The 144,179-nt window shown below is 40.5% G+C and overlaps 6 protein-coding genes and 1 long non-coding RNA gene across 7 annotated transcripts; 2 read left to right on the top strand and 5 right to left on the bottom strand.

The window, feature by feature from the left end:
• Positions 1-1,675: 1,675 nt before the first annotated feature.
• Positions 1,676-6,365, bottom strand: LOC139299251 (kelch-like protein 10). Its single transcript, XM_070922155.1, has 5 exons — positions 6,116-6,365; positions 4,807-5,290; positions 3,692-4,309; positions 3,092-3,241; positions 1,676-2,041 (listed from the first exon to the last, which is right to left on the bottom strand). Exons 1-5 carry the CDS (start codon positions 6,265-6,267, stop codon positions 1,676-1,678), a joined length of 1,770 nt encoding a protein of 589 aa, XP_070778256.1. The 5' UTR covers positions 6,268-6,365.
• Positions 6,366-48,580: 42,215 nt separating this feature from the next.
• On the bottom strand, positions 48,581-58,593 carry LOC139299072 (TBC1 domain family member 20). The gene is made up of 10 exons (XM_070921954.1): positions 58,453-58,593; positions 57,161-57,215; positions 56,170-56,300; positions 55,998-56,078; positions 55,176-55,362; positions 54,968-55,069; positions 52,747-52,888; positions 51,687-51,871; positions 50,326-50,414; positions 48,581-48,747 (listed from the first exon to the last, which is right to left on the bottom strand). The coding sequence occupies exons 1-10, from the start codon at positions 58,520-58,522 to the stop codon at positions 48,581-48,583; spliced, it is 1,209 nt and encodes a 402-aa protein (XP_070778055.1). The 5' UTR covers positions 58,523-58,593.
• A 1,641-nt stretch (positions 58,594-60,234) lies between these two features.
• On the top strand, positions 60,235-73,766 carry dgat1a (diacylglycerol O-acyltransferase 1a). Its single transcript, XM_070921785.1, has 17 exons — positions 60,235-60,524; positions 62,656-62,743; positions 67,658-67,698; positions 68,279-68,364; positions 68,870-68,922; positions 69,479-69,584; positions 69,928-70,056; positions 70,568-70,642; positions 70,767-70,870; positions 71,000-71,038; positions 71,221-71,262; positions 71,513-71,557; positions 72,249-72,361; positions 72,659-72,724; positions 72,974-73,061; positions 73,441-73,503; positions 73,620-73,766. Exons 1-17 carry the CDS (start codon positions 60,235-60,237, stop codon positions 73,764-73,766), a joined length of 1,575 nt encoding a protein of 524 aa, XP_070777886.1.
• A 2,727-nt stretch (positions 73,767-76,493) lies between these two features.
• Positions 76,494-79,141, bottom strand: cfap20 (cilia and flagella associated protein 20). The gene is made up of 6 exons (XM_070922092.1): positions 78,839-79,141; positions 77,608-77,687; positions 77,389-77,500; positions 77,074-77,262; positions 76,859-76,972; positions 76,494-76,672 (listed from the first exon to the last, which is right to left on the bottom strand). Exons 1-6 carry the CDS (start codon positions 78,920-78,922, stop codon positions 76,667-76,669), a joined length of 585 nt encoding a protein of 194 aa, XP_070778193.1. The 5' UTR covers positions 78,923-79,141; the 3' UTR covers positions 76,494-76,666.
• Positions 79,142-84,490: 5,349 nt separating this feature from the next.
• LOC139299412 (G-protein coupled receptor 20) lies at positions 84,491-87,352 on the top strand. Its single transcript, XM_070922311.1, has 4 exons — positions 84,491-84,676; positions 85,147-85,403; positions 85,523-85,655; positions 86,765-87,352. The coding sequence occupies exons 1-4, from the start codon at positions 84,491-84,493 to the stop codon at positions 87,350-87,352; spliced, it is 1,164 nt and encodes a 387-aa protein (XP_070778412.1).
• An 8,186-nt stretch (positions 87,353-95,538) lies between these two features.
• LOC139298803 (solute carrier family 45 member 4) lies at positions 95,539-121,722 on the bottom strand. Its single transcript, XM_070921572.1, has 14 exons — positions 121,357-121,722; positions 103,752-103,940; positions 100,382-100,561; positions 99,995-100,185; positions 99,704-99,890; positions 98,839-99,294; positions 98,069-98,340; positions 97,821-97,982; positions 97,346-97,445; positions 97,179-97,259; positions 96,956-97,086; positions 96,505-96,573; positions 96,269-96,420; positions 95,539-95,994 (listed from the first exon to the last, which is right to left on the bottom strand). The coding sequence occupies exons 1-14, from the start codon at positions 121,664-121,666 to the stop codon at positions 95,814-95,816; spliced, it is 2,661 nt and encodes an 886-aa protein (XP_070777673.1). The 5' UTR covers positions 121,667-121,722; the 3' UTR covers positions 95,539-95,813.
• Positions 121,723-121,732: 10 nt separating this feature from the next.
• LOC139298804 (uncharacterized) lies at positions 121,733-139,284 on the bottom strand. The gene is made up of 3 exons (XR_011598760.1): positions 139,174-139,284; positions 137,701-137,782; positions 121,733-122,538 (listed from the first exon to the last, which is right to left on the bottom strand). It is a non-coding gene; the product is annotated as an uncharacterized lncRNA (long non-coding RNA).
• Between the last annotated feature and the right edge of the window lie 4,895 nt (positions 139,285-144,179).

Below are 144,179 nucleotides of genomic sequence, written 5' to 3'. Positions count from 1 at the left end.
CTTGGACACAAATGCCTTCATGAATGACAACAAAAAAATTGCTTTTCCATAACCGAGTGTGAAAGAGTAAAAGCCAAAAAGCCATTACATTAACAGAGAGATAAACCGAGAAATGTTACAGTTTCTATGTCTGAAGGTGCAGCAGGGAGGCACACCACCACAAACACCAGCACACACACACAAAGATATTAAACTGGAGATATTAAGGACATGTTGCCGAGAAAGACATTCAAGCATTAAACCTGATAAACAAGTCTGTGTCTCTGCCGTCCCTCTGCTTTGCCTGTGAGGCTCGTCAGGGTGGACACTGCCGAGTCATGACGACACTGCGAGGGCAACGCCTGCACTGCTCTCCCTTGCTTTGCCTTCATGTGTTGAGATGGTTTTAGCGATAAATACAGTACTGACCACAAATGCCTCGCTCATGAATAAACCCACAAAGCCTGAAAATCACAGTCAGTCAAGACAATAAACAATATTTTCAACAAAACAGCAGTCCAGTCCAATCATGCTTTAAGTGAATGAAGATGTAAATTGTTTATCCCCCTCCCCTGATATAAAAACAAATAGACATGTCCAGTATGTACACATTGAAACTATATATTCCTATGAGGATATAACCAGCACAGATAAAAACAGCACTTTTTGCCTCAAGGTGACTCTGCCCAAAATCGAGAAACCAATGCTTTGTCTGTGAGATGAAGAGAAAGACAAAAAGAGAGAGTAGAGAGGAGGGAAAGAGTGGAAGAGAGAGATTAAGAGAGAGAGGGGGGGGGGGGGGGGGGGGGTGTTGCATGCGGCAAAACAGAGAAGGACAGACTGAAGTCATTCAAGCTTTTCTTCCCCCTGAATAATCCCAGTTTTGTCCAAATTTAGTTGGAGGAGATTGTGGAACATCCAGTCCTTGACATCAGCCAGAAAGTCATGTAACAGCACCAACTTGTACTTTGACTGAATCTCGCTGTCATTTTTCTGTCCGTGTTTCTCTCTGCAGGTCTCTCCCTTCCTCTTTCTTACTCTATCACTCTTTTCTCTTTTTTTCCTTCCCCATTTCTTTTACTCTGTCCACTCTGATTTTTGTCTCTCTGTGTCAGCCATTGATGCAATATTATGTATATCTTAATGTTTGAGCCAGGATTGTCTGGGAAGGCTTCAAACTAGGCCTATTAGTACTTTTCTTGTGGTCATTGCTCCATCCAAGGAGGACGGTGAAAACTAGGTAGAGAATTTACTTTATTAACCGTCAGACTCATCCCTCTGGTTATCTTTAAAAACAGAAAAACACATAGTCCTTGCTAACTTCTTAAATATCAAAATGACACATATCGTAGTGGAATCTTCAGCAGGGCGTACAGACAGACACAAGCATACACATTTACCAGATAACAGCCAACAGTTTCATTTTGTGATATGGGTACCTCACAAAATAAATACATCTAAAAACAGCACTGATCCTGCCCTTTATGGGGGACAATTGGGTGAAGTGAGTGTATGGGACATTTTATCTTATCATGGGGTTATAGTTAAAATGACGTACTCTGGATCAAAAGTTCTCACACAAACTGAAACGGAAATCTCTGGCATAACAGCAGTTTGATGCAGAAAGACATTTATTTCATTACTTGAAGTCTTGCCTGGGTGGATGGTGGCGTAAGGCTGGACACTGTTCAGATGGTTAGACGTTGGAGTCTCCTGACTCCACAGACTCGTCCTCCAAATTTAAAAGCGGCAGGGAGTCACGAGGGACAGCGTACTTGGCCATGTTGGGAATCCCGGACACCACACAGCAGCTCAGGGCGCTGCGGAAAATCTCCATGTCACAGGCCTCAGACCACTCATCAGTTGTTGCGTCGTAGTACTCGACGTTATAGGAGGTGGTGAAGCCGTTGAAGCCCCCAACAACAAAGAGCTGATCGTCGATCACTTCGATGCCGAAGTTGCTGCGGGGGGTCAACATGGAGGACACTGCGTGCCAGGTGTTGGTCCGGGGGTTGTAGGCCTCAACGCTGCACAGACGGGTGTTGCCATCAAAGCCACCAACCTATGAGAGGAAAAGTAAGATAAAGGGCCACATGTTTAAATGGAGACCACTTTCTTTGCCACACATCCTTGCAAGAAAGAACACCTGCCCTCAATGTGTCTCTGAGTTATTCACTTCATATTAAGTAGAAGAGTTGGATTAATGAATGGTGGATTAGAGGGTCAGAGTGTGGCCTTGCAGAACAACTATAAACACTATTTCTGTCATAGTCGGACAATGTGTCATTCAAACTAGTTCTGTCCCGACCCTTAGACCAAGTTATATTTTAATTATGCTTACAGCCTGGCTCTGTGGATGGCAATGTTGCTCTGCCAATCAGTTGGTCCACCGCTTTGGCCCAGAATAAAATATCTCATCAACTATTGGATGGATTGCCATGACATTTGGCACAGACATTCATGGTCCTGAGAGGATGAATCCTCCAGGTTAATCCCTGACCTTCCATCTACTGCCAGAGTTTTCACTTATCCAGTGACATATCTCAACATCTACTGGACGGATTGGAACAACATTTGGTACAGACGTTCACAGTTCCCAGAGGCTGAATCCTAATGACTTTGCTGATCCCCTTACTTTTCCTCTAGCGCCACCATGAAGTTGGCGTTTGTGGTTTTGAGTAAAATGTCTCATTATGTTTTGAAGCTTTGGTTCAGACGTTTAATTCCCAGAATTAATTGTAATTACTTTAGCGATTGTTTACATGCTAACACGCTAAAGATGGTGTACATGGTACACATCATACCTGCTAAACATCAGCATGTTAGCATTGTCACTGTGAGCATGTTAGCATGCTGTCATTAGAATTTATCTCAAAGCGCTGCTGTGCACAGCCTCACTGAGCTGCTAGCATGGCTGTAGATTTGGAGGGACATTTGTGCCATTAAATGAAAAATAACAGTAACATCACTAATCAATTAAATTAATAGATAAAATGTGTAAGATTTTTTTTGTTCTGTGGCTGTGGTCAGAATATAAATCTGATAATTAAGACCAGTTCCCAAACATCACACTGTGAGTTATGTGAGTGTCAGCAGTACTTCATGTACTTACAGCATAGACATGGTCTGCATATGCAATGACGCCAATTCCACTGCGCCGGCTTTCCATGGGGGTGATCATTGTCCACTGGTTGGTCACTGGGCTGTAATATTCACACGTTTGCAGGCACTCGTTCCCATTGAAACCACCACAAATGTAAACCTGGGGACACCAAGAGTGGCATCAAGTAATTCAGTACTTTTCTTGGCTTCAACTGATGACTATGTTTCCTGTATTAATGCAAATAATACAGAAATATCTCTACACCATTGTAAGATAACTCGTGAATTACATCTGAGACCCAACATCTAGTGAAGAATCTAATAGTCCAACTGAAATAAATCGGACGGCTTATATTATTTGCCAACGTTACCTTATCACCAACAAGTTGTGTCGGCTGATAAATAATAAGAAACTGCTGTACAGAAACTCAAAATATATGTTTGGGGTAATTTATAAACAGTGTCACCATTAGATCGTTTATTAGAAAGCACTAGAAGCAAGTTTATTTTATAACTGTAAAACGTCCCACTCAATACTCACACAAGACTCTGTATCGTTTCAAAAATTAGCAATTACTCTGAAATATTCCCAGCTGTTCACTTCACCCACCTTGTTGTGGAGTGTTGTGCAGCTGGCGTCACTCCTCTGCTCATGCATGGGTGCAACAAGACTCCACTGGTTGGTCTCGGGCCTGTAGCGCTCTGCAGTGTTGAGTCGTGTATGCCCATTATAACCTCCCATGGCATAGATGCATCCGTTCAGCACAGTAACACTCACATAGCAGCGGCGGCAGTACATGGGTGCCACCTCCTGCCAAGTGTGTGTGCTCAGGTCAAGTCTGTGCACGCTGTTGAAATGCTCCACCCTGTCAAAGCCACCAACACAGTAGACATACCCATTGAGGAAGGCAGTGCCGTGATAGGCACGAGGACGCTCCAGATTGTTTGTCACGTTGATCCAGCAGTCAGCACGGATATCGTACGCCTCAATGCCGTTAGTTGGATCGCCACCGCTCCAGCCTCCAATGGCCAACAGGATGGCATTAGGCAGGCGAGGACGGGCGAGAGGGTTACAGAGAGCAGACACAGAGGCCGTGTTTGTCATCATGTAACGTAAGGCTCGAATGGCGTCTTCGAATATGGGCAGGCACTCAGCATTGTTCTCCACCAGCTCATTGGACATCACATGGATCCTGATGTACTCTGCACTTGTCAAGGCCAGCCGGACCTCCAGAGAGAAAGCAGGACAGAATCCTTGAATGGAACTTAATGGACTGACGTACTTGATGCTTGACTGTTGACATTTTGTAATTATTTTAACTGAGACTGATACTGAGACTGCATGTATCCTGCCTACCAAACTCATATGCATCCACAATTCAAATGTCATCATTAAAGGATAAGACTGGTGATATTCTACATTTTAGTTATTGGACGATGTATGTGGGATTGATTCAAAGTACTAAATTGCCAGTACTTACAGTCAGTCTGAACACAAACTAAAAAGCAACAATGTACAATTGGTTTTTCCTTGGTCCAGACCAAATTAATAGAACTACAGGTGTGAAAGCAGCCTTAAACCTGCTGGACTTGGTCTTGGAAATGACTTAAATTAGACTATGGTGGCCTCACAGTATTGATTATTGTTGCAGTCCAGATAACACCATCAGCTAAATGCTGAAGATGTAAATATAAATTAACTGTAGTGACACAAAGTCATCGTACCTTAGTCAAGAGTACAGTGATGTGTCCTTTTCGTCCTTCAGGTACGTGGGCAATCCAGTGAAGGATGGCCTCATACACAGTACTCTCCTTTCTCACATTGAGGTCGTCTCTATCAAGGATGTCAGAGAGTTCCTGCACAGAGAGCTGAAGAAACTCTTCACAGGACACAACTTCCTCAAAGTGATCAATGATGTAGCAGTAGGCCTTGCGCTGCAGTTTGGAGGAGAAGCAGATGTTGGTGAACTGCCAAATGCCAATGCAGTTCTTGGGGCAGAGCTGCTCCCCCAGGAAGTCGTAGCAGGTTTGTACAATGTCCGTTACGTTGAGCTGATCAGCTGCCAGCAGCAGCTCCTGTGCGTTGTCCTCCGTCACAGAAACAGAGCCGGTGTATGCAAACTCAATGATGAGCTGCATCATGCCAGGAGACAGGCCGGGTATGTCAAAGACCTTTTTGTCTGGGCTTGACCAGCGTTTGAAGAGAGCTCTGTGCATTGGGATGAAGACACAGCAGAGGACATTTTCTTCTCATCTTAATGACAATAATAATACAAGCTTCTTGCAGCACTTTACCACAGCACTAATGAAAACAATGCATTTTAATATTATGATTTTAATTTTTGTTTTCTTTTATAATTTTTCTGGAACTGTTGCACCACCATCCACAATTTACAATGAACAGCTTCTCCATTTCCTTTGAGTGCTAAATTGTTGGACAATAGTGTACATCAAAAATCAACTGTTTCAAGTGTGCAGAATTAGTTGAGCATATTTAATTTGGCCACCTTTCTGAACACACTTCATACTCAAAATCTGCTTAAAAGTACAGTAATGTGGATCTGAGAGACCAGAGTCAAAATTAAACTTCATGTGAATATTTTTATTAAAAATAATTATAACACACTTAAAAAAAAATCTCAAAATGATTTTTAAAAACCAATCTGCAATCAGTGTGAGTTACAACAACCCCAAATTTCACATCATGTTCATGTGGTGGATTTTTAGTTCTACACAACTGAAAGGCAGCAAAAACCCTCATTTGAACTGATATTTGAAACTATAGTGACTGTGAGCAGACAGACAGGGAACCTGTACCATTGGTTAATGTTTGAATTATCTCTTTAAAATATGTTCTGTATATCTGGTCTTCTTCCCCTCTATACCTAACCTGCTTTACCACAAATGCTCCATGAATCAATGTAACTCATTACTTATTGTGATTGGTTAACTGACCATTAATTTGCTATTGTTTTGCTCATCTGAAGGCTATAAATTCATCAGCTTCCCTCCTAATATCAGATAATCAACTCACCGGAAGTACGGACTGCATTTACAGAGGATGACCTTGTGGATTTGAAATTCCACATCCTCGACTTTGATGACCGCATCGCAAAAGACTCCCTCCAGACGGAGATCGTTATACACTGAGCCTGACGTGTGTGAAGGTTTGCCTGGGGCACTCATCTTGATTTTTTGTTTCTTAACACGAGAACTTGTTCCCAGTTTGTTGGTTGTGTGTTCGTCTCACGTGACTCAACAGGTTTGTTCGGTGAGGAGAGAATGTGAACGCATCGTGATGGGATTCTAGAGTGGAATCTTATTACATCATAATAAGAAGTGAACTGACAACAAGAACCCAATTCAACCTGTAGACTTTATATTTACACAAAATTATTAACGTATGCATCACTCTCTTGTTATAATTGAGTTTTTATATAATTTACAGTACATTCTATGAGTAGGTAAATGGTGTTTTACCAAACTGGCCCATTTTGTGGGTTGAAGGAAGTTCATAAAAAACATTATAAATTGGGTTATGTTTTGTACATGTGCTAACCCACACTGTAAACAGTTATACACTCTTGCTCATAAACATGTACAAAAAGGTATAAGAACCCTGACTACAACGTGTATGATAAATATTATAAGTTTGGCAGAAGCTATTTCAAAGAATGATGCACATTATGGTTTTCTCCACTTCACTTTATTAGGTGCTGATCTGCCACAAATTCCACATTTATGAAGATGATATTCAGCTTTTTCAGTTAAAACTTTCACAGAGGTGTTAATTCAACTGGACTGCATTATATTCAAATGTGTGTGTGATGTTCGTCCCCCTTCATGTTTTTAAAAGATGTGGGCAAAACACCAGAAACACCTCTCAATTTAGTCCAGTTCAAAACCACTGCAAACTATAATCACAAACATATAGTTAAAACAATAACTGAACATTATTACCTTTGTAGAGAAGTAGAATTTATGGCTGAGCTCTTGTATTGGACTGCATTCGATTTTACAGGTGTACCTAATAAAGTGGCCGCTGAGTGTATTTAACGACATCCTGCTTACAGCTCAGCTCTGTACCAATCATATGCATCCAGTGGTGGAAATAATATGGTCTACAGAATTATCTTACTGATATTTACAAAAGTGAAAATTCAAGTTTATTCACCCAAGATTAATAATGAGCTAATTGTAATGAGCTAAAAAAAAGTTTCACTTCTTTCAACCAAAGAAATCACTGTTGGGTACACATTTCCCCCCAACAAAGGTGATACGATTTAATGACATAAGTCCAGTATTCTTTAAAAAGCCTTAGTTTTATTAGCTAATCATTGGACATTATAAAAAGAACTTGCAGAACACAAGGAGCAGAAGGCCATGACTGGTCAGATATTTTACTGTCACATTTGTGTCAAAAGCTGACATTGTATGTAGAGATGTACAGACATTCCTAAACAGAAACACATGAAAATGAAAAAGCCTTCAATCCATTTGTTTTAAATTAACAACACTTACTCACACACAAATACACAGAAACTTACAAACCCAATTACATGCACATTCTCCTAAACACATGCACATGCAAAGAGACAAAATGTGCACACACATGTACATGCATCTATACATGCATCCATGCAGGAAGGCATTCAAACACAAAGTCATACACGCATTCATTGCCCAAAAGTCTGCGCTCACTCTCTGGTATTAAAGCACTGCCTTCCTCAAGGGCAAACGCAGCAGGTAGCCTGAGATCTAATTAGCTAGTTAGCCTTTGGTTGAGTGAGTAAAGACCCCATCCAAGAGAAATCTGAGCTCAGTTCACGACATTTTGCTGTGATAAGAAATAGGAAATGTGTGTGGCAGTGAACAGTGGGAGAGAGCATTGCGTTGATGAATGGCTGCTAAATACAGCGGCTTCTGATTAAACAGTATCTGAAGAGGTGCTCATAAAAACAAAGAGGCAGTGGAGAAGAATTGACTGTAATCAAACAGATTTCATCAAACTACTTGAACTTATTTACCGGGGTCATTGTGCCTTGTTTTCAAATCACTGGCCCGCTAATCTGTCTTGAAGCCAAAACAACTCAGGAGTGAGATGTCAAAACATTCAGACACACTGCGTGAGCTGAATATTTAGAGGGGAAATACATTTTCACAGCCCCAAAAGCAAAAAAATGGAACTATAAATAACTGAATGGGGCTGATAGAGTTGTTCATCAATACCAATGACTCAATGAGGTTTCCAATGCCTATTTGCATCTTACCTGTTGGATCTCTGAGGTAAATATGATTGCAATGTTTTGACTTGATTATTGTATTCTCTGTGGATAGTTAAAAAAATGTGGATTGTCAGTGGACTATGGCAATAAAGATGAAAGGTGTCTTTCTAGAAGCTTATCCTCCACCTCCAGTAGCTTATAAACAACTTAAACATTATTTTCTTCGAGGTGAAAGGACTTTTTGTCATCTTAGCAGATCATTTGAAAGATCATATTTACAGATATCATCTTTCCTTTTGTGTCTGAGCTATCTGCCTTCAAACTCTGCATCAGTCAGGAAAAATTGTTGCCATAAATTTTACTCATTGCAATAAAATGGAAATGGAGTCATATTTCTCATTCGTGTCGCTCTCTTTCTCCCTCACGAGAACGTTTCCTGCGTGAGGTTAAGCAAGCATATCCATGATTAACTGGAAATTTGACTAAACAATCCTCTGAGCGTCTCTCAGTCATTATGCCTAAATATGACAGAGTGTTAATACTCCGAGATTTTAACATTCATGAGGGAGGGAGAAACAAAGAAGCCGGAGCCACAAAGTGTGAGAAGAACAGAGATATGGCTGGACACTAATGAAGATGTATGTTACCAATACACATCACTCTGTGTGTGTGTGTGTGTGTGTGTGTGTGTGTGTGTCTACTTTGGAAGAATGGATTTCATTGGGATCTAAATTGCCTCTAAAATAGCTTGATAAATGCAAGTAGAAAAAAAATAAATTACACTTGTCAGTTACAATTTATTCAAACAGTAAAACCTCTATTGCTCTATCATCCATGTCATGTCAGTGAATCTGTCTGCCATTACCACATCCTACGGATCCATGAATTATCTACCGATTACTTTTTTCTTCATCACCTTGCTGTGCTTCTGTGGTTTTAAAGTGTGTTTGAGTGAAATATATCAAATATTACAAACAAAATGTGAGTCCACCCACATTTGTATGTGTCAAACTCTCAAATATTCTCACCTTGGCCCAATCCCTGCCGCCTGTCACAAACATTTGAACACAGATTAACAAGCTCTCATGACCTCTGACCTTTGTTCAAGAAACAGCCTGCAGCAGGACTTGACTCTTAGGCTGTCTGTCCGCAGCAAGCAAAGTCAGATTTAAATAGAAACACGGTCAAACATGTTGTCGCATATTTGTGTTGTTGTTTTGTGCCTTATGTAAATGGAGGATTTAACTGTTACCAAGCAAATATCAGAAACCACAGAAAGAGAAAGAAACAAGAGTCAAGTTTCCATCAAAGACATGCGCTGAAGCTCTCAATTGGCCATCTATGGACTCACAGTGCAGTCTAGGACTGTTTTTGATTGACGACCAAAGACTTCACCACTGTTCTGCCATAATTGTCAACTTGTCAATTTGTCAACATCACAATCACACAGTGTAAAAGGGTCTAGTGAAAACGGAGAAAAGCAAAATGTTCACACAACAAGTTTGAAAAAGAAAAAAATCTGGAGGTGTGGAATTAGAAAGAAGTGAGTTTAGCCACTATACTAGCATAACACACCTAAATCTCCGTCGGAACTGTCAATGGTTGAATTGCATTGTGGGTGATGTAGTTTTGACAAGGAAGAAAAATGTGTGTCATAAAAAAGACAATTTCTCTGGTTCTCCTGCATCGATTTTAATACTTTTTGTGTTGAACTGTCCATCCTGAGTCTGTTAGAGGAGTCCAATACGAAATCAGTGTTTTTTTAAAGAAGTTCAGTCGGATGAGCTTTAATTATTTTAATCATGAGATTGAGGCGTGATAACTTTCTTTTAACCGGTCACGCAGTTAGGGCTGCTGTGTGAACAGACAAGAGCTAAGGCTGCAAAAATGTCCAAAAACTTTATCTGTAAAAACCTGGGGAAAGTATGTATATTTATATCAATTAGTACATACATTTACTTATATGGGTCTCTTGGGTGCATTTCTGCTTTAAGGTGTCACCATTTTGTAATTGTATTTAGTTGACAGTGACCTGAAAGTGCACCGAAAAGATGAACAAACAGTGACACAAACGTTTACTTTCTATGAGTTTCTCTCTGCTTAGAGCAGTTTTACATGTGTTTAAAGGACTGCAATATGCAGGGGTATGAGGAAGAGAGGAAAAGTAGGTCTGTGGTGCTGCAATGCTTCTTAAAAAAAAAAAAAAAAAAGCTGACGGGGCAGAAAAGGCAGCACTCTGATCCATATTCATATTTCCATTCATTTTACGGAGAACTCTCTACAACTGTTGATTTACTTTGAAGAATCACTCGTTCGTTTTCAGGAGCGTGTGCAGTCGGTTTTCTTTGCATAATTATACAGTTACTTTACAGGGTTTTCCTGTGGCTGTGTGAGTGTGTGGTTAGTGTAGAAACACACACACACACACACAGGTGAGGTGTGTCTTTACTGTACTACACACAAACAGGCTCTATAGCCTCCTGTAGCAATTACACATTCAGTTTAAGGGCTCATTTTTCATTAACCTTTATTTGTCTGGGTTAAGCTGGCTGAGCAAACGGGCTGTTTTTCATTACTTTCTGTTCACACACATTCACACCGGTGAGCCTCGCTAAAAGAAAAACTTCAGACATATTTATTTCAAGAAACAGTTCATTTATTTTCAACTTAAGTCTTTTAGGAAGTCTAAAACACACAAGACTTTGGAAACTCTAGTAGATTAATTGCAGCTCTAGTTTTTATTCAAAAACAAACTGAAAGCATCTACACTCAGAGCAGAAGGAAATCTTTAACAACCAAGCGATGTGAGGAGTTCCTGCCCTCCAGGGAGTTGGCTGGTGATTTTTCCTGCTTTCTCCTGAATTTAATTAGTTCATATGTTTATTCCTTTAAAAACAACTTTGAACAGACAGTCCTGACGTGTTGAAACATTATATAAAAAACGTTTTTCTCATCTGTGTCACTGTTCTTCATAATCAAAGAAGTTACTGTTGCTACGCCTGTGAAGCTTTCTTTACACAGCGCATATGAAGTTTACAACTTTTAACAGTTGTACCAACAAAATGCCTTAGTGATTTTTGAAACAACAGCTCCTTGATTTCAGACAGAGGTAGAAAAAAAGCAGATTCTCATTTCTAGACAGTGATGGGTCAATTTTGGTGGCTGACATGACGACTAGTTAGCTACTTTTTAAAGTTTCCACTTATAAACATGCACTTAATGGCTATGATATTGTGTTAAATGTCCAAAGCAAAAAGTCGTCATCCTCAGTAGTTAATGACTGTTGTTGAAGACATGTAAGGCTAAATAAAGAAACATTCCTTTTGTACTGTTTTGTAAAGCTAATTAGTCCCATATGTATTAAGGAAATTGTCATTTTGTTCTAACATAACCCTGTTTGGCTGCTTAGCTTTGTATTTTAAAACAGTATGTTTCATTTTTAGCGAGAGAAAAGGTTTTTAGGATGAGGACTAACTGATGTGTTTAGCAAATGTGACGTTAATGCTATCTTTGTTATTTCTGAGGTGTAAACCCCAAATCTAATAAAGATCAGGAAAGAGCTGCTAACGTTAGCCTAAAATCTGAAATACTATACAGTGGATGTACTAGTCCACGCCTAGTCTTCCTACAAACTACTGTGTAACTTATTAATGATCTGTTCCTTGACCTTTGAAGTAACTCTAGGTCACAGCTGTAGGTAGTAAGCTAGTTAGCCAGACATGCTAATGATAGCATCTTATGTTAGACCAGACAAACACGGTGTTTAGTCTGTTTCTTACACTCTTGCTCTGGTGTTTTTGGTTTTGTTAAGGCTACAAAAATAGACTCAGGCAGAGTATATCACTCTCCTTCAGCCACATACCACTTCAACATGCGGAGAAAACTCTCACTGTCTGGCGTGCAGGGAAATATGTAACTTTAGCATTTTAAATAGTGTGAAAAATATGTGATGCACATACATATATTTTGCTCAATTTTATAGAAATGCAGCTTAAACATGCAAAACATACCGCCAGTTATTCTTTTCTGAAGCTCGTAGCCAAATACATTCCTGCTGACTTGTCATAAATCAAAATACTGCTGCCTCCAAAAGGAAACAGTGGCAGCCGTAATGTCAGAGCTTTTCATTGTAATGAATTGTACTCACAATTGTACACAGAGGTATTTTTCATTACTTGTGCTCCGTGTTGCTTTTTGAAGCGTAACAGTGTCTACCAGAGAGCTAATTTAGCGACTCTGATGGGAAGAAAAAAAAACAACAAAGAGACATTTTCAACGGTGATCTCCTCTGATTTGAGTCTGCGTTTGTGCAAGGTTAAAAGGAACGAGTCGGAGAGGCAGAGGTATGTGCATAAGAGAGAGAGAGAGAGTGTGTGTGTCACGTGCAGAATCAGCAAAGTGTGTATGTACAGGTGTGTTCTCACAGGTGTGTGTGTGTGTGTGTGTGTGTGTCTGTGCTCGAGGGGATGTAGCAGCAGTTTCCTTCTTCTCCTCGTCGCTTCCTAAAAAAATCAATTCCAGCTGCTGCAGAGCTCCGCTCCCTCCTCCTCCTGTCCTTTCTCTTTCGCCCTCTTACAGTATCTCCCGCTCTTCCTTTCTCTTCCCTCTTCCTTTCATTCACATTGCTCTTCATCCTCTCTCTCCTTCATTTGAAAGAAAGAGCCATAACAGTCTAACATTACATAACATTTTCTCCTATAAACCAAAAGAGCACCAGTTAGTGTTTTCGTCATTGATCTCAGAAGTACAACTGGAAGCCTGAAACAGTGATCATGTGTACTGAACAGTGCCATGATCATATCCTCGCCTCAGGAAAACTATATTTAGACCTGGAGGTTTTCATCCTATAACTAGAAAGACACTGGAAGACTCTAAAAATACTTCAGGCTTTCAGGCAGGCTTTTCACATTTCTTGCAAACTGGGAAAAGACACATTTATAGACATCTTCATTCAGATTTTTTTTGTATTAACCAACTCAGACAGTTCAGATTTGTCCAGATTTCCGTTGTAAAACCTAAATCCTTAAGCTAGAAACACACAAGAGGACTTTAAAAAGACTTGGCAGGCTGGGAAGAGACATTTAACAACCAGTGTTGGAACGTTACAGTCATCTCTGTTCAGATTTCTATCATTAGTCACATTCAGTTTTTTCCAGATTCCAGACAATAAAACTAAAAAATGTTTAATATACCACGTCAACTGTCCATGGTGATCTGTGCAGTTTCTACATGATGTTAGAAATCAGTCATAGCGGCCAAACAGAGGTGACAATTAGTGTTTATTGTGACTTCCTGTTGTTCCAAGGTCAGGGCTGAAGACTGAAGGCTTTTGCTCGTGTTGCTTCTAAACAGTCTCCCACAAAGTCTCAGAGAAACCAAATCGGTGCACATCTTTAAGAAAAAACATCTTAAACTTGTTTTATTTGGCTTTGACTTCATTTTTATGTTGTGGGTTGTGCACTTAATTCTCCTTGTTTTTATACATTCTCTTCTCTGTCTCCTTTATCTGTCTTCTTTTTATGAGGCACTTTGGGAAACTTTGGTTTTGTAAATTGCTGTATTAATAAAGTTAGCTTGCTTGTTTTATAGTGTGTATGGTGTTCTTGCTTTTACAGACAGCACCAAAAAAACAAAAAGAAAAACTTGTTTGTTTCAGTACTGTGTGGACAAATTGAGACTTCAAATACATTTTACAGTATTTACTTCAAGCATTTAGTAGATTATGCTGTGAATTAAGTGAATTATAGTAACTACATTAGTTAAGGATTTGTAAATCCAGTAACCACTAGCACACAAGAAGAAGAAACATAAGCAGGAGATTACAGACAAATACATCTCTGCAGAAGTACAATAAAACAAAGGCCAGACTGGAAGTAGCCTTAAATAATAAAAAAGAAGATAAAGGAATCAGCAGAATAATCTAGTGTAGTATAAACAAATTACTAATACAGTAGAAAACAGTAAAAGCAGGAAGTAAAAACTGACAAAATCCAACCCAAACCTGAACTCTCACTTTAACCAATTTCCTGTGTAATGATTTTTCAGCACGTCCTCGTCCCTAAGCTAGCTAACAAACTGTTCCCAAGCCAACTAAGAAACTGTAACTCTGGCTTAACAGGCACAAAACAGCTGACACAACGACACACACGCACACACACCGATACACACACAGCAGTATATTACCGGTCCACCAGGGAACTAAACTGCTTACAGGACACACTGGTAGGAGTCCTTAATGACCCGAGGTGTGTGTGTGTGTGTGAGAGAGAGAGATTTTTTGTATCTGCATTTCCACGTGTCGCACACAGCGTGGATGTGTGTCTTTCTGTTCTCCTGAGCATAACTTTGTTGCATGCAGGTGTTGTGACTCTGAGTGCAAGATGCAAGCACATGTGTGTGTGTGTGTGTGTGTGTGTGTGTGTGCGTGCGTGCGTGTGTGCGTGTGTGTGTGTCTGTGTGTGGATCAATAAAGCTATAGCTGTAATAAGCTAGCTAGGCTGTTGTGACAGTATTGCAGCTGCCTCTGGAGAACAGGTATGAGAAACCACTGTGTAATTTACCTCAACAGCACAATTCAGAAGTGCTCAATTTCCAAACATCTCATACATACACACACACACACACACACACACACACACACACACACACACACACAAACAGTGTACATTGTTATCTTAGGATAATGGGATAAATAAGTACCACAAAGTTGTAATTTAATATCTTGACATAAGGATATGATCAGTTGTGTTTACCAAAAAAAAACAGTTTAAAATGTTGAGGAAATGACACACTTAAAGTTATAACAGACCTACATAAACACACTCATATTCTCCATAATAAATCCAGTTTTGGGCTCCTTGTTCAGGCTCCATGTCTTTTAACGTTTTAAATGCAGACCGGTTCCAATATGTACCTCAAGTTTTTCTTAAGGACGCATCACTTCAAATCCTTGACAGAGCGAATATTTAGCTGTCCCTCCAACTTTGCATCTGCTAGACCGACAGTGCTGAATTATGGTGAGCCAACCAGGACAAGCTAGCTAAGAAAACAAGGAAATGTCCTCAAAAAAACTGTAAGAAAAGAGAGATCCCATCTCCTCGGTTGGCTAGTTGAGCATTAGACACTGTAGGAACAGAAGATGTATCCCAAATGTACCAGATTTAGGGCAACATATAAAAGTTCCCTTAGTCAGAATTAAACTATTCAGATGTGATTTTTATTTCTGCTCTCATGTTGTCATTAATAAAACAGACCCTGAGTCCCTGACACACATTTTTACTTTATTCTCACTCTAATGAGATTTATAATTATAAGTAAAATAGAAGATCATACGGTATTACAATTTAAAGAGAGACTGAGCAGATGACTCATTTGTGATTAGATCATCAAGGGGCCCTAAGCAGGTAATCAGTTATGTCTTGTGATAGCCGAGCAACATAACAGTGAGTGAATGAGTCAGACTCAGGCACGTCACATCTGCTGCTGACCATGATGTTAGAAGGAGAAACCACAATTTATCCACAGATCAGCTCACTTTAATCAATGTCTGACACAGGCAGAGACGACTTGGTCTTTCCATTAGGCCTAATGATAATAATAAGGATTCAGCAGTCAGTTAAGAGAACAGCCAGAATTTGTTGGCATATCACAACAAAAATCCTTACATTTTTATTTAATCTACTTTTCTGAATTTGAAAAAAACATGCAAGGTCAAGCATCAGCTGCCATATGTGTGTATGAGAGTGTGTTGTTGTGGTCTTATTGCGGCCTGTGTACTGTATATTTGTGTACTTGTTTTGTACTTGATTTAGGTTCAGGAGCATCTTGTAAAGTCAAATTCGGGGAGAAACTCAGAAACATGAGACCTGGAGACAGAGCGAGAACACACACGGGCTTACTAAATATTGAATCTATCAAACTGTTTTCTATTGAAACGAATGTTTTTGGACAGCTGTTTGGCCTCCAGCCTCTAATCAAATGGTTCTTTTCCTTTTGTCATGCACAGTTATCTCTCGTCTTCATTGATAATTAATAAACCAGTAAACCATTGAAAACCATTAGCCTGTAGACAACATCACAGCACTTATAGCCAATTATAGTGCCTGTCAGAGCAGGAATGGACAAATAAACAGAAAACAAAAACAGGTTACTGTAAATAAACATGAACATTTTTTCAGTGATTAGCTGACAGCCTTTATAATTATTATTATCATGTTTGGTTGACTTTAATGCTGTAATCATCCAATGCAAGCAGCTGTCTATGTATTTATCTATTTAGACCTTCTCATCAGTTATGACAAGAACATAGACCCTGAGTTTAGAGCTACTTCCTGTTTCAACTTACAGTAAACCCACTGCATTCTCCATGAATTCCTCTGTTAGATTAACACACACACACACACACACACACACACACACGCAGGTGAAACTATGCACCTGTTCATGAGTGCAACACCTGCAACAGTTACTGTATAACAGAAATAACAGTGATGTGTTGAGGGATGATGGGGGAGAAAGAGACCAAGTATGAAATAATGATGGGCTGTTAGAAAAGAGAATAAGGGAGGAGAGAGAGAGAGTGAGATGAGTGTACGAGAAACAGGTGTGCACAAACTGACTCCTGTGAGAAAAATATATAAAAGAGCTTACACACACATGCATGTACATGAAAGAGTACATGTGAGTACACAGACAGCTCCCCGGACAGGAGAGATGAATGATGTAAGGATGTGAAATTACAGCTCACGGTATCTGATGGTCCATCCACACTCTCCTCCTCCTCCTCCTCTCCTTTCCTCCTTCCTCTCCTCTCCTCCTCCTCCTCTCCTCCTCCTCCTTCCTCTCCTCTCCTCCTCCTCTTCTCCTCCTTCGTCTCCTCTCCTCCTCCTCCTCTGTTTATTGTTGTGTTTATCCTCATCTTAGTCATGGCTGTCTTTTTGCGTGTGAAGGCGAATCATCCGAGAGTGGTACAGTGGTTTGTTAAAGGAAAACCATCAGCCATCTGTTTGACTCCATGCTCCTTCTCTCCCTCACGTGCACACGCACACACTCACACATACACACACACACACACACACACACACACACACACACACACACATACACACACACACTCAAAGGCACTCCAATTGGCCTATTGTTGCTCCCCTCTGCTTTTATCTCTCATAGAATATACATGATGCTACCATTACTGGAGTGTAAGAGAAGAGAAGAAGAAGAGAGCAGAAGAGAAGAAGAAGAAGAGAGCTGAAGAGAAGAAGAAGAGAGCTGAAGAGAAGAAGAAGAGAGCAGAAGAGGAGGAGAAGAGACGAGGAGAGGAGAGTAATCCTCATTCGATGACTCAATGTGTGATTAGCTCATTTCCTAGAGCATGTGTGTGTGTGTGTGTGTGTGTGTGTGAGAGAGAGAGAGAGCTAGAGGGTTTGAGAACTGTATACATGTCTGTGTATGTAAGTGTATTTAGTTAAATAATGCATATATATGCATGCGTGTCTGCAAATATGCATGTATTCATATATACGTGTAGGGGAATATACAGTATGTGTGCATTCATGTTTTCTTTCTATACATTCATGTACTGTGGTTGTAGATGTTGAGTTTCGCTGTTCATCAATATCTTCCACCAGGAAAAGTTGTGACTTACCATGTGTATTATCATTCCTTGTTATTTTTCCAGGTATAAAAATGGGCTCCCATAGTGTTAAAGTGAATGGTAGTTCATATATGTATTTTTATGTTCACTCATCGTGCCAATAAATCACCTTTTGAATTGAGAAAACTGAGGTAAGGGAAAGAACGCCGGAGAGAGTGAGAACAACAGAGTGAGGGGAGCATGCAGAGAGTGTGATCACATTTCCTACAAGATGGCACTGTAAGTGTTAAAGCGTTTATTTTCACACTGTAGCAGCGACTTTAAATATTAAAGTCATTCAGTTTTAAATTTCTGCTGCATTGTGCTGCGTCATGCCTCTCTGCCTGCCTCTAAAACAAGACAAAAACCAGCCTGAATGGTGCCATAACATGTTGATCTGCAACACAATAGACATATTACTTAAGTACCAACACAGCACACAGTTTAATGTGCAGCATCTTCTCATATATATATTCATAAGCAGCATGTAAGTACTTCATAAATGGTTTATAATTCACTTTAATGTAGTTGTAACTTTAAAGTGTTTATCATGTATTGCTTTTAGTCAACAATTACAACTTCTCCTAAGAAGCATCTGATCCTAATCTAATGATAAATAATTACATACTCAAACCAGTCCTAATAGTGTGTTATAAAGCATTTATTAACTGTTTATACACACATATAAAGATGCACAGGCATGTTTATAAATATGTTTAACACTCATGAAGACATATCATTACACTGTACATATATATATATATATATATATATATATATATATATATATATATACCTTTTATGGATTCTTCACAGGAAGAGTTGATTGTTTACATTCTGCTTGCAAATGCTATATGAGGGAAGCTAAAAATAAAGTGTTTCTTAAATGAGGATCTGTAAAGGTCACACTGACCTGTTGAGTGAAATGGCTGAATTCGAAAGGCACATTTTAACTTAACTGCACTTTCTTAATACACCTTTGTTTGTGGAAACTGTAAGACCTGCCTCTGTAACCCCACATGGGGTTTTATATAAGGGGAACCTTAGTTTAAAGTGTCAAGAAATGGTTGCAGGAGGAAACATCTCAATAAGTTTGTACTTGTGTAATTTATTTATAATTGGTCTCAATTTTTGGAGCCTAGTTGTTAAAGTGCACAATTGTGCCGTATAAATTTTTATTGCATCTTTAGTTGGTATTTATTGCCGTATGTCAAGCAGCAAGGGAAATATAAGTAATTAAAAATTCAAAGGTTTTATATAAATATTTGCAGTAAAACGCAGGGTAGCATGCTCTTGAGGTTGTGCTAAAAATCTAAGGTGCAATAAATGATTATATATAAATAAAAGTGAAATAAAAAGGTAAAGATAAAAAAACATAAATATATTTTATGTTTGTATGAAAAGGTGTTCATTTCCTCTGTGTGTAGGTGTGTGTAGGTGTGTGTAGGTTTGTCAGTATATAAAAACGTAAAATGTACATATGTCACAGTTGTAAGACAAACTAACATTTTGTACATGCTCGAGTGCAAATATGTGAAGGTGCAGGGCAATGCAAATACAGTAATCATTCTTTTATTAACAAATAATCAAACGTAAACATCATAAACAAACCCAAACACTCACAACATCAGCTGAATCAGGAAATGGTCCATATTGTGTCAAATCAAAGGGAATAAATAAACAAATTAATGTATATTTTAGGTCTTTTTGAGAGATTGTCTGTTGGCAGCGCTGTGTAGCACTGTGGTGTTGGTAGTCTTGATCATTCTGGCTGTACACACACACACACACACACACACACACACACACACACACACACACACACACACACACACACACACACACACACACTCACTCTCTATGATGGTGTGTGTTGCTGTGTGTTCGGTGCACAGGAGACTGTTGCTGTTAAAAAATGCACATCCTGCTCTGTTGCACAAGCTGCTGCTGCTGCTGCTGCATGGCAGACAAAGTGGGTCAGTACTCACACACACACACACACACACACACACACACACACAGAGGGATCTAGGGACATTCGCAGACTTGCATTCATATGTTCTCTTTTAATGTCTCGCTCTCTTTCTTTCCTTCGCCAACACACACACACATGTACATGGACACACTCAGCAGCGTTTCTCTTGTGTCAGAGTCTGTGGTGATGAAGACTATGTGAGAGAAGAGCAGACCTAAGATAGCAAGGAAACAATAGCAGAGATAATGAGGAGAGGAGAGGAAACTAAAGGAAAAGAAAGGAGAGGAAAGGAAGATAGAGGAAGGGAAAAGAAAGGAAAAGAAAAGGAATGAAGAAAAGAGAGGAGCGGAGAGGAGAGGAAAGGAGAAGAAAGGAGAAGAAAGGAGAAGAGAGGAAACTTAAGGAAAGGAAAGAAGAGGAAAAGGGGAGAGAGGAAATTAAAGTAGGAAAAAAGATGGAGGTAAGGAAAGCAAAGTAGAGGACAGGAGAAGAGGGGGAGGGCAGGAAAGGAAAAGAGAAACTAGGAAAGAAACGGAAAAGAAAGGGAAAGAAGAGGACAGAATAGAATAGGAGAGAATAAAGGGAAAGGAAATAGGAGAGGAGAGGAGAGGAAAGCAACTGAATCAAAAGGAAAGGGGAGAGGAGAAAATGAAAGACAGGAGAATAAGAGAATAACAACAGAGGAAAAAACGAGAGAAGAACAAAATAGATTCTATTTCTGCAATCCTCCCTGTGTTCAAAGTGTGTTCAAAGACAAACACTGATTATTTGCCAAATGAGCCTCTTGATTAACTTACCGTTGTGTAACGAAAAGGGCTGATGGCAGTTTCAGCGCTGTGTGTCCAGTATTTAATTAGATCACAAAGATGCCTGCTAAAGCTTTAGCACCCTAAGAGTGTTTATTAGACCATAAAAACTAGTGTTGCATCATCTCAGAAGAACTAAACACACACACACACACACACACACACACACACTCAGTGTTGTATAGTGAACAAGTGTGTGTGTACCAGGAAAAGTCCTCGTATGTCTCTGAGGTCCAGGAGAAGAAAGCATAACAACTAATACAGCAGCCTCCACTCCTGAAAGACAGAACTGGGCGATGTAGAGGCAGGTGTGATGACACCACACACACACACACACACACACACACAGACACACGCTGTACACATGGTGTCTCTCACACACACACGTGTAAATAAACACAAGAGACAGGAGATCTGCCAGACATGAACACACTTCATCCTGACACGTTCAGTTGCACATTACACCATCACTCTCATATCACTCCCTTGCTTTCTCACACAATCACACTCACACACACACACACACACAAACACACACACACACACACACACACAGTTGCACAGGAGCAGCATGAAAGCCAAAAGTCCCTTGTCCTCCCAGAGCCACCTGTCAGCAAACACCAAAACAATCTGGTTTCATATCAATCACAAAATGGATGCACACTGGTGTTTGCACACCTAGCAGGGTACCTGACCCCCCCCCACCACACACACACACACACACACATACACTAGCATTTCTCCAATAAGCATTTCTTGGCAGCATCATTTAGGGCTGCATAGTAAAACCCCACTAAAACCTATAATAATGAAACGCTGTGATTCCCTATTTAGACGGAGAGAAAGTTTCCATTGAGAACAGCACTGATGAAACTCTTTGAAACTCTTTGATGTTTTATAACGCGGGTATTTAGTCTGTGTTATAAAACATCTATCCACACAATCCAACGCTAATGAAACTCCTCAGGTTGGGGGGGCACTGTTCAGCAGCTGCACACAGTAAGTCACAGACACAACTGTAGAGTACATTTATTTATTATGGACTCAGTGTCAGAATTTTCAAAATGCAGGTCATGCATGTTCACTTAAATAATGGAGGGAGGGCTTTTACGCAGGAAAGGCTCTATCAAATACAGAAATGCTTTTTCCGTGTGGTTTCTTTGTGTCCCTGAATGTAAACAAAAAAAACATTCGATTTTTATTTTTTACTTAAATATGTTCAGCACTGAGGTGATTTATTAAAAATAATACTTCCAATAATACTTCTGATCATAGAGTTTCAGATGTCAAATCAAGTCACCTTGTTTCATGCAAAACGTCAGAGACACTCAAGGAACTGACCATTTATAGCAAACAGAAAGTTCTGCTCTGCAGATTCTGCTGGGAGAACTAAACTAAACATATCGTCCTGCACCTTCGCTTGTTGAATGAGTGACCAAACAAACATTCTTTGGGGGGAAAAGTGCACCGCTAACGTCCGTTTGCAGGCTAGAGAGCTAATTAGCTGCTCAGCTGCAGCACATTAAACAGCAGGTGAACGTACCTGCAAATGTCACCTCTGTCTGTTTAGACGCCGGCGTGGTCCTCACTCTTCATTACCGCTAACAACGCGCTGTCTGGTCGTGGCTCGTAAGAAACGGCGCAAGTTTGTTTGCTTTGTCTCTCGACCCCAAAACACAGCTCAGATTGCAGGCTGCTGTCAATCCAGGACAGACACAAAGACTGAGAAGAAAAGGAGTATTTCTGATGTTTTCTCAAAGAACTTTTTATCTTCTTACATCTGAAAAATACTTTTTGACTTGTTTTTTACTGCAAAAAGGCATGGTCTTTAAGAGGAAACACAATCATACCAGCTCTGTGAATGGACATACAACAATCAACATGTGTCAACTTCTTAAAACTTGTCATGTTTTGTTACCGTTTAGTACCAGTTTTCTTGGACATGTTTTGAGATTGACTCTGTGGCGATAAGGAAGTGGCACTGGTAAAGATTTCTCTTTAGTTTAATCCAAACTGGGGTTTTTTTTATCAAATCTGATGACAATCTTTTTGTATCTTCCATCTTCCCTCTTTCTTTTAAAATGTGTCTAAATCATTGTCCAGTAGGAGCCGCAGCAGTTAAAGAGCTCCAAGATACAAGCAGCTTGTTTGAGTCTGAGAGGGAAGGTTGACTTGATCAGTCTGCTGTTTAAAGTGACATTTCCACCTCTCCTTCTTCCCCTCTTTCTCTTTCCCTTCGTGTCTGCCGAAAAGATACAGTTGGTGACGTCCTGTCGTGAGTCTGAGTAGAGACAGACTGACATTCCCAATTAAATTCCAGTTCCAGTCTCTATTTCTTTGTCCTTTATTTTATTTTATCGCCTCCTCAATCTTAGTGTCTTTCTTGAGTCTATCTTTTCTTCACATATCCTCCTTCTTCCTTCCTTCATCACACACTTTCTCAGATTTCTTAGTCTCTATGCGTCCCTCCTACTCTCTCTTTACATGTTCCCGTGTTACACCCTGCCTGCCTGTCTCTTTCACCCCCATCACCACCACCTCTGTCATCTGATCAGTAGAATTAATGGCTTTATTTCCATCGTATCACCATGGTGATGAATCATGTCGTTAATCATCATATCGCCGGGGTGACAGATCATGTCATTAATCAGGATTTTTTTTTTCTGGGCTACAGCAGCATGTTAAAGAAAGCAAACCACACGTTGGTGATTAGCAATTAACACAATCTCACACACACGCACACACACACACACACACACACACACACACACACCGGAGGCACCCCACTGAGCTGGAGCATAGCCAGGCAGCAGACTGACTTCATTGCTGGCTTAATCAAACTGTCACTGGTAAGATCAGAGGATACACACATGCATGGACGTCCATGCTACACACACACATACACACACACACACACACACACACACACACACACACACACACACATTCATGCCGCAGAGAGAGAGAGCGTGAGAGAGAGAGAGAGAGAGAGAGAGAGCGTGAGAGAGAGAGAGAGAGAGAGAGAGAGAGAGAGAGTATCACCACAAAGTCTTTTTCTACTGAAGTAAGGTAAGGTTTTGAATGCAGTTGAATACAGGACTTTTACATGTAGTGGAGTATTTTCACAGTGTGGTATTTCTACTGAATACCTCATATCCTTCCGAATACCACCAGGCTCCCAACCTGGTGGTTTAGCTCCACAAGGAGTTGAGAGTTTATTCTTGATCTTGGAAACAGTAACCGACAAAACAACCTCACCACAAGGTCCTTGAGGAGCTGTTCAGGAGCCTCTTAAAAGTATTCAAATCAAACAGAAACATAGTATTCAGAGCAGTCTGCTTTTACATACGTTCACCTCATTACCTCAAGGTCTGCTTAAAACAGAAAACACTGTTAGGTCTGCATCAGGCTGCAAAGGTAAATCTCACAAGACTCATTTGACTCAGGACAAGTGCCCACTAGACAATGGGATGGCTTATTTGGTCGACCCAGACCAGTTGTATGAATTTAGATGTCAGCAGAGTCATTATGGAGCGCTGTTGCCCTCCTGCTGTGAGAAGGTCGACACACGCCTCCTTAATTGCCCCCGACTTTATGTGGGATGACCCAATCGTTATAAGACATGTTTGATATTTTCATCTGAAGTGTCACTCTGATCGACTTCAACGAGGACATTCGGCTGGACAACGAGAGACAAGTGATGTCCCACAGGTGCTTTTGGTGGATTTACGAGGTTTTCTCAGGTGAACTCGCAAAAGAGAACCGGTGAAGAGATATAAAGCAGGTGACCGTCTCCTTCAATCTGTCTTTCTTTTCTTCTTCATCCTGCTGTCATCCTCTGCTTCATGTGTCTCACTTCCTCTGAGCCAGTCTGACTGTCTGTCTCTCGTGCACGGGGAAAAGTGCTATCAGATTTAAACGCTGACTAAAATCAAAACAACAATCTGTCCCACACACACACACACACACACACACACACACATGTTGATGAATTTCATCTGAGATCATTGCTTCATTAGTGAAGCTCTAGTTGTTCAGATTGATTTAATTATCAAATCATCTATGCAGTTTGTGCGTGTGTCACTGTGTGTGTGTATGTGTGTGAGAGATTATGCAGTGATCTTGGCTGACATTGATCAGCCTAGTCTAATTGGGAGCATCTAGCCGTGTAATTGATTCTGCTACACTTCACAACTAGATGAGTTTAGCAACATCAACAACACTGATTCACGCTGATGAACAGAACTACACTGAACCAAACTGAACCGAACCAAACCGAGCTGAACCGGGCTGAACCGAGCTATGGCCCGAGAACCCCGCTGACGCTGATCCTGCCCCATGGACACGCAAAGTCTCCACGTCTGACTCAATGCGTTACATTAACGCGCATTTTTGTAAATCTTGAGTTACTATTTTTGCACATTACACATATTCTTCATGCTGTGAACTGAGCACTGTACGGCTCTTTTTGTTTTTAATCAGATATATTTTACATATTTTTTATTGTAAATGTCTATTTTATATTTCTGACTTTTGCAATACTGACTTTTCTTTTCTCTTACTATGATTATTGTGAATGCACCAAAATACAAAGGTCAGTTTGTTGTGTGTGAAACCATTTAATAATCCAATTAATAAACCAATTTATTCTTATTCTGACCGACAGAAATAAACCAAACTACTATAACAATCAGATAATGATGCCTTTTGTTGTTGTTTACCTCTGCGACCATCCCATGGTGGTAGTTTATGTTCATAAAACACATTGACTCATGTAATGAGTAATAAGTGTAATGAGAATTACATAAGTGCGTAAAGCCGGTTTATCAGCAGCCACGTGTCCAAATGTCACAGTCATAACTTTGGATTACGCCTGGAGCTCTGGCCCTGTCGTGTCAGTGTGAACATTTCTGTATGCCATCACTGCACGAGAGTACACGCAATACCAATGTTAATATCCATATTATACCATCGTCTTAGAGCAATGGTTCCCCATCATTTTGGTCCACTACGGCCCTGTCGATTGAACTCTTGTACCCTTCATCCATTCCCACTTATCATGTTCCTTTTTATTGTATAAAAGTGGATATTGTTACAATAATTTTTTAATACAATTGAAGTGACATTATTTAGGTTGGTTCGGTCAGCAATCATACTATCTACCACTTAGAATGAAGCTGAATGCTCCAACCATTTATTACTTTTAGCTTCCTGTTTAGACTTCTGTGCTCGCTTGCTAACTAGTTTTCATGCACTCTTTCATGAATGCAACATGTAGTGTTCAGATGTTACAGCTGTCTTAATATGTGCATATATTATTTTAATCAAATCATAATTTCTGTTTTTTTAAATTGGTTTAGCAACTTTGCAATCGTTCCACGTACCCCCTGGCAAATGCAGAAGTACCCCCTGGGGTACAAGTATCCCTGGTTGGAAATCACTGCTTTAGAGAATGCAGACTCCGATTAGCCAGGATGTGCATTATTTTTAGATTACTGCATAGCTTCTCCAACCTGCTGCAGCAAAGTAGAGGAGAGTGTAAATATGAAAATGTGGTTTCAAATCTCAAGGATTTCTCTATGACATTAGATATTCAACATTCATTGAATAAGCAACAATCAAAGTTAAAGTTCCCATAAAAACATGCTTGTTTTTACTTATTAAGTTACTGTGTGGTTTGATGAGATTTGATTGGCAGAGCCCTGGTAACTTAACCTCCTAAGACCCAAGCTCTATCTTAATTTCTCTTTGCTATTTGGGCTTATTGGGACCTGATAAGTATAAAAACTAAGCATCATCTGTTGACATGATGTGGTTCCGCATACGGGGACAATTTTGACTTTCCATATAAGCAGAATTAAGTATTATGGTATAACCCAAAATGTGATGTCCACGCATGTGGATGCCAGGTCTTAGGAGGTTAAGCAAACAACCCTCCCACTGCCATGAGATTTTGGTTCAAATGTTGCAAACTGGTGCATGGATGTACATGACATCACCTTTTCCCAGTTAACAAAGAAGTTATCATTTAAAAACAGTCCCCAAAATGTGAAAAAAATGATATTAATTGCCAATGTTAAAGGAAAAATAAGTCTTTGCAGAAGCTGAAGGTGAATACATCCACGCCATACGTTATTTTTCATATCTATGGATTATTTAGGGATGTAGGAGTTTAAGTGTGAGGCCTTGTTCTGTAGGTTGACAGGTAGGTTTTGTGTGTATATCTCGCATGGCTTCACTGACTGCACCCACGATGCAGTACAGCTGAGATGATCAAGGTTTTACACCCTACAGCCCAGACATTATTCCTGATACAATATCTATCACAGTTTATACGTGCAACAGATCTCAAGTCGGCTAACTGAGAGAGAAAGAATCAGTCAACAACAATAAAACACAGTGACAGGCTGGTTATTCTGTGATCTTTAGGACTTAATAAAAGCTGAAAACTGGAATACATCAAAAGAGGCAGTGCTTACATCTGCTTTGCACGTTTTGGAAGAAAATGCTGGAATTGCATCATGTGGATGGACTGAAACTGCCTTTTCAAGAGGCTGCCATCTTTATGCACCTGGTCAATTTGAATGAAAAATTACCTGGGCAGGAGCTAAGTACACTGGCAGGTCAGCACAACGCTGGGAAAATGGTGTTTATGCGAGTGCCAACTTCAGTGTGTGTTTGTGTGATAATCTGTGTGTGTGTGTGTGTGTGTGTATATGTGTGTCCTGAGGATTAGTCATACTCTTCTGCCTCTGCAGCACTGCCTCCTTCCTGCCTCACACACATAGACACACACACACACACACACCTGCATCCATCTGGCCAGTCCCCTCTGATAGCGGAGGTGTGAAACAGAGAAAATCAGTCGACTGAGGGAAACAGAGAGGGAAAGAAAGAGGAGCAGAGGGATGGAGGGGGAGAAGGAAGTGGGAAGAAAGAGGGGATATTAAGGGGAGATGGAGAGGAGGATAAATGGACGGGGAGGAGGAAGTAAGGGTGAGGATGACAGCAAAGGTGGGAGAGAGAAAGAGTGGGAGAGTGATATTAAACACCAGGGAGCTAACAGAGCAAATTCACCTGCCCACTCCTTCTTTTTCGGAGTCTATCTCTCTCCCTTTTCCCCATTTTACCCTCCTTCTTTCCTCCTCTCTTTCTCCCTCTCTCATCTGCTTCTTCTCTCGCCTCCTACTCCCCTAATTAGCTCCAAATCCTCTTACATCTCTCGCTCCGCTCATCTTCCTCCTCTTCCTCACCATCTCTCCCCACTCGCACAAAAAAAAAAAAAAAAAAAAAAAATCAGGTTGACCTTAATGAACAGATGAAGAGAGGAGGGGAGCGATTGCATCGAGGGAGCCCAGGAAAGGCTGGATCAGCGCTTTCTGGATCAGCGTTTGTTTACTCAGGACTCCCCATGTGAAGCTGTCAGAGTGTCTTTTTGCCATTTTTATTTTCCTTCAGAGGCAAAACTATTAGGCATTCGGATCATTTGGATGTTTTTAATCTTTCTCTGCTTTATTTAGAGGAAGAGTGGGAGGGGAGCTGTTATTGTTTGTGGTATTTCCTCAGTGTTTGACAGCGTACAGTGACAGAAGAGATGAGAGAGGGTGGGTGGGGGGGGGATGACACACAGTCACTAAATTAGAGTTAAATAGAACTAAGTGCCACTGAGACACCTAAATATAAAACATATTACTGCAGCAGAACTCCTGCAAACTTGGCATGTTGGAATTAAATAATAAATATTCACACACCTGTGTCCTAAATTGGTAGAGAAGATGTGCAAATCAGTGCAATAGAAAAATGTCAATTGCATATATTGTTTAAACTAGTATCTATTTATCTATTTTCTGAAGTACAAATCAAGTTCAACTTCTTGAATCTGCTCTTTCAAGCTTTAACTGATTTTATTTTGTCCATTTGGGGGCAGCGGAAACAAGCTGCAAACAACTCTGACATATTATCAGTTATAGAGAACTTATTTACACATACAGCAGTGACGGAGCAACATTATCATTGTTTTTGGTCTCCACCAACTCCTGAGACAAATATTGTCTTTTCTTTAGTTGCTAAATGCTCCACTATGTTCACCTGTGTCTGTCTGCTGTTTGGTATTGGACAGGTGGTGTACAGTTGGATTAACAGAGCTTTTTTTGCTGAAAACAGCTGCTTTTTGATGAGAGTGAACCAAAACAGTAAAGTTCTGGGATGTAAAACCAAAACAATGACCTAAAAGACGGTAAAATATTGAGGGGAACTGCAGAGTTGGATGATAATTATCTGTGGGTTCATCATTACCAGGAACACCTTTCACATACACATAGTCATTTGATCCAGTTGTAATTATTGTCAGTATTGATTGGAGCAGCTTTAAGGAAATGGCAAATCTGTTGCCCTCACTTTTCTCTGGATGGCGTCACAACGCTTCAGGGAGTCATTTGTGACCAATAAGTCATTAAAAACAGCTTTTCCATTCCATCCATTTTTGTAATGACCTAAAATATTGTTCCTCAGTCTTGTACAAATGTTCTCCCCAGCATGTCTCCCAGTGTGTTATGTATGTTTAATGACCTTTAAGTACTTTAAGTAATTTGGCATTCAAATTACTCTTTAATGGTATGAGACTGGACACTTTAACACAAACAAGAAACAGCTTCTAGTAAGCGAGGACATGTTGCATTTGTTAGTCTATTTTGTTTCCAAGAGCTGTTGTTTTTCTGCTTTCTGTGGACAGCAGCCTAAAAGTGATGATTTTACATAACATGGAGGCATCTCCAGCATAGTTACAATGATTTTAATGGTCAAAACATTTTCTACTGAATCATCAGTAAACATGAGGTTTGTGTCAGAACAAAGACTTCTTTCTGGATTCAAGGTTTTCACCAACGTTCACCAATTACAGGGAAAAATCTGCAGCAGATAATAAGACTTTCACACTGTCTCCACCAGAATTTTGCCTAAATAGACAAGAATACAGTTCAAGCAAAAGCTTGCAATGTTTGTGCATCTGTCATCTCTGTAAAATGTGAGAAACAATACTATGTGATGACATTTTTGTACGGTAATTTGGGCAACCGGGGACAGCACATCAGCATCGCTATCTCATCACTCTTACTTGTTCATTATTCCCTCCACTAACACGTACGCAGAACTCTGTGTTTTGTTCAAAGTCCTCGGGGGAAACACAGGAAATCCCTGAGTGGAGTAGAAGTGGACGAGGCAGGTTGGCAGAGAGAGAGAGTGGGCACACCAAAATTACTCCTTCAATTGAGAATTTCTGCCTTTCTTTCACGCAGACTTCTTTGGCTCAACCAGAAGAGAAGGTATTCAATTAAATTAGTTTTTAATGGAGGGAAAACTCAGTGTCATTCATGAGTTTTGGGAGACTTTTGGGCGAAGCAGCGTTCAGGGGGTTGACACAAGGGGCTTAAATTTGAAGTTAATACGTCACCATTACAAACACCTCCACAAGAGTGTATTATTTTAGGCTAAACTGTATCCAGTATGTCTGTCATATGACGACTGTTTCTCTTGGCACACAGTATGTTGTAAATGTAATTGCTGCCTGGTTTGTGTTCAGGAACAAAGTGCTACATTCTTTTACTGCATGAAAGTTGTAGTTGGTCGGGTTGGATGATGGGTGTACAAAGCACAGGATTTTAACACTAGAGACAGATGTTCGCATCCTGAATCCTCAGTGTGGTTAGGTTTAGGCAGCAAAAAGCACTTTGGTTAGTGTCCTGTCTCGCGCTTCAAGTTGCTGTGGACTTTTAATCAAGAACAGCTAACCTTCACCAAGTGCTGTGAGTTCAAAAACATAACATTTAGTCATGCTTTAGTTACGAGGAGCGGATATCGTAGGAAAACAAATGAAATACGTTGTCAGTAAACATTTAGCAGATACAGTTTGCAATTTGGCGAAAATGTTCATTAAAAACATCTCATTATGTGGATAGAAAACATAACTTGGGCAGGTATAGTGTTGCAAATTAGCAGTATATAAAGGTAATTTCTGCAGATTCTTGAGGCTGTTCTGCATGAAATATTTTTGCAGTTTTTCCGTATCATGCATCAGGAACTTGAGCAACTGGTTGTCTCATGTTGATTTGAAAACCACAAAATAGCATTCAACCTAATATGTCCAACCTTTGTAGCAGAGTTTGTACTCGTCTAACCCCCAGTAGAGCAGCATCTGGATTTTTGTAATTTTTTAAACTCACTCTCTCGTCTGAGTCATTCTGTGGAGTGACTCTTCCTCCTTCCTCTGTACGTCCTCCTGCCTCAGTCAGTCTGCAGAGTGACCTCGCTGAAGCCTGGCCAGTGAGATAAGCTCACACCTTTCTCTCCTGTCCAGCTCTCCTCCTCTTTCCTTCAGCGCACAAGATTTCTTGCTCTGTCTCTCTTTCTCCTCAGCATTTTGTGTTTCATTTTTCACTCTCTCTTCCCAGCTCTGTCTTGCCTCTCTTTTCTCAGATATTTTACCTTTTCCCTTATCCTCTATTTGTCTTTTTTTGAAGACCTCTCTAACAAAGTTAACATATAGCGGATCACCAAAGTGAAAAACAGAGCGGTTTGTCTTGCCAGGTGTGTGTGTGTGCATGCATGTGTGTGTGTATGTTTGTGTGTCTGTCAGAGGGGGGATTTGTGCTGACTGGTAAAAGTAAAAGATTCATGAACCAACAAAGCTTGTCAGGGCCACACACACACAAACACACACACACACACTCAATTTTAGACCAGGTGAGTCTGCAGATTTTGCTCTTGGAGAGAGACAAATGGAGAGAGAGCTTTAAAGAAAATGTAAGAAGGAGAAAATGTAAGAGACTCGTGAGAAAAAGAGGGAGACAGAACAAGAGAGACCCTGGTAAAGAAAAAGGGTAAAGAGAAGATCCACAGAGGAAAAGAAGACATGAAGCAGAAAGGTCTTTGAACCGTTTAATACATGAGAGATTTCTTGGCTGTGATGACACATCAGAGAAAAAAAGGGACGGACGCAGCGCAGCAGAAAAAAGACTGACCTTTCAAATCAGGACTCTGTCAACTGGCCAAATATCCAGAAATCCCAGGTTAATTTGCCAGCAAGTGGTGGTAGACTGATACATGCGATCAACAGAGTCAGTCAAGGTCAGGGCTGACATGTACCAAAGGACTTTCAGACAGCAGCAGGGCACGCACTCTGAAATTCATCTGATCTGATGTTCTAGTTTGACTTTTAACACACATTAAATGACTGACAGTGACTGCTAACAACACTAGAGCTGGCTTGGGTGCGATGTTTGTCCATTTCTTCTTCTTTGATTTTTCTTTAAGGTCTGTTTTACTTTATTTATTCACACTAGACAAGGGCATATATAGACAAAACGCATAAAAAATACAATATATTACTTTTCAAAATAAGAGACATAACTAAACGAGCATCAGTAGCTCTGACATAGCACAGCATTCGTTATCGTTTCCCACTTCAGATGTGTGTGTAGCATTTGTGCTTTTGTTGTTGTTTTGAGTAAATGACTAAATATGATTTTTCTAACTCAAGCGTCCTGTGTTTTCAACAGCCGCTGTGGTGACATGTAACAATGGCCCTGGGTATATTGTGGTTACATACACCACCCTGCTCTTATTCTTTATTTTCTGGTGGAGTGGAGGCATGTAACAGTGAGCGGCAGCATGACATTAAGGCTTTGTCTACAGTAGAAGAAACAAGGTGTATTCTAAAAAATCTATTTCCATCAGCCTTTATTTTGTCTTCTCATTTTCAATTTGCAAACTTTTGTACTTCAGTCACACAGAAGCTTCTCTTGCAATATTTTGCCTTTTTATATAAATTTCAGGCGTTTGCACTCAGACTTTTTGGAGAACATGTTGATGTGTACCTTATGTTAAGTGTCAGTTTTAACAGAAAGGTGCAGGCCAATCAGAAACAGGTTTTTTGTGTGACTATACCTGTACACACCAGCGCACCAGTTGCATGTTGTGCTGTGTGTGCATCTCTGTGTTTAAAGGGAGTTGTATGTCCCTTGTATACTTACATGCATGCATGTACATGTAACGTGTGTGTGTGTGCACTTGAGATGCACATCCAGCCCTCTGCCGTTTCACCCGACAGCAGCAGAGAAGCTCAGCGTAGCGTGAGAGAGCAAAGCATTATTTTATCTAAATACATTCAACTCCTTCTCTGTCTCTCTGTTCCTACAGAATCAATAGTCATTACACTCAGACTGAATTGATCTCTCAGTGCTGTTTGCTGATTCCTCAGACTAAACTAACACCAAACGAATCCCAGGCCCTCTGTAGGGGTCGATGGGTATCAGGTGAATGAATGTCGAACGTGAGGCTGCCAGCAGGGGATGTCGGAAGTTGCAGAGGAGCGGAGGTCACATGTAATAGAATCTGCTCCCTTTCAGGACGCTGCATCAGTTTACGATGATCTTAATGTGTTAACCTGATAAACAGCCATGCAACCAACAGGCAGGACTAAACGGCTGCTGATTCACTCAGCGTTAATGTGGTGGTGATAGAGGGATGAGTGGTGGGTCAGAGAGGAAAAGCTGAGATACAGATGAAAGGGAATGACGGAGAGGAGGTGTGAGTGAGTGGGAGAATGAAGATGTATAATTGAGAAAAGACATCAAAAGAAATCCTGCCATGGCGTCTGAAAATCATCATAATATTTTCTAAAGTTTAAATATAAATTAGATTCTTGCTAATGCACAGAAACCTTGCTTGAATGTGAGTTTTTAAAGTAGTTCTGTTTCCTTGGTTTATTCTGAATCAATAAACCTGTAAACCATTATTATTAGAAAATCAACTTTTATAGGAAATGTCTGCCTTTTTTATGTTCAATTTTGGTGATAACACTATAGTTGATGCCCTCTTTTCTCTACCAAGTATACAGTCAAATAGAGCAAATACTGTCTTAAAGGAATAGTTCAGTATTTTGGGAAATTGGTTTTGTTTCATAGAGTTTGATGATTTCTCAGCTGGAGTCAGGGTGTGGTTCGTTTAGCTTAGCATAAAGACTGGAAGCAGGGGGAAACAGCTAGCCTCGCTCTGTATAAAGTGAAAAAACAGTACTTTTACATCTCCATAATCAAAAAACTGTATTTCATTTGTTTAATCCTTACACAAACAGAACAAAGATAGGATATTGGTGAGCTTTAAAAGGAGTTTTTTTTCTTTACTTTGGAGTTTGAAGCTTCCCCTGCTTCCAGTCTTGATAGTAAGCCCATCTTGCCTAGCCTGCACACCTAATGTCACATTGCTGAGACCACAATTACAAGTGTATTTGCCAAGATGTTGAACTGTTCCTTTAATAAATCTTTGTAGGGATTAATGAGAAACTTTTTTGTGCATCAGCCTATTTTGACAGTGTAAGGGAGACCAACCAATCAAGACAGAACGAGACAGAACCACGAAACTCTGTGGGGATCCCTCTCTGCCTGCCAAAGGACGTTTGAAATTGTTTTTATACTTTTATGATTAAATGATTAATTATACTGTTTTGATTAAACTAGAATTAGTTGTTCAATGTTACGTGTGTTGCTACAATCGTCCCTGCAGGTGGGGGCTGATGTGACGTTTGACTTCTAGTGTTTCAATCAATATCGTGACTCTAACATTTGTTGTAAAAACATTTGGTGACTGTTAACAAGCAGAACACAGATACAAGTAATCTACATAAAAATGGTATCCAAACAGTTCAAGAGGTTTTTGAGGAATGACATCAAAAGAAAACATTGTGCCCCCGGTGTCCGCTACAGATGAAAAAGAGAAGATGATCTAGGAGAAGAAGAGAAATCTATATAAACAGTCGGATACTGTAGATCCATCCATCTCTGTAGTGGGAGGATGGGGAATTTCTCTGTATATGTGTGTGTGTGTGTGTGTGTGTGTGTGTGTGTGTGTGTGTGTGTGTGTTCTTGAGTTTCTGCCCTCCGACAGGATATTTTGTCAGTGTTCATTTGTAAAACCACCGTAAACGGAAACATTAAGATATATGGAGGAAGGCGACTTAAGCTGAAAGTCATTTCCAGCTCCGAGTGGATCTGCGTTGGACTGCGGAGATTGAAATGAAATTCAAGTAATGTCCCGTCTAAAGTTGTGACAGCGTAATCAAACATCGACTTGCACACGCTCAGACACACTTATTTATAACATAATCTGTGGTCATGGATGTGGGCTTATGGCTTTGGATCACACACACACACACACACACACACACACACACACACACACAATCCTGTTAGTAGAATGATAACAGTGACTTCTTTGCTTGGGCAGAAGGAATGATTTGCATATTGCCTCTTGGTGTCCAGCCTGCTGCTGGTAAAAACACCAATTTTGATAGATCTTATCCAGACCTCCCCCTGTCTCCAGGTGGTTTTATGTCCTTTTATCCTCTGCCATCTCTTGTCGGTTTTGTTGACAGAGCTGACACCAATATCTGGAGCTTTAAATCGGTCCTTGCAGGAGTGTCTCTGTTCTGCCCAGGACAAGAAAAAAAAAGGACAAGGCTCAAAGCATCCTGGTGTCATGCAGCTACATGGCCAGTGTAGCAGAACTACTGAACCAAGAGATTAGATTTGGAGCCGGGCATCTCTACTCTCTCACAAAACACATTATTTGTTTTGCAGTGTAGCTGAATGTGGTTTATAAAAGGAGTGAAAGTCTTGAAACTGGAAGCACTGAAGCACTCGAGGGCTTCTCTGGGCCATGCATAAAGGACTACAACCCTTTTGCTTGTTCACCAGGAGCAGTGAATAACTTTGAGCTCGTAGCCTTGACACGTCTCCTCTCTATGCCTCTTTTGATAGATTCATTTTCAGCGATTATGAGTCCCATGTCCTAAAGTGCTCCCCTGTGGTCAGCCATTTGATGTCTAATGGAGTGTGGACCTCATTTAATAAGTTTAGGAAGTAGATCACAGCTGTCGTCTTCACGCTGGCTGTAAAGGTGCAATTTGTTCACCTTTTCTGGGTCTATTTCCATGCTAACTAAGCAGTCCTTAAAAAGAGGCTAAGTCACTCAGAGAGTCGCTGAAAGCCGAGGGTGCTTCAGTCGACAGTCACCACTGCAGAGCCGGCAACATTTCATGCTGCAGCACCGGTGTCACTCTACGCCTGCTGCTTTTGTCTTTCCTTCATGGTTTTATCTCCAAAATTATGATAATGAAGAAAACAGCACAAACTCTCTGGGCTCAGCAAACAGCAGCAACGTAGGTTTTAACACACCAAGTTTTTGGCCCATTGGTGACTATATTTATAAGGTCAGTTCACCCAAATCACCTCTCCTGGTATCTACCCATGCAGGTAGTTTGAGAGTCTGAGATGAGTGACATTTTAAAAATCAAGCAGCATCCAGAGACAATGTTCTGTTTAATCCACAAAACAAACTGTCAACAGATTTATAGGCACTATTTCCTCTGTAGAGTTGTTCCACTGGAAATTTCTCACAGTGAGGTCTGTGGATTAACCAGAGTAAATGGGACATTGTTTTTGGAAAGACACATTGTTGCTGAAGTTTGTCAATGTAGTTTTTTTAAACACTGTGAGCACAAAAACAAAATTAAATTCACCTCAGTTTTATTAGGTGGGGGCCAAAATCTCAGAGACAGATACTATCTGCATGGATAGACACCAGAGGAGGTCAGTGATAAAGTGTGAAGAGGATTTGAACCAAAGTCAATTCTGTGAGCAGCGTCGTCCAAAAAACATAGATAAGATTTTAGTTTGTGTGTTCTGCTGTTCATTGTACAGCCTGTTGATTTATGAACACAAGTTCATAAAATAAAATCTCTATTCATCGTTAGTGCAGCAAAAACCTTTGCATTGGAGCCAATTCAACTTTTGTCTCTTGCACCAGTTACCTAATCAAGTCTGGGATGTCACTGACTAATTGTTTAACCTTTCTAACTTTAAGACAATGCTCATTACCTGCAATGTCTTATCATCTTTGTGAATGTGGTGGCCCCTCTGCCTTGTGTGTGTGTGTGTGTGTGTGTGTGTTTATGTGTCTTGGGTGGAGCTGAGGTGCCATTTCGGTAACCGGGAGCACCTGATCAGTTATTTAAGTTGCTGATACTGAATTTCACGCCTCATTGCATTTATTGTTATAACCTACTTTAATACATTTAAGTTTGTTTTTGCTAAGTTTGGTGTGCGTCTCCCTGGGGTCTCGTCCGTTTTGAAGATAATGCCGGGGATTTTTGGAAGTTAGATTTTGAGTGTTTTTTTTTCTGTTGAGTAAATCGGGTTTAATTGAGTGCTCTGTTTACCCGCCCGAGAGCACAAATCATTCCTGTTTAATTGCCTTTAATAGGGATTCCCTCTTTTCACTGTTATGTCTTATATGGTAAGCTTGGGAAAAAAACCATGTTGGTTCGGTCCGCACCGATGTAGAGCATAAAGGGTGTATTTTCTCTAATAATGCAGTTATTCCCAAGATCACCTTGTCTCTAGATGTTGCAGGAGAGGTGCAGAATGCTCCCCATGTGGACTCACATTGCAAGTTATGAAAACAAAAAGGTGCCATAACAGAGATCACTTCAAGTAACTGTAAGAAGGAGTTACTTGGGTGGGACGGACTCCTAACAGCTGAGCAAGAAGAAGTTAGTGTGAAGAGCTGAAACAAGAAAGTGGCAAAGAAACATGCAACAAGCTAGTCCATTCTGGATGTAATTAAACTGCAACTACACTACTGCACTGCTTCACTCTATAGACACACACACACACTCCTCCACCATGACAGCTGCATTAGAATGAATGAGAATCTCCAAACCAATCACTTCATAGCTTTATGGATCATCTGTCAGCTCAGCCATTAGACTGCCAACTTCTTGACATTTACCAACAAATTCATATTTCTCACACACACCCACACTTGTATGCACACACGCAAACACACACACACAGAAAAAGACACACACTCTGTCACCCTGTTGGTCCTCACTGTGGTAGAAGAACACCCACAAACACCCACACAGACACACACTGAACGCTTGTTGACATTTGCCGGCTCTACACATTTTTCTGCCAGGCATTTTCAAATGAAGGACATGAGATAGACCCCTGTGACTTAAGACAGATTGATCCGTTCCCGCCATAAAACTTGTTTCACAGCCTCCGAAGATGTGCTTCTCAGCGGCGTGCACACACTTGACACAGACAGATCCAATTCGAGCGTAAAATTTACTCGCCATCTCTTGTTAGCCTCTTCTCTGTAGTGTGTGTGTGTGCAAATTAGATTATGTGGGGTTGATATAATGGATGAAGGCTGCGCAGGCCCAAACCACGGAGAGCTAGTTTGAAAGATTAACAAGACATCACGACTTAGTTATGACACATCTTAAATTAGTCAGCGGAGAAAAGGGAAGAAAGTTTTAACCAAATGCCAAACTGTGAAATCACTCAGCGAAACACCATGAAACCAGTCGGAAAATTACTTTCTCATACAACAAGCCCTCAAGTTGGGAAATACCCTGAAGAGTGAGGTGAGCCTAATGTTTCTTCACACATTTGCGGGGATCGTGTGAATATTTCACAGGAGAATCTGTCATAAACCTTAGTAGGATGTTCAGTGTTGTACATAAAAGCAGCACAGAGATGGACAACAGAGTGGCTGTTAAAGTACAAGGCAAGCAATACTTTATATTTTTCTAATTGTCAACAAATTCCCATGAAGACACTAAAAGCAACAATGAATTAATCCCACTAACAAGTATTGTCTGTGCTATTAGAGCCTGGTATCTATTATTCCTCCGAGCTCGGCATCAGTGCTGCACTGGATGACACGTCCCTTCATTACCATGAACACACACATTGTAGTAGATTTTTGAATCAGTTCCACATCTGCTGCTGTAAATACAAGAGCACAAAATCTGCAGCTGAAAATAGTCCTCAACAAAAGCGCTATTTACTTGTTTGCTAAAAATACAGATCCCAGTTGTTTTAGGAAATGACGTTATCAGTAGGAACCAATGGACAGTGTCAGGCTTGTTTCATGGGATTTGGTGACCGTAACAAAAATATAGAATATTGCCAGGTTCTTTCCTTTAATGTGAATAAGATCTGCCACGGCCTTGCTCAGCTTGTTGAATTGCATCGGAGCAAACATACAGCATTTTGTCCTCAAATTAATCAAAATGAATCTTTTCAGCCTAAAGGTGAAGACATACTCTCTTAGACAACACGCCATCAACCACATCAGTCCAATGGGGTTTTACATGGGAGTTACATGGTTTTCACTGAGCAGGGATGACATGCCTTTTAGAAATACTCAGGTCATTCAAGTCCTCCCAACACACAACCAAAACCCATTCCCCCCATTCCAAACGTTGAAAAAAAACAGAAGAAAATCTCTAAAATGCTATAATTATTTGGATTTTTAAAGCGTTACTTATCTCATTAAAGGTTTCCTGTGGAGTCTTTCATCTCTACTAGCGCTATGGAGCTGTTTTATATCAGTGGGTGCTTGTTTTGTTTATCTCGTGCACACATACAAGAATGCACATGTATGCACGTGCAGGTGATGCGATACACTCTCCTGCCTATAGTTTAAAACTATTCCACTGATCAACAAGTGGCGGTAACACGCCAAGATATGCAGTAATGTGCCAACAAAGGCAGGGAAGAAGAAGAAGACTGCAATCAAGTAAATGTGGACGTAAACGGCGCTGGATTTAAAATACTAATACTAATACTAATACTATATAATAATAAAAACTGGTCTTTGCAAATGTTTTATAAGGAAGAAAATGCTGTGTCAGTTTTGGAAAGATAGAAAAATGATCAGACTCAGGATCCTTTCCACGTGTCCACTTTCTGACTGTTCAAACAGCGCGTCTGAAGGAGCACGTAAAGGCCCTTAAACCCAGAGAGCGAAACTATCTTAACCTGCTCAGGGAGACACAAGACTCAATGGGGCGCTTCCTAATTCCTCTGGTGTCCATGGAAACAGAGGTGAGGTCAGCAGAGGTTGGGACCAATAGGAGTCAGGGACCAAGAGGACGAGAGGTCATGTGTGAAAGGCACAGGAGGTCAGTCCCAAGTGTCCACACCGACGAACAGACGGACACACACCAAACGCCCATACAGAGTAATGAGTATCAGGTATTAATAGAGCTGTATGGACCGGACCTGGTTTAGGCTAATGAGGCCCCAGGGTTATTACAGATTCACAGTAATATAACACTTTCTGTGCTGTGTTACAGGGTGAAAGCAATCTGACACATTTAAGTTAAAAACTTTGCACTTTGCAGAATCACACCTGCTGGGTGCTTGTGATACATTTAATTCTGATTTATTACGACTTTGGTCTTACTTTTGAACTTTTGGCCATCGATTTAGTGTCACAACTCACTATAAATATATATATTTTGATGTTTATATGCTGATACTTATACCTTAAATGTATTTGCTTTAATTTAATGGCTTTCCTTCTTGATAAATCAGATTTTCTACATATTTGATAGTTTAATATTGCTACTTTTAGCCATGCTAGCAGTGTGTCTCAAGCGATGGCAATGTTGGTCTGTCGGTTCACCACTTTGGTCCTGCCGCCTCTTACTCATGAAACCAACACTAAAGCTATCTTGAATACATTGAATATCTTTCCTCTGGGTAACAATAACGTTGTACTCGCCAGGTAAATTGCTGAGATCTGGGAACGGAGCAACATCGGTGTAAAGCAGTCAGTAATAGTCAGACAATCAAACAGACATCCAGTTTTCTTGCGTAAAGAGGGATCGTAATGCCATTACTATCAGTTACATTCATAGCAGGCCACTAACTCTGTTTAACGGCGCCACAGTAATGCAGGGCCTCATGTTACCTTTATTAAAAATAATTTCTATAAGTTCCACGTATTTCATTTGGCAGAAAAGAGAGCACTGGTATTGGATCAGCAGATACTCTATAGATTGAGGCATCAGAATCAGTACTAGGAGGTGACATCCCTGCAGATCTCAGCAGTTTGGTGAGTATAATGTCATCATGACGAATAGAAATAAAGACCCAAACTACAAAAATAAGACACAAGTTGTAATAAACCGCAAAGGAGAATTAATTTTAGAGAATATGATGCCAACACTTTATTTTTATCGTCCATGACTGCTGAGCCATCACTTCATGTTATGTAAAAAGATTTATGTATCATTTCACTCTCCCAACATTCGTTTTTTACCCACCAGTAAGCGTCTAAATCTAAAAGCATTGGGTCATACATCTCGTTCCCACCCGTGTTCAAGGTAACATGAGTGGCTGCTCCATTTGAAATATTCACACACACAATGTCAGAGCATGCACGGCCACACATCTACCAGTGGACCTTCACACAGTGTGTAGTCACCGCTGGATGTTCTCACACACACACACACACACACACACACACCTACTGTACAAGGTTGGAGCTCTAAAGTCACATCAACATGCAGGGACAAGCTGCACGTGTGTTGCCTGTAAAGCACTTTGGGACATGTTCTCTGATCCATGACAGAGTGAGGGGCTGAGTGGGGGGGGGGGGGGGGGGTAGAGCAGGAGAAAAGGGCTGCAGACAAAGAGAGTTTGTGTGTGGTATGCATGTGTGTGTCAAATCAAGCCTCATAAGGTGTTGTGATTGATGCAGCTTCACTGTAAATTAAAGGTGATATGGTCAACATGTTTAAGTGTATCGGTGTGCTGCCGCTCTTGAAATGAAAATAAAACCAACGCGAGATCTTAGATTTGTTAAAATACTTAAAGCTTCCTCTCAGCTCTATATAGTGTTTTAGTGTCTTTCAGCTCATTGTTTTGGTTCACTCTCACCGCTCTCATCAGCGTCGTTTCAGGCAGCAGCTGTTTTCAGCAAAGAAGCGCAACATTGACCGATAAGGCACCAAAGCCATCAACCATGTCTGGAACCATTTAGGGATGTTTTTCTCCTGATGTCAGCTGGCTCCTGGACGACGGCTTTGGTGCCTTCTCCATTGATGTAGTGGCCGGTTTTGGACTGGTGTTCACAGGTGGCCGGTTTCTTTCGGCTCTTCGGTGGTGCTGTGCTGAAGAACGCTGTGGGATACGTTTGGTTTTCAGGCACTTCCATATTATTTAACACCAAGTCAGATACATCAGTATCCCAGTCGTGACAACTTGGGAGCTAGTGTGAACGCTCTTTGCAAGCTGGTAATTACAATAACTCAGATGACATGAACGTAGTATTAGAGTAGTTTCTAAGGTCGAGAATGAATCCTCACGCTGAAGCTCCCTTTCCTGTCTGATTCTTGAGATACTAATGTGATGAATTTCAGTTAATCAGGGTCTGGCTACACACTGCGATCATCCCAAATGTCACTTTTCTCAAGATAATTACCATTGATTTTCAGGCATTTTTTGAAAGATTACCACGTAGCCTATTAATTAAAGGTTTGGCACAGTTCCAGGGTTAGAAGCCACAGGGACAAGATCGACTCAATCAATTAAAAAAAACACACACACACAAAACAGGCAAAACAGGCAACATGGAGCTCATTTTGTTTGTACAAGTAAGTCCAACGAGTGAATTTAAATAAAAGTCATTTTGTTACGGCTCAGCGGTGAAAGTCGAGGTGCTGCTGCTCCTGTTATTGGTGGCACTGAGGTTGTGTGAGTCCATGCATGTGTGTGTGTCACCAGGGGGGGAAAAAAAACATCAGACAGACCCCTGGAGCAGCTGTTGTCCCTGGCGTGCCGAATGTTTCTCTCTCTCTCTCACACACACGGATATGCAGTATTTTCTTCTGCTTGCACACATACATACATACATACATACGGTACCTACTTCCGTTACCAACCTCCACTCCGTTTCTTTGTGTTCTCTAAGCTTAAGCTTAAGTACACACATGCAATTCATGGACAGACACACACACATATTGTTGCTGGGCTTATGTAACCTCACAGAAAGCCAGAATCAACATATGAACATGGGTTTCACTTACCAACAGAGGATCAGACGTAAAAAGTCATCAGTGCTGTTTAGGGTGAGCGTCTACAAGCCGACGTGTGTGTGAGTGTGTGTGAGTGTGTGTGTGTGTGTGTGTGTGTGTGTGTGTGTGTGTGTGTGTGTGTTGAGCGCTCACGGTCATCATTTAGTGTCGAAATTAGGGCCATAACACCTCCAGACAGCTCCGTGCATAAATTCAAACCACCCCTCTCCACATCTGCTCTCCAGCTCTGATCGGACTCACACTCACCTCCACCACAGCTCATTAGAAATCCTCAAGGGACTGCGCTTAAATACGTGTTCTTGAGGACCTCACCTCGAACACGTCTACCAGATGTCTTTCTCTACAGTATAAATCTCTCTACCCTCCTCGTCCCTCATCTCATCCCTCACTCCTCTTTAACCCTCGCCTTTCTGCCTCACCTCATGTCTCTGATTTGCTCCCCATCTCTGGTCGTCTCCCTGGGGGTCAGACGGACAGATGCGCAGCCTTGTCCTCCCCACACACGCACACACATACAAAAAACACATTTCTGACCTCATTTCTCCAAGGAGGCCAGTTTAACAGAGCCAATGAAAAGACAACAGCTGTACAGTACAAATAGACACAAAGGAAGACGGGGAGATCCTGTTTTTTTTTCTTTAGAGCTGCTTAGAGACAAAACCAGCAGCTGGATTCTTCAAATTACTCTACATGGATTAAGGCCGCAGCTAACAATCATTTTCAATGTCGATTAAACTTACGATCATTTTTTCGATTTTTTTCCAGTAAATGTCAGAAAATAGCAAAAAATGACTTCAAGGTGATGTATTCAAATGTCTTGTGTCTGTCCAACAGTATAAAACCCAAAGATGTTCAGTTTATTGTTTCAGCTCTAAAATGCATAACTGTGGAAATGTGTGGTGGTGTACTATCATCCAAAACCTGTGTCCTCACCAGCAAAGCCAGAGTTGGGAAAGCTGTTTGAGCAGGTTTGTTCAGGTCTAAATTGTCACACTCTAAAAGAAAATGTGACCAATAGCTCCTGAGAAAGCTAGTAAGTGGATATTGAGTTAAGAGAATGAACTTGAGACTGTAACCAGAAGTGTTTTCTTCTTCATTTATTCACCGTTTTACATCAGAGATAAAAACAGCTTCATCTCTTCATCTCTAAGTCAAAGACAATGTCTCAGTACAACCACAGTATAAGTACAAGGTGCAAAGAACCTGATATGTTCAAGGATACAGTTTGTACCAAACGTTTAGTAACCATGATATGAGAAACATGCATTAAAATGCCCGCAGAAACATATCTACACACACAAGTTAAGGGCTAACATTGCTATCTGTAAAAGCATTTGGTGTGATCAAGTCTTTTGGGAACATGTTCAGACCTGAGGGGACAGAGCAGTCATGAGAGGCTCAACACGAGCTCGCTGGGAGTTCAATGTCAGGCTCTTCATCACACCACAGTGAACTCATTATTTGGCATGAAATCCAACTTATTTTGAGCTACAGACAGTGTTTTTTTTCTTTTTGGTAATTCAAACCAAACCCAATGAGTAGCTGTCAAATTACACCTACTTACCATCAATTCTATTATATCTTTTTTGGGAGGTCTTTTGCATCACTGGTTTCATAATCAACATAGAAACTGATCAGATCTGGTCAAATTACTAAAACTTTTGGGAATGAATCATCCATGGGACTGTGTTCGTTTATTTGGCAAATAGATTTAACAGAATGGATAGTAGGTGGAGTGCAAAATAGCTTCTAAATCTTTGCAGATGTGAGCTCATATCAAGTGAGAGAAAAAAGATCATAAAATGCAACTAAAAAGCATTGATTAAACGTGAAATATTTAAACTTCTACAAACAGAGCTAATAAGTAAAAGAAAACCGTTAATCGGATCTTGTATGTTCCATGTTTACTTCTTCTAGAAGAGTTTAAACACTGTTTTTCATGACTTTTATGGCCTTAACCTGAAAAGGTTTCACATTCCACATGCAATCTCCTGCATCCATCTTCTGTCTTTTACGTCTTAGTTGGCTTCATTCAAACCATAAGAAACATTCTTCAATCATTTTTCATCGAAGGCATCTGCCAGACTGAGACCAGTGCAGGTGTTGGTGTAGGTGTTTGAGTGTGAATGTGAGAAGAAGAAAAAAAGACAAGGAGAAAGTGTCTTAAGCACGCCAAGAGCCAGGGGCAGGAATTAAATCCTCATTATGATCTGGCACCTCCACCACTCTCTGCCTGTATGAGTGTGTGAGTGTGTGTGAGTGTGTGTTGGTCCACATGGCACTAATATCCTGCATCTGCATATTTATGTCTGAGGCAGCCAATGAAGTGTAAGTAAAAAAGATTACATGCAAAAACTCCCTTTTTTAAAATGAATAAAACAGTTTAAATCAATCACCTGTTTCCAAGCATCATAGATGCTATCCAAGATACATAGATCCAAGCATGATAGATGTGATAACATAATTAACTTCACTGCAGAATGAGTTGTTTGTGTAATAAGAGCGGGGTGCACATCAATGCCAGCCATGCACCATACGACAGTAAATGTTCCCTTTGCAATGTCATGTGTTTATTATTTTAATCTAAGAAACATGAGCCAAACATTTAAAGGAATAGTTTGACATTTTGTGAAATATGCTTACTTGCTTTCTTGCTGAGATTCATGGCGATTCATACCAAGCACAGTAACTTCCTGATGTCTCTGCTGGTTACCTGGCAACCTACAGTAACTGCACCCAGGCAACAAATATCCTCAGTAAAACTATAGCTTGTCGTTTTTACATTTCGGTTGTTATATGGATTAAACAAACAAGATATAATGTGTTAGTTAGTGAACTTTAGAGGTGCTGGTAGGTGGATTTTGTTTCATTTGGAGAGAGCTAGGCAAGCCGTTTGCACCTTTTTCCAGTCTTAATGCTAAGCTAACTGGCAGCCGGTGGTAGCTTTTTATTTAGCCTACAGACATGAGAGCGGTATCTATGTTCTCATCCAACTCTCGGCAAGAAAGCAATTAAGCGTATTTCCCCAAATTTCAAGCTATTCCTTTAAATACTGATTCATAATGACTGACCAGATACAGTTTTAAATATGCAAAATAACTGGATCACTTTTAAAGATATAAACTCTCAGACTGGCGATAATTACAAACCATAATAATCATTTTCACTGTCCCACGTATTCATTTTAAAAACACATTCAAACAATCTAATTAAATGTTTAGCCATTAAATAAATAGCCAATCAGATTGTTGCTCTTAAAATAAATAATTAGACTAGAGCACCAAAACAAAAAATAAATAAAACACAGAGGATGCCCAGAAAGTTAAAAGGAAAAAAAAAAAGAAAGAAACTGACCGGTGACTAAAGCTTACATTTTCCCTCTCTCTCTCTCTCTCAACCATAAACACACATATAATACATCACATCACACACACACACACACACACACACACACACACACACACACACACACACACAATGTTTTACATGATATGCAACTGAATACTGTAGCATGCAGAGCCTATTCAAACAACCAGCGCAGGTTACTGACTGCCTAGATGTCTGAATCCTAACTGGCTTGCAGGCCAGCCAACTACCTGAGTTACAGGCCATTGATTGATTTACTGACTGACTGATTATCACCAATCAAAATCACAGTAATTGGCAAAATGCCTGAAACTAATTACATGAGCGATCAATTGATTGACCAGTTTGTTAAATACTCAGCTCTGCAATTCTTCTCATCACCCTGAGGCTACAAATGTGAACTGTAATTCCATCCACAACAAAGCTTCTACCAGTTGAACTCATATGTACCAACCAACTAAAATCAACAGGGCGAACTTCACATCCAGCTGTGCAAAGATGCAACATATTCACTATGAATCTGATGATGGAGGAAGAGGAGGGAGGAGGGTGTTGTGACTGAGTGAAGTTGTGTTAACAGATGCAGCAGCTTGGCTACATGTTAGTAAAAAGCTGATAAATGTTTCAGAACATAAGTCAACAAGCAGAGCATGCACTGCTGTTTGGAGAAACCTCCCTCTCTTCTGTCCATGTGTATGTACCTCAGGTGGAAACAGCCTGTATTATTAATATTCACTTTTTAGGTTATGAAACTCTGTGAATACGTTTACGGTCAAACAAACACTTTGGTCCAATAATATGTACAGTATGTGTGGTGCTTTATGAGACCTAAAATCCTATTTCCTATCCTATTTTTAAATGAGTCTAGAGTATAAAACGCTTTAGAGAAATATGATGTTGAAGTATTAGAGAGTCTGTGCACTGTAGTTCTGTTGACGGCTGTTCAGGGTGGATGCTGGCGCAAACCTACTAAATATTTTAAGAATGTAAAAGTACTGGTGTCTTCCCCATATTCATTCAGCAGTGGTGGGCCTCAACAGCCAGAAAAACTGCTACAGAAAATATAAAAATAACATATTAAAAAAATATGTATTTCAATACCTCCTGCAAAAAGCATCTAAGACAAGGCCCACTGCTTGCATTGAGTGCTGCATGCTAACTGTGTGTAATGTTCACATTTTGGGGCAGCAACAGCTAGTTGTGTGTGTCAAACTCTATTGTAAATGTAACTTGCTGACACCTGGAGTAAAGCAATTAATACCAGTGACTCACAGGCACAATCTCTCCCTCCATCTTCCCCATTTCTCTGCCGCTCTCCGTCTTTGCTCATGACTGGAAGCTTTCAGCAGAAAACACCGGTCTTTAATAATTTGTATTCATGTGTCATCGTGCTGGCTTTGGGCACTTTTGGCTCTCAGATATGGCTGCTGATCCAACAAGCGCATTAAAACACCAACAGAAATGCAACGAAACAAGCATGACAGGCTAAAAAAAACGAGCTGAAAATAATCAGCCGACAGGAAACACAACGAGACACATGCAAAATGTTACACCAATGATGACGTGTGAGCAACAGCCTGAAAAAGTGTGTTAGTGTTGCACATGCATGGACAGATTATGAGACAATGGGCCCCCGGGCACAAACATGCTCCTCCTACATAGGAGCAAGAGCCCCAGACTGGAAGAGACACGGAACTACGTCTCTTTGAAGTAATTTTGTGTCTCTTTATAGTCAATTAGTGTCTCTTTGTAGTCAAATTGTGTCTCTTTGTGGTTGTTTTGCATCTATTTGTGGTCATTATGTGTCTCTTTGTGGTCGTTTTGTTTTTCTTTGTGGTTGTTTTGTGTCTCTTTGTGGTCATTATGTGTCTCTTTGTACTCGTTTTGTGTCCTTTGAAGTCGTTTTGCGTCTCTTTGTGGTCATTTTGTTTTTCTTTGTCGTTGCTTTGGGTCTCTTTGTTGTCATTTTGTTTCACTTTTGTAGTCGTTTTGCCTCTCTTTGTGGTCATTTGGTGTCCTTTGAAGTCATTTGTTGTCGCTTTTGTAGTCATTTTGTGTAGCTTTGTGGTCTTTTTGGTCTCGTTGTGGTCGTTAAATTAACTTTTCAAAAAGAAACGTTAATGGTCACTTCACACAGAGGCTTTGGGGCCCAAGTGTCGTTTTTGAAAAAGCTATAGGCCTGTTCATTTATCCATCCATGCTCACATGTGGTATGTGGTCTGGGATACTCGCTCAGAAAGATACAACACACATACACCCACTAACACACATGCACACACATCCTGAGGCTGGCTAGTGGTTAACATATGTTCATCGTGGTTGAGTAGCAACAACCTGTTTGGCACTGGGATAACTGACCCCCTCCCGCTTTTCTCCAACGCTTCTTCTCAGCAAGAGAGACTTCAACGAGAGGCTTCAAGTCTTCAACATCTTTGTTTGTGTATGTATGTTTGTTCATTGTTAATCCATCTGAAGAGCAGATGTGTGTCTGCTGTCACCATGTGTCAGTGTGTGTGTCTGACAGTCTAAATCCCCACCGCCACATCAGAACAGTTGTAGTAACACCTCAGGTCCCCAGTCCATAGCCGTCTGGGCCACAGCAAACACGGCTGCCCCGAGCGTAGCGGACAGCCCCCACACTGCCATCTTCACCATCCTGTTCCCCCTCCCCCACAGCTGGCCTCGCTCCCGGGGCAAAGCCGCTTCCAGGCCTGAGTGTCGAGAGGATACGGACACAGAACAAGGAGGAGGGGGAGACATGGAGGGGTCAAGAGGATTCAAAATGCTGGAAGCTGAACCAAAGGAGGATCAAGCTGCATTTTGTTAGTGCAATTGAAAACAAAAAGGGGGTCAAGGGATGTCAAAACACTAGGAGTAGAGACAAGGAGGGAGCAAAAGCAATAATACACAAAAATAAATTAAGTATAAACAACCAGTCCTGCTCCTTGATCTTTGTGTAGCAGTACTCACGCTGTAATTAACTACAGGCCAAAATAGACATAAACTCCACTTACCACTGGGGGCAGCAAACACACCTTTCATAAAAGGACAAGAGGAAAAGCTTGTGTATTGGTTTTACTGCTCAGCCAAACAAACCATGGACTGTGAGGATTCATCAGGCCATGTTGCTTTAAAGAGTTGATTGATACCAGTCTGAGAGCCACTTTTTCACTGCCCTCTGTGATTTAAAGTTTCAAGTGTTTTGCACTTATGACAACCTCCAGCACCACAGATGGGTGTTATGTTGAGACTATGTTGGATCAACCACCCCCAACAGTGATATCACCAGCCGCATTGTCCCCCATTTTACATAGACGTTGATTCAGCTCTGTTACTATCTCCGCTGCCGGCTTAACGGCAGAACAACGCCCCCTCCCGTTCCGTGTTCGTGCGTTTCATCCAGACGGTGAGACAGAATAAAAGTGCAACATTCCCGCCTTGAACAGGCTGTATAAAAGGTCTGTGTACTGAGACACTGTGGAGAATATCTTAACACTACTATAGTTTATGGTGAGGAAGTTACAGAATGCAAACAGTTTGAATGGCTACTGCCCACAAATGCAGCTCATAAATAGTATCAGAAACAGGGTTTGATATAATAAAAAATCTTAGGGATTATAACTTTTAAGTCCACCCGTCAGCCATTATTATCACTTGTTCAACATTTAGACACCAGGTTGTCTCACTGACTCCCAGTCATTGTCTGCCACAGTGAAATCAGGAGGCTCTATGGATCAGCCCTCTTTCTGTTTCTGCTAATTGAATTTTGATGAAACTACAGGAAATGATGAGCATCAATTTTAATATTACACCATTTGGCCTGAGGGGAATGTTATAGCATATTTTTGATTGCCTGTACATCACAGGCAATATGTCAGACGCCACTGATCAGATTTTCATAAAACCGACGGGAATAAAGCACCTCTTTGTTCTGTTCTGGCATATTTTAATGTGCACTTGATTGGCCTGATGGGGGTAGTACATCATTTGTTTACTTGTTATTGATTGGCCCAAAGGGGAGCAGCGTTTGTTGAGGATGACATATTTACTGTTTACTGAAGAATTGTGTTCTGTGGATCCATCAAACGATTTTGATGGTCAGGCTGAAATGTTTATTCTTACAATCTCACAGTCAATATTCATCTTCCCCCCAACTTCAAAGAGTATCCAACTAGAATACGCTTTTACTTCACTCATGTGTCTGTACTGTCTGTATGAGTGGAGTCCTTCCTCAGAGTCAGTAATAAGATTACAGTCACTATTTTTACCATGTCTGGAGGTGGCGGAGCCCTGGGCCTTGGTGAGGCGCTGGAGAACAGAGTCAGGCCTCTGGTGGAGGGTGGAGAGCTGAAACGCCTGGAAGGTGCTGATGGACAGACTGGAGAAAGAAAACAGAGGAAGAGAAGGATGGAAAAACAGGGAGGGAGGGTTAGTTGATGATGGAGAACAGAGTCGTGTCTAAGGTGAAGCATGAACAGCTGGAACGACATGAAGAGATGGATTGAAGGATAAATTGATGGATAAAGATAGGGGAGGGAAAAAGTGAGAGAGATCTGCTAACTCAGTGGCTCCTATATATAGGAAGCTATGGGAGTGATGCATTATGGGACAAAAGTATCTTTCAGTATCAGTCAGTCAAGGCCTTGTGTCAGTGATGTCACTTCCTCTCCTGAACAATGACCGTAAGTAACACTGAAGGACACGGACACAAAGAGGGAGGCAGATGGAGAGAGAACGTGTAGTTGTGCATCTAAAGTTTCCTCCTCAATAATAAAAAATGTGGAAAAATGGTCACATGCATGGTTACACACACACACACACAGACACACACACACACACACACACAGACACACACACACACACTAAATGTCCTGTATGTGTCAGCAGCACCACTGAGTGTGGATGTGTTTTTAGAGCATCCCCTCTTGGTTACTGAGGGAATTACATCACACCACCTACAGTCAAGACACGCCACCTCAAAATATTTTTCTGAGGTAAACTGTCATGTTGAAGTCATGTGTTCTGATTAAATCATTGAGCACAAACAATTAAAAGTGCAGGATCAATCAGAAAGGTAACTAATTAGCTGATTAACCTGATAGACAACAATTCTGAAATTGATCGTTTATTGAGCAAAAATGTCAAACATTCATTGTTTCCAGCTTTACTGATTTTCTCTGATCGTGTAATTTGAAGATAAAATATGGGAAGTTGTGATGGGCATTTTTTTTTTTTACAATTTTGGGACTAATCAAAAATCATATACTGATTAACTGATAAAGAAAAATTTCACAAGTAGTTGCACAACAGTTTATATAACTATCACCGGCAAAAAATGATATGCAGATGTCAAAACTACTGACACTGTGCTTTTAAGTTTTGCCCACTTGCTCAGGCAGTTTGACTTGAGTCAGAACGCAGCAAAAAAAATGTTTATACAGAACAGTTTACACCTTCAATCATTAGACCTTCGATTTATATAAGGAAAAAGTCCAAGACACAGATTAAAGTTGAAACTTAAATTGAATTCTTCAATATAAGCCTCATGTCTTCTCATGTGTCCAATGAGCACCAATCTCTGATGTGTTTGTTTAATAGTATTAACATTATTATTATTAACCATTTATAGTCTCTAGGGTCATCCCCTCACCTCTTGCGAGACTGCAGTGCTGCCCGCTTGGCCAGAAGAGATGGAGGGTACAAGTCGAAAAGGTCCTGGGCCTGGCCAATCAGAACTTCGTATGGAAGATCCTGGGGGATGCGGGAGAGGAGGTGGTGGACCATGGCCATGTCACACTCGGTCTGCTTCACCTCCTTCTCTCTGTGCAACACAATCTGACGAGGAGAGGAGGAGTTTTGACCCTGAAGTTGTGCACTCTGGTTATCCTTGGAGCAAAGATGAATAAGATTCTACATACTGTCTACATACTGCTTGCTGGGTAGTTTCAGTGAGGCAGAATGAGTGCTTAGCTGTGAAACAGGCAGATGAAGAGTTAACCCCCCATGCTGTGCGCTGCACTCAGCCTTGGAGGAAACATGAACTACATTCTGCTTTGTTGTTTCACACACTTCAAACAGAACTCTCCCTCTGCCCAGCCCCTACACACAAACACACACAACACACACACATCTTCAACCGCAAACGAGCAAAAATGTGCACAATTGTATACACTAATCAACATGCACAAAACCCTTCAGTTAAAAAAATAAAAAATAAACACCTGAGAAAAATGATGCATATACACACACAAAATACATTACTTCCACAAACACACATACATGTTCCAGCAGTAAACATTTCTGCCAAAACAGTTGATGTGAGCACCCAGAGGAACAAGTTTCAGAGAGGAACAAGTGAAAAAAGTTGCTTTTCCTTTGCAATCTGTTTCTCTGCTTCTCAGTCAAACATCAGTCAGCTGTGCTCATCATTCTGTTTCCTGATGCAGCCCTCATCCTTTCGCCTTTTATCTTCTCCCTCTGTCCTTCCTTTTCTCTGTACCCCTCTTTCACTCTCTCTCTCTCTCTCTCTCATCTGTTCATTAGGAGGTATCTAATTAACTAGTCCAGTGACTTCACAGTCCTCTGCCTCGCTGTGTGCATGAGTATGAGTGTGCGTGACTGGCAGCATGTATTCATGTGTGAGCGCCCTGGATTACTGACAAAACAAAGTCACTCTTGCTCATTTCCTGTTGGCGTCTATGCCTTCTTACCGTAGCGGCGAGGTAGATGGGCATCAGTGGGTGTGAGGCGAGAAAGAAGTCGTAGAGTCTCAGGGTGTGTCTGAACTCTGACAGCACGTGGCCGTACCACGTGATGAGCCAGGACAGTGCAAATATGGTTCCCACCTCCGCTCTGAAAGAAAAGGAAAATATATAAAAAGAGATGTAAACAAACAGGAGAGCACACAGGCCACTAACAAGGACTGTCTGATGTGCTTTAAATGTTTTATTTTTTTCCCCTCTTCCTTCTCGAGAGTGTCCGGGCCAAGATGAGCAGCAGTAAGTTACAGACTAAAAATATGTTAGAGAGGAGAATCAAATAAAAATATAATTATAACCACAAATAAAATTTCTAGGTAGAATAATATGAAAACATATGAGCAGATTATATCGTTTTTTTTTATCTTCCAGGCAGTTTGAGTTCATTTTAGTATGGTATGAAAATCATCTGGCAAAGACCATCACATCACACTCCATCACAAAGAGCAAGTCTCTCAAGTTGATTTTCATACTGTAGACCAATGGCTGCATGGAAGGCAGGAAATAATTTTGAGAACTAATGGTACGCCTAGTGGTAGAAAGTGGTGTGCAGTACTGTAAAGCATAAGCAATATTTAGTCAGTGGGAGAAAGTATGAAAAATGCACTGGTATGATTCGGCTAACCTTAGCCTAAAAAAACACTTCCATGAATTAAGGGTACTCACAACAGACAGAATAAAAGAAATAATTATTAAAGCCTGAGATACCCTGACTTTTAATCCCTAGCATGGTTCAAGCTCCACATATGCTGGATCTAACAACGATTCACAAAATGCCTGTCTTTAAAAAAGTTTTTTGCTTAAAAACCTGTGGTCTGGACAGACTTGACAAAGCTCCTCCACAGCCACAGAGGACATCATACACCTTTCCTTGATTCGTAAACTGATCTTCAATAGTTTGCCTTAATCATGAAGGGGTCATGAAACACTCCATCAATTTCTACAGAAATGGTTTTGTGAATTTTTAAGAAAAATACATTTTATTTACCTTCACATGCTGTTGATAACATCTCTATCTTTCTTTGTTGTGTACTGACACAAATATGCAGTTCCTTTTGACAGAGTCTCAAGTAAATTGGATACTCTTAGAGTTTGTTGCTAAATATTGGATAGGAACATTCAGGGAGGAACAAGGATGAGAACAAGGGGAAGGGAGTGACAAGTGAAAAGGAGTCGGTGGGAGTGATGGACTGGGGGAGGGTAAAGAGAGGGAGCAAAGGGCAGAGAGCACGTGTGATGAGAGGGACATAAAAGAGACAACATGAAGTGGGAGAGAGAGAAAATAAAAGGAACAAGAAAAGAGGCAAAGATAAGAAGGAAGGTAAGGGGAAGTGGAAGTGCTCAAAGAAAAAGAGCGTTCCTAACTTTGAAGTTGATGTTCTTTATCCTGACGTTTTTCTGCAAGTGCAACGTCTGTTTTTTGTTTTTTTTTGTGCGTGCTTGTATGTGAGTAGACGGGTAATTTGCAAATATGGAGGTTGCCAGCACAGCATCAATTATGAACAAGCAAAAAGACAGCAAAGGAACTGACGCAGCCGTACTCAATTAATTGATTTGCAAACATTACAAATCCCAGTCCTCACTACACACCCTAATATTAACCTACCTAGTAGGTTGTATCTTAAAATGCATTTTTGTTGTTGCTTCAATAAACTGCAAATAGACCATGAACAATTTTTGGGCTAATTACACCTCACAAATAAAGGTAAACATGGTGTACATCTTGGTGGGACAGAAAAGCCTCTCAAACAGCTGTTGGACCACCTGACACGAGAGCTCCCCAATGATTCCACTACTGATGCATTTTCAATTGACTTCCAATTCAAAAACAAAACACTGGACTCTTTGTCTCCCTGTGAATCTCACAGGTGAAAATCAACACTTTGAGGCCCTCTAGTGGTTGTTACTTACATTACATTATGTCCAAAGCAACATTCATATTTGATAGGATCAAGAGCTAGATTCCTCTCCAACAAACAGCTTAACATGTGTTCAGTGCAACACTGCTTAGGGACTTTTAGTGTTTTAAGAAACGAGACATAAGTAAGTGATAGCGTTCTTTGGGCAGCAACAGCACGTTTTAGTGTGTGTGTGTGTTTGTGTGTGTGTGTGTTTGTGTGTGTGTGTGTGTGTGTGTGTGTGTGTGTGTGTGTGTGTGTGTGTGTCTGTGTACCTGATCATGAAGTCATGTAGTTCTGTATCAACCTGTTCCAATATGGGCATCAGGTAGTTTAAAATGTGTTTAGTGCTGTCCATGGTAGGATCCATGAAATCCCTACAGACAGAGAAGACAGACAGAAGTTATGTTAATATTACTGCTAAATAATTTAGAATATGATTGAATAATTGGATCCATTAAAATATACACATATATATACAACCTGAGATGGTAATTGGACAGTGTGTCCAGCATGGCGATTGCCATCCGCTCCCCAACTACCAGCAGCAGAGAGACGGCCACATCATGGTAGCCTTGGTAGTAATGGAGCTGAGGGTTGCGTTTTAAAACCTCCAGTATGATGTCAATCAGCTGCTCCTGAAGCACGGCTCTCTCTGGGGCTGGCATACCTGAGGAAGGATCAGCACATTCAACCACATACATTTCAAGATGGAGAGACTCTCAGAGACTTTGATTGAGGCCTTGACGACCATGTAGCCATTACACCATTATCCCATTCATGTTCTGTATTTACCCAAAACAGCAAAAAGACATATACAACTCTGCATTTGAAGAGCAGCTTAGGACACTAACAGAGATCAACAAAACCAAGGTTCTAATATCATGAGTCCAGCTTTCCCTCATTCCCTGTTTTTCTGTTAGTTTTTCTGATCATTTTTAGTTTGTTGCTTCCTCCTGGCAGGAAAGTTTATATAGTCAACATTTCAGTTAGATGAGACACTTTTCCCTGTTGCTTTCCTTACATTTTGATTTTGCCTGACAACACAGGCATCTTGTGACATAAGGATCTTCCCTGGTGCAGCTTTTACTCTATAGTCTATTAATTATTAATCCCTGCCAGATATCTGCATGTTGCTGTAAGTACAGGGGTACAGCTTGAGAAATGGCACTTGGAGATATGCTGCTATCTTTAGAGATAAACACACACACACACACACACACACACACACACACACACACACACACACACACACACACACACACACACACACACACACACACACACACACACACACACACAGACCTTTAGGGAACCGCTTCATGGATCTCCTGACATCCAGGACTACTTGATTGTAGTCCTTGTGGTTCTCCCTCACATCTCGACCTACAACAGAAGAAATGTAGTTATTGTTATAGTACTAGTATTATGTAGTATACATCAATTAAGTAAATATTAGTATGAATCAACCACTAACCAGGTTTATATGGTAGATCGTACACATTGATGTTCAGTAGTTTGGGCCAGACTTTCCTCCTCAGTTCATCGGTGAGAAGTCCTCCTTTACCAGCTGCTGCTCTCCTCAGGGTCTCAATGTCCACTGGATCACTGCACATTCAAAAGTCAGAATTGGACATTCAGATTGTCCAATGTTATACACATTCAAGATTTTAAGATGACCTAAATATAAAAACACAGATATAACAATCTTAGTTCTCTAAGTCATTCTTTGAATGCATTTTTGCATGAATTCACAAACTCAGCCTACTCAATTCTGCATGAGCTTTCCTTTGCCATTTCCCCAAGTCCCACGTGCCTTCTGACACTAAAGTCTTCATGATCCTCGTCACACTATTCCTCCGCGCACATGTGAGTAATCTTCATGTGTGAAATTAGCTTAGTAGGGAGTGATGAAGGTCACTGTCTGTGGATAAATGCATACCATCTAATTATGGAACAGTGAGCAGGAGAGGGAGGGGCATTCCCACCTGGGAAAACACATCCTGTGGGCTAGTGCTAATGGAGGCCTTTTGTACAACAGAAACTGTCGAAACCTTTTAGATTTATATATATCAAATATATAGGCCGAGTTTTAGGGAAAGCTATGGGGGGTGAGAGCTTTGTATCTACTGGGCAAACCTTAACACCCAGTGTCATGTGTTCACTTGCTGTTCTGGTGTTTAAAAGACAGCTACATCTTTTATCTGTTGAATTTCATCACTAGAACACAATAGTTAGATGTTATGTGTTAGCACTTCAGTGTTTCTCAGCCATTCTTCATCAAAAATAGTCTAATTAGCAGCAAGATAGCTCATTTGTAGTAGTTTAAGATGATGAATGCTTTAAATAGCCATCCAGAAGGTGTTTTGACTGAATGTGACAAACTCCAAGGAAGGAAAATAAAATTTGCTACACCATTCAGGGCAGAAGAAAGAGTAACTTCTTAACAAGCACACTGTAAGTGATACCTGATCAAAGCCTGATGGATCTCAGCCAACTTCTGTTTCCTCCCACAATCTGGTTCTGCAAAAGAGGGGCAGAGATGAGGAGGAAGAGAGAAAAGAGGGAGGAAGAAATATTGAATGAAAGAAAGACAGAGAAGTGATATGGTGAACGGTAAGCAGAAAAAATAAATATAGGGCCATGAGAGATGATGGGAAGGAGTCACAGGGAAGAAAAGCAAGGGAAAGAGGAAAGGATAAAGGTGGGGGAGAGAGGGAGAAGGATGTGGGGAGAGATAGATAAATAAGAAGAAAGACATCAAGGGGGGAGAGACATCACGTTGGGGTTATAAATAGAAGCTAGTAATCATATGCATGAAAAACATATGCAGAGTCAGTCACACATACACAGAAGTACAGTTTCTAGAGGGACAAATAATTCACACAATTAAATCATAATAGTTTTTTGTTTTGTAATACATTAACTGTAAAGTGCCACTGCTTTTTTTCAACATTTGAAGGACTTTTACAAGGACATTTGCAATTTTTGTAGAACTTTGTTTTGAATTTTCTGCTCAACATAATTTGCACAGACAGAAAAGACTTGAGGTATCTCCTTATTGAATCCCTACTTAATGTTTATTTTGACTAACCAGTTTAGTGTCTTTCCTGCAAACAATGCCATTACAAAGAGGCAATGACTGATTATAATGAGTCACATATATGACCACAGTTATGCAAGTGTTATGCAGCAAGTTTGGAACAAATTAAAAATAAGGTGTATGGCTTAAAGGGTTAAACCAGTGTTGAGTGATGATTTGTTGGATTTTGTTTTCTTTTGTTTTATCAGGTACAGTGAATACAATGATGTCCATCCTCCTCTGTCTGGCTACCAGCTGCAACTTTTTTAAGTGTCGAAGCTGTCTGACACGCTGCCACGCAAGCACCACTGACAGATAAGTGGCTAAAGTCTGCTCTACAGACTACACTACAAAAGTGTAAACAAAAAGACAATCGGCGGTTGGATACAGATCAGGAAAACAGCAGACAACTCGTGATTCGTGTCTTGTACTGTAACGTCAGTTTGTGTCAGTTGGCTGCAGTAATAGTATTAAGTTTGCTGGCATTTCGCCACACAGACTGGGCAGGTCAAGTGTCTGTCTGTAGGCTAAACGTACATTATATATTAAGTATATATATATAAGTAAACATACAGGCTGGTTGAAAGGACTAACTAGCTTTGTGTGACTACCCTGTAATTATGTCTAATGTACGTTTATTAAACACTACCTAGCTAACTTGTCTGTTGATTGACTTACCTCTGGTGACAGATCCAGTCCCATTCGCCCCAACTCCTGCGTTTTGTTTCTTCCTCTTGAGCCGTTTCATCCCCTTTAAAAGCTGTCTACTGAATGACCACGTTTCTGTTGTGCCATAGACAAAATTAAAAATTAAAAATATGTCTCTAAACAGGTAGAAACACTGACAATATTTGGCTCTACGTGAACGTTTCTCTCAACATCTGTTCCTGAAAGAATCAACCTAACTGAAATCACCCAGCTACGCTGCGATTGGGCAAAAACGACATGTGACATAGTGCACGAATGCCATTGGCTGATTATCGACTCGCACCGCAAGCTGACTTGACTGTAGTTTTTAACTCTGATATTTGAGCGATATTTAGCAGTGTTTGTTTTATTTTATGTTTTAAAAGCATTCGCTCGATTCAGATGTGGTTAGTGGCACAATTACTTGTTCTGAATGTTTTCACCTTTTCCACTAGGTGACAGTAAAGCGCTATATAGCATCTGTATAGAATATTAATGTGGACAATATGTTGTTTATAATAATATGTCCGGATGCTAATATGCACAATAGTATCTGTGGCCTTTTAAGTGCATGTATTGTGTGCACTATTTTTTCTTTCTCTCCCTCTCTCTTCTGAGTGTGAAAAAATACTAAAATATATATTCACAAAAATGAGAAAAGAAAATAACACCGATATTGAGCACTTGCAGAACCCTACATGTGGAACTAAAGAAAACAAAAACCACAATACAGTTGAAATATGAAATGCCACTGATTTGCTTCTGCAAACTAGTTCCTGAGTGTTTGGTACAGGGTCATTTTAGGACGCACAGTACAGAAGCTCCCAGGGTTGCCAAGTGCCCTGAGTTTTGCCTCTCAGGTCGCGCTTGCTTGCTTACAAACAAATTGTTCACTGTGGCAAATCCAAACTATGGCCTTGGCTCTAACAAACAAATTTCATATTTAAATGAAGATATAGGTTACTTCCTTCTCCAGACTGCAAGAAGACAAGACTGGATCCGGTGTGCTTCTAGAAGTACTTCTTCAAAGTATATAGGCCTAATGGGTGGGTTAGGCATGGATCATAATTGTCTCCCCCTTCACATTGTGCCCCTACTGCTCAACTGTCCATGTATTCATACTATTATGAACATCATAATCAGGTGCCCATTCATTGATTGGAACTTGTGTAGTTAGTAATGCTGTCTGAGAGGCAAATATCAGGGCAATTTACCATAATAAAAACTCCACTAAATCAAACAAACGGTGTACACATCTAAAGTGTTCAGTTGCTTTATGAATTAAATTAATAAATAATACAACTACAAAAAAAATAGAGAGATTGTTGGTACATGCACACAAAAAAGCTCAGGCACATCTTAGCCTGCCAAAGGATCATGGAACCTGTAGTCCCATAAAGTGAAAGTTAATGCAATTATGCATATATCTTTGTTATGGCAAAGAGTTCAGATTTTACAATGATATCCGTCCATTAAGGTAAGAAGTGGGAAGGAAACCAGCTAATCCGGAAGTGGATTGGGACTTCGGCTCGATAGGGGGATGTCTGTTGGAAACACAGACCTGGCAACCCGACTGACAATTGCACCTTGAGCTGTAGTAGTGATGAAACGCCTTATCATTTCCAACGCTGACACGACTTGGGACGTGGGTTTGCCGCAACTATTCATTCAGTTCTTGATGTGAAGCTACGGGTGGACACAAAGAGAATGTGGTGACAGCAGTTCAACCAGCGATGTCAGGCAGGTAAAAACTGCGTGATTGAAGCCGCTGAGATGAGCGACAGAGCCGACATGAGAGGGCCCATAACCCGCCGGAGGAGGACGACCATCTCCGGCGGTGGCGGCGGAGCGGTGAGCGCGAAACAAGCCAACGGGAGCAAATGTCACGATGCCGGGGATAAACCCCCACCGTATCCCGTTACAGCCAAAACGGACGAGGTGTCCAGACATGCCAGTAACAACGGGAAGGTGGACAGACAGATGGGGATGTCGGGGCACCAGCAGCCCCCAAACAGTCCGAGGAAACAGAGGAGTGCAGTGGAAGATATCAACGAGAAACTCAGGTAACCGTTGGTTTATAAAAGAAGACGTTCCAACGTTTACGTACGCAAACTAACTAAAATGTCACGAACAAGCTATTACATTTCTGTTGTCTTCATTTATAGTGTGTGTCATTTAGGTTGAGGCTATTCATTTGGATAAAATCTTCGTTTCTTTTTTCACTGGGGGGTTAGTCTGTCAGAGCTGTCCTCAGATCAAATGGGGCTCTAACGGGCGACTACAGTGTCCTGTTACATAGCACTCTACAGGTTTAACTATTAACCGAAAACCAAGATAATAGAATATAACTTCTATAACTGTCTTGGAAATTCACTTTCCTGTGTCTTAAGGTCCAACACCTTCCTTTTGAATAAAAGAAACTTCCTTATGCTACTGGTATTGATTTGATCCAAGCAAAGCACAGAGCAAACTGCCACAACTGTTGCTGTTATGAATTAGATGCTTTGGGTAAGAATTGCAATTTTGTCAGAGTAGGAGGTCCATTTAGAAATCAAGCCCATACATGATAGATTCAAATTAAGCATTTAAATAGCATTTTTTTTGTTTTTACACGTACAGGAAGGTATCATTTCAGCAGCCTTTCTTTACATGATGCTTGTACTTTATGAAAGAGACAGCTGTATGGATACAAAGCATGTCAAGAGAATATGTAATAGGTATGCGTGAGAACAGACATTATGAGAGAAGACACAACACCCTGACCCTTACCCTAAACATAACCTTTCATTTTATGGTAAAAAGCCCACTTCTTTAGATATGTCTTCACCCTTGAAAACATGCATTTCTACAGGGGCAAAGCTGCCTCTACTTATTGCTGTAAGCTGCCAACAGTCTGGCTGGGCTTTTACGCATCTTTTGGACTTAAAGATGTCAAGATTGGTATCCTAAAGACATGTGACACTGCAACACCAGAATGCTGAAATAAAGTGATTGTAATTACTTTCATTGGAGTCTTGCCAACTAGATGAGGTATGTAGTGTAACTTTCCAGTATTACAGGAACTGTGAAACAACAATGGCATGGGCTTTTGCAATACTGTGCTTGCGGGCTACTTCTCTGTCTGCACGTATTTCTGCTGGTCTTGTCTTGCCATGTGTGTGTCCTGGTATTCACTGAGGAACCCCTCTACTTCTTTCCTTCCTTAGTTCACCAAAGCCACCCCCATCTCTTCACCTCATTTTACCTGTCTTCCTTGTCCACCTTTCTGTCTCTAATACGGCATCCCCCACCTTATTTTTCTATCCTGTTTTTCTTTGTACTTGCTCCTCTACTTCTCCTCCATCCACTTTTCCTGACTTTTTATTATTCCTTCTTCTCCTCTCCTCCTATTCCTTTTCAGATTCTCCCTTCTTCTTACGGTATGTTCTGTCCTTCCTGCTCCTTGTTTTTTCTCCCCCTTGTCTTTCATCTCCGCGCTGTTGTCTCTCAGTCACATATGGTTGTGTAGAAATTCTTGCCTGATGAAAAGCCTCAGTTTACACAATGTTCTTTGGACAATGGGGTCAATACCCTTTTAACCTGAATTTTAATCTAACCTTAAGTCTTTCCTTGTCTGGTGCAGTTGGTAGGACCGAACATTAGACTGTGATTCATTTATTTTAAAGCCACTCAGACTATAAATAATTGATATGCCAACTTGGGCTTTTTTTTATGTCAAAATGAATACCACTAAAAGAAACATACAGTTAATAAATAGAAGCACTTAAATGTTTCACAAAAATATGAATTTGTGGCGCCGCAACACTGTCATGTCAAATTAGTAAAATTTGTAATTTATTCGACCATGTAGCTCAGCTCACCCCACCCTAAATCACTGTAACCGTGACTCAGTATGAGTTGTCAGTTTGAATCACACAGCCTCCATCAAAACAAATTCAAACACACCGTCATCAAAATGCAAAATCAATCCTCTTGGTCTTTTCATAACGCTTCTCGTCATGTTTAATTTCAAGATGCAGTTGAATGTTTCCTTAACAGAGGTTTGAGGGTGACAAGAGGGATGTATCCAATGATTTCATCCCTGAGCTCGTGGAGATAAACGGGCAGGAAGGAATGTGAAGATATGATATACCCAAAAAAAGTAAAAGTTAAAAAAAGTAAAAGTAAAACTGTTGACTGTGTGTTTCCGTGCAGCTGTCACGTCCTCCAGGAGTCTCTCTTGAGCTCGGCCAGTGGCTACAGCAACTACAGAGGAATCCTCAACTGGTGTGTTGTCATGCTGGTGAGTAAAACGACATAATGTGTCCATTTAGGACTGAAAATGTACTGCACTGTGACGTCCAACTTGTAGACATGTAGACCCTGACATAGCTAAATATTACCCCTCTTGGCATTCAAATGTTTGGGAGCAGAAAAATGACTCATAAATACTGTGAAATTACTGTCTGTGGCCTTCTTGTACGTTGTCACATCTGTCGTTCCAAACACTGTTGCATATCCCTCTCACACACACACAAACAGATATACAGTATATAAGACTTATAAACTACTTTAGCACATTTAACTGCTGCATGAGCTCTTTTGGTCGTTGCTTTAACAACAAAAGCAGAAGTGCCAGCCCACACTTGTACAGTACACATCCTCCTGGGATGTGTTGTTGGACCTGTTGCAGTGGCTTTCTGTGACACATAAACATTGTCCGTTTGAATTTTCTGTGAGAAGTCTGATAAGTTGCTTTTCATGTTATCTCTCTTCACACAAGTAGGTTCACCACATATGCATGCGCAGATACCTCCTCATGGCTATTTCCTGTACTTTCTCATTTCAACAACTTTGATTAAGGGGTTGATTAGTTACCATTTCATCTCAGTGAGTTTGCTTTATAAGTTGACTCTCATCAGAAGTGGACTTTTTGTCAGCTGCACTTTTATTCAGGTTGTTCGGGTATACCTGTAGTGAATAGCCTAAGGATTGAAGTCACAGACAATGATCATACGTTGAGCACAATATGAACACAGTGGAGGAATTTTCTGTCATCCCTCAGTTGCAGGAGTGAGATGATTTATAGAGTGTAAAGCATCTGTGACCATTTCTTTTGCATTTTTACTGTCTTATACAATTTTACCCACATCCATTAGTATTATTATTATAACATCACTTGCATGCCTGATGGATATAAAATATGAGACTACAAGATTAATCTTCCAGTAGGGACATTTTCATTTTGGCCTGTGTATGTGTGGCAGTTCATGCTTAGAAATCTTAAGCTTGTTAGTACGATCTAAGACGGATCACTTGAAAGCAGCATCCAAAGCTGCTTGCAAGAACATATGACAAGAAAATAAACTAGCAGGGTCTAAAGTAGCTGAAAGACTATGCTACAGTGTATACACATACTGTGCATATGTGCAGCTATAATGTGCAGTTCTATGTTGAAGATGCACTGGAAAATAGGCCAGTTTCAGGATGTACTATGGTCGCCATGATGAGTGAGATTTGTTCTGTGACATTTATGTCAGAGACTCTGCAAGAGTTTTAAAAGCCACAGCCAAAACCAACCTAGCCAGATGTCAACATGAGAGTTAGGGTTAAATAAAGGGTAAATGTTTAAAGTAAATTATCAATTGTAAATTAGATGCAGAATCACAGTCTCTGTTGAAGTTGCAATACTGATCACAGACGTGTCACAGTTAAATATGTCCCCTGGGCTGAGGTCACTTCAGAACAAGTGAACTTTCCGCCTTGTTCCAATGGCTGAATTTGTGCGTGTGTGTCCAAAGGCACCCTGCAGTGCCTCAGAACATCCAGTCACTGTTAGTATTTTGATAGGCGTGGAGGATACAAATATCCAGTTAGCCATAATCGTAATGACTACGTGTGTGAGTGCATGTTTCTGTCTATGTGCACACACGTGCACAAGGATTATTATTTGTCCCTGCGTTTGTGTACAATATATGTGAGTGTCTGTGTACGTGCGTGTGCATGTGTTATTGTGTGTGTATTTTTGTGTGTATGTGGGGGGGGGGGGGGGGTCAAATCAAGCCTAATTTTGCAGTTCTGAGACAGGATTAATTCCATTTTTGAAAGTTTATATTGCCATGACGACCATGTCCTCTACTTTGTGGTCACCAGGGACAGTTCACAGTGCTCGCTTCAGACCGTTTTTAGGAAGCCGTCAGGATTAGGCTGTAAGAGTGTGAAGTGGAACCACAGAGTCTTGAGTGTGTGTGTGTGTGTGTGTGTGTGTACATTTAGGAGCTTAGTTGTGTAATTTGTCCTCGATAACCAGGTCCGTCGGCTAAATTCCTGAAATGTCAGCTGCAGGAGCACATGTTTCTAGAGATGAGAGATTAGATGTGTTGTTAGATTTACCTTCAATTTTACATTCTGAATGTTTAAGACAAGTTCACAAATATTACTAATTCAATTCATGCTCAACCTTGAAATGTAGGTGGTCGGCAAAATAATAATCCACTAGTCTCTTTCAGAACAGCTTCTTCTAATTCTCTTAAAGTGCTTGTGAAGTAAGTGCACATGTTTGTGTGTGATATTGGACTGTCCTTGTTGAACAGGACTTTCTCCAGTTGTTTGGAGGATGAATAAAATGTTAAACTGCGTGCTTCACTCATGTTTCCATCTAGTAACTAGGGAATCCATGAAGGGAGTTTGACTTAGTTTGTGAAAGCACTCTTGAATCTGGCCTTCTAAACTGGCCTCATGTTTCCTGTTTGTTGAACTATGGTAATGAACCATTACCATAGTGTAATGGCTCCCATGAGAAAAGTACCTATACCACTGCAGATCCATCAGCTTGGCATACAGCACCCAACAAACACCGTGTCTCAGATTGTCCTTGGTCTGCTGTCATTTCCTGCCCATTTCAAGGTTTAAAGGTCTTATTAACAAGACACAATGTGATGCAGATTTAGATTTTTTCCACTAAATCTGTGCTAGTGAACTAACAAAAGCATTAGTGTTTAAAGATGCTGTACCGTGTTCAGCAGGCCTGGATGATAGAAAGATGTAGTCAGACATTGAAGGTATTTGGCAAAAGACACAAAAATCATCCCAGGATGTGGTACAAACAATTGATGCTTCAGCTGGTTCATATCATTGTTCCCTCTGATGTGCAGCCAAACAGACCGTGTGAATAGTTTAAATGACCACAAGGACAGTGCATAGCAAAGCAAACCATTACAGCTGCAACTTTGTTATCACACTGAGCATAAACCGACTGTTAAAACAGATGGATAAGCATCAGAAAATGAATAGCTAATTTTTTTTGTTGGTCTTTCCAAAATGTTTTTTGGATTATGAATACAAACTGCTGACTGGTTATATAGAGGCAGAACATACTGTTCATGTAGGTCAGTGTTCAGCTGACTGTCAGCTGTAGTCTTTGCTTTGTGTTGAAGGAAAATCTTGAACAGAAGGCAATGCAAAATGTCATTCTATCTTTGTTGGTACCAGTTCTCTCTGGCCAGCTTTGTATGTCAGGGTCCTAATGTTCAGCCAACAACAGTAGCTCTTTCTATTTTTAAACCTGCCATCCACCAAATCTGATACGTGTCTCCTATCCACAGCTTAATTACTAAAACTTTATTAAAACTAATCCCAGACAGAAAAAACACAGATATTATCAGCCATTTGTTGGTAACATTTGTATTGTTTGTTCAAAAAATAAATCGATTTTAACGTGTTATTATTACTGAGGAAATTGTAAATCATTATGAAGACAGATAAGAAATTGTGTAACTCAGTGTATAAATATTCTAATCTAGGAGAAGATAAGAACATGTGACTCAACAAATCAAAAAGAAACACATTCATTTTGAAATTATGAGTATGGATTTGAGATTTGACCCGTATTCACCGAAGCAGCAAGGTCACTGTTACTGCCAAGTTAGTAATATTGTCTCACATAACAGAATTACAAATGTCTGCATACAGAAATACGAAAAATAAACATCAATCGATGGCTACCAGTAAACTGAAATAACAAAGCTGTGTATGTTTTTATCTCTTGAGACAAATTAAACTATGTCATACTAAGTGACAGTAACAAGGTAACATTTCAGCGTTTGAGCAATGCACTGGATATTACAGACTATAAATCAGATAACAGAAAAACTTCCTAACTGCAATTAATAGTGTACCACTGGACAGAAATGGCAGCCTGACTTCAGTTAATATACCCCCTGCTGACAGTGAATTCCTGCCAACTCCCAGGGTGTTGCTCTGTTTCTGACTTTGCACACTGACATCTCTGTGGACGGGGACAAAAGAGAAAGGTTTTGCAATGTTCTCTATAAATGCTTCAGACAGGCCACTGTCCCAATAATCATGTTCTACGTGATGGTCCTCTCTTGTCCATGCTGAAGTTTACTAAGGCAAAGGTTACTGGTTTGGACAAAAGACAAAGTTGAATAAAAACCACATTGCTGTATGGTCTTGGCAGGCAAGTGGGCTGAGGTGCCACACAATCACTCCAGCATGACCTTATCATGTGTCTTACCCTCACTGTCCTCATTATCTTGACTGTTTTTCTAACTCATGTACTGAACGCGCCATAAAAATGATCTAAAAGATGTTTACATGCTATACATATGCAGTGTTGGCTCTCTGTTGTGAGCGGGTGGTTAGTTTTAGGTCAGAGAAGTTCAGATAACTGATGGCTGAGATAAAGCTGGACTCGGACCTTGAACTTAAATAATATAACAATAAACTTTTTTTACTTGACACTTTTTAACAGAGTGGGCAGCTGCAGGGTGTGACAGCAACATGTTGTTAAACATCCTTTAAACACATCATGTAGATATAACCATTTAACTTTACATTGCTCGTGTTGCTCTTTCTGTATGTTGCTCTGCATGAGAACATCTTTCACACAGGACAGGTGTGTGTACCTGTGTGTCTGTGTGTTTTGTGGGCAGTGACCGTTCTTGTTAATAATAACTCACTCAACTTGTACAAACAAACACATGTAAATCTGCAGAAAAATCATGAGCGGAGCTGTGAGCAAAGAAAATGATAAGGCAGATTTATAGCAGAGGGCTAAAAATATGTTTATCTGGTTCACAAAGGCCCAGATTCAATGAATGGCCAGATACAAAACAACCTTAAACTCTAGAGTTTAGAGTTTATTTCAACTCTTGTTGATACTGTGATACAATGCTCATTATCTCTTCTCTTTCAGGTGCTGAGTAATGCACGCCTCTTCTTGGAGAACATTATAAAGTGAGTATGCACCTACACACACGAACGTACATTTATGTAATTTATATACACATGCAGGTGCTGTTACAACCCACTCCCATTCAGTTATACAACTGGCCGTCTCCACTCATCTTCCACTTCACCACCACTCCATATTTTATTGCATTACTCAATGTCATCAGAAATTTAAAGCACATCTCTCCAAACAAACAACTACAAGCGTGTTCAGTGTTATAGTACACGTACTTTGTTTGTTTCTTAAGAATTGAGACATAAGTGTCAGCGTGGTGTGTCCGGGTGTAGTCTGAAAAAATATACATTCATATTAAATTAGATAGAAAACAGTATGCATACAGTTTCTTTGTTCTAGGGTTTTCACCTGACTGTCGTACTTTTTTTGTTTGAAAATGATCCCATTGCTATAGATTACACTGTAGTTATGAACAGAGTGAAGTCCAGCCAACCACACCAAACCTTTACCCGACCGCACCAATCTTACACCTTAAACTAAACCAAAAAATGAAACTATATACAGCCGTGTATTTTTAAATGATGCCTGGTGGGATCAATAGTTTGACTTCTCCTCTCTCCTCTCATCTAGGTATGGTATCTTGGTGGACCCTATCCAAGTAGTGTCTCTCTTCTTGAAGGACCCCTATAGCTGGCCAGCAGCTTGCCTCATCATTGGTATGGAGCCTTTATTTTACTGCCTCAATGCCGTCTGAACAGATGGTGAATGACTTACAGCTATTTGTCCTTCTGTGACCTTGATTGATGTTCAAGTTGAACTTAGCAAACAGGTGTTGTATTGCTGTATTTCCTGTACTTAAATCAGTAAGCATTACTTTCTATCACAGTAACATGAAGTGTTATTGTTGATTGTAATAAAACATTTGTTTTACAGCCTCTCCATGTCCCAAGTGGCTGATCTGATACAGCAGGATACAGATTTAATGAGCCAGATGCTCAGACATAGCATATACTGAAGAAGCATTGTTAGCATGAGTTCCTGTGTTGAATATTATTCACCCTTTATTTACCCAAAGAAGGTTGACTGCTGATATTGTCTCTTTTCCGGCAACAACTGACTTTATCAATGCAGTAAAAGTGCAAATATAAATGGTGTCAACCTACAACCGTCTATGTGTCGCTGTAGCTGATGACTCTGTTGTTTGTCTGTTCTGTGTTACAGCGTCTAATGTGTTCATCTTAGCAGCCTTGTACACAGAGAGGCGTCTAGCTGTGGTGAGTATGTACAGTGATTTGCATACATTTTCCTAGACCTAGTACATTTTCTTTTACATATTGTGACCCAAATTTCAACTATTGTAGATACTTTGTTTGGATCCCAAAAGACTTAAGTTTGACATTACATAATATGTAACATGTAATGTATATTAACATAACTTGTTAAGAGATCTTGTCAGAAATATTGCTGCACTGTTAGATGAACTGTAAAGAAAGTGTAGGTTTGTTTTTAATTTATCATTCAGAGATCTCCTATCAAGGATGTTTGCCTGAAACAGGTGCTTTACACATCATGGAGTCTCCTCTTTATACCTGCTCTTAACTCTGATAAGAACACCACTCCTGGTTCAGATTAGATTACATATTATCTAAAACATTTCCGACAAAGTATCAGTTGAAGGGCAATCATTTATTTGTAAAAAGCACATTATATCAAGTGTTGCACATTGAAAACACTGTGTTTCTTTAAGGAATAGATAATGCAAGTATATCTATAGTCACAGATCAAATGTTTTACAGTGACTCTTGTCTGTTTTTCTGTCATCATTCCTAGGGTACCATTTCCGAAATGACAGGACTGATTCTTCACATTTTTAACCTGACATCCATGTTGATCTTTCCTTCAGCCACTGTACTCACTGTGACCTCCATGACACCAGGTACATATTAAATATATACAAGTTTACATGGTGTATTTATAAGACATAAATAAAGCTTTTTGAATATGAATGAATGCATGTGTGTATTTTGATGCTAACACAAAGAATATGTGTGGGCTGTGTCAGAAATTACATTAAGATCATCATAAAGAGTTATAATTTAACAACTATTGAGCCTATAAGCTGTTTTTAGTCTCCATAGTGCTCCTTTCATCTGTCATTTATTGCTCGTGTGTGTGTGTGTGTGTGTGTGTGTGTGTGTGTGTGTGTGTGTGTGTGTGTGTGTGTGTGTGTGTGTGTGTGTGTGTGTGTGTGTGTGTGTGTGTGTGTGTGTGTGTGTCAGTGGGTGGTGTGCTCTCCCTAGGAATCTACACAGTGCTGTTTCTCAAGCTATACTCCTACCAAGACACCAACAGGTGGTGTAGAGAAATCAGACAAGCGAAAGCCAGGAGACTGACCCGATCATACTCATGTAAGTACATCAACACGCACAAAAACTGTCGAAGAAATGTTATCTAGATCGTGAGTAGGCAAACACATGTAGAATACAGTATGAGGTGCTCTTGAGCAGGGCACAGTGGAACTGCTTAGTGGCTAACAGTAAGCCTAACTTGGCTACATAAAGGTTTAAAAAATGGATTCACACACACAAATGTTAACAGCATTATATTATGTGCTGCTTCTACCATCTAGTGGTGACAAGACAAACCAAAGCTTGTGGCTAACACACACTCACACACACTGTTACACACACTGTTACACACACAAACAGAGATCAAAGCTGTGTGTCTTTTTGAAGCTACTTTAATCCTAAATTCAACTTGATGACTTTATCTCATCACTGTAGGAGATAAACAGACAACACACTGAGAAATCCTTGAAATATTTACAATGAAATTTGATGGGTTTTTGTAGAAAAACATGGGTATGAGCTTGTGAAACTGAAAGCGCCAATTAATTACCATTCTCCATGTGTTTTTCAGGTCCATCTGTGGCACAATCCAATGGTTCAGCAGTTCATGCTCATGTCTCCTACCCAGGCAACCTCACCCACAGAGGTGACCATAGTGCCTACATGGAGATAAATAGCACAGTTCTTAAATGAAACATTATAATGAATGAATGAATGAATGAATTATGAATTATAATAAATGCATAAATTGTTTCTTTGTCTGTCTTTAGACATGTACTACTTTGTCTTTGCCCCAACTCTCTGCTACCAGCTCAACTTCCCGCGGTCACCTCGAATACGCAAAAGGTTCCTGATGAGAAGACTTTTTGAAATGGTGAGAGGAAACACACACACACACACACACACACACACACACACACACACATTGTATATGTTCTTGATGTAAACAGGAACAGACATGCATGTTAACATTTTTTTGATTTTGTCTTACGGTTTCTTGTAGCTTTTCTTCATGCAACTGTTGGTGGGATTGATACAGCAGGTATGTTGAACATCAAAATGACATAAATCACACAGAGAAGCATTCAGGATGTTCTCTGCACACACACATTGAAACACAAGGTTCAACAGGAAGTCATTTGTCGTAGAAATATTTGCCTATTTAAATCTGTTTTCACCACTCACACAAAGCAGACTAAAGCAGTTTTCATTTGTGTCTTCCAGTGGATGGTTCCCACCATACAGAACTCAATGAAACCATTCCAGGTACACACACACACACAAGCTCATTTCAAAATGAGAGCTTAATTTATTTTAACTTGCATTTAATGTGTCTACTTTCTCACAGCCTTACAAACAGCCTCTGCCCTGAAATTGAATTCAAATGATGTTAAACCAGTAGTGTCTCAGTTTTTACTGTATATGAACATAAATGGCTCTCAGGAGAACAAGAAGCAAGAGACTGTAATTGGTTATAGTTGATATTGAGGGTTATCACTGTTTGTGTCTCTCACAGGAAATGGACTTTTCTAGGATGGTGGAGCGCCTCCTGAAGTTAGCTGTGAGTATCAGTGTATTAGAGAAGAGGTAGCAACAACATGGCAACCATAGTGTAACTTCAACCCAGGCACCTTTCCTAACTTCCCCTTTGACCCTCTCCTCTCCTCTCTTCTCCTCTTCCCTCTTCTCCTCTCCTCTCCTCTCTTCTCCTCTTCCCTCTTCTCCTCTCCTCTCCTCTCCTCTACCCTCTTCTCCTCTCTTCTCCTCTTCCCTCTTCTCCTCTCCTCTCCTCTCTTCTCCTCTCCTCTCTTCTCCTCTTCCCTCTTCTCCTCTCTTCTCCTCTTCCCTCTTCTCCTCTCCTCTCTTCTCCTCTTCCCTCTTCTTTTCTCCTCTCCTCTCTTCTCCTCTACCCTCTTCTCCTCTCCTCTCTTCTCCTCTTCCCTCTTCTCCTCTCCTCTCCTCTCTTCTCCTCTCCTCTCCTCTCTTCTCCTCTTCCCTCTTCTCCTCTCCTCTCCTCTCTTCTCTTCTCCTCTTCCCTCTTCTCCTCTCCTCTCCTCTCTTCTCCTCTACCCTCTTCTCCTCTCCTCTCTTCTCCTCTACCCTCTTCTCCTCTTCCCTCTTCTCTCCTCTCCTCGTCCCTCCTCTCCCCTCTTCTCCCCTCTTCTCCCCTCCTCTCCTCTCTTCTACCCTCTTCTCTCCTCTCCTCGTCCCTCCTCTCCTCGTCCCTCCTCTCCTCTCCTCTCCTCTCCCAGGTCCCTAACCATCTGATATGGTTAATATTCTTCTATTGGTTTTTCCACTCTTCTATGAACTTTGTGGCAGAGCTGCTGCAGTTTGGAGACCGAGAGTTCTACAAAGACTGGTGGTGAGTCGAAGGAATTCAGTCACTCACTGTTACATGTTACATATTACCACAGGCAGATTTTAAGCAAGTGTGCTAAGGCCACATATTTTCAGCTGTGATCCCCCTAAATTTACTAACATGTATATTTAATATTGGTGTATCCAAACGCAAGTGTGCACATACAAACAATCATGCATGTGCATAAGCAGACCACACATCACAGAGGAATAAAAGCGTATTTATAAAAAGCGTATCGTTCAGAACACCTGATGGTCTTAAAGTCAAATTCTCAAACTTTGCCGTTTTTTTTCATTTCAGGAACTCTGAGACTGTCACATATTTCTGGGCCAACTGGAATATCCCAGTTCACAAGTGGTGCCTTAGGTGAGCACCAAACTTTCTATAATGAGTTTTTTCAGTATTTTCTTTTTTAACATCCTCAACAACCTGTTTTGATGTTTTGACTTCACATTCTCATTGTGGTCTGTATGAAATAAAAGCCAAAGTTCAATAATAAAGAAATCAACTTGACTGCCACTCATTTGAGGGTATTTTCAGCCAGATGTAAGAGATAAATATCAGTGTATCAAGTGTCTCTGTATGTGCTTAATCATGTGTCTTTGTGTGTTACAGACACTTCTATAAGCCCATGTTGAGGAAGGGGATCAACAAGTTTCTGGCTCAAACCGCCGTCTTCCTGATGTCTGCCTTCTTCCACGAGGTAAACCAACAGCATCCAGTCTTCCTGTGTGACACACAGTACACAGTCTATATATCTGCTAAATCAACCTCAACACAGCTGTCATTTTTACTTTTACCTAATGTCTGTACATGAAACAGTCTGTTGTGGACAGTTGTTTTATTTACATGATGGCAACAATTCAGAAAGTAATGTAAATACTGTCAAATTACTCTATTGACTATTTTACACTAAAACGTCGTGTTATTTCAAACACTATGAAGAGCTGTGAGCTGCTGGCTTGCAGGTGGACATCTAAATATGTCAAGAGGTGCCAGAACTAAAAAACTAAACAAAAAACATAAAAAGACTGCTTCTGAGTTATGAGTGAGTATTGTATTTCTCTGTGTTTCTTCCTCAGTACCTGGTGAGTGTCCCTCTGAAGATGTTCAGACTGTGGGCCTTTATGGGGATGATGGCTCAGGTGAGACACAATGATCTCTTTGACTCTCGTCTCTATTCTCTCCTTTTCTCTCTCCTATACACCTTGTAGACCTTGTAGACAAACAAACTTTGACCTCTGAACTTTCATCTCTTCAGGTTCCTTTGGCTTGGTTTGTGGGTCGTTTCCTGAATGGAAACTATGGCAACGCTGCAGTGTGGATCTCACTCATCATTGGCCAGCCTGTCGCTGTGTTGATGTATGTCCATGACTACTATGTCATTCATTATGGGAGCACTACATAGTACTAGACACACACATAAACATGTACAAGTCATGTTGTATACACACACACACAAACACACACATACACACACCAGCCTGCAGGACAACTCAATGAGTGAATGCAGAGCAAGTGAAGGTGACTATAATAGAAAGCCCTGCTAATATGAACCTGTCAGTAAACCACAGCAGCAAAGCTGTTTTTGACTTCTTGATGTTTGCACTAAAGAGAAATGAACCACAGTATGTCAGGAGATGATTCAAACAACACAAGAAGTGCTTGGTTTAAAGTGATATATATTTTTAACAACAATTTCTCGAACTTTAAAAGCCCTTTAATGGATTCAAAAGTGGAAACGCCGCTTGTAACCAAGCACTCCTCGAGTTTAGAAAAACTACACACAACTTCCTGTGAAGCACCACTGCCGAGCGAGCATAAGCCAGGACAGGATCCTGCCTCCGTGGAGCCACTATGAAAATGTTTCTATATGTGTGGTTGAGAAGTTACTTTTTTCTGGTTCTCTTCTACAAAACAGTATAACAGTACATGCTGCAGGTGTGATGTTCGCCTTGGCTTTATCGTCTTTTTTTGTGTTGCATTTGACTTATCAGATGGTTTATTTTATGCTTTGTATAATTTTATGTGTTGGTATGACTGTCTGCAGTTATGTTGTGCCATCTTGAAATGCTAATTTATGTTGTACTTTATTTGAAGTCAATGATTTAATGCAGTATTTGATTTACTGATTTGAACCAATGAAGGTTTTTTTGCACTTTAAAGAGATTGCATGCTGTTGATTAAGCAATAGATTTCTATGAATGTATTCTTTAAGTTATATAAATCGTGTAAGGAAAATATGTTTTTGTTAAAATAATCTGTATGTTTTGTAATTTTCTTGTTGACATTTTGTTGTTGTTTGAGGTTGGCTCAATTTCAGTTTGTTTTAAAGTAAAAGCAGCTTCAGTGGTAATAAGAGCTTAAGAATAAGTCTTTTCATGACAGAGGTTATTTCAGTGTATAAATATTTAAGAGTCTATTTCTTGGTTTGACCTGGTTTGAAAGTTATTGGAGCCTGACTTTGTTGCCAATGTGGATATTGCCATACAATAGTTATTTTACTTTTTTATGTTTTAATCAGCTTTCCAAATACACGACAGTTGACGTGTTAAATCGGAGCCTTTTCCTTTTTTTTAAAAAGCTTTTTCCACTTACACTTTCCTTTCCTTATTGATCACATTTCAGGGATTAATCATAACACCGGTTATCAAAAAGATTGTGTTTGCATTCCATATTGAAATTTATAAGTGCCTGCTGGAAAAATATGTTTAGACTGAAAATGAAAAAATTATATATACCAATAGTTTTACGTACAAAAGACACTGAGGCCAAATACTTTCCTTAACCTTATTCTGTGTAGCGAATAGATTGACAATGCATGTATATTTATGATGTCTTTAAATATTTGGGAACCTTCCTGCCCTAATTCAAATTCTCATCAAATTAAATCTTTAGCAGTACGACACCTTTTTCAAATGTTCATTTTTAAAGCAGTAATTTTTATGTTTTCTTGAAAACAAGATGTGGAGGAGTCATGCATAAATCTTATCACGTTATTGGTATTTCAGCGCACAAATGGCAGCTTTAATATCCATTAATCCGACCCACTTTTATCAACAAATCCTGTTTTAAAAATCTATGTGAGCTGCGGTGAGTGCATGCCATGTGTTCAATCTCTCTTTATAGAGAGTGAACATCTGGGGATTATTCCTGAAGTAGCAGTAGCAATAATTTCTTGAGTAATACATTGACAACTATTTCAATGCCAAGAGCTGCTATCTGGGTAGCAAAATACAAAATGCATGTTCCACTTCATTCTTTTTAGTTGGGCAGAAAGACTAAAACACTAAACCGTAAAATTAAAGTCAGTCAGTGTCAGAAAATGCTGCCAAAATTCAATGGTAAATAGATTTAATATAATCGAACCGTGCAAACAGGAATTTATTTGACTCTCCTGTGAGAATTTTATTTATTATTTATGTTGTTTACTTTTAATTCTGCCTTGCTTTCTTTTGTTTTTGTGAGATTTCTTGAAAATTGAGAATATGAAGTGACAGGATGTTGACCTCTGAGTTTAACGTAAGAATTATTACCACAGCTTGAGATCAAACTCTGAGAATATGTGGCATCTCCAGGTCATTTTTTATTTATTTTTTGGTTATTTTATCCACCTAAAGCCCAGAACCTGTCTCCACATTATTACTGCACTGAGTCTGCTGTTGGATTATGAGTTGAAAATGCTGAAGATGCAGCTTTAAGTTAAAGTGTCTTGTTAATTTTGTTTGCCGATGATGGTGTGAGTCAACATGTAGTCAAATGAATGTATTACTGATGTGTTCTTACTGTATACAGAAATCCAAAGTGAAACAAAGATTATACGTTTTGGGAATGCATATCATTTTCATAGCCTTTCACTTGAAATTATTTGTGTTGTTTGATAAAGATTATTTATATTTGATGAATGGACTCTTCTATATTTCTTTGTATTTTTAAAAACAAGCTCTGGGCCTTCAACAGCGGACTCTCGTGAATAACCTGGTTTGCCAGCAAATATAAGATGGCTGCTGTACAATATGTGTGGTTTTCCAGACACAAACTATTGTGTTTATTGTAAGAATGAATCAATGTGGAAGCCAATATCAACTTGTGATGATACTATCATCTACAATACACATTGAAAACTGAGGACAGATGAGTCCATAAAAAACTTTATTGTGCAGAGAGCAACACAAGACGACACTCAAAACTCATAGTTCCAAAATAACAATATTACAAAGTTTTAAAGTTCATCATATGTCTACACATGGAAAATCTTACAGCTAAACTCCACATCAGGTCTGGGGGAACAGTGCAGGTTGAGAATCTCTACTGCTGCAAGAAGCAAAACACAAACAGACAAGTGTTAGACAAACTTCTAAAAGTGCAACTATCCATTGTCTAAACCACATATTTGACTCCAGGTTAAAATATTCCCATATGTAACATATATGAGCATAATTATGTGGTTATATGTAGTGTATGACCAAGTAGATGCAGGGTTATTAGTGTGTGTTTTACCTTGGCTTTCTGGTTCTGGACAGGCAGGTAGAGTTTAAACTCTGCTGGGAGCTCATCCTCAGAGTACAGTCTGTCTGAGAAATACACTCTCCTTATTCGACAGTTCGCATGAATCTGAGAGGAAAACAGAAGTACAGTCTTAGACAATCACTGCAGAGATTAACACTCGTAGCACCTGGAGACGGTTGGCTCCTAGTCTGCCTCCATGCACTAACCTGTACACGCAGCGTCTCAATGTAATTAGTTCCGTAGGCCCTCCTGGTGAAGTCCGACAGGTTGAACTGGATCTGGTTCCAGCCATCATCCAGCCTCATAGGCATGGTGCAGATAAACGGCTTCACTCGTGTCGTGCTTTGATAGTTACTCGCCCGAAACCGCCGGCGGACATTTTTATCATCTAACACCTGAGAGTAGTAAAGATGGGGAGAAAGCATGAGTGACAATGTGTCCTGACACTGCAAGGTTCAATCCTAAAATGTACACATTTGTTTGTTAATGCCACCAAGACATGGAAGGGGTCTGTATCCTACCTGGACTTCAAAGGTGAAATACTTCTTGAGGTTCTTGATGATCATAACGAGAAAAGGAAGCTTGATGCCCAGAGTCTTCTTGGGGTCTGCAGGACATGTTATATACGTGGTGCTGCAGGGAGAAGACGAAATATAAAGACAAGGGGGGCGGATGAGGGTGACTGGTGCTTGAATGACTTGACCTTAGCTAAAGAATCAGATAAACAGACACAAACTCACCTGACATTTGTCCCCTCAACCTCCAACACCAGTGAGTGGATGTCATTGTCTGTGATTCTCTTGATGTGACCATTCCTCACCTGTCAACACGTAGAAATATTATTTTATTATATTAGATTCTAAATATATTATTCTTAAGGTCTATATAGAGAAATCAAGCTGAATCTCGCTGGTAAAGGAGCTCTATCACCATCATTCAACTTTGCAGATATAAGTTTATTTTTAGAGATATCTGTATCTGTGTATATGTCGGCCAAAAAAATAAATTGTTGTGCAGAAATGCCAAAGATATGTTTGAAGTAATGTAGAAACAGTGTGACCATTACATAGTTTGCCAACGTTATTTTTCGACTGTAAAATGTCCAGTACATATCTTGGTCTCTAAAACACAAATTTAAGGGTTCCTTATCAAAATAAGTATAATGTTACAGATGACTATCGGCTGATCCTAATTTCAATTTCGCCAATATCAAATCCAGTATCAGTCGGGATATAGTTCAGGTGCTGTGCTGATGGGGGGGGGGGGGGGGGGGGAGCAGTCAGTCAGGATGATGAAGTCAGTGAATATTGTCAAGACCTTTTGCATCTTCAAAGTGTTAAGTTAGCTAACCTCCAACTGTCTTAAACAAATGATATCCTCCACTGTTGCTATTTTTACCTGTTGCTTAGCAACATCGCCTTTCGGCCCACCTTGTATCCTGCTATAGTTATCTAAATGTAAGAATCAGTGAGACCTGGCGGCTGTCTGGATTTTGAAAGGATCAGCTTCAATCAGTAATACACATTTTCATGTTTGATCAGCGCCACTAAGATCCATATTGGTGCTTTGACTCACTACTGTAAACTACAGTAAACTGTGTTTAGTTTCAAAATATCAACAGTGGCATAACAACGGGAAACAGCAACAGGGAAGAAACGTAGTTTTGCGCTATTAAAAGCTGGCGTAATGACTAAATCAGGGTTAGAGTTTATCTTTATTTTTGTTCTTTGCTGGAGCAGGTTAACCCCACTCACCTACATGACAATGTAAGCGTCAAAGGGAGCTAACCAAACTTAGTCAGCTATCAGAACACTGCACCCAAAACACACTGCCACAGAGAGTAACGTTACATCCTTAATATTACGTTAAGCGTTAAACCCAAAACACATAACGCTAGCTTAGTTAGCTTTAGCACGACTAGCTAAAGTAGCTAGATTAGATTCTTAGCATTCATTCTGAATCGCTGCTTACCTTTTTATCCCATATCTGAAGCGGTTTGCTGCCGATGCTGTATAAAATAGACAAGAATCCGCTTTGGAATGTGTTTTTAAACATCTTATTTTATCTTAGCTAGTCCACAGTCGTTTTGTACATGTGTTTAAGTCCACTAAAACTGTTGCTAACAAGTGTTACGTTTGTTTACAGATTTGGTTTCCGTCCCCAACGCTACCACTTCCGTGTGGTACAAAATAACCTGTTCCGCTGCCAGAAATTGAACTGTTTCAGTTAAATAAAAATCAGATTTGTCGTGTATTGTGATATTGACACACGTCTCTCATGGGGACGCTAAAAACGAAGGAGAGCAACCAGTGGTCACCTCTTCATTATATTGGTGTTGCTAGGGAACAGAATCTCTTGGTGTGGTTCACGTCGGTTCTTAAATGTTGACGCATCTCGGTCGCCGTGGCAACACAAAGCCTGAGCAATGTATTCAAGTGTTTTGTGATAATTCACATTTATATTTATATTAAGTTGTTCTTAATCACAATAATTACTATTAATGAGCTATTTTAAGCTAATACGCAAAATATTCCAAATGTCAAATAAATAAGTGGATGTCTATCTAATTTCCAAAATATCTTAGAAGTTGTTTCAGGTGTCATTTTGTGAAATATTTTAATAAATATTTTATTTTTAGAGAAGACAATTGCTTGTCAGAGTAACTTCATTTCACTACTGAATTATTGCTCAGCACTGGGCTGCATTAAAATGTTATACTCTAGGAAAAAAATCTTTTTTATATGGTATTTTATAATATTGAAGATATATCAGCTTCCTTTTTTACTACACAGGTTAAATTATGAATCCTCTGCTTCATTCTGGCAGCTCTTTAAAGGTACCCTGCTCATCGTCAGTATCAGTCGTCAGTAGCTTCCTGTCATCAGACCCTCTCTGGTTAGTAAACACACACAACTTTAAAACTCTACACTCCCAGTTTGTAACGCAGACTTTCTCTTAAAAGTCCAAGCAAAGATAATCAAGCGATGTTACTTTAGTAATTCTCTAGAAAGCTCTTTTAAACCCATAGAAAACATTATACATCAGATTTTATAGGCAGTGCACTCGTAAATTGACTTTTAGATGTTAAGATGTTGGGGCCCCCCTTTAATTTCAGAATACAATAATAGCAACAGTCTCTAGAAATAGACTTCCTACACACAATTATATTTCAGAACTCCTTTCACCCAGTAAATCCCACTGACGTGTCAAGTGGGACATCCTTCCTCTCTGTCTGCAGCACTTTAAACAAGCCGGACCAGGATAGTTCTGACCATGGTTTTCAAATATTTGAACAAGCCATGAAACGTTCAATTAAACATTAGCCAGGCACTTTGCAAAATGACATCACCAGCAATGCAACATAAATCAAAAGTCTCCTAATGTGAATTTAAGATGAATTAATTCACAGGTATTCAGGCCAGGTCTGTGCTGCTGCAGTTTGTTTGACATTTTGACAGTCTGGAATGGTGGCTATCTCTCTAGTTGTTTACATCACACTGGGTTATGAGGTGCTGCATCACTCTAAATAGTATATCTCTGTTAAAATAAATGCAAAAGACCTCCTCTCCATCTCTCTCTCTACATGTGCTCTTTCTTTCTCTCTCTATTCCTAGAAGTGGGAGTGTAAATTTGATGAAACTGGTTCACAGGCTGGCAGCTTTGTAAAAACATCTACAGAAACAGTTTATGTTTCTTTGTCTGTTTCTCTCTGTTAGCCCCCCTCTCTCTTCTCTAATTGAGTCAGGTATTTACACAGAGACAAACAAAGGTAGAGAAGAACATATATTTTTTTCTTCCTTCAGACGCTTTCAGTGTGGGACCACCCCGGAGGCAGCTTTAAATAAACTTTATTGAAAACCTACTTGAATGAAATAGTCCAATCCAGTCTCTCCTTCCCTTTGTCTCACAAAGACAAGATAATGTTTCTGTTTCTCTTCATTTTTGCATATTTCTTCTGTCTATTTCGACTGTCAGTCATTTACTCACCTGTTATTTCGGATCCTGTTATTTCCAGTCCAACCAGCAGTTGCCTATCCTTTATGAGCTATACAAGCATTAGAGTCTTTTGCATGTTTTTCTGCCAGTTTCTTGTCTGCCTTTTTGGACGCTAAGCCCTCTATTATATGCCTTTTTGTTGCCTGTTTTGACTGCTTACCTGTTGCCAACCTTTGCCTGCCTCAACATCAAATAAACTTGCTTTTAACTTATCTGCCTGGTCTGTGAGTCATGGTTTTGGGTCTAAGAATTGTTTTACTGAGCCAGCACACACTGTTCTTCTGTTTGGCTTCAACTTCCTCTCTTCTATCCTTTCCAAATCGCTATTACAAGTATTCAAAAAGAGAGTAAGAAAGAAAAAGAGACTGGGACAAAGCAGAGATGCAGAGAGATAAGGTAAAAGGGAGTGATCAAGAGGGGAGGAAAGATGGAGAGGCGAGGAAGAGTCTTTCCTACTGTATTCCATTCAGATTTGTGTTTATTCCTGTATTGTATATCTCTGTGGGACAGGAGAGTGACATGAGGAAGAGATGAGGAGGAGGTCTAGCTGTCTGATTGTACACTCTGCTCTGCTGGAGAAATTGTCCCGCCCAGAGGGGTTCATATCTCAACTCTCTTCTCACTCATGTCTGTCTGCTAACCAACAACAGAAAGAATAGAGGACACAGGAAGAAAGAAGAAGTAGAAGTGGGAGACTGGATACAGGATATAAACATCAAACATTTAAGAAGTCGTAGGTGAATCGACTGGGTGAGGGCTTTTTCACTCTGTCTTTGTCTTCACAAGGTATGTTTCATTGTTATGTCTTGGTTTTTTTTCCAGACAAGGAAAGATCATTAAAATGTTGCATTTTAGCTCATTTTTCTGTAATAATATTGAAAAGAAACATATTTATTTCACCTAACAATACTTTGCCTGATGCTCCAGGAAAAAGTCCCTGTAGTCACAGCTTCTCTCACCAGTAGGTTACATGGCAGCTCACTGATTTTTGATGGGACATTGTTTGAAAACAGGGGCTTTCATTCACCAGAGATTACATGACGTCAATGTTACTGTTCTGTGTTAAACTAATTCAAAGTTATTAAGATTAAGTTAAAGGACGCCAGAGATTTGATAGCTGATTTTATACGATCCAATCTTAGCACTTATATATAAATCCAGGCCCCAGGCAGTCAGCAGGAGGCACACGCACATCCATAACATCTTTGCAGGTGCTGATAATAGTAAATCTGTCATTACACATGGACATGACAATGTACAAGAAAAGCAGAATCAGGAACCAGATAGCAGTGTGTGGGTATTTTTCTAACCCAGGCCCCCGGCCATGTTTTATCCAGCTGTCTGTGTGATGATGAAGAGTGGAAAGACCTTCCTCGGCAGGAGGTGTTAACAGATAGGAGCTCATCCATCTCTGGCATTTAAGGACAGGAAAGACGTTTTTGGCCGAAACCAGTGGATCTGTCAAATAATACTTTTAAGAATAAGCTGCATAGCTGTGGTTTGGGGAAAATCCATTTGGTGTTCTGCCTTGTTTTTGGTGAAGAAGTCCTGCTCGAAAATGAAATAAAAGGGTGCACTCAGAGAAAGCACAGAGCACAGAGAAAAACACAGAATACAGCAATCTCTCATGTAAAATATCTAAGACTGTACCAACTTTAGCAGAAAGTTGTGTGTTCATGTGGGACTCTGTCACTCATAGTAAGAAGCTGATTAAGATGTTCTGGCTGCATGGAGTGCATGGAGATATTTATAACATGTGCCATGTTATAAATATCTGTTAGTTATTAAGTTACTTTCTGGTAGTAAGTAGAGTTTTAGATATAACTGGGTTTCGTAATCTAGTTTTGAGAAATTTCTACGTGCATGAACTGCATGTATCAAGAATGAAAGTTCACTCTAAAACTTGGAAATAGTAGTAAACCATCCATACTCAAGGTCCACTCTCTAGCTTTTACCAGAGCTTTGCTTTCAACCGTATCACATGGTGTCACATTATGCTTGACTTTCACAGAAACATGAACTAGACGTCTTGTAGGTTCTAGGGATGAAATCATCAACTACTGAGCTCACATGTCAACAGATCCATCTCCCTGACAACTGAGCAAACTCCAACTGCTGATGAAGAACAAATTCACCAATGCATTACCACATAGGCGTCTTTATTAACAGCTTCCCAGTTAAGATTTTCCACCATTTTATCTCTCCTCACATCCTCTAACTCAAATTCTTGGTCTATTTTTAGGTTACTGTATAGTTCATCTTCATCTTAAAACCTCTTGAAAGTGAACAGCGTCGGCACGTTGAGGATTTTAAAGCCTCCCCTCCTTCAAACAGGATGTGTCACATTCATCAAATTTATGTGACCAACGTATATCTCGTGTTCAACACAACATGTGTCAGCAGTGTGTTAAATAGCAGCACACACTGACACGGGTCATATTAACACTGTACGCTGTGTTTAAAGTAACACACAAGGTCACGTACTTTGTTGAAAGTGTCATGTCCTTTCAGAGAGCATATGAAGATGGATTCAGTCATCGCTGCAGTACGAGAGGACGTTGTTTATAAGACGAGGATTTCTAAAGTCTCTCTGTCTGGATTAACTTCTGCTGATGTTGACCACTCTTCATCCCTCGGGGTTATTACTCTGTCATTTAGTTTTTAGTATGTGTGTGTCTGCTCACCGAGCTGGAATATATCAAGTTGTTTTAGGCCAATTGGAGCACAATGCATCACTTAAGATTTGAGCTTTTTAAGTCTATTTATAATACGGCTGACTCCAGGGTATAAGGTTGAGGCATCCGTCTCCCACAAACATTATGGAAGTTCCTGCCATTAGTTGCTGGAAGATGGTTAAAATCAGACAGTTTGGAAACAATCCTAACTGCTTTTAGCCTTTAAACTACAAACAATTGAGTCTGGGAGAATTATCAAGTTTATCTCTTCACTATAACAAAGTCACAAATGAATCAAAATTCAGCTCATTGCTATAATGACTTGTATAATCAAGAAAAGCTAATAATGACATTAAAGGAGTTGAACTCAGTAAACACAACAACAAATCGCCCTGTATGCAGATGATGTATTACTGTTCTCAGTGAAAACAACAGTGGAAACAATAACAGCTTCATCTCAGAATAACACAGAGAGTGCAAAGTGTTTTGCACACATGCTTCTCTGTACATATCCTTTTTTTCTGTGCTTTCAACCGTATCAGCAATTTGAGTTTGCTCAGTTGTCATGGAGACAAATTTACACCAAAGTAAAACACCAAAATATGGAGGGTCAATCATTTTCTTGTTGAAATGTCACATTTGTAGCCTGTTCACCAAAACTAGATTGCCAAACCCAGGTATACCTAAAACTAAGTTACTTGCTACCGGTTTAGAAAATAACTTAATAGCTCCTACTTCCGCTAATATTATCACTAATCACTAAATTTGACAAATATTTATTCTATGGCACACATATATATTCACAGGGCACCTCGTGCAGCTTTGTGTTTCCAGTCCTACACAGCAGGTTTAATTTTACGTTGTTATGCACAAGACTAATATCTTCTTTTGTCTTGTCACATCTTCTGCCATTCAAGACGCCAACCTGTCATTCATTTATCCTTTTCAACCAATGGAGAGCCTACTCACCAACATCAGTTCCTCCTCCACCACTGAGCCTGTCCTGCCCCTCCTGAACCCTGACCCAAGTAACTGCAGTACCTGGGACCAGCGGTGGGGGGCACCATACCTGCATAGGTTAGCCCACCTGGATGTGCAGCTGTACCAAGACTTCTACGCTGTTTGGGTCTCTCTCATTGTAAGCCAAGATACCGTACCAGTTGATAGGAAAAGGGATCATGTTAGTCCACTTTTCCACCCAAATAAAGCTTGATTTAATGATTACCATCACTGTTAAAGATGAAAATGTATAAAGACCATGTTGTTTTTATCAATACATCCATTTTCCATACGTCCTTATCCTGTTAAGGGTTGTGAGGAGCCAATATCCAAACAGGAATTGGAGTAAAGGCAGAACAAACAAACAAACAGAATAATCGATTCAAGAAAAAAAAAATACAATCAATTTAGATTTTCTTTTAAAAAATAGTGTAATATGACTTTATATTGGTTTGAAGTACAGCCATCCTGTCAGTGCTCTTCACACAGGTTGGAAAAATGAGTGTGGTAAAGTGAAGGACTACAAATCTCCCAAAACTGCTCTTAAGCAGTGCACTGAACCCTGAAATCTTCAACTTGACTCTGACGGCCCTTTCCTCCCTGCTGCAGGTGTGTAACTGTCTGATGCTGGTGGTCGGTGTGATCCTCAACAGTCTGGCTCTCTATGTCTTCTGCGGGGCCTCCACCCACTCCTCAGCCTCTGTAGTTTACACCATAAACCTCGCTGTAGCTGACCTGCTGGTGGCGCTGTCGCTGCCCGCTCGCATCGCTCTGTACCACAGTGGAGGGAACTGTGTGGCCTGCTCCTACGTGCACACCTTCAGCTACTTTGTCAACATGTACTGTAGTATACTGTTTCTGACCAGGTGGGTGGGTCGCGCCTTCATTCAACATTTAAAATGAATGGACACTATCAGCATGTACAGCAGAAACGTTTTGCACCTTCTCTTCTCTCTGAGACTCCCCTGCTGCCCCCTCCTCTCAGTATCTGTATAGATCGATATCTCGCTGTCGTCCATGCGTCCAGTACTCTCCATCGATGCAGAACCACAGGAACAGCCAGGTGTGTCAGTGCTACAGTCTGGTTCATTGCAGTTGTGGTCACCTACTCTTTCCAGGTGAAGACACAAGCACTACAAACACAAAATGTTAAATACATAATACATATCTTCTTAAACAGAAAAACCAAATAGTCTCCTCCATCTCCCCTTTTCTCTCCAAAACAAAATTTGAGAAAATTTAAATAAGATTTATGTTGTTTAAGTCTCCTGTGCTCCCCTCTTGTCTTCTAGTCTTTTCTCCCATCTCCGTTTGCCATGCAGACCACTTGTGTGCCGACTATTTTCTCTGATGAAGACATGCTGTCTGTAGTTGCTGAACCTTATCAAAGGCTAACTTTTTGTTTTTCTGATCTCCTCACCCTCATCTTATCTCCTTTCTCCTATAATCTCAAATCTTATCTCACCTTTTCTCTTCTTCTTCTTTTCCAAATTACACTAACACAAATAACAGTGGAAATCCCTCAAATCCAGCAGCTACTTGTCAACCATATAATATCTTAACAATTTCAGTTGATAAAGTTTGAGCTTCTGTAAGTGGCACTTACTTATCTGATCAGATGGGGTATCACTGCTCATGCCAATCTTACATCTATTCAGTCTAATAATCCAAACAAAAAGGTCACTGCGTCACTTGAGCTGAGGGTTCAAGGAAAGGCCATATCAGGGGAATTTGGTACGATTGGCAGCCCGTAAACTCCCAACCATGGCTTTAATAGTATAAACTTAACCCCAAGGACCTCTTTATGACGTAAAACATTGGGTAGAGCATCTTGGGAGGAGGAGTTGCAGCCTAGGAGGCCCAAACATTCCCCACTAAATGGGTCACGATGTGTTTAGAAGAGCAAATGTGAAGCTTTGAATGGGCTAGGGCAGTGGTTCCCAACCTGTGGGTTGGTACCCCACGAGGGGTCCCAAGATAAATCTAAAGAGGTCACAATTTTTTTATCATATTTTATTTTTTGCTTTTTTCTTGTGAAATACTTGATACCTTTTCAAGCTTTTAAAGAGCCTTCAAATTAAACATACCTCTGGGCTAGGGACTGGATCCTTGTTGTGTTACATTAGACTGCAGAGCATAAAAGAAAACCAGACTTGTTGAGTAACGTTCAAGGAGAACGAGCACTTTCACACTTGATGTGTTGGGATCTCTCCTCTGCTCTCCACAGACCACAGCGCTGGAGTTCAGCTCCTCCTGTGTGCTCCTCCCTGCTCTCTTCTACCTCACCATCCTGGAGTTCCTCCTCCCGCTGCTGGCCGTGGTGGGCTTCACTCTACGCGTCGCCTGTTTTCTCTCCTTCAGCCACGGCCCGATGCCCCAGCAGAGCATTGCAAGGAGGGCACGGGCCGTCAGGTTGCTGGCCACCGTCTTGGTGGTCTTCACTATCTGCTTCACACCGTTCCACATCCGGCAGGTGCTGGTTTACTTCCGGGTCAAAGTTGGAGGGGAGGGGCTCGGGCAGGGGGCGGGGAATGTGCTTGCCTATCACATCACAGTGACCCTGAGCAGCCTGAACAGCTGCCTGGATCCAGTGGTTTACTGCTTTGTGACGGACAGCTTCAAGAGAGTGTGGAGGACGAGGAGGAGGGGCGCGAGGGAGGGGGACGGGGAGGTGGGGCACACAAGTGGGGGAGAAGGGGAGATGAATTCAGTGAATAAATGTTCGGGTATGGCACTGGCGATAGCTCACAGCATGGCCACACTCACCCTCACCAGCACTCCCCTCTCTGCTGCCAACATGGAACAGTCCACCTAAAGATAGGTGACCCCCTCGACACCTCGTGAATGGAACAGTCCAGAGAGACTCACGGAGAGTGATGGATAAACAGATGCAGAGAAAGATTCAGAGGCTGGAAAAGAACAAAGTAAATAATAACAGAAAGATGTCAAAAAACAGAAATGTAAATAAACACTGCAGGCAACACTTCAATGGCTGCCTCCCTCCATCCATCCTCCTCCCTTTATCTCTCCATGTCCTCATCTGTTCGTCCCCCTGACCTTGCTTGGATGTCAACCTTAGAACGAATACTGGACTACAAAGGGACAGTTTTGCAAACTGATGAGCTTGTCCTGTTGGAGACATGCCTCATTAAATTGGGATCTTAATAACAGAAAGAATATTGAAAGATCTTGAATTACACTGAGTAGTTCAGTCTGCCAACTCACGTGCAGTGAATTATTATGAAACTTAGGACATATACGCTGTAATAAAAAGCTGCACCATGTAACCATAAAACTGCAACGTCATCGGTTCAGTTCCACCAAGGGACCTTTGTCTGTCTGTATCTTCACTGTTCAATAAAGGTGAAAATGCCAAAATGCCAAAGTGGTGTTTTGTTTCATCAAAGCATTGTGGCCATTATGACATTTTAAATGGAAACACTCATTGTGTGCTGTCTTATTATTTCTCTCTCTATGTTTGACCAGTATTCCTGTGTGTGTGTAAAGCCAAAGCGGAGGTTAAACTTACATCAACCAGATTAAAATGCAGAATGATAGAAAGAGCCTCGAGTCAACATACTAAATAAGCGAGACGCAAAGCTCTCTCCAGAAGTATAAACACTTGTAACAGTTAGTCTTTCAACTACATAGTGCAGCTCTCTTTAACGCCTTTGTTTATCATTTTTAAGTGTCTAAATGGAGACATGTCGTCAGCGTCACACAGAAAACGCACATCTCTACAACAGCTTTCAAGGAGATTATGAAAAACAAAAGCACTAATTGAGTTTCAACACATGTTCTATTTTATTTTTCTGTCACTTTAGAGGACGTGATCATAAAACATCTGGGAGAGAACAGGAACATACAGCAGATGATACTGTAAGTGCTTCATGTAGACATGTGTGTGTTAAAGTTAAAGGGAATTGTGCTCTTTTATTTTTACATTTATGTAAATTTGGGAAAACACTGAACTGTAAAAAAAAAAAAAAAAAAAAAAAAAGGGTTAGGGTTAGTTTTGTTTTTAACCATTTTCTCAGATTTTTACCTGAGTAAAAAGTTCACAGAGATACACCTTGCTGCTGTCGCATTCAATGTCAAACTGTTAAAATATGTAAGACTGCCTACATAAAAAAATTCAGCAAATCATTTTGTGTAAGCCAGTAAAAGTCTGATCCACAGAGTCTGTTTGATTTGTTCCAGCAGAGGACAGTGTCTCACCGCGGCAGCAGGTTGTGTTGGAACAGGGTATCATACTGATTCACAATGAACTGCAACAGTAAATGAAAACAGACCGTGGTAACAAATCAAATAAATACCCGATAATAATTTGACCATTTTACTGTTCACATAGCTGCTGCTCACATTCAGTTAAATCTGTGTGTGTGTGTGTGTGTGTGTGTGTGTGTGTGAATAATAATTCAATAATAACACAACATTTCTAGTTAAATTCTACAGTGAGGCAGTGAAATTCTTGCTCTCAGGCTCCTCCAACAATGCTCAATCAAAAATGTACAAAAGAAAATCACAAGTAAAATGGGAAATGAGAAAAAGAGAGTCAAAGACAAGACATAAATATAAAATATATAATATATATAAAATAGAATAAATCATAATATGAAATGGCATAATAAAACATTGAAACTGATGAAATGAGATATTGTCTTCTACTCCATAAAAGGTGACATTTTCAACCAAATGCCATCTAAATTAAGTTAACTATGTGGTAAATTTGTGTAGGAAGGGTTCACTCTCTAAATGTTTTATTCATTATTGATTTCACATTAGAGAAGATCTGCTCAGTGTCACAGATATTAAGTGAAGTGTCAGTCACAGCAGGAATATGAGTCATTAAATTGACTAGTATTTCCCTTTAATCCCTCCAAAGGGGCAGCAGGTCATTACAGTTCACTTAACGTAATGTTCTGGCTCTGTAAGGTTATACGTCTGCATAAGTACATCTCACACACACACACACACAAACACACATACACACACATGCACTTACCATCAGCTGGTCCTGCAGTCACATGATGAGTCTGGGACACACACGAGTTTCGGGTTCCCTCTCTGGTTTCTCTGTGACCCTGTGAGTGAGGGAGAAATCCGATTCTGCAGGAACAAAGTTTTCTGATCTTCCTCTCCTCTCTCAGCGGTCTGGCCACATGGCATCATGGGAAAGCAGTCGGCTGCTTTGAAGGCGCTGAGTTAGGATGTTTTGCAAAATGTTGAAGTAGTCCTGAAACTGCAGACCAGCAGGTTACTTCACCAGCAGTCACATGGATGATGACATGCAGTACTGAACACCCCCAGCAGATTATTTGTTTAATTGTGACCTTGTGAGGTCTGTGAGGAGAAACTGGCAATAGTCTTATTATTTAAGTTAAGGCTTTCAATATAACTTTGCTCTGAAGGTGTTTTCTTTTCTGGTACCAGTTTAGGAGTTTAGGTCATTTAAGTGAGTTATTCCTGCATCAGTTAACATGCAGTAATACACTGAGTGAAACTGACATACTGTGCATGTTTATTTTTGAAGACATTCCCATTTATAAACTACTGTTGTATTGTCTAGATCTGTGGGTATATATAATATCTGTAATGACCACTTCTCAACATTCACTCAACAAAATTTCGATCCTTCTGAACATCTGGAACGTCTCATACGATGTGAATATTTAACCTAAATCCTCTTTAATCCATTTAAATACATCTTGTAGAGTGCTAACAATCAAATCATCTGCCTATATTTTGATGATATTTTATACCTTTCTGAAATATTATCAATGTCCACAGTTTTTCTTGTGACACCTTCCATTTATCTAAACAAAAGAGAGAGAGAGCATCAACCCAGTGTACACATTTATCCACTTTTCTGTGATGTCAACGTTTGATTCAATGTTTCATCTAATTTTGATGTTTCTGGGTACAACTGCATATTTATTGCACATTTTAAAGAAGTCAGACTTGTGTGTAATGTGATTATAATTTAGTTTCATTACACATTAATGTACGTGGAGCTTGTAATCACATGATTTGAGTTTTCTGTACCATACCTGTAAAGCAGACACGAAACGCTCTGCTCACCCTGCCGCCAGCAGAAAATGTTGAAATACATAAAAAAAAATGAAAACACTTGAAATAATGAAAGGAGTCATTGTTGGTTTACTTCTGAACAGATTTTAAAGGTGCGTTCCATACAGTGTTCATCCAGAGTCCTACATATGAAGGCTCAAGCATATTTACAGAACATAGAGATATATACAGTCTTTATATAGAAAACAAAACTACTAACAAAAATAATCATCTTTTTTATAGCAGCAAAAAAGAAGAAACTAAAAGAGAAATATGTATATTTACATCTTTTTTTTTTTTCAAATAACAAGGCATATTTTATATGGTACACCGCGCATACTTGCTTTCCCATTCTTTAAGTATTCTTCTTGATTTAATCTCTGTGAAGATCAAAGTATATAGGCATTTCTCTCCTCTGTCATTAACACAGTTTACTACAGGCAGAGCCACACACACACCGAGTCTGGCCAGGTTGGACTAACTGCATGGCCGCCACGCTGCTGCCACGGACAGCTGCTGGCTGGAAACAAGAAAACAGCATCACCACATCGACACATTCATTCAATGATCAGGACGGTGGAGCCAACATGGCTGCCACTGGAAAAGTGCAAAGGCCAAACCCTCATGTGTGGCTCTGCCTTAAAAACAGATACAAATAAAAAGACATTTCCTAGTTGAGTTAAAACACCAGAACAATAAAGACTCGTAAATAACCTCCGGTATTGCAGCCATCGATTCCAGAGTTAAGTGTAAACCAGGTGATTGCAAAGAACAGAGAACAAGAACCAAAAACAAACACTGAGATGACATTTTTAAACACACTCTTGCCTTTTGCTTTGCATGTGAGCAGCTGTGAGACGACTGCTGACACACATACACACACACACACACAATCCAGTCCGCTTCTGTAACATCTCCCGTAACAGCAAATAGCTTTAATGTTTTCATTTGGAAACTAAGTGAAAAGTGTCCTTTATAGACAAGAAAGCTAAAAAATATATATATCCACAGTTATTTTTTTCTTCCTTTTGCAACACTACTGTTTTTGTTTTTTTAACTTATTATGTGCAAGTTCTGTGCAATGTCAGACGACCCCCCCTCCCCATCTCCCCTTATTCCCCCTGGCTTGTCGAACATCAAAACAAAAATGATTTCGGCTGAAATCACTTCACATTCATTGACTTTTTAAAAACATTTAAGTCACAAGATGGAATCAAAGGTAAGAACTCAATCTCCCAGCAGGCCGAGCTGCTGTCTGAACATTCCAGAGTCTGCGGTAAAAAAGGCTTGGGACATTAAGAACAACCCCCCCCCCCAAAAAAAATCAAAGACTTCCCACTGCATTGGAACAGAAACACTCAAGTTGCACTTCAAGTATTCGCGGTCGGGAGTTTCTCGCCTACACTTTTAACAAGGAGTGTCGCTCGGGACGACGCACATCTTCCACACACGTATGTTGTGTCAAAAAGCAACAAGATGTGTGCCGTCTTAAACTTTACTCATAAATGTGCAAAAAAAATGTTAAAAAGTCACATGCTTGTTAAGAGTGTACTGACCCTGACCGAGCACGATGCTTCAGCTTAAAGAGTACATGTTGGGTTTTTTTCTTTTTTACACATTTAAGATCAAACAAAAAGACACAAACATCCAGCCATGCATTAGAAAAGACATCCCTGACCTATTAGGACAATAAAGAAAAGAGCTTGTGTGATTTGTACAGAGTCATACTTTGGTGTTTCACACATGCATATTGCTGTTGTCGCATGCAAACCTCCCAAACCCAAAGTTTTTATTATTTTTTTTAAGCTTCATGTTTGTCCTTAAACTGAAGTTGCGCATCCATTTTTTTATCCAGAATATTTTATTGCCCTCGTAGTTACAGAAGCCATTCAGAACTCTGGCATCTGTACCTCCTCGTCTTTTGCCATCGCCCCATCCCTGCTTTTATTGTCCCAGCGCCGCAGCCAGAGCAGGGTCAACCCAGGAAGTAAGATACTGTCTCTGCTCTGCTCTGCTCTGGGACTGACTGAATGTACCTGAAATTATGGAAGGAATCTATTTAGTTAAAAAAAAAACAGGGCAAAACTCTGCATCACCACCAAACCAAGTGAAAAAAACAACAACCACATCCTCAGTGAGTGAACTCTGTTCTCTAAAATCCACAAAAATTTAAATAAGCTTCTCCACTAAATGCTTCTATGAACACCAAAATAAAATGTTCTTTCATTAGTAAATGAACTCACTGCAATTTTACATTTCTATTCCTTTCAATTTGCATGTTCCAGCTGATTGAGAGAAAGGAAAACTGACCCAAATCCATGGCCTTTCACCCTGACAGATGCAGAACAGTTTTCAGAAAGGATTTCACCACCACAAACAACCCTGCTCTGCCCACACAACCCCCACACAGTCCTCTCTCCCCGGCTGATTAACAGAGGCCCTTATTGCAACAAAACATCTGATTTGTCAGAAAACACACAATAAAATCTTAAATCTCTCATTTTGTCTTTCTAACTACAACTTTGTTTGGGTTTTTTTACACGTCCAGCATCGTCAGCTTTTCCAAAGATTTAGATGATTTAATCTTATCGGTCTACACTCAATATCCATCGGTCTTAGTAAGAGTTTAGTTTTAATTTACACTTGAAAGTCTCCCTGTGTTTTTAACAAAATATTTGTTATACACATTGCTGTGTATGGGTGTTAACAGGGTCAAAGTAAAGCTAAACTCATGCCCTCATGAAACAGCAGTTGCTGCCATTTTGCAAAAGCCATTTTGTTAATTTGGATTTAGGGATGCAAAATGGAGCATCAGAGGCATGTTTAATGACACTTGGGCAGGCTTGCTTTTGTTGGTAAACTTCTTTTTGTAATTTGGTAAAATATTCTCAATATTTTGTAGTTTTTCAAGAGCCTAAGTTACATTTTGCCAAGTTGGCTCTCGGTAAAGTCGTAGTTTTCAAGACATTTTGATTTTACTCAATTAGATTTTTCACTCTGCAGGGATTCTCGAAAAACTTTAAATCTGCCTCCATTGTCATATTTTGGATGACATGCAACAATTCAACAATTCTTAAATGTTGTTTCAGTTTAAAGGGATAGTTTGATATTTTGGGAAATGCGCTTATTCGCTTCTTTGCAGAGACTCGCATGAGAAGATCGATACCACTCTCATTTCTGTATGCTAAATATGAAGCTACAGCCACTAGGTGTTTAGCTTAGCTTAGTGTGAAGACTGGAAACAAAGGTAACAAAATCCACCTACCAGTACCTCTGTTTTTGTGCGGATTAAAAACATTAGATACAACGTGTTCATTAGTGAGCTTTAGAGATGCTGGTAGGTGGATTTTGTTACCTTTGAACAGAGCCAGGCTTGCTGTCTCCCAGGGTTTCCAATCTTTATGCTAAGCTAACTGTCTCCTGGAGGTAGCTTCATATTTAACCCAAAATGTCAATTTTTTAAAAAGTGAAAACATTTCTCCAGTCCTCCTTTAATCCCACTCCTCATCGCTCTCTCCTCACCTTCACATCCATTCAGCATAAACTACTCTTATCTGCTACTTATTATATTGGGCCCAGTACAGTGGAAGCAACCTAAACCAGGAGCTACATCCTCCATCGAGGCACAAGTAACAAACCTGCCAACAACAGAAGGATTCATTTTTGCTTCACCTACATAATATATACCCCCTCGAAACATGATGTTTACTATACATTTTTCTTTCAATTTATCCAGGATCCATTATAATATTCTTGTGTCCCATTCCAGAAAAAAAGGTGTCAGGAAGCTCCGTCCTGCTGGTGTCCTAAGGCGAACAAATCTAACACCCACAAAGTCGCTTTCACGCTTTTCTGACTGAAAGCTATTTAACACACAATGGCTCAGCTAATGTGCAGTTAGTGACAAACATTGTGCTGACAGCATTTTCTAAAAAAATAAAAATTAAGCAAGAAAGCAGAGAGAAAGAGAACAACGGCATATCTCTCCTCTGCTGTTTGGTTTGTCTCTTCTCTGCTCCTGTAACATGCAGCATGTAGGTTAGTCTGATTATTCAAAACAAACAGAAGCATCATTCTGGGCCCTCGATAAATGATGAAAATAATATTTGGGATTTTAATGCCCTATATACTGCACATATTGCATCTATGCTCTTTCTTTCCTGGAATTTCACTCAATACAAATCTGTATTTTTGACTCTCAATATACGGCAACTTTTGTCAACTTTGCCCTGAAGTGAACGTTATATTAAAGACTTTAACACTCCTGCCATGTGGAGGAGAGAGAAAAAAACACACGCAATCAATTTGGGGACTCAAGATCAACCATTTTACCCCAAGGAACCAGGCTTCGGGCTCTTAGTTTCTGAAATGCCACTTCCAAAAAGTCTCTAGAGTCTTAAAGCTACTGTCGCAGAGTGCTGTAAAAGTCCTGCGAAGCCGAATGTGTTGTTGGGTTTATTTTGGTGAACACGATGCCTCCGCTGGAGACGCCAAGTCAGCAGACACATGCGCACTCTCTCGTCCATCAGCTTCTGCCACGCGGAGCAAAGATTCGAACAAGCAGATTCCACAGCGAGGAAGAACAATTTTCAGCATTCTTGAATGATTGCAGCTTCGAGGACTAATGTTCATCAACAGCGTTCATTATTTCAGGTGTTCATTCGATTGTGACCCCCAGAAGAAGAGGTGTGTGTGCGTGTGAGAGTTCATGTGTATGTATGTGCGTGAGTCCCCTGAAGTTTCCTGTCCAGGCGGCTGCTCAGTAGCACCTCCTAGAGGCCCTGAGAGACAGAGACAACCTCTCCTTAAAAACCGTGACCAATGAATTACTCACTTCTGGACAATCCTGATGGATCACTCAAATGTCCGTGAGGGCTAACTGGAAGGAATTTCGGTGACAGCTGAAACAGCACTGGGGCCAGAACGATTTTTTGTAGGCTGAGTTGGTCTGGTGTAACACTGGTCCCACGGCAGATTGAGTTGTTTTCTTCAGCAAGTCAAAACACACCGAATCAGAAAAGGCCAGTCAAAGCAAGAACAGACACAAAGCGTGGACCGAAATCACGCCAACCGCCCTCCTCTCTCTCCTATGTGTCTGTAAACTGACGAAGTCGGCAACACATCCCAAAGTCTTTCCATCAGCGACCATTTTAAAAGTGAATTTAGTTGTTTTCTGCAGCAAAGTGTCCGTTGACGTAGCCAGCCAATCACAGAGCAGACTCATTCTCGGTGTGACAGGAAGTGGTGGTGCTGGTGGCCTTGCCCTTCTTGTTGAGTTTCAGGAAGCTGGGTTTCTCTATCGCCACAGTAACAGCCACTTCGTTGCCGTTGGGATTTTCCAGCGTTGTCAAGGCCCGTTTCTCCGAAGCTTTGGCTGAGTCTCCGTCCCTGTCAATCGTAATTAAAATCACAAATGTTAGGAGGTATTTTGTAAAACAAAACAACTGAGCTTTAGAGATGCTGGTAGGTGGATTTTGTTACATTTGAAAAGCCAAGCTAGCTGTTTCCCCCCGTTTCCAGTCTTTATGGGTCAGCTAAGCTAACCAGCTGATGGATGTAGCTTCATATTTATCATACAGACACGAAGCAAATAAGTGTATTTCCTAAAATGTGGAACTATTCCTTTGATGATAGCAAATGACTTAAGAGGTGGTTTTCTCACCGGTTGTGAGCCGGGTAAATGACCAGGAAGCAGGCGGTGAAGAATCCAAGGAGGGAGCCCCCAGAGGCCACCATGGGAATGACACGGACGCTGCCAACAGCTTCCACTACAGCACCCAGAGCTGAGGCCACCAAGATCTGACTGATGTACACCTGCAGTGTGATAACAACACAGTCCTTTTAGGATACTAACATACAGACTATCCCACAAATATTTCAGACAATATGAACACTCACCTGGCACGATAAGATGGCACAGTCGATGCCAAAGCCTCTCCGGGAGTTACCAGGACTGTGCTGGATGTACTGCAGGAGGCAGAGAAAGTTACAGTTAATGAATGCCACCGAAAGCTACATCCTGAAAAAGAGATGTTGCAGGAATCATTTCACATTGATCACATTCTCTTAAGCGTGGCTCATCTTGATGCATTTTTTTTAATTGACATCTCTGACTTGAAAAGCTGCCAAATTAATGTAGATTAAAAAGTTGCAAAAGTTCATCGTTAGCTTAATGGAAATTTAAAAAAAAGAAACAATATAATCAATAAGTAAAGAGAATAAAGGTAAAAATGTGTTGAAGATCAACTCTTAAAGGAAAATGTGCCAAAAGGCTAATTTCCTCTGAGCAGGTTACTGTTACATATTAAAACAAAACAAACAAGGATTTTCCAGTTGAATGTGTCTGTACCTCTTTCATTTCGTGATACTGTCCCAGCAGAGCATAAGGACAGTAGGAGATACTCATGGAAATGATGCCCATGCTGCTGATCATCACCATGGCAACGTACACATTAGGGAAGATCGCCATGACAGCAGTTCCTATGGGGGGGGGGGGGGGGGATTCCAGAGTTACCTATCGGCAGCTCACATTTGTTTTGCTTTCTATTCTATTACTGCACCGTGGTTCATACCTATGGAGAATCCAAGCGTTCCCAGGATGTAGATGACCTTAATGCTCAGGTCAAAGTTGTCAAGGTACTTCTGAAGGATAGCTGGAAAAGGTAGATTAGTTGATTGGTTAGTCATGTGTGTATGCATGTGACAATGTGCATTCCTATGATGTGAGCAGGTGTGTTACCTGAGCATGTAGCAGCAGTCATAGCATATATAACCAGCCCCCAACATCCCATCTGAACTCCTCTGTGATAATCATCCAACAAAGTAGAGTTAGCAGGAGCCTGAGAGAGAGAGAGAGAGAAAACAGGCTTAGTTTTAGCAAAAGAGACTGCTGCAAAAGTGCAAACCTGCAAGCAAACATTTAATGGTTTTTAATAAATACTCAAACCAATCATTTTGGATTTTACTGGGTTTTGATTTATTTGTTTATGTTCTCAATTTTGGAGTGGTTTTCTATTACTTTAATAATACAGATTATGTAATGCACCATGTTTTGAGATCAAATAATAATTAATCTCAGTGTATTTTGCATGTTTCTGAAATTTCAGATTTCCATATTGGTTTAGACAATGCCATTAAAGTAATTGCACTTAAGGGAGTGTAGGGAAATATATCTATATATCTGTTTGCGTGTTTTCAGCTGCTGATTCTCGTACGGTAGGATCTCCATGGTAGATGACTTGTCCCATGAAGTCAGTGAAGAAGACGGCCTCAGCAATGATGGAGAACCAGGTGAGCAGGTGGCAGGCGCACAGTCGCAGCAGCTCTGGGGGCATCTTCAGCATGGAGAGCCACAGCAGCCGCACGGTGGTCTCGACCTAAAGAGAAGAGACGTAATCAGACGACATCCTACCAAAAAAGAGAAAGGAAAGAAACCTTGAAAATTCGTCCCGGCACTCCTCACCTCTCCCTCTTCGCTCTCTGTATCTCCGCTGGAGGAGGTGGTGTTTCCGCTGCGGTGTCTGTTTCTCTGTCTGTTCCTCCTCCTGTGTCTGGCCTCCACTTCGTACAGGTCGTTCATGCTGCGAGACGGTTTGATGAGAAAAGCGGCGTTGGCCCGGCGGTAGCGGTAGCGGTGGCTCCCCACTCGACCGTAGTAGGAGAAGGTGCACGACGGCTGGCGGTAGAAGATGTGACGGTGACGTGACTGCCGCATGGGGGCTCCAGTACTGGCAGCTGGAATTAGAGACGGATTAACATTAAGAGACTGTTTATTATTCTTATCCAGATTATGGTACAGATTATGTCCAACAATTGTCAGATGGATCCAGCCCTTCAACTTCTTAAAATTGCTCCTCTCAGAAAAGGTGAACAGGATATGGCTGGCTGGTATGACAGCAGCCAAGAAGCTTATTGCTCAACATTGGATATCACCACAAACTTTGACACTGAAACAGCAGCTCAGTTGTCTACTAAACGGCAAGTTTCATGATCAGGATAAATACAGCTACTTCTACCCCTGTTCGTGGGAAGATAAAATAATGGCTGTAAAAGACTTTTCTTTTTAATTACTCATAAATCACAGTTTTATGTGTTTTTTTTTTTTTGTATTTTTTTTTTTCAAAATTTCAAGTGGCTCACATTAAAAAACATTAAATATGTCTTAATAAATGATTTCTTTCAGTTTCTAAATTTTTTTTTATAGTAAGTAAAATATGATGTGAAAATACCGACCTTTGACCATTCCAGCGCGATGTGCCTGTCCTTTAGAGCTCAGCCTGTTCGTGTTAACTCCATCAGCATCAGTTACACTGGCTAACAGCCGTCCGTTCAGTGTCCGCTGCTCATTGAGCTGGTTGTTCAACAACGCCTCCTGACCGTCGTCATTTTCCATTTCCTGTAAGAAAGCTGAGAGGCGGGAAATCTTAGGGCCGTGTGTTTGGTGGTTGTTGGCTTGGAGGCGGAGCAGGTCCTGACTTCCTGCGCTGCTGCTCCGCCTGATGTTGCCGAATCGGGGGGGCGGAGTGCTGCGACCGGGGTTGAAGAAGGAACCGCTCGCAGGAGGCGAACCGTGATAGGGTGAGAGGCGGTCAGCGAAGATGGACGGCTCCAAGTGGCACAGGAACAATGCATCATGGTCCATGTGGTCGAGAGTGGCGTCTGCCATGGCGAGAACGCTGTCACTTTTACCTGAAGACAGACAAGGAGAGGGCCGATTACATTTAGATGTGACAAATTCAGAGAAAATTATAAACAAGTAGATTGGGCGAAAGAGGGGAAAAGATGAGTTAGAGTGATCTGTCATGAAAAAAGATGTAATGCCACAAATACTGACTCTTTTCGGGAAGGCACAGACACAAGATATGTTTTTGTTTGATAAGGAAATTAATTAATCAAAACGGCCTCCAGCTACCTCTTGTAAGTGGCAGCTGTGATCTCTAAATAACAAGGAAAAGGAGCTTCATTGCTCTTCATCTCTTTAAGCTGTGGAGGAACAGGACCACCAGATATTCCCATCCAGAAAATTCCAAATATCTTTGGATTTGAAGGGAAAAACATGCAATTTAGATACAGCTGAGGCAAGAGTCTGAGAACCTACTTCTCACAAGCTCCACCTCTAGGAAGTCCATGTCCATATCCCCACACTCTGACTGGTCTTCTCCATAGGGGTCATAGAGGTCGTAGCTGTCTATTGTTTCATTCTCTCCAATCAATTCCAGCTTGGGAGCAAGAAGTCCTGTCCTGCCATTGGCCGATGGTTGCGTGTTGGTGCGATCCGGACTCTCCTGGTGTGAGGATAGTGAGAGTAGTGAGTTTTGTGACGTCATAGAAAAAAACAAAGTCTTTGGGTTTTTATAACTAAAATTGAATTTCACAGTTGTACCTGTACCTGGACCAGCCTGTCATGTTGGGGCGAGTACTGCTGCTCCTCGATACTGAAGAGATGCAACACCACAGAGACAGAGAAGAGGATGGCAGCGAAGAAGAACAGGATCTGCTCCTGAGACTTGAAGGCTGCTCCAAGGAAGGTGTGTGTCCAGTCTAAACCTCCGAGAGCGTAGCCGACCGCACCACCAAGACCTGCACACGTGGACAAATGGACAAGTTTACAACACAAGCAGAAGGACTGTGTCTGATCTCATTTTCCCTCATAGTGCTAGTTTCGTTTTGCAATTCGGGGCACTGACAGTAAGTATATTTCTGTACATTAAACCTTCCATTTCCATATCAAAATCCTGTGAAAGTTATATCCGTGTGTGTCAGACGTCAGTGGTACCTGCTGAGGCAGCGTGGATGTTGAGCGCCATGTCTTGTTCCTCCGTGTCCGCCACGTCCAGCAGGTACGCTCTGATTGGTCCCTCCGTTGCGTCCGCACAAAAGTCCAACACCACCACCCCCAGCACAGTGAGAACAATTCCTATTGGTTGTTTCCCCTTCTCGTCGCCCATGGACAGACCTAATGGAGAAAGACATGAACAGTCAAAGAGTTATAAATTATAGACTGTGAATGATGGTAAAAAAAAAGGCCAGTAAATATCAACAATAAATACATCGATTATACAAATTAACATTAAAATGGAAATCACTCTACAGCCACACATAAACATCTGGAGTAGTTATGCTGATATAACCCTGCTCAGAGCTGCACATGTGATCAATGACTGATTACTGTGTTACAAAGACATACAAACAAATGGGTCACTGCACATTTACCACAATGCTTTGCATGATGTGTGTGACCTCGTGTGTCTCATTACATTTGTGACCCGTTTGTGTCTGAGGGCCTGAGTGAGAGATTGTATGAATGTATGAAAACAACACAGAGTGACGTGGAGAAGCTTTAGTAACCTGTATGTAAATGTGTGTGTGTGTGTGTGTGTGTGTGTGTGTGAAAGAGAGAGAGAGAGAGAGAGAGAGAGAGAGAGAGAGAGAGAGAGAGAGAGAGAGAGAGAGAGAGAGAGAGATCACAGGCAGTGTGACGCAGCATGACTTTACAAACTGAAATACATTAATGTCGGGGAAACAAACGTTCATAGAAAGTACAGCAGAGTGTGTGTGTGTGTGTGTGTGTGTGTGTGTGTGTGTGTGTGTGTGTGTGCATGTGGGACAATGGAGCAGCACTACTCACTAGCCAGGCAGACAGACAGGAAGTGAATTGTGATTGGTGGAAAGGGGGAAGCAAACAGGAAGCATTTTCCTGTGAACTGCCTGCTTTTGTGTTCCCATGTCAACACACACACACACACACACACACACACACTCATGTAGATTACAACAGTTTTCCCATGTCACCCTGAGTTGTTCACACACATTCATACGAATACACAACCATGGAAACGTACACTTATTCTCTCTCGTATTCTCTCATTTCTCTCACACAGATAAAGGTCACTGGTCCTTTCCCATGTCAACGCCGCCACTGGCAAGGTGCTCTCTCACACACACACGCACGCACGCACGCACGCACGCACGCACGCACGCACGCACGCACGCACACACACACACACACACACACACACACACACACACACACACACACACACACACACACACACACACACACACACACACACACACACACACACACACACACACACACACACACACACACACACACACACACACAAACACACACCCCCTGGTGCCCTAAAACGACCTGAGTGCCAACCTCTCTGCAGAAGAATGGAGGTAGAATAGAATAGAACTGAATAGAATCTGCTGACAGAAAACAGTTCACACAGCTCTAACTCTTGTTATTTATAACTCCTTTGACAATTAATTTCACTTTGTTCTATTTAGAGACATTTAAAAGGCCCGGTCGGCTATTGTTGTAGTACATTTTTCACCCATTTGGTCCATATTTGAACATGGAACATGTACTTTCTATTATATCATGTGGGCAACAGACGGAACACAGTACAGATGCACCAAGCTGGGATTTCAAGCACGATAACAATAACCTCTTGTTGTTGTTGTGAGCAATATCAAGACGGTAACCAACAACTTTTTCGATTAACCAGTATAATTAACAAAGATGAAGTGCTAACAGGCAGTGATGCAGTTGCCTGCCTGTGACTTTATCATACTTGCCATGTTTATTCATAATAATAAGATGTAAGTATCATCTAAAATTTAATTCAAGCAATTCAAGATACTATATCAGCCACTGATATTATCGTACATCCCTACAATTCAGACCACGTGGACTCTATTAAACATATGATTTGATAATTTTTTGTAAGACTTCCTTTTGCATGATTTGATACACAGTCAGAGGCAAAACGCAGTTGCAATTTTTGCCAACTATTGCACACAATGTTGTTGTTCTGGATTCTGAATCAAAACCCTTCGTATTTCAGATTTGTGTTGTACTTTCTGTTTAGTCTTTAAAGGGGAACTCCACTTATTATACACATCAAAGTCTGGAGAGTACTACTGCATACAAATGGTCAATAGTAGAGTTCATGTGCGTACAAGAAGGTGACGATTACACAAACTTTACACTGCTGTCGTCTTTTTGTGTGTGTGTGTATGTTTACACATGTATAGGAAGACACATCACAACCGGAACTACGCTGATTTAGTTAGCTCAGAGATCAATATCTGTGTGTGGCATGACTGACAGCTGATCAATGTATTTGATTGGATTGGATGAATATGTCCTTGGAATGACATTTGGATGATGTAATAATCTGAGGGTAACATCGGTCTCTGAACAAGGACGCGACTCTCAGCGGGTAAAGCTTTCGGCAAATGAAGCTGCTCTGATTGTAGGAAGGAAGCCGTCCTGTTCTATTAGTTCCTCTGTGGCACAAGTGCATGCTGGGTAAAAACCACACGCTCACACTGTCAGAGTTTGGGGTTCAATTCCCGCTGAGGCCGTGATAGTCTCAGGTGTTTTAGATAACAGATGGCAGATGGCACAAAGGAAACTTTATACTGTATTTTTGGGACATCATGTAAAACAACAGCATGGGAGGAAACACAGAGGTGACATCTTTCATAGTGTCAGATCATAAATCTGTATTTAGTTTTAAGCTGCAGATTCCCGACTTTGATTGTTTGTTTTGCTGCTATTTTATGTAAACAAACTGTTTATTCAGTTAATAAGCTGCATGTAACTCTGACTGATTCATGTTCTGCAGGACGCCAGAAGTGTATCATGTTTTATGTTGTGGGCCTTTCGATCCTGCACGTTTGGCTTGATGTTACGTATATACACCTACTTTACCAATGTGGTATGACACATTACTGTCACTTTTTATTTTTGTTTTTATTGTCCAACGTATTGCAAGAAAGGAGTGGTCGCTCCTCAGCACGTGTTTCGAGGTTTGTATTTGTGTTCATGCTGGGACAGCGGTATAAGATATTTGTGTATTTAATTTGATTATACGTGTATGTTTGCTCTCCTGTCATGTTCTGTTGTGTTTCAAAATAAGGTGTAAATTACAAAAAAATAATAAAATAAAGTAAAAAGTACAACATCAAAAGTACATTTTCCCCAGCATAGCATTAGGTTACTTGACTAACAAGTTAGTGACGACTGATTGACGATTGAAGTGTAAAGGCAGGATTTCTCCCTCCCTCCCTGACACACATACTTACATTGAAACACAGAATATAAACACTAAATAACACACACTCACCTATCAGCGATCCATTCAGAAACAGTGCCACTCCTATCAGCGTTCCTATACAGAGAGCCAGGATGAACGGCCTCCTCCTGCCCCATCGCAGAGTGCAGCGGTCGCTGGCCGAGCCGATCAGAGGAGTGAACATGAGGCCGAGGACCGGACTGAGGAACCACGTCAGACTGTAGTACTGCTCTGGAAGACCTGCACACGCACAGACAGACAGACGGACAGATATGAGTTATAGACAGAGATGTTGACAACGGGCTGCTAGGATTTTCAGCCACATTGAGACACTTGCCAGAAGATTTATCAACAACTGAGGTTTGACCATGAAGTTTTCCTGTCATCCACCAGGGGGTGCAAGTAACATCCTAATCGTATGAGTGAGAGACATCATTATTATTTGATTGGTTTTAATTAAACTGGACATTTTTCAATTTGAATCAGCCTTTGAGACAAACATATATATATACATATATATATATATATATATACACAATAAAAAAATCAATAATTGATATAATGGTGATTTTGAAGGATGACACGTTTATAGAATATAAATAATATCCTGCTGTTATGATGCTAATTGGTACTTAACTTATAATATGAGAAAACAACAACATTTTCAGTTACATATGACAACAATGTAGTTGCAGTCACAGGTGAAGTATACATCAACGTAAATTTGACCGCTGTGTTTGTGTTCAATTACCTAAGAGTTCACATTTTAAATACCATCTGTTAAAACCCACACAAACGGTGAGAGATTTATCCTGGATTATCACACAAAGGCCTGCAAACATCAACTCCTGTGTGCTGATTAATGCAGAGAAAATGACCCGGAGACTCAGTGATCGTGTTTCTTTTGTGAGAAACAGACTCAACAGAAACATCACCAACAGATTATTGTCTAACAGGAGCTCAGAAATTGATATTTGTGCAGCTTCTTTTGAAAAGTACAACAGCTTTAAGGTCTTGTTAGCATTTTCTTGTAATTTCTGATGACTTGTATTTATATAGACTCATTAAACTCCTGAAAATGAACCTGAAAAGCAGGAGCTCATTAAAAGTAACTGAAAGTGATGCTGGCTAATAGAAAATAAACAGATGAAGAAAAGATAGTCTCTTATTCTCTCCTCATGCTAAACCTTTGCTGCCTTTGTTGAGTATTTTAGATTTAAAAGAAAATCGATTTCCTGGATTAAATGGATGGGACTTGAAGTTATCCTGGACTGTTCTGTACATGTGCACATATTTTTCCTTCCTTTCCTTAACTTTCCACCGCCGGAAAGCAGGTGAGGATTACAAACACAAGCGCTGCACGACAGGGTCTCAAATTAGGATGGGTCAGTGGAAATAACTTTAGTATCTTTAGCTGAACAGACACACACAGGATGCAGCAACATAATGGAAACACATACTGTACACAGCTCAGTACATATGCTGTCAAGAGCTCTGAACAATATCAGACAACACCTTGTCTACTGATCACACAAACCTGTCACCAACTAAACCAGTTCTTAATTAACTCATAAAAGTTGCCGTTAGGGTACGAGGCGCACCCTTTAAACACGCACTTTGTCCTTTAGACGTTAGTTCACACATTTTTAAGACAGAAATTGACATATTTGTGTTTTCTTTTCTATTATCATCGTACAACATGTGCATACCATGAGTGTTTATGAGGTTCACAAGTATTATAGGATACCCCATTATGCATTAGCTTAGAAAGACCATGTTTTTGCAGTAAATTAGTAAAAATAAAAATAAAAACGTATTTCTGAGTCAGAATAAGGCCTGATGAGAAGGATGGGGATTGAAAAGCAAGTTTATATATTAGATGAGATTATCAGAGATGATAACTGATGAATTACTACAAAAGAGGACACATTTCTGACACCATTTACCTTTAAATAATCTAATATTATTGCCATTCAAGTGCTCTAATTATAAAATCTGATAAGCTTCAGAAATCAACCACTTTTAATTTTTAAGTTTGATCCCTAAAATGCTTTAAAATCAGAACATTGTGAAATACTTACTGACACAATGCCCCAACATCAGCAAGTTTGCCTAATTTGAACGACAACGGCAAGTGTCGTCAGCCAATCAGGGCCCAGTATCGTGGTTGTAGCTGTATGGACTTACACCTGTTCTTTCAACACAGCAAGCGTGTGAGCAAAAATCTGAATCATACTCGTCTTCATCAGAGCTGTGGGTCAAATCTACAGCACACAACATGTCACTGTTTTAAAACTAAGTGTTTGCTTCTTCTTTGCTTGTGCAAAGTTTCTGTGTTTGTTTTACCTCTAAACTGTTTTCTCTGATTGAAATCTCACACGCTCCTTGTGTTGATTCAGTCCTTACTTCTCGAGGGCAGGTGTCCTGCAGGGTTTCGTTCGGTGAACCTCGTCTGCATGTAGCTGATAGCAGCTGTGGCTTAAGCAAAAGACCTGGAGGACTTGGTGCTTCATTCCAAACTATAATTTCTAAAAACACATCATGTGGAGGGAAACTACTATATTAGCAGCAACTACTGACTTTCACAATTAGTTTCAGTTCTTCCAATTTCCATGATTGCCTCACATTTGTCACATGGGATCAAATTAGGTACAAGTCTTCACTCAGCTCATTAAGCTTTTAACTAAGCTAGTTTTATATGTGAAACACCATAAAGACCATTATAATTATCCTGTCCTAAAGAACATTTTAAAACACACACTATGAAGTTGATCACTCATAGTAAGATATTTGTTCTTGTAACCGCTAAAGAAAATAATGTCCTTGGCATTTCTATTGTTTGTTACCAAGAGCCTAATCTGTTTTAAGTGTTCACACTTTAATAAAATCAGTCATCACATAATGAAATCAGTTATCCACAGAGTCGTCCTGTGCCCGTGCATTTTCAATAACAAAATCAGAATATGCCCTTGGACACAGAACCATGATTTCACTGAGCTGCTGAGAGGAAGAAGAGGATGATGAAGAGGAGGCAGAGGCAGACAGTCTTTTCGCTAAGTGAAGTCAGCTGAATCGCAAATAATCAAATCAGAACTTAATCATCGGCTCACTGTCAAACTGTCGCTTAATGCAGCTCACTAAGAAAGAAGACAAATACATTAAGTGCAATTTGGCCGCCACACTATCCGTCCCTTATAGAGAGAGGAGAGAGAGACAGACACTGAAAGTATCTACTGATGGAGTCTGTCCCAGTCTTGATAATGTCTCGGCCTGCAGTTTGAAGGTACGCCAGCATGAGTTGGCTCAATTAATGATCAACATCTCTGCCAAAGTTTAGGAAATACACCTTCGAACTTCACAAACTGAATTTCGACTGCGTCTGAAACACCACACCTTTCCAACGTCAGAACGTACTGGGTCTGCATCTGATTATTTCATAATAACTTTCTGATTTTATTTCATTTAAAGGGAACAAAGCACAATACATTCATTGCACTAGATATAGCTAAAGGCCAATTTGGGCAGGCGCCACCAGGTGGAAGCAGTAAAACTTTCTGACTCTACTGTAGCTACAAGGAATTCAGATCAATTTTATATTTAAAAGCATTTGTTTTATTAAACCTGAAGCACTGGAAGGATGAAGGTACATTTCTTTCTCTGTTTGATCAGAGCTGCTACTGATCCCAGAACCAGAAATCATTCAGAAAAACCGGCTCAGAAGCTGCACACAGACATGTATAAAAAGGTATTTGTGTGTTTTGTAAGAAGCAAAAGTAGCTTCCCAACTTCCCAAAAGTATCCCTTTAAGTGACTTCAGGTAAAAGCCATAATCCCCTCTTACTTTTCATTAAATCTGCATTCATCTCAAAGGAAGAGAGACAGTAGAGATGTGGAATTGCTGCAGATCAATATGAGGAAGATGATATTTCATTGCTCCGATGGAAAGATGGCACCCAATTTGATTGAGAGGACGTTAGGCTCTTATGAATTTAAAATGCACTTTCCTATTTCTCAAACAGACTTCTTTAAAACAACAATAACTGAGTGCCATGGTATCCAATTAGCAGGAGGTTGTCTAAAATGCCCCCACCTCCTGCACAGATCCATTAACAGACCTGCACATAGACTGAGGCAGCACATCCAGTATAAGAATTTGACTGGCTGAGAGAACAGGAGACATAAAGCTCATTTGTTTGGTAAATTCAAATCTTGCATGACTCAACACTCAGTGTCCTTGAGTGTGACTGTTGATGGAGCTGTTGTCAGCATCTGAGATTTTCAAGTTTGGTGAGGAGTTGTTTGTTTGCAAAATGCTGCTGTCATGTGAAAAACCTCCCTGCTGCAATCATGGTCATTTTCATGTTCTCACTGCTTCACTGTTGATGAATCACATGTTTCTCGATGGCAGGAATTATGGTCTGCAGACCTCTCACAGTCTGTGACACAGAGCCAGGGAGTCAACTAAATTATTTCTGGGTGTTTTCCTTTCTGTCTAGATGATCTGGTTCAAACACACGAAGCAGACTACGTTAGACAAAAAACGCTGTTGGTGTGGCTGAATGTAACATTGACAAGCAGCAGCATTTCACACAGTATTTTAACTGAAATGTCCACACGAACATCTATACAAACACTCCTTAAAACTCCAGTGGATTAACTCAAAAACCAAAAGCTTAAAAACACAGTTGGTTTTCCATGTCCATGACGTTTTTTAGATTCATTAATAAGTCTTGCAGGAACCGCAGCCCTCCTCAAATATCCTCGAATTCATTAGACAGCATTTATACAAGCATGCCACGAGCCAATCAGCTCCTTTGAGTGGTTAATTGGCTTATTGGCTTGTTTACTTTGTCTGCTATTTGTCTTTCTGGCTTCTGATTATGTGCATCAATTAATATGTGAGTATTCCTTATAGTTGTGTCTTCAGTGTAAATGTAGGATGAGTGAGTGTCCAGTGTTTTAATATGTGTAACTTGCTAGACTAGTTGACAATATGTGACTCAGCAGACAGTGCAGAGCAGAAGGTTAATTGAACCGCTTTTCTGAAACATGGTTTTCATTATAAGTGGGCATTAACATATATTTTCTGTACTGCTGTTTATTCTTTAGTGTAGTACTGCTACAAGTAAAAGAGACGACTTATATCTAGATAGATATTACATCTGCTGTTGAATTGACACCCAGTGAACAACATTTTATAGGACTTTCAGTGTAACTAATTAATTGTGTATTGTGTGTTATATTATAGTTCATTATTGAGATACTTCTGTTATTCTCTCTTATTCTAGAAACCACACACACACACCAAGTGTAAACCCGTACGGCCTTCGAAGCATCTCCAATTGTATTCTGACCGAACTCCACAACCAGCGATATTTATTAAGAGATCCCAAATACTGATCTTTAAACTATATTTGGGCTTTTGAGTGGCACTCCCTTTAGAGCGTCACTTCAAACCTTACAGGTCACGTTCCTGTCGACTGTCGACCTTCTTTGTTTCTCATGAGCAGGCCATAAACAGGGCTTGACCCCCTGTCGCCGTGGTGACCAGGTCTTGGGAACCCTGTCTCCACGGAGACTCCATCACCTTCACTTCCTGGCTCCTAATATGGCCATGTCATTCACACAGGGCTTCCTGTTTTGGGTTTGCTCAAACTAAGGACAGCTTTTGTTTCTCTCTGTTTGTCTCACATTTATTTTTTTCCTTTCTGTCTTACTCTCTCTCTTTCACACACACACACACACACACACACACACAAAGATATACATATACATAACACATCCGGAAATATAAGACACTAGCATGCACACATACATACGTACATACAAAAAGCACATACACGTACACACAGCGATAAAACGGGAGACAAAGCAGCAGATAGGAATCTGTCTGTCTGTAGGTTTGTCAACATCAAAACAGGAAAACAGTTCCCTCCCACACACACACACACACACACACACACAAACGATACAGAAAACACAGTCAACACCTAGTAAATAAAGACATGTCTCTGTTCCCACACACACAGACAGACATACAGACTCACCTACCAAAATAAAACACACACACACAGCTGAGTTCCCACACACTCCTTGTACTGTAGGTACAAACACACACATACACGGGGAACAATACTGAGAGAATAGAAACGCAGGAAGTATTTCAGAGGGAGAGAAAAAAGAAATGAGTGGAGTCAGAGAGAGAAGGAGTGTGAGAAAGGATTAAGATGAAAGAAATTCAACAAGGGGAGGACGGCCAGGGAGAGGAGGACAGAGAGGGGAGAAGGATGGAGAGACGGACAGAAAAAGTTCATGTTCGAGCCGGCAGACGGCTGTGAGTGCCGTTCATTGATCGTGGGAAAGAAAAAAGTACAATCTCCTCCATCTATCATCAAAGCGCTCATTTTACTATGTACATTTCCTCTACACACACACAAAACATGGAGCTCGATGTGTGACTGTTGGAGAACAGACTGCCCATTCACCAACACTTTGTGAGTGTTTCTCCTGTTTGTCGAGCCTGCACTCAGAAATACACTGACAGTAAAACTTAGTGGTTCCAATTGTTTTCCAACCATTCAATTTTGGATTAGACACAGTTTAGTTTGAACTGGGGGGAGTTTAAGCAAAATATCTTGTGTGAAAATGTGAAAAATCACTCATTCAACAACGTTACTTTTTTTTTTTACTGTATATACCTGGAGACTTTCATTTCTAAAATTCATTCAATATGAATACTACGAGTCCTCCTTCCTAAGCTGCAACAGTCCTTTCCTTGTTTTCATACTTGTACGATATGTTTTGAAATTGTTTTTTGAAATTAAAAGATTAAATGAAAAGGTATGGTGGCTTATTGGAATTGATATAGTTTTAATTAATTATGTTGTCTGTGCAGGATTGATTATTAAGTGTGCAGCCACATCAGATTTCCATCTGTTTTGACGGACAAGAAGTCAGAACAGGTTGAACTTTTTTATTGGACTGATGGACAACCACGTCTAGCTAGTGAGGCATACTCAAAGGTGGAGGAGACTATGATTAATCCAAAGCTTTATATAGCTTATTCCTCTGTGCCATAGAGCTCCATTGTTGTCCTAAAAATATTAAAAACACATCTATGAGTCACACTGTTGCACTGGGTGACCTGTACATTTATTACCTTGAACATGAGGACTTTATTTTCCGGCTGCCATTAATACTCACTTTTGCACAGAATGTGAATTAATCCACCGCTGAAAATTGTTCCCTGCAAATGTAATTTTCTCCCGTTTGAGAAACGTTTGCTAAAAAACTACAGGGTTCAGCTTTAGTGTCAGCTGTTTTTAAAGGTTTGCGCCGTCAGTATGAACAAATGGGACGAGTGCCAAAGAGAGTGTGGACAGACAGATTGACGCATTGTTGGTTTTAGTCTTTGCATGGGATTTGTTGCCAATAAGAAAAATATACAATATAGACAATCGTATATTCTTTAATTTTCTTTTTGATATTTTCTCCTTACTGTACTGCTTCGTCCAACATGTTGACATCTCAACCCACTGTGGCCTTTTAAAAGCTGTAATCATGTGCCAAAAGAGATTTTCTCTAACCTCCATTCCTCCCTCAGAGCTTCCTTCACATCTCATGACCATATCAATGTTGTGTCTCTAGCCAGTAAACAAAACCCACCATCACTCTATCCTCACGTCAACACCTCTCCATCCCTCTCTCCGACCATCACTCCTCCTCTCTCACACACAATGAACTGAAAGTGAGCAATCTCCTCTTTGACAAGCAAGTCCAATATCTCCTTCCAGCCCCTATAATCCGAAATCAAACAATCTGACTTTTTCTTAAAGAACCAACAAACATCAACCTCTTTCTCTCCTTCTTTCTTTCCCCTCACCTCTCCTCTCTTTCTTTCGCTCTCTGTTCCCATCACTCCCCATTCCCATTCTCCTAGAAACACAAAACAATCCTTTCATATCCTGCGCTGGCGTGAGAAAACTGCAAGAAAAATGACAAGCGTCCCCGAAAAGAGCCAGAGAAATGGTGTGAAAGTGAGAGTAGGGCAGAGGTCGTGAAAGGGAGAAAGTGGGCAGGAAGGGAGGAGGGTGAGAGCGAGAGAGCACGAGGAAAGGAAAGGAAAGGAAAGGAGGAAGCAGGTGTTTTTGAATAAACAAAACGTGAACTGAGTCAGGTGTAGCATTCAGAGAGGAGGAAACAAAGGAAAGAAATGCGACAGATGGACTTTGGGAGCAGATTTAAAATATTAACATCAATTTTTCATTATTGATAAGCGACAAGCTGAAGGCTGCAGGCCCACTTCTGTCTCTGCAGCAAACTAGATCGCTTTTTGTATCTTTCTCTACTTAAAAAAGGGATTTGAAATGTCTGCAAACATGTAGCTGTTGGCCCATTAAGAATCAATACCTCGATTAAGTTATTGATTTCAAATACTGCTGAAGGTTTTGTTTACATCAGCAATACTTGTGAACAAAGGAGGAGAAACCAAATAGACATATTTTGATTATATTAGCCCACAAATCCACCTTCAGAGGATATCTAATTCCAGCTTCCCATTTGTGAAGATTTGCTGTTTTTCTCTGTCTTGACAAATTGATCTCTGGGGTTTGGGCTGTTGGCCGGTCAATAATTGATAATGAACCCATACAGAGGGCTCTTCAGTTTTTATTTTTGTGCCTAAATTTAAAATCATTTTCTACATTTATTTCTGATGATCTGTGTAAAAAAAGAAGCTGTGGTTCAAAGTTGTAAAACAATAAAACATTAGTTCAAGTTCACAGAGGGCGCAGACATTTTACAGGCACTGTAAATGTTGGGCTAACAGCTTTCTACCTAACACAGAACATCCAGCAGATATTTGTGAAACCTAGTGACCCAAACACTGCTGAGACGATAGCAAATAAAATGGGCACCAGCTTGAGCTACCTGCTAGCTTCAACTTCAGCCAGCGTTTCTGCTCTAAAGGAGTGTCGAGTGGAAGGAGAAAGAGGCAGAGAAAGAAAGAGAGAGAGAGGAGTGAGTCATTGTACTTCCCAGAAGCAAGAGATGGTGAAAACATTAATCACACAAGAGGCACACACACACACACAGAGTCAAACAAATGCAGACACAAGGTATAGAAGCTGCACAGCCAAGGTCATCATTAACAAAGTGCCAAGTGGAGTGAAATACTGATGTGCGTGGCTCAGCTGACGACAACAAACATCAATGCAGACCTGAAATACTGTAAGAGAATGTTTTTTACATTTTTACATACATTTGGAAATAAGAGCTGATCATTTGGTGTAATTGTTTTATATTTTATGATTTCCATAATCCCTTAATTGTACTGTAAAGCTCTTTTTGTTTTAGTGCTATATAAATAAAGTGTGTCAATGTCACTCTTTAGAGGACACGGAGGATGGGCTTCCCTTTGCGCACACACACACACACACACACACACACACACACACACACACACACACACACACACACACACACACACACACACACAGCTTTAGACTGAGTGGAAAATGGCTTTGGAGTCGTCCCTTCAGCTCATTTAACACAAAACAAGGCGGTTGTTAGCCACTAAATGTGTGTGTGAGTGTGTCTGTGCATAGGGGTAAAAAAAACAAAACACCAACCGTCCTCTCTGCGTAAAAAGGTGGCATTAAAATTGTATAAAGCCTGCATGTATGCACACACACGCACACAGCTGCTTCCAGTCAGCAGTTATGTAACACCACTGCAGTAAACTGGCTGCCTCCTACTGAGAGAGAGACGCAGACAGAGGGAGAGACAGAAATCTAAAGTGTGAAATCTGGTGAATGCCGATTTACAAACGTCCAAATGTACTTATTCAGTTCTGTTTCAATGCCTCTACCATCTGGCCGTCACATTAACACACGACCACATGTAACCGACAGGAGGGAGGCGGGCCTCTGACTGCGGCTGACCTATCACACGCAGGAAAGCTTCAACGAGCACCACTGAACGCCCTTCCAAAGCAGCGATCAATAAAGCCAATCAGTCAGTAATCTTATGTAACCACAAACACAGTGGGTCTCGTTATAATGGTGCGTTCAGGTGTCAATTCAAAATGTTTGGTTATAATGGAAAACTGGCAGAAATGTACCAGATTAACGGTAAAAATATCCATCTCCATCATAATGTGTGTAAATGAGTGTAACAACATAAAGAGACGTTTTCATTGAGTCCACCCGGAACGAAAACATCAAAATATGATCTGGTCACATGATAATCTTCAAATAGTTGGAGTTGAAGAAGAGCGACTAAATGCAGTGTGAATCATGAGGGGACCAGAGGTTTCTGAGCAATTTTCTGATATTTTTCTGATGTTTTCTGAGTTTGGATTAATGGGATTCACATGTGGTTTGTTTTTCTGTCTAAGAGAACAAGTCTGCAATATTATGCTACTATTTACATCACTTCACAAAACGTATCTTTTTATAGCTAGCACACTGTTTTATTATTATTGTTATTATCTTATATTATTGTTGGGTATCTTATTATCTGATTTTATTTGCCTCTGTCCTGAAATGTTTCAATCCTGGTTCAACCATGTAAGGCACTTTGTAACATCATTTTGAAAAGCACTGTATAAATAAAGTTTATTATTATTGTATTACTGGACTACCTACCTTTTCCAAGGTTCATTGTAGCAACATAAACATAAGTACTAAAATTACTCCCACCGTCATCTGGATATATCACTGTACAAGATTAGTCTTTCAGCATCCATCCATCCTTTCAGCCGACGAGCGTCAGTGAGAGAGAGCAGATGTTTTTCTACTCCCCTTCTTAAATACACACACATAAAATAACCCTGAGGCCAGCCATTACTGCTTCTCTCACTGGCTGCTATTAGGCCTGTTGTGTGTGTTTATGTGTGTGTGTGTGTGTGTGTGTGTGTGTGTGTGAATGTCGTGCTGTTAGGTTTTATAGATTTTTCTAGTCAGTTTGACTGACTGGTGTACTACAGTCCTGTATTTTATCGAAAATAAAACAGATGTCAGGTAGAAGAATTACATTATTCATATACAGTGTATTTTTTTAATACGTACAATTTGGGTCCAATTCTGTGGCTCCTGAAGATTCTTCCTGCTCACAAATATATTATAAACATTTGGTAATTATATCAATACAAGATTTGTATATTTGATGTAAATACTCTTCTTCATTTGACAGTCTGAGGAGCAGGATGCGGTTATGATTTACCATTTCATAATATGTGTGTGTATGAGGAGTTATTTGATCCAGCAGTAGTGCCATTAGCCTTGTGTGGTGTGTGCTGAGATCAGTGTTGAGCTCCGAGGTTACCAGCTGTGATGTTTCTGGACAAGATACAGGTGAAGTGTTAATGCATTGCGGGTTCTGTGTTTACCTGTGACCCATTTCCATATCGGGGCATTCAGGAGGCAACGTGAATCTTAATTAAATAAAACATCTGCAATGGGAGCTCTATAGCCCAAATGGCCGACCTGCACCTGCACCTGCAGATGTTTACACAGCCAAACATCTGACTTATTACACACTACAAACTCCTCCTGGATGTTTGCAATGTGAAACAATTCATTTACAAGTCGATTTACAGATGTTTGATTACAATTTTGACTATTAACCATTTTAATTATTTGTTTCTGGCTTCACAATTGCTGAAATGACTATTAATGTTTATGTTTATTTGAATAAGGAACATAATTCCGCATAAAATATTCAACCAAATAATCTCACAGAACACATAAAATAAGACGTATAGACAAAAAAATGGTGTGTTTGCTGCTGGCTAACATGTACTTGTTGGAGTGGTGATTTCTTTAAGGAGCATTTGTTATCATATTCTGACATTTTAGGGACTAAACTCAGTTCCCTCTTCCCTAAGCAACAAGTTCTCCAAATTAAAGGACAAAACAGTGTTTTATCTCATGTACTCATTTTATTTTTTGTATTTATATGATGTTTTTATGTGTTTTGTATTTTCTACTGTGTTTCTGTGTCACTGCTGCTTAACCTAATTGTCCTTTGGGGACTAATAGACTGAATTATTAAACTACTGATTTATCAAAACAACAATATAAACGCATTATAATGAAAATAACTGTTAGTTGGAGCTCCACGTTTAAAGAATTTGCTTTCCCTGATGTTTCTTTGTCCCTCATCATCACCTGAGAGCTCAGTGGTGGTTTGTTTTTGATGACTTCACCTCCCTGGAGGGGGGAGGGGTGGGAGCAATGTGCTGACAAACAAATACACGCACATTCAGTTCTGCATTCCTCACATATCCGACACTAATAGCACACACATACCTAGCTTATCGCCTGTTGCACGGAAAAACATGCACCCACATGAGCGCACATAATACGGCTTTGTCTTGAAGACTAAAAGTGTTGCTGACTCTGCATTTACTTAACACCACAAACACACATGTAACCTGTACCACAGTTTTGATCATGGTAGGACCCTTTAAACGACCCCCTCTTTGTCCAAGGACCACAGATTGAACCACTGGCTTCAATCCGCACATGCTAGTGTTGCTGTTTGTCTTATCTTTCACACCAATAACCCCGCCCTGCAACGCTGGTGATGTCAGCAAATAACCCTCTCAAAAACCCCTTTGTGTCTCCATGTGCGTACAGTGATAACATTAATAAATGAACAGAGTTTCTGCAGCGATTATATAAAGAGCTATGAATAGGAAGGCTTTAAATAACTGACTAGACTGGTGTGTTTGTCTCTCTCTCTCTCTCTCTCTCTCTCTCTCTGCGGAGACACAAGCAGAAGTGTAAAAAGATAACGGAGGATTGCACATTGTGGTTAAAAGGCCTCGCAGGCTGGCAAGAATACAATTCACACTGTCAGCGGCTCCTATTTCTCACTTATTCTCCCTTAAATCTATTCCGATGTTTTTCTCTTTCCCACATACTGTCTTTCATCTGCCCCTTGATAATTCCTGATGTCTTGTAACTCCCTCAGACATGCAACATTTCATCCATCCACCCACCTACTCTGTCCTCCACCTACTACGTCCCATGAATGACTGGGTAGGATTAAGGTGATTAGTCACAGTATGACATCGAGCCTAGTCATTTATATAACTCAGTATTACTCTGCCTGCAAGGTCATCTGCTAGATTAGACAAGCACACATGATAGGATCACTCAGAGGATTTGGTTACCTGGCATGCTAGCATAAACAATGCAAGATCAAGCTGATTTGCTGTCCAATATATAGCAGGAAACACGCAGAATGCTGCAGAAATTAGCATGTAGCAACTGTGAAGTGACAAAGTTGATTGAGTCATTGATGTTAGATTACAATGAGACTTTAACATTAAAAAAAACACTAGATTAGGCAGCTCACGTTAGTAGGAGGCTACAGAACAAAATAAAAGTAGCTATAGCATTATGCAAATGACAAAACCTGATGGCATTTTGCATTATACTGAATTGAGCATATTAGGCTGATGTTTTGAAAGCCTCAGGTGGTGCCAGCAGAACGCCACTGGTCGAAAATCAAATAAAGTAAAGGTCAAGACAATAATACGCTGAGCTGAGGCTTTCGGCCAGAGAACCTGAATGAATAGAGGGACGTTTCCTGTTGGATTGTAGTAATCTACTTTAGTAAAGCCAAGGAGGCCTCCAAAGAAGGATAACAATATTGCAGAGCTGCCAGTCCCGGACCGTTTTGGGTACCACATTGGTGGCATAGCTACTGCTACGTGCACAGCTAGTTAGTCAAACAAGCAAGTAAACAGATTAAAACAAGACTAATGGTGAAAACCTTCACCTTCACCTTCCGGCTGTCCTGATACCCAACCAGACTTACACTATGTGGTTAGAAGCAAGGTTAGGTTTATTCTGAAGTTCTGTCTGCAGGTATTTGACTCCCATACAGGTCTTTTGTGTCCAATAACATCCCTAATCTGGGACTAGTGAATGTCCTAAACCTTTTTTTTTTTTTTACAGATAATTGAAACTGAACAATAAATTGCCAGTTTGTTTCTTTCCTTCCGATTTGTCCTCAGTGAGTGTTGTGATGCTTTAACAGCTGTCACTTTGAGCTCAGTTCTGAGAAAGCTTGTTGTTGTGTAATACACCACACATACACAACACGCCGTCATCACCTCCTCTCCGCCTCTTTGTTCCACTCTCTCTCCTTTTCAAAAAGCTCCTCTTTTCACTCCTTCCTTTCCTCCCATCTCTTAATCCCTTTCCCATCATTGACTCAATCTCTTCCTCCCACTTTTATAAGTCATTGTGTGATGCTCTTACGCAGGACAACTTTCAAAAAGCCCAGTAGTCAAAGAGGAGAGGCAGAGTAAATCAAAGCCACTGCACAAGGAGTAAAATCTTTTCAAAAATGCCCCTGAGCAGCCCGTGTGGTGGCTTAAACTGGGAACAGACCGTAAAGACCCTGAAAACATATTTTCTCAATCAGCTTGTTATTATGAGTGACTGGTTCCTACATGAAAACACTATTTTCCGCCAAAGTTAGTTGTTTCGGTTATTTTACCTGACAGATTTCTTTAGCCGTGTTTCCACAAACCTATGCACATTTTAAAGTGTCGCGTTGGTGTTGGTTTACTGGTGTATTACAGTCATGCATAAAGCGTAGCCTATACCTCTGATGAGACTGCACTTTGCAACAAGCCTAGTTTATTTGCTCCAAACCAGCTGATGAAAACGCACCTAATTCACTTGAAATTCTTTTGACAATTGAATGGAAACACAGCTTATATCGTGATTTGTCGTGAACAGTCTTTATGTATGTCCCTCTACCTTTAGGGAAAAGGCCTGTGTCCTAGTATGAGTGACTGCTGCCAGGAGCTCAGAGACAGAACAGAAAAGAGCTCTGCATGCTCTCCACACATGACCTTGTAAGGTAGAAGTGTCTCATGCTTTCTCTTGGTTGTATAAATATGGGCTCCTTAACCAAACTTTGTCTACTGCGCACACACACACACACACACACACACACACAGACAGACACATACACTCTTTCTTTCTCTGACCCCAGTGTTGTGGGGGTTATACATACAATGGTTTCACTCAGGGCGAGCCAACCAGCCAGCTTACCAGCTATCCAGCTAATTCCAGTAGCTACAGTCAGTCTCCAGCGTGAGCATTAAACCACATGGGGGGTGGGGGGTCGATATTTGTTATCCCAAAACTTTGACCTCTGCCCACAGGGTTGGAGTGGGGGGGGGTTCATCTCAGTATGCCTGTTTGTTTGTCTGTCAGAAGGCTAAAAACATAAATGACTGTGCACAAAACCAACCTTTGTGGAACAGTTGGTCGAGACTGGGTAAAGAGGGGGGGGGGGACCAGCGGGTGTGGCTTCACATTTGAAGACATATAACTTTTAAACGGAGTCACTGGACAAAATCCAACCCAGTGATCATGGAGTCATGAATCATGGATCAAGTCATTCCAAAGATGGTTGCTCAGGACAGGAAGTAAAATATGTCCAAAATGCCACAGGGAACAGACCTTAAGAATCCCTTAACCCTCCTGTAATTGGACTTACATTCACCAGGTGGCCAGAAACACGACCCCCATAAGCAACTGTTTTCTAACAAGTTTGACATGATATGATATGTCAATGTTCCACAGCCCACAGAGTTAAAAAAATGTGTTATTGCTGCTTTCCCACAGCAAATGTGGTGCTAATTGACTTGTTGGTGCTGTGATACGCATGCATAACAATACCAGCAATCAGCACAGTCACGTAAATGTGTGCATCTCTGAATACACAAAACATTAGTATAGAATTCAAACATGTTGCACTGGTTTGTCTTGACAGCTACATTGTGTTTGTGGAGGTGTGCGCTCCACTGAGTGCAATCTACTTTATATTAATTTGGGATGGAAGGCAATCCTCTCCACCTATGATCGGCATAAAAGGTCAGATTGAACATCAGTCAATTAGCCTGACATGAAAAGGCAGACATGACTGGATTAACTCTCCATATCAGTGATGGATCGCAGCTAGACACCGACGTCACCGCTCTGTCTGCTTTAGTTTTATTTACTTCAGTGGACTAATCTGCAGCAGTTGTGCCTCCCAGTGGTTCCAAAATCTACTAAGAGGGGCTCAGACACAACCTGATCTAATAAAAAATTAGGTTAGGGCAGCTAAATCAGGGCTAAAAGAGAACAAAAAACATGCAGAAACTCCCCTGGTCTGATACCACCACAGAAGACAACCTTGATATGGAGTTATTATTAGAAAGGTACAAATTGTTTTTATGAACCCACCATTATTTTTACATACTATGCGTTTAGAGCACAGCACTCCTCCTCTACCATCCTCTTAAAATAACAGAAAATTGGAAGCGAGTGTTTCAAAGCCTGGCTCCCTGTGGTGGCTCATCCTGGGTGAGCCGGCCAGGAGTCACGGTGGCCACAGAGCGACCTGCCACTCATGTTGCTTTGGTTATGTAAGCTAGGAGATCACACTACGCCACTGAGGGGGGAAGGAGAGATTTGGAGAGAAAAGGAAGCAAGGGGGGGGGGGGTTGCATGGGAAGTGACTTTGAATTATAAACAAGGTTACGGCTGTTTCAGCCTTTTATCTCCCTCTCTCTCCCTTTCTCTCACTCTCATGTTCCTCCCTTTCTTCCCTCCTTCCTCGCCTCCTTTTCACTCTTCACACCCTCTCCGTCTCCCCTGAGGGCTCCAGTGTACTCCGGTCAAAATTGGACTTGGCCAGTTCGCAAAGGCTGTCAAAGACGACGCTGGGTGCAAATGACAGCACACTCACTGCGCCTGTCCGTGTGTGTGTGTGTGTTCTGTGATTTAGAGGGAAAGCTAGCTAATCTCCTGGCAGATCCAGTGGAAGTCCATCTGAACAAGGTAAACAGGAGGTGGGATTCATCTATCTGCCAAGGCGTCTTCTTAAAAGCCAGAACAACGTCAGGACAAATAACAAGAGTCCGTGTTACCGCTCACAAACTATATCATGTTTACAGTCACTTTGTTTTCTAGATATTACTTCCTATTCCTATTAACAGGGATGCAAAGTTCATATCCTGAATAAGAATATACTTTGGTTTATTCTTCTCTTGTTTAAATAACAATAATTTGAATATGCTCTATTGTGCTATTCTACTGTTGGTCGGACAAAACAAAACATTTGAAAACGTCGACTTGGGCTCTTGACAGTGGTGACGCAGCTGTGTATTGCTGTGTCTTTGCAAATGTTCACGTCCAACAGCAAAATACTACAAAAATATTTACCTCTGAGGAGGATTTCAACAGTGAACAATAAAGAAACATTTTGAATAACTGAAATACTTTAATCTTGAAAGACCTAAAACAAGGCTGCTGCTGACATGCAAACAAGACATGCAGGAGAAATGTGCTAACCTGCTCATTTTGTTAGCTAGCTCCAACCTGTTTGCAGGGGTTTTCTTTTCTGTGTTTTATATTATTGTGAACTGAATATGTTGGGGTTTTGTTTCTGTTGGTCAGACAAATTTGGACCAAATGATTAATCAAAAAATAGTTGGCAAATTCAGCGATAATGAAATGAATTGTTAGTTGCAGCCCTAGTTTTTTTATATGTCATAAAAGTCTTTATTTTAAAGTAATACATCTAAAATAAAGAAATATATGCCGTGTATTTGTGTGTGTGTGGACACTTTACTCACCTATCTGCAGCAGTACGGGCGTCACCAGCGCCGTCTCCATGGCGTAGCAGAACTCCCGGCCGAACATCACGGCCCCGTGCATCACCCATCTCTTCAAGGAGATGCCCTCGACTGATCCCTCGCTCGCCAACTCCTCCCCTCCTCGACCTCCTGCTCCTCTGTTTCCTGATCCATCCGTCTCGCCTCCTGCTCCCCCTTTCTCCTCGTCCGTGCCTGATGCCGTGGAGTTTTTGGCGTTAACCCCACCCACCACAGATCCGACCTGCATAGCGTCAGCCTCTGTGTTCTGGGGAGGCATGGTGGAGGGCATGCACGCAACGAGAAAACAAGCACACCCCTTATAACACGCTGACAAATCTGAGAACAATTACCTGTAGCTACCAAAGACAAAACAACAGTACTTCCCTGCTTTTACAAACTACTCGTATCAAGTTACATGTAGTTACTAGTAGTGACTTAATTACAATCTTTACAAGCTACAAACTGCAGCCTGTGGAAGTAACTTGCTGGTTATATAGTAGTTACATCTTTCACTGCTTTCACAGAAGTAAACAAAGTAAATTAACCTAGCATAGATCTGAACTTCCAGATGTGTTGATGTAAAGAAAACAAAAACAAAAAAAATCAATCAGCAATCAGTTGTCCTCTAAACAAGTTGTCCTAAAAACAAGATGTCCTCCAAAAACACTGCAGCTTCAAATTCAACATGTTTTAATCCTGCTTTCCAAACTATGAAATCAGCTTTCCAGGGGCTTGTAGAAAATCCCGAAAAATAACGGAAGAAGTTGAATTTTCACAGGAAGAGCGTGCGATACATTCCAAGAGTGAGTTTGTGCATTTGCTTCTTTCAGTGTGTGTCAGGTGTGTGAGTGTGAGTGTGTGTGTGTGTGTGTGTGTGTGTGTGTGTGTGTGTGTGTGTGTGTGTGTGTATATGTTTATGGCTTTTTTGTCATTGAGGTTTCTCCCTCCTTTTCTTACTGTCTATTACAAGCTGTAAAAATCCATATAGAAGACCATTCGGTGAGTTCCAGAGTCATTTTGTGTATAGAGGGCTGGATGGAGTCTGAGGGGGTGAAGAAGAGGCCGCGGGGGGAAGCGGGGTGAGGAGGAGGAGGAGGAGGAGGGCAGGTGGCGAAGGTGGGTGGAGCTCCTCTGAAAATCCCCATCGATTGGCTGATCAATCTGCAGGTGGGGAAGCACGGAGACACAACGCAGGCGTCCCATTGGTCAGGAGGAGAAGAGAGGGGGAGAAAAAAAGACCAGTTAGAAACAGAAATTTGGCTTTTGAGCATGGGAGCATTGCATATAAACAAGAATGTCAGGTGTGTCAACATGAACATACGAGGTGTAGGCACAGAAGAAGAAGAAGAAGTGGTGAAGGTACAGTAGACAGGATGTGATGGCTGCTTTTCAAAAGAGTTGATGCACGTAAATGCTGGGGGAAAAGGACAACTGCGCTTCTATAGAAAACAATGTCTGTCTGTGTTGTGAAGCGCATCATATGCCAGCTGTGCTTTCTGCCCTTAATTGCTTTATCAATGCTGCCTGAGGAAGATCACCAAGCTTGAAACACGTTGCGATCCAGAATAGTTGTGTTTGTGTCTGTATTCATGCACGTATTTAGCATATTGTATCAAATGTTCTCACTTTCTGCATTCAATGGCTCCCATTCTTTCTTCTTTATTACCAACACATTTAAGAAGCCTTTATTCCTCTGTTTTTTTGACTGCTGAACTACCCATGGAACGCAGCGACTGAGAGTCACAAAGGCGAATTTTTGATGTACTTGTAGAAAGCAATATTTTGGGTAAAATGCTTAAAAAAAACTCAACAGCAACTTTTTTGTCCTGTGAATAGTTTTCACAACAACTTTTTACTATCCCTATGAAAACTAATGCCTGTGGAAATGGGGTCATTATTTCTGGATAAACCAACCCACATGTGTGTGAATCTCTGTGTGTGGGTTGTTTGACTACCAACATGCTGATGCCACAACTCAGACACACACGTGTGTTCTCTCCTATGAAAAGAGCCCATTTTTTACTGTGTAATCGGTTCGAGCACATGATTCATCCTCGCAGACACTCTGACAGCCTTTGAAAGTGGACGGGAGGGATGACAGCACGCAATGTGTTTTATGAGCTCAAATGTTTTCAGATTTAATGACTGTCGCAAACAGAGGGCTAGCATGTGCGGTGAGAAGAAATTAGAGATATGTGGACAGAACATAAAGAGAAAAAACACGCGCCTCATAGAGAGAGAAAAACACTCTGCATGGATGTTCAGTACGATTTCCCACAAGTTAAATTCCAAAGTGTGTGTTTTTGTGTTGCAGCGGGCCGCTGGATTATAACCCATGGAGACGTCACGTTTCGTCACACCCAACACACACTAATGCTTGCCACGTGAACGACACACACACACACACACACACACACACATACACACACATCAAAACAGTGCTAAGACCCTCATCAAGCCTCTTAGGGAGAGATTGAGAAAGAAAACAAAATGAGAAAGGGAGGGAGAAAGAGAGCGAGAGAGGGAGGAGGGTTTGAACAGGTGGATGGGGGGAGGAATAAGAGACGGAGGCAGAGGAAAAGAAGGGAAGACGTAGAGAGAGAAGAGACAGACAGACAGACAGATGGAGGAGGGCGGAGGTCAAAAATGTTTCTGCCTGTTTCTTACTTTCTCTGGTTCCTCTCATCGTCTCTCTTCTCCATGTTCTGTGCTTTCACGCGTCCCCATTAACATTCACGATGCACTCAAGAGGGTCATGAATATTTGATCCTCTCACACACACACACACACTCACACAGCCCCCTCCTCACCTGACCTCACACACTGCAGCAGATTACATAACAGCCCCTCTCCCTTACAGGCACACTACCATACTGTATATATACACATAACAAATACGTGCTTATTATCCTCAAAATGTTGTTAAAATTAGAGGACGACCACGAAAAGAACAACACAACCTCCACTGAGAGGGAGAGAAAACGTGCACAAAGGCCTAAACGAGGGAAGTGTCGCAACATAATAACAACAACAACAACAACAACATCATGTTCAGATCTGGTTAACCCGCCGTCAAATATTTCAGTGTGATGGGAACACAAGTTACGATTAAGATGGGAATGACGAGAGCATCCAAGCAGGGTGGAGACGGTGAAATTACAGTCTTGGTTAGCAATTCCTTGTCGAATGTAACACACATTAATGTGATGTTTAAAAAACAGCATGCAGAGGGAACTCACACCATGAAAAACAATCGAAAAAGGATTGGTAGTTAAAGAGTTTAAATGTGCAAAAACACCAAAGTGATCCTGCCCAAACCTATAAGGTTATAAATGGATTTCCTAATTTAATAGACCATTAGTTTTACATTCTTTCTGCATAGTATTTAGGGCTGCAACTAAAGATTATTTTAAGTGATTAATCAATTTATGGAGAAAATAAAAAGCTGAGTAATTGTTTGGTGCTTAAAATGTCAGAGTGAGAATGTTTGGCATTTTTGCTTAAAAAAGCGATTAATTCATCATGGAAATAGTTTCATTTCGTTTCATGGTAATGCAGTTGCAAGCAAGAGCTGTTTTGTAAATTCTTCTGGTGTGAAGCTTCAACATCTGAGAGTTAGCTGCTGAAGTGACGCTCGGACAAACAACAAGCAAACAAGGCAGTTGTGAAGTGGACTAAAGCACATTTGGTTGATTCTTGCAATAAAACAGACAATTTTGAAGGTTTCCTACAAGGTTAGGGAAATATTAGGCACTACTGTGATGATGCCATGTGGTGTTACAAACTGTTCCCACAACTGCATTACCACACAATAACAACTGTGACAGATACAATAATATGGATAAAAAAATGGAGTAAATGTTCACTGTGAATTGAGAAAGGTCTTTGCAACTTCCAGCTGATGGTATGGGAGTTAATCATTAGTGAAGTACATTGTGCTCTGAATGTGGCTCATTTTTGTGAAACTGAAAACACTGTGAGCGACTGAAGAGTGGACACCTGCTAGGCATAAAGAGCCAAATGACTCAATAAGCCAAAGAAATGGTGAACAGCACGAGTTGTCGGGGCGCCAACAAAAGATGAAACAGGAGCTGAATGCATTTGAATACTTTTGTAAACATTAGGAGCGATTAATTCATCTGTTCTGACAGTGAAACATTTCAGTTTGAGGCTGTTTTGAAGGTTTTGCGAGAGAGCTTAAGAGCAACCCATCAAGTTTGAGTACTTGGGTTAGGCTCTTTTTTTGTGGGTCTAAAAGTGTGTCATGTATGTGCGTAAATATGTGGATCTGTGCTTTGGTTATGTAACTATAGTTGTGTGTGATTTTTAAAAGAAAGAAAATAACAGGTCAAAGTAAAAAAAACAAGACTAAAAACACAAGTGAATTTCTTTCTCTCAGCTGACAGCACTATCTGGCCTGCATCTGTAACTCTTAGTCTCACACACTCACACAGACACACACAAAGCAGTGAATGCTATCTGACTATAGGTCCGTGCACATGTAGCACAACTGTCGTCAGTTGTCCCATTGTCTCTGTGTGTCCGTAACATGAGCTTAGCTTATATTGAATTTCACCACAGCTTTTCTGGGAGCCAACATAAACAATGTACAGTCTCACGTGAGAGCGAGGTGAGGTGAGGGTAGAGGAGAGATGGGGAGGATGAGGATGGAGCAGAGGGAGAGGAGGGAAGGATAGAAAGATAAGAAATACAGAGCTGGAAAACAGTCAAATAAAGTTAAATATTTGCCAAAAAAAGAGCCAAAAAATAGATTTTTTTACCCTCGGTAAAACTGCTGAACTGCGAGAATGAAAAAAGAGACACAGACAGAAGACGAGAGGAAAACGAAGAGGAGGGAGGGAAAGGCGATGCCTGTAAAGTCCAAGGTCACGGACAAATCAAGAGTGTGTCCTTCCGTGTGTCTCACATCGCAACACACGCACACAGAAGCTTTCTCAATCTGCAAACACACACACTAAACACACGTAACCCAGGTCTATTTTAGTGGGTGTTTATTCTTGTGCCCACAGACCGGATTACCTGAGACACCGGCATGAAATCAGGGCAAGCTCGGCCTTTCTCACTCCATCTCCCCTCTCCATTTCCCTGCTTCTTTAGCCCTCTCTCTTACATGTAAGCAGGTAACACAAGAAAACAAGACAGTCTCATGTCTACTGCAAGCCTGATCATGTACGAAACACAGTGTCAAAGAGCAAATAAGCAGTGTCCTGAGTTGTAAAATGTTTTGCATGTTCTCTGTGCTCGAGTAACCCTTTTATGTGACACAAAAACATGAATGTAGCTGCTGGAGCGGAGTTTTCTGCTTGCCGCCATCTTGTCAGTTATCTAAAGCACAAGGGTCCAAAATAAACCCCAGGCGTTAAAGTGGGGGTCAACACTGGTCACTGGGGTTTGCATCCCGTTTGCATCCCGTTGCCTACCAACAGTTAGCATTGGTTTCCTTTTGTTTTCTTTCTTTGACCTTGACAGTTCATTCTTGACCTTGGAAGCAACAGCTGACGAAACAATCTCAACTCAAGGTCCACTTACTGGCTTGTTCTGGAGCTCTCAACCCGATCTCATCTAAGGGCCGCGTGATACAGACCAAGCTCCAGACGTAGATGTTTAAACTCGCAACACAGCAAACTCAATGTGCTGAAAAGGCCCACGTGATATAGTCGAAAGACACAGAACAAGCCAGTAAGTAGACCCTGATTTGTAACTGTTCTGTCACAGAAAATTTAATTACAATTATGATAAATAATTCAAGCAAAAATGTCAAACATTTTCTGGTTCCAGCTTTTCAAATGGATTGTCTGCTGTATTGCTGTTTTATATCATTGTAAATATAATATATACATATATACATTATATTGTAAATATAATATATACAGACCAAACAATAATCTGTATATCAAGCTTTGTGAATCTATTAGTGAGTCTCTGTGTGTTTGCTTGTCTGACTTCTAAAACCCCCATCACTATTTCATCAGCTTGTATCTGGACATGAGTTTTGGTGTCATACACCAGCGAGGTACGTGAACACTCTGCAAACATGACGCACAACATAGCGTTGACCCATATAGAACTGGATATGAATTACAAGGTTGAAGACCACGGGATCAAGTTCACATACTGCTGGGGCCTATGGAGGTTTGTGTGTGCGTGTGAGACAAGGAAAGACAGTCGTATTTTGTTACTGTGAGAGACACTAGACTACAATTTTTCAAGCAAAAGACAGGCCCAATGAGCTGATCTGATGCTTTATTCGGTTCGGTTTGGGAATATTTGTGGGCTCGATCGCCCGTGAAACACAAGAAATACCTTCAGGTAGAACAGAACAGGCACAAAAGACAGGAGACAATGTAATCTGATTTTATAAATTGCCACTGGGAGCTGTAAAATGTCAGTATCACATTTGGTGCAGCCCTCTATTAATGATCATTTCAGTTCAGTCTGCTCCCGGTGTAACAAGATGCTGCTTTTCATTCACTCACGATAGAGCGTTCACTCTCAAATATGTCTCATTAGTATTGTTTCTGTGTCTGTATCATTACATCAACTGGTTTGGTGTGTATATATACTGTATATCCATATATATCTATATCAAGTTTTTTTGTTTGATTCCATCATGTGCAGTTGCCACTGACTTTTCCACTCATTTCTTTTCCTTTTCTCTCCAATATATATTATATAGTATTACTTATATACACACAGCTGTGACAGAAAACATTAAATAAAATATTCACAAACAAATGTGTCAGGGATTTTAACTGGACATGAAAGTTGGCTCAAGTAAAATGTTTTGAGCACAGAGGAAAGTTCAGGACATCTGTCGTCTGTCAAAATCACAGACACACCTTTGTTGGCAGGCAAAGGATGTGGTTTTATGCTTGCCCGTGTGTGTGTGTTTGTGTGTGTGTGTGTGCCTGTTTATGTGTGAGAGAGAAGAAATTCAGCTAAATGTCACTGACAGATGTTTAGTCTTATGTGTCTTTCTGGGTCTTCTGTCTTCTATGGAGATAGCGTGACTGTAGTACAGAGACTCCTTAGTCTTTAGTCACATACTCTCTCGCCGTGTCACACACACACACACACACACATATTTGGCAGCACAGAAGACAGTTTCAGGACTTCTACACCCACAGAGAAACATGTAAACACACAGGCTGCTGCCCGGCAAAGCAACACACACAACACTTCAACATTCCCATGCTGTTGATGATTTTCCCATGAAATACAACCACATTCCCATCTTTTGGAAGCAGATGTCAGGGATAAGTACTACGGACAGAGAGGGGGTGGGTGGGTGAGAGGGGTAAACAGAGACTGGATGTGTGCATTATGGTGCAGTACTGCTGCAGTGCAGAGAGTACGGGGGGGCGTTTGGGGGGGACACATGTGTACCAACGTGCACTAGCATCAATGACAAATCCCTTGCTCATCACAGGGCTTATATCACTATACTGGCTGGTATGAATATGACGTAATATACCTGCTGTTCCCATACATGCACTCTCTCACTCACACACACACACACACACACACACACACACACACACACACACACACACACACACACACACACACACACACACACACACACACACACACACACACACACACACACACACACACGTGTACATATTAATACATTTGTGAGAACCTCCCACTGACTTGGTTTTATCCCCTCAACGTCCTAACAGCTCTAAATTAATCTTCAATCTCACAACAGAAGTTTAATGTCATTCACCTTCGGATGAAATGACAAGACCGACATTGTTCCTGAGTCCTGTCAGTAGAGTGTCAATCCGTCACTCTACTGACGGGTAGAGAATAAATGTAACCTCAAAAATCCACAACACCATGTACTCTAGCCTAAATATCAAAATCCTGTTTCTGCTGTGTGTTTTCGTGTACAGTATGTGTGCACATTACATGTGAGTTTCTTGAGAAAGTGGATAAGTCAATATATTTTAAAGGGTGATTCTAGTCTATTTAAATAAAATTACTCCACCCAATTAAACAAGCCAGCAGGCAAGTTCATTAGTGACATTAATATGCTAACATTAAGCCACATGCACTTCATATTGTTCAGACCATGATTACAAACAAATAGCTTTCTAGATGTTGATCTGGTAATTTCTCACAGCTATGATATCTTCCACCAATAAAAAGCAATACTAACTCTAACTTTAAAAAAACGTACAAAATATGTAGCGCAACAAAAATTGCAAATCTAGGATATTTTATGTGGTGTGACTACAAGGCTAGTAGGCCCAAGGCCCAAAATGGGACTCAGGTCTATTTTTGTGGTGCTACAAAACAGGTTCAAGAAATATGTTAGCTAAGCTAGCATAACATTAGCAAAGGTTACTGGACAGGGGAGGAGAGGAGAGGACTCTGCTGTGTGTTGTGTCAGCTAGCTTTGCAGCCAGTAATAGCCCGGTCATCCTAGTGTTTATTTTTAGCCCAGCTGGCTGATAGGCTAGCTAGTTAGCGCTCTGACTGGCCCACATACACAGTGCAGTCAGTCCCCACCCAGAGCAGTTAGCACAACACAGCTAGCTAGCTAACCCATTTTGCTTTCAAAAGAAAAAACATTGGTGACTTTTAGCATTATACTTCCACAAGCTACAGTAAATTTCCTGCTCCAAGTACATTATTACTATTGTCATTATTATTATTATCATTATTATATTAACAGCACACTGTCCTGTCTGTGGACAATGACACTGTTAATTTAATCCACTGCCTGCTGATCTGAGCCTGTCTAGACAGTTGATGTCAACGTAGTGTCTAGTGTCTCGTAAATTCAGTATCATTTTTATGTAATCTGCTGACCCAGAAGCTTTTTTTTGTTCCCCCACAACTACCATGCTAACAAGTAATGACCACAGACTGCTAATGTTAAAGCTGTGTTAACTCCTGCAGGTCTGAATGTTTGAAGCTGGATACAGTGAGGTTTTGACAAGCTGCTGACAGCAGCCTTGGCCTACTTCTACACCGGAGTCACGTTACTGGCTGTGTGTCAACCACATAACCACACACACACACACACACACACACACACACACACACACACACACACACACACACACACACACACACACACACACACACACACACACACACAGGACTGTAACTCACCAGCTCAAACCTCATTTGTGCCCCCTCTGACTTCAGTACCCCCTACCCAACATCACATTACTGTACCCCCCACCTGCATCCTGTCTCCGTGGGGGCCTGTCCCCTTCTAGAGGGACCATATATGTGTGTGTGTTGGGGGGGGGGGGGGGTATCCTCCCCCTTACAGCCCCTTGAGGCCTTCACCCACAAGGGAGCAGCAAGCCAAACAGGAGAGAAAAAAACCCCCACTAAATTATAGCGTGTGAGGAAGTGATACAGATCTACTTTATGTATCTCAGCATTTGTGGGTATGTGACCAAACACCATCTGTCACACGCCTCGCTCTGATCAAAACAAAAATACAACCTTAAACCTGCCTCTAAGTCAGCTCAAAGCTCATTAACAAAAGACACATATAACCCCCGTCGGCTCACCACATGAGCCGACTTAAAGCAGCTAAACAATAACGCACCAATAAAAACTGGTGTTTTCATCTTGTAACAAACATTATTGTTTCACAACAGCAGGTTTGACAAGGAGCCAAAAAGAATTATAACTGCCTGCACAGACCTGTTCAGGATCGTACGAGACCTCAAGATGGTAAGTTTTAACTCCGCCCACACGTCTAATGGAATATTCCACTGTAGAGCAGGCACACACATACACACACACACACACACACACACACTCCTCATGCATACACACATGCTTGATGCTGATAATGGCCAACTGAAATGAACAGCATCAAACTGCTTGACCTGCATCTCTCACACACACACACGCACGCACGCACACAGGTTTAGTTGTCAACAATAAAGTCAAGTCATCAAAATGTGGACAACAACCATGAGCAAACTCGTGCTAATTATCATGCAAACAAACTCCTCTGCAGCAGTGATGATATCGTACACAAATTAATCTTCACACTATTATCGCAGCAGCATTTTAATAAACTTTTTGGTGCAGCATTGCTCAAGCTTGGCTTTCACCACAGAGGAACAACTTGTTCTCTATAATTTCCTGGTGAAAAACAAAACCTGCCGATTAGAAATAAAATACTATTATAAATAGTAAGTATAAATATATTATAAATACTATATAAAAAACTATTCTTTGAGAGGTTGTTTTGATGGGAGATGGCAGTCGAGCTTTTGTTTTTGTTTTGCTCCTCTCCCCGCATGTTATTTCTCTGTCAGAGCAGGACAGGAATGAGGATTGGCACATGGAACAAATTTAGCTTTGGTTATGATACAAACTGGGTCCAAACAATCTCACCAAACCTGCAGCTTAACACTCACTGCAAATATTTGCCTATAAGCTGCACACAAACAGCGTCTGTTTGAAAATTGGCACCATGTCACTAGATGTGTGCCAGCAATAATGACTGTATGAAGGCACTAAATCAGACTCCATATAAAAATATGTCACGGATGTTTTAGCAAACATGATTGATGAGATAAAACAAAAATAGCTGCTGCATGAATGTGACTATTTTTACGTAAACAATATCGACACAAATGCAAAAATCTGACTTCTGTAGCTAACTTCAGTGCACATCACCCAGACAGTCTCTGTACACGTTCAAATAAGAAAAAAACATAACTGAAAAGAAAACACGCAATATTACATGTAAAAGTACACGCGCTCACACAAATGTACACAGGTTATAGTGTCACCATGACAACAAGGTTGGGGTTAGTAATTTAAAAACAGAGATCATATAACCGTAACAGGGTTGGAGAGAAAAAATAGTCAGTGGTTTGGGTTGCCGGTGAAATTAGGAGACATCACAGTGAACAGAGAACAGATGAAAGCATCAACGGTATATATAGTTCACAATTAACATTTTACCACCCACTGTTCTGCCAGTCAGGCTTTTCACAAGCACTTTGAAATGTTACATGAATATGAACATATAACATATGTATTTATAGATTAAGCTCCAGGGCCAGAACCACCAATACATTTTGAAAGTTAATAAACATGTGATATCATGTAGAGGGGGAGCTGTTTGATGATTGATGTCATGATTTATGAGAAAATGCAAAATGCCAAACATTATTTGGTTGAACTGTTCTGCGTCCATGTGCCCAAAATGTGAACGAATGTGACTCTAATTCAGAGACTCTACTTTATCTGCAGCATCGACAACATGATGTTATGATCAAATCTGGCAACAGACCGGCGGTGGTGACTCATATTCAGGCCTGACTTTTACCAAATACTTCACCAAGACTCAGAGAAAGTAACTTTCTCTGGAGGACATAATCACAAACATCCAAAAAAAAACATCTGCTCACAGACACAAAGTACAAAAACAATCCAAAATATCAAATTACAAATCAATAACTGGGCCACACAAACATGCAGAGCCGATTAAACCATTGGGTGGAGAGTTTAAACCAAATGGTTTAAAGTACAAAGAGTGTGCATATTTTATATGTGGGAGGCCTCAATAAAACCTGTCACTCCAGCTGCACTCAATCCCACTGAGTGACAAAAAAAACTAAATAACATACCAAGACAAACAGAGACAGAGAGAATGAAAGAGGAACACTTGTTTGGACAAATGACACACTAACACTGCTGTTCCAGTATGATGTTGTGGATCAGAGCCCTGCTGGTTCAAGTGTTTTGTGACACTGAGTTGTACAATAAAGCATCAGTTTGAATAGTGTTACAGGGTCGATCCGCTTCTGTGATAAATAAACTTTTTTTTATTTGCAAAAATGTGCAAAAGGATGCCATGTTCTTCTTCCACGAAAATCAGCTCAGGAGTGAACAAGTGTGTCTGTGTGTGTGTGTGCTTGCGTGAGTGTGTGTCCATTACTTTGAGTGCAGTATTACCAACACTGTTAATGACATTACTGGCGCGCAGCCAGTTATCGTCTCTCCTCTTTCACCCTCGATACCTGACTACCTGTCTGTGTCTGTTCAGCCCTTTTCAGCTGATGCAGTCTGACAATACTCTGCCAATTTTCCATCTAGAGCTGAAATCGATGAATCTGTAAGTAATTTATAAGCAAAAATGGCAAAAATTCATTGGTTTCAGCCTCTCAAATGTGAATACTTGCTGGTTTTCTTAGCTTTCTATGATATCAATCTGAATATCTTTGAATTTTTTAGTGTTGGTGAGACAAAACAAACAATTCAGTTACCTTGGGCATTGGGAAAATGGGATTTGTCTTTTTTCTGACATTTTATTGACCAAACAGTTAATCCAACAAAATAATTTGCAGAGTAATCGAGAATGACATTCGAAATCATCAAATTTGAAATAATGATTTTCCCATAATAGTTGTTGCTTACTTAGCACCACATGACATTTCATTTGGGTGTGGTGTGCATTGCCCACAAAGACCTGAAGGCAACGAAGATGCACGCAAGCAAATCTGAGCCGCTGCCAGTCATCTCTGGCATTCAGACAGCTCTCTGCTAATTGAATTGGAAGGCGGGACATCAGTTTGTCCTGGGACATTTTCTGCTCAGGATGAGCCAGTGAAGATGGGAACAGTGATTGGAGAAAACCCAAAAAAGATGTCTTAAGACGTTTCATTACTTGATTTAAAACTGACGTCTCTACCGCAGGATGAAATGACTTTGAAAAAAACTCTGGAGAGAGAAACTTTTAATGACGTGCTGCAGTTTGTCCGCTGAAAAATTGGCTTTAAGTGCAGATGTTTCACAACAGAACACAGCGCACTGATGGAGTATTAAAATTAACCACAGGCAGCGGAGGCCGAACTGCTCCAAAAGTGTGGTGAAGCCAAATTTGTTCAAGCTTTTCACGCTATCTGAGTTCAGACTTAGTCCGCCCTGAAGGAAAAATTTGACCTTTAACACAACTTTTGGTGCATTTTTGTAGTTTAAAACTGCAATGGGAGCTCTGCAGAAACAACCGGCTGTGGGCCCGAATCTCCTTTAACAGGTATTCCCACTAGCATTGTGTTTTGAAAGGTCTAGTTTGCATTCTTGCTGGTGCTGGTTGCTTTGCCAGTCTGGCTGCATTTCTACTTCGGAGGTGAACAGCATTGTTTCTTCACATGTGATTATAAGCAGATCTTTAAATAGGATTTCACACCTCCAGAAACTGCTGGAAACACAGGGTCAAATGCCAGCTCATTGTTCTGTTCTGACACCAATAACTAGACGTACAAGAGTATGAAAACCTCTGATACAGGTCAGTTGTTTTCTACATGAAGTACTCTGTGACCATCAAGACTGAATTTCCATTTTTCTGAGCACTTTAAGGACTTGTCAGCCATGCTGGCTTAAAAGTTTAGACTGAAAGTTTATTCTTGACCTTGAAAACAGTGGTGTGGCGAAAAAATGACAACACCATCTGCTGAGGAAGACCGGATCACAAGATGCTGACGAGCTACTAAATGGACCTTGTGGGATATTGTTTTGTCAACTGCTGTTTCAAGGTCACAAATAAACTCTAAAGCTCAGCCTCTAAATCTCTGCTCAGGTGAGAACGTGAACATCTGCCTGTTTTTACTCAATATTAAAAATTAAATGCATCTTTGCACATGCAGAGCTTGTGACTATAAGTGAGGAGTTCAAACCACCTGGAACAAACTGCAGGACTAAAGAAGCTTGTGGGTCTAACACTGGAGCTAGAGCTTTCTAAAGATGTAAACCAAAAAAAAGGAAGAAAGAAACAGTCTGAAAGAACAAGACAGAGAGGAGGAGAGCTGACAGGAGAGCAAGCTAACAAAGTGGAAAGTCTCTATTCTTAGAAGATGTTTTGTATTATTGACAGTCTCTCAGGCTACCGAGAGCATCTGAGTGTGTCCTTCAACTCAAAGCCAGGGCTAAATAAAGTACAGCCATCTGATATTGTCTTTGATAACAGTCCTCCACCACGAGAAAACCCAACCAGCCATGCACGCAGTGTTCCTGGTAGTCTCCACACAAACAAACACAACATCTATTGGACTGCAGATGAATCAAACCGTGACATCTACTTTCTGTTTTTCCTCAACATCAACTTTTGTCACTTTCTCCTGCTGTCTTTACAAAGTTAAGAGCCCAAATTAAGTAGCAGAGCGTTATTAATTTTTTTTTACCCACCTTGAAAGTAAACAACCCTCCAGACTTGCGATTTGCCTGTTACTTTGCAAAAACTAAAATGTAAACAGACCAGCAACCTGTCGTCTTTTTCCCTCAGCTGTTTAAAACTGTGACTCTAACAACACAACAGCATTTATATCAGCAACAAGTCTGTGTGTGTGTGTGTGTGTGTGTGTGTGTGTGTGTGTGTGTGTGTGTGTGTGTGTGTGTGTGTTTGTGTGTGTGTAAGATCTTGTAGAGATAAGGGTTGCCGATTGACGGCATTGATGTAAGTGAGACGACAAACACACACATAAACACAGTCTCTCTCTCTCTCTCTCTCTCTCTCTCTCTCTCTGGATTGTGTACAAAAACTTCACACGAGTAGGAAGTGGGTTATCTACACACAGGATCAGGGATACAAAGCCAGATCAGCTGTGTGTGTGTGTGTGTGTGTGTGTGTGTGTGTGTGTGTGTGTGTATGTGATGGACAGACAGGCAGTACCACCTAAAACTAAAACAAATTTGGCAAAACCACAATTGTCTTTGTTTTGAACCAAAAAGAAGTTGTTGTGGTAATGTTATGTGCTTTCCATAGTTGTAAATTCAAACAGGTACCTAAAAAATATACCCCCAACCAACACTGCCCCCTTTTTTTGTTTTAAAGGTATAAGTGATCATTTGCTTTGCTTTGAGAGTTACATGAGAATATCAATACCACTCTCATTAATTATCATGAGTCATGAGCACACTTTGGTTGTTGAACAGATTAAACAAATGAGATTTGAAAGATGCTGGTAGGCAGATTTTGTTACCTTTGGACAGAGTCAGACTAGTTTTTTCCCCCCGTTTCAAGTCTTTGTGCTAAGCTAAGATAATCAGCTGCTGGCTCCAGTTTCATATTTACCGTACAGACATAGTGTGGTATTCATCTTCTCCTCTAACTCTCGGCAAAAAAGCAAATAAATGCATTTCCCAAAATGTCTATTTCCTTTATTTCCAGTGCTGTTTTGGTTGAAAATGCCAAATAACTCTCAAGATTTTGTCCTGCAGGTTTTCAGTTTAAGTTCAACAGACTAATGTTAGTACAACTCCATGTTTACTTCATGTTTAGGCATTGTGCAAGGACTCAAACCAGAGACATCGAGGTTGCATGATATGCGTCTAAAATCTCTTTACAGCAGGATGCCTTCTTGTTTTAAGGAACCTGCAAGTTGCATCGGCACCCGCTGAGACTCTCAAGCTTCTTCGTGTGGTGTGGAAACCATTAAACCAACAGATCTGGAGTCGCGAGTACTGGTGTTGGCTCACCGCACAGAATTCAACAACAAGTCTTACAACATGCCAAAATCAATTTGGAATATATAGTGCGACTAACGTAGAGTGTGTTTGTGTGTTTTGTTGGATGGATCACGTATTGTGTGCAATACATGTACATGCTGGCTGCTTATGATGATGTTGTTTATGGAAATATAATCCAGTCCTGCATGCAAAGTGTCAAAAATATTTACATGATCATGATGATCAAAAGCCATTCTGTGTGAATGTGTGCATATGGAGGTATATGCTCTGTTTGTGTAACATCTGTGCAAATGTACGTTTACGTGCACGAGTGTGTGTGCTCATGTGACTGTCTGCGCGTGACTACTTGTGTCTGGCTACATTTCATGCGGTTGACTGTGTGTGTGTCGGTAATAACCCGATGCTTACTCAGCACCAGCCGAGAGTCAGTAAACGTTTCATCAAGAGGAAGTCGATTGCTTTCACTTCAGCTGAATCGGCAGCCAATCTGAAACCATCGCAACATGCTGAAAGCAAAGAGGCTGACACACAGAGAGGCAGAAGTGTGGTCAGGGTTTGTGTGTGCAAACGCTGTCAGATCAAGCCAAAGCCACATACTGCACATCTATTCCTTATTGTTCTGCTTGTGCTGGTTGTGGCTTTCAGCAGAACAGAAACACATTAGAATCGAAAGACAATAAAGGGAGAACATCTGTTGATCATTTACATCTCTCTTTGGGACCTTTGTTATGTTTTTTTGCATACTTACTACGGCAAACAGCAAAATAACAGACAGAATGAGGACTTTATAATGCAGTGTTAAGAGTGAATGAAAGTGTGTGTGCAAGTGAGACTCACCAAAAGGCATTGAAAGCTTCATAAATGTCGCTGAGACGCTGTCGTTTGGTCCAGGCTGCAATCGTATGCCCTGCAGTCGTACCTGAACACACACAAAACAAAAAGTTAAGACTCAGCAAATCAGCACAGTGCACACAAACACACACACAGAGACACACACAAAGTAAATCAGGTTATACTACTGTACATTTAATCAATACAGCAAATACGCACATCCGCTCTCATGCGCACAAGCATCAACACAAATCAGTAGTTGCCAATAAACTAGAACAAACCAGCAAAACAGTCTCTCTCCTATCACTCTGCCTGTACGCCAGTCGTTTGATGGATGTGCAGCACTCCAACTCTGACATTTTTAAACTAAATTGTGCGCTGAATCACGGAAATGTGTGCAGAATCCTTTAAACATATCTGATCATCAAATGAATGTACATTAAAGAAGATTAAGGTAAATAAAACACAACTCATAAATGTTCTCTGACAGCAAAGAGGTGGAAGAACTCTGTTGTTGATTTACACATGGCATTTATATCACTGCCACCACCGGTTATTTATTTTATCGTTTTAATCTGCAGACTATTTTCTGGATAAATCAATTAATCGCTTGGTCTGTAACATGTCAGAGACCAGTGAAAAATGCCCTGACAAGTTCCCAAGCACGAGGTGACTTCTTGGAATAGCTTGTTCGGTCTGACCAAGAGCCTAAAACCCAAAGATATTCAGATGTTTTTGGCTCTTTCGCTTAACAACTTTAACGATTAATCGATTTACAAAATTGTTGCTGACTAATTTCATTTGATTGATCCACTAATCTTGTCAGCCCTACATATCTTCTTTTTGTATACTGAAATCAACCTGCAGCCTGTGGCATCCCACCCACAACTGATGACATTTTAACGCACCAGCAGCCACTGACAATGAAGACACACATGAATAGTAGATTACAAAGCAGGACACTCCTCATATTTTCTTTATTTTTAATTGGCAAGCTCAGAATCCAAACACACCAGTAGCTCTTCTGTTTTCTTTCCGCCCCACAGTCACAGGTGTGCTATTCACTACAGTAAACTGCTCCTTCCTGGTTAATTACAAAGATGCAGAGATGAAGCTTATTCTACTACTAATGTCCTCAATGTTAAAGCTGCAAACTGCAACCTTGTTTTTAAACCTTCTTTACATTTACACACCCTTCAGAAATCCTAATTATAAAACACTTTATAATCAGAGCAACCAAATTATGCAACCTGACCTGTCTGCACCCCCTGCCTCTCCTCTCTTTTTGTTTTTGACACAGGCCTACAGAAACTACTGTAAATGCCTCCCCCTCCTCCTCCTCCCCCTCTCCTCCTCTCTCTGCAGCAGCAACCTGAGATGCTGTCTATTCCGCCTGCTGGAGCCGACCAACAGCGGCTATAAAATGTTTAATATCCGTCCCCTGTCGTCGCCGGTGCGTTAACCGGACACCGAGCTCACCTCGCCGGGTCGTGTCGGCCGCCGGCTCCGTGTTTTTGTCCGCTGAGAGGTCGGACAGTCGCTCGGCTCTGCGGCAGCTTTTGTTGCATAGGTTGTCCGCTGCTCCTGCAACTGAAGCCAGGGCTTTAAATACGCCTTTAAAGGAATATCTGTCGGAAGGAGAGACGTAGCGCTGGCTTCCGCCGACGTCGCGGCTCATTTGCATAAAGGGGCGGAGCCGCGGCGGCAGTATACAAACAAGACGAGAGGCTGAATTTTTAAAGGGGAATACCGTAAAAAAATATTCAGTGGTACGTTTATTCTAAGTACGTTTACTCAACTACGAGTTTGAGGTATATTTATGCTACTTTATACTTCTACTCCACAATATTTCAGAGGGAAACTTTTCTGAATCAGAGCAGGTTTATTGCTTTTAGTTTTCACATACAAGGAATTTGCCTTGGTATTTTGGTGCATAACAATAAACACAGTAAGAGAAAAAAAGCAAGTACTGCAAAAGTCAAGAAACATGACAAAAAATTTACATTGAGTGAAAGAGCTGTACAGTTTAGTGCAGGCATGTACAAAATAATGACAAATGAATGTGGATAAGCTCACAGTATGAAGTATAAAGAATATCTGCAATGTACAGAGATAATGATCCAAAAGTTGTGTGTCAATGTAACGCACTGAGACAGATGTGGAGACTGTACATTAATGTAACGTGTGGTCCCTATGGGGGTGAGAGGAGTCCTTGTCAGTGGGGGTCCCAGGCCTTGTAGATGATGCCAGCTGCAGTCTTGAAGAAACTGTTCTTGTGGCGTGAGGTTTTGGTCCTGATGGACCAAATGTAGTGGACTGATGAGATTGATGAGTACTGATATGAGATTATGTGTATATGAGAAGATCTTTTTTTCTCCCTTAGTTTGAGCAAAACATCAAGCAGTGCAATTCATCATACACAACACCTACAACAATAAATAAACAAAACAAAAACAACACTAATCAGGATCAGCTTTGTTGGCCAAGTATGTGGACACATACAAGGAATCTGACTCCAGTTTTAAGATGCTCTCAGTGTACTTACACACAGGAACAATTTACAGGAAGATAGAAACAGACATACAGCTAAAAAACACGGACAACAAAGCTGAACAAAGATAGGTAAACATAAACATAGAACTATTATATACACACAAGTGGGTGAAAAAAATAGGTGTATATATAAGTATATATAAAAAGCAACAATGACCTCCAATCGTCTGCTGAAGCATACACAAGTGTTTCTGTTATTTGTAAACAAATGCAAAAAGTGGCATGGAATAAATACTGAATGGGTATTTTAATAGATTATTTTATATACATGATGGGGTGGTTATTAAAAACTAACTAACAAACACACAAACAAACACAGAGGCAAGACAATAAACATGACCTACAATAAGGACATGATGGGATAAGGCTTACGTAAGAGTTAAGATCAATATCTTTGTCCTTAAAAGGGGCTCCTCTATAAGAAGAGGCCCCCGACATCCATTTATTTCTCAGTTAGTCATTGTAACGAAGTCTCTGGAACCAAAGCAAAACCAGTGAATCTTTGTGATTTCTGTTCATAAAAGGACATAAACGATGAATCAATTATCAAAAGTTTTGCAAATAAGATTTCAATCAATTAATTTACTAATTGTTTCAGCTCTACAATCAATCATGAAACCCTCATAAAAGACACCAAAGTAGAAAAAAAAGCTGATCAAGGTTAAAAAAAAAATCAAATAATACAACACAACAGCTCAGTAATACGTGTTTAAATTCAGTTGAAACTTGAGTGCAGTCTGGTCTATGCAGTAAACCGGCGTTACTACTTAAAGCTCTGATTGATTTGTTATGCATCTGTAAGTTTCACCACTGCCCAGACAGGTTGAACTTCTTGGTTGATACATGACAGCTCTAATTTGCTTATGCAACACCACATGACGTGGTTACATGCTCTGGCTTCTGAAGCCTCTCTTGAGGAAGAACTCATACCAAATAGCCGTTTGTCTAGACTTAAGGGAGCAGATTTAAAACATCCAAAATCACCATCTAGAGTTAAAGATCTGTTTGATGTCGAGACACTATTATCATGTAATAATCGTATTGCTCTCTATCATTTGTCTTGCCCTGGAGGATGCAGTGTTCTTCTATGCTGTTATTGATCCGTCGCAACCTGTAAGAACACAAAACCATAAAAATATAATAAGATGTAAATCTCTGTACAAGTCTGTGCAGCCAAAGTCTAAAATATGCATTCCTCCATAAAGCTCCATCGTTGTCCAGAATATATATATATTTATTATTATTGATTTTTTCTTATAATTGTTGGGTATTTTTTTCCATTTTATTTTTGTTTTGTTTTTAATTGTCTGATTGTATTTACCCTGAACTGTTTTAATCCTGGATCAATCATGTAAAGCACTTTGTAACTTGTTTTGTGCTGTATAAATAAAGTTTGTTAATGGTGATGATGATGATGATGATTAAAGAAATATTAAAAATGCATAAATGAGCCCCACTATTGCATTGGGTGACATGTTTCTTCAATTCCGCATACATATCCTGTTAGGGTAAACACTCACCAAATCAAAGCACCAAATGTGTATTAATCCACAGCTGAAAATAGTTCCTAACAAATGCTTTATTTACTCCTGTTTGAATAACGTTTGCTAAAAACTACGGTGCCAGGCTGCTTTAAGAAATTACTGAGCGTCTTAAAATGACTGATGTGGCCCGACATGAACATACTGTATTTGTCTTTTGGCTCCTTCTTTTCTTACTGGTTTGAAGTGGGTGAGGCTCAGTTGGCAAAAGGTGTTGTTGTGAATTTCTTTTTAATCAAAATGTGATGACAGCAGTGGCGTTGTTTGCTTCTGTGGTCTGCGCTATCAATCAAATGTGATCAAACCACACCCACACAGTCCTGATCAAGCAGATCAGCTGAGTTTTAGAGAATTAAACTCTAAATAAATGATAACTAAAGATGTTTTTTCCCAAACTCTAAGTTTGATTGTAGCTTATTTTGTCATTAATATATAAAATGTGTGAAATTTGCTTTCAGGTGCTTTACAGATTTACATCCTCAGTAGGAACAAAAAGACAGCGTAGAGAAGTCAGAAAGTGAAGTCAAGAGGAACTTCTATCTTTTTTCTCTGTAGCATTGTAGTGCAGCACACTGTGCTTCTGTTGACTAGTTATTGTTTCACTGCTGAGTTTTTCAAGTCAGGTTTTCGGTTTCAGCACAAACATCTCTTAAATCTAGCTCTTGCTTCCGGTAAGTAAAAGTTTATGGATTAAAGGAAACTGATTAAGAGCTGCAGGAGACACAGAAAACAACTTATCTTCAACTGCAGCCGAGGCATGAGCGGACCTGCGCGTGAGAGATTAACAGCTGCTGATGGCCAATATCCAGCACACACACACACATTTAGATACATAATACAACTGCACAGAGCTGCACATCCACACAAGCAGTATTTAAAGGACTGGAGGGGAGTTGCAGTGGGCGTTGGTGTAGAAACATGGCCGGCTCTACAGGGAGGTCAGAGGTCATTCACAGAGCAGCAGCCCTGCAGGGACTCTGTTTTGCTCAGGAACACCTGAGCAGGGTGGACCCAGTCTGTTCTGGCTTTATGTTATATCATCTTATCACTCTGCCAGGATTTAAACAGCTTCTATGTTTGCTGTGAAGTTAGCTTTAAATCATAGAGCTCAATTATTGACGCAGTGCTTGTCTGCTGTGTGTTTCTGCACCTTTCTGTCTTTGCTGCTGTGACTTGTAAATTTCCCCGCTGTGGGATAAATAAAGTTTATCTTATCTTATCTTATCAACAAACTTGCTCCCACTTTAACTTCTCTTGGTATCAAACAGCGCCCTCTTCTGGTGAACTGTAGGAAGTGCAGAGTTAAATGCATTTTAACTCCATCAACTAGAGAAAATCATTTGCATGTAGTTCTGGGATGGGCACAGTAATGAATGCCTGCCATAAAATCCTTTGGATGACTTTGTTTGATTGTAAAACGTTACATAGGTTCCCAACCTGTTTGGCTTGTGATCTCTAAAAGTGAAACAATATCTGCTCATGACACATAATTGCATTATGTCTAGGGATCAGCCAGAGGATTTTTTTCCAGTTTTATTTGAATAACTTTCAGGGAGGTAAAAATTTCACAATAAAAACAGAAAAAGCCAGAGGAACGTCCTCCTCTGCGACTCCCAGGTTGAGAACCACTTGTCATTGAAACTGACTTCCTTTTATAAAGTGTGTATTTGCTTTGTTCACTGTAGGTTAAATAGAAAATCGGTATTGGAGATATTATACAGTCTCATATGAAGTCAGTGAAGAAAATATTCATAAAAACACAAACTATATCAAAGGTAGAGTTGTTTGCATTGACACCAGTTTAGTGGAATACATTTTATGTCCGTGTTCACTAGTTATGTACAGTGTATCAATACATTCATAAAAGGTGAATGAACCTCAGGTGATATGACTCGAAATGATCCCACTTGGAAAGGGCTGTGACAGATATAAAAATAAGAAAACTTCAGTCTGTCCTGTTTCACTTGGTTAATACAAATGACACGATTTAGTTAGAAATCCTTATAAAATGCACAAAAAACAAAAGGTTTACAGATTCCAAATAGATTTGAACATATGAGAGGCTATCTATAGCCCAACCTTTTAACTTAAAATTATAAATAACTACATTTTTAATATGCATAAGGCACTTTATAGCCATGAATTTTGACTTGTTTGTTGGTTGATTTCTTCAGTGTGCGTATAAAAACATTTTTCCTCTGATAAAACAAACTATCTGGTAATCCAGATAAAACTAATTTTGTAGGGAAATAAATAGAGAAAAAATTTGAAACTTTGTCCAACAATGAGGTAAGTATTTGATGAAGAAATATGTGGTTAGTCCTTCTTCTGTGTGTTTTTATCAGATTCCAGTTGTTGCAGGACTAAACACGAGTTTGACGTCCAGCTCCC

The sequence above is a fragment of the Enoplosus armatus genome, chromosome 16 (genome assembly GCF_043641665.1).
Source record: "Enoplosus armatus isolate fEnoArm2 chromosome 16, fEnoArm2.hap1, whole genome shotgun sequence".
Lineage (NCBI taxonomy): Eukaryota > Metazoa > Chordata > Actinopteri > Centrarchiformes > Enoplosidae > Enoplosus > Enoplosus armatus.
Note: the sequence above shows the minus strand (reverse complement) of the source record. Positions and strands in the feature narration are given on the sequence as shown.

What these genes read in the sequence shown, in the direction of transcription:
- LOC139299251 (XM_070922155.1), bottom strand. Translation starts at nt 6,267, where the DNA reads ATGAGTGCCCCAGGCAAACCTTCACACACGTCAGGCTCAGTGTATAAC. An exon ending in TCACTGTACTCTTGACTAAG is followed by an intron (nt 4,310 to 4,806) that starts GTACGATGACTT and finishes TTCTCTCTGGAG; the next exon opens with GTCCGGCTGGCCTTGACAAG. An exon ending in GCACAACACTCCACAACAAG is followed by an intron (nt 3,242 to 3,691) that starts GTGGGTGAAGTG and finishes TGGTGTCCCCAG; the next exon opens with GTTTACATTTGTGGTGGTTT.
- LOC139299072 (XM_070921954.1), bottom strand. Translation starts at nt 58,522, where the DNA reads ATGAAACGGCTCAAGAGGAAGAAACAAAACGCAGGAGTTGGGGCGAAT. An exon ending in CTGTCCAATTACCATCTCAG is followed by an intron (nt 55,070 to 55,175) that starts GTTGTATATATA and finishes CTCTGTCTGTAG; the next exon opens with GGATTTCATGGATCCTACCA. An exon ending in CTACATGACTTCATGATCAG is followed by an intron (nt 52,889 to 54,967) that starts GTACACAGACAC and finishes CTTTTCTTTCAG; the next exon opens with AGCGGAGGTGGGAACCATAT.
- dgat1a (XM_070921785.1), top strand. Translation starts at nt 60,235, where the DNA reads ATGAGCGACAGAGCCGACATGAGAGGGCCCATAACCCGCCGGAGGAGG. An exon ending in GATATCAACGAGAAACTCAG is followed by an intron (nt 60,525 to 62,655) that starts GTAACCGTTGGT and finishes GTTTCCGTGCAG; the next exon opens with CTGTCACGTCCTCCAGGAGT. An exon ending in AGCAGCTTGCCTCATCATTG is followed by an intron (nt 68,365 to 68,869) that starts GTATGGAGCCTT and finishes TCTGTGTTACAG; the next exon opens with CGTCTAATGTGTTCATCTTA.
- cfap20 (XM_070922092.1), bottom strand. Translation starts at nt 78,922, where the DNA reads ATGTTTAAAAACACATTCCAAAGCGGATTCTTGTCTATTTTATACAGC. An exon ending in TTCAGATATGGGATAAAAAG is followed by an intron (nt 77,688 to 78,838) that starts GTAAGCAGCGAT and finishes ACGTGTTGACAG; the next exon opens with GTGAGGAATGGTCACATCAA. An exon ending in GTTGAGGGGACAAATGTCAG is followed by an intron (nt 77,501 to 77,607) that starts GTGAGTTTGTGT and finishes TTCTCCCTGCAG; the next exon opens with CACCACGTATATAACATGTC.
- LOC139299412 (XM_070922311.1), top strand. Translation starts at nt 84,491, where the DNA reads ATGGAGAGCCTACTCACCAACATCAGTTCCTCCTCCACCACTGAGCCT. An exon ending in CTGTTTGGGTCTCTCTCATT is followed by an intron (nt 84,677 to 85,146) that starts GTAAGCCAAGAT and finishes TCCCTGCTGCAG; the next exon opens with GTGTGTAACTGTCTGATGCT. An exon ending in TGGTCACCTACTCTTTCCAG is followed by an intron (nt 85,656 to 86,764) that starts GTGAAGACACAA and finishes TGCTCTCCACAG; the next exon opens with ACCACAGCGCTGGAGTTCAG.
- LOC139298803 (XM_070921572.1), bottom strand. Translation starts at nt 121,666, where the DNA reads ATGCCCTCCACCATGCCTCCCCAGAACACAGAGGCTGACGCTATGCAG. An exon ending in GCCCGTACTGCTGCAGATAG is followed by an intron (nt 103,941 to 121,356) that starts GTGAGTAAAGTG and finishes GTGCGTGTGCAG; the next exon opens with GTCTTCCAGAGCAGTACTAC. An exon ending in AACGCTTGGATTCTCCATAG is followed by an intron (nt 97,087 to 97,178) that starts GTATGAACCACG and finishes CCCCCCCCATAG; the next exon opens with GAACTGCTGTCATGGCGATC.